This window comes from Aphis gossypii, chromosome 3, assembly GCF_020184175.1.
Source record: "Aphis gossypii isolate Hap1 chromosome 3, ASM2018417v2, whole genome shotgun sequence".
NCBI classification, from domain to species: domain Eukaryota; kingdom Metazoa; phylum Arthropoda; class Insecta; order Hemiptera; family Aphididae; genus Aphis; species Aphis gossypii.
The window spans coordinates 12,586,801-12,692,957 of record NC_065532.1 but is presented as its reverse complement, the minus strand read 5'-3'; the positions used below and the strand labels follow the sequence as shown (position 1 = coordinate 12,692,957).

The 106,157-nt window shown below is 28.1% G+C and overlaps 4 protein-coding genes across 14 annotated transcripts; 2 read left to right on the top strand and 2 right to left on the bottom strand.

Moving 5' to 3' along the window:
* Nucleotides 1-414: 414 nt before the first annotated feature.
* LOC114123189 (transcriptional activator protein Pur-beta-B) lies at nucleotides 415-12,192 on the bottom strand. 6 transcript variants are annotated; one of them, XM_050203335.1, is made up of 9 exons: nucleotides 11,873-12,192; nucleotides 11,288-11,347; nucleotides 10,933-10,968; nucleotides 4,289-4,407; nucleotides 4,002-4,104; nucleotides 2,812-2,930; nucleotides 2,498-2,737; nucleotides 2,255-2,418; nucleotides 415-1,105 (listed from the first exon to the last, which is right to left on the bottom strand). In XM_050203335.1, exons 1-8 carry the CDS (start codon nucleotides 11,913-11,915, stop codon nucleotides 2,263-2,265), a joined length of 876 nt encoding a protein of 291 aa, XP_050059292.1. In that variant the 5' UTR covers nucleotides 11,916-12,192; the 3' UTR covers nucleotides 415-1,105; nucleotides 2,255-2,262. The 6 variants fall into 6 exon arrangements, with proteins under 6 accessions (XP_050059292.1, XP_050059291.1, XP_050059293.1 ...); XM_050203334.1 differs by having other exon boundaries at nucleotides 415-2,418; nucleotides 11,873-12,188; XM_050203336.1 differs by having other exon boundaries at nucleotides 415-2,418; nucleotides 2,510-2,737; nucleotides 11,873-12,188.
* Nucleotides 12,193-14,410: 2,218 nt separating this feature from the next.
* LOC114123374 (protein Skeletor, isoforms B/C) lies at nucleotides 14,411-18,023 on the top strand. Its single transcript, XM_027986314.2, has 13 exons — nucleotides 14,411-14,793; nucleotides 14,864-15,080; nucleotides 15,234-15,342; nucleotides 15,425-15,590; nucleotides 15,665-15,737; nucleotides 15,803-15,977; nucleotides 16,045-16,287; nucleotides 16,355-16,490; nucleotides 16,816-17,008; nucleotides 17,072-17,172; nucleotides 17,263-17,517; nucleotides 17,578-17,685; nucleotides 17,758-18,023. The coding sequence occupies exons 1-13, from the start codon at nucleotides 14,739-14,741 to the stop codon at nucleotides 17,952-17,954; spliced, it is 2,028 nt and encodes a 675-aa protein (XP_027842115.2). The 5' UTR covers nucleotides 14,411-14,738; the 3' UTR covers nucleotides 17,955-18,023.
* A 526-nt stretch (nucleotides 18,024-18,549) lies between these two features.
* LOC114123142 (repetitive organellar protein-like) lies at nucleotides 18,550-23,915 on the top strand. 3 transcript variants are annotated; one of them, XM_050203328.1, is made up of 9 exons: nucleotides 18,550-18,877; nucleotides 18,945-19,101; nucleotides 19,188-19,400; nucleotides 19,946-20,332; nucleotides 21,427-21,610; nucleotides 22,138-22,313; nucleotides 23,164-23,299; nucleotides 23,382-23,527; nucleotides 23,640-23,915. In XM_050203328.1, exons 1-9 carry the CDS (start codon nucleotides 18,646-18,648, stop codon nucleotides 23,857-23,859), a joined length of 1,851 nt encoding a protein of 616 aa, XP_050059285.1. In that variant the 5' UTR covers nucleotides 18,550-18,645; the 3' UTR covers nucleotides 23,860-23,915. The 3 variants fall into 3 exon arrangements, with proteins under 3 accessions (XP_050059285.1, XP_050059284.1, XP_050059286.1); XM_050203327.1 differs by having other exon boundaries at nucleotides 18,942-19,101; XM_050203329.1 differs by lacking the exon at nucleotides 19,946-20,332 and having other exon boundaries at nucleotides 18,942-19,101.
* Nucleotides 23,916-26,721: 2,806 nt separating this feature from the next.
* Nucleotides 26,722-94,647, bottom strand: LOC114123378 (rap guanine nucleotide exchange factor 2). Of its 4 annotated transcripts, XM_027986337.2 has the most exons (19): nucleotides 94,340-94,647; nucleotides 80,132-80,261; nucleotides 76,566-76,693; nucleotides 74,029-74,112; nucleotides 43,627-43,702; nucleotides 32,402-32,503; nucleotides 31,570-32,298; nucleotides 31,023-31,448; nucleotides 30,799-30,958; nucleotides 30,112-30,736; nucleotides 29,796-30,030; nucleotides 29,627-29,726; nucleotides 29,325-29,536; nucleotides 28,940-29,257; nucleotides 28,644-28,866; nucleotides 28,283-28,570; nucleotides 28,084-28,215; nucleotides 27,800-28,009; nucleotides 26,722-27,728 (listed from the first exon to the last, which is right to left on the bottom strand). In XM_027986337.2, exons 2-19 carry the CDS (start codon nucleotides 80,192-80,194, stop codon nucleotides 27,697-27,699), a joined length of 4,143 nt encoding a protein of 1,380 aa, XP_027842138.2. In that variant the 5' UTR covers nucleotides 80,195-80,261; nucleotides 94,340-94,647; the 3' UTR covers nucleotides 26,722-27,696. The 4 variants fall into 4 exon arrangements, 3 of the variants coding, with proteins under 3 accessions (XP_027842138.2, XP_050059283.1, XP_027842128.2); XR_003592347.2 differs by lacking the exons at nucleotides 74,029-74,112; nucleotides 76,566-76,693; nucleotides 80,132-80,261; nucleotides 94,340-94,647 and adding an exon at nucleotides 50,090-51,429 and having other exon boundaries at nucleotides 28,084-28,225; XM_050203326.1 differs by lacking the exons at nucleotides 74,029-74,112; nucleotides 76,566-76,693; nucleotides 80,132-80,261; nucleotides 94,340-94,647 and adding an exon at nucleotides 62,559-63,396.
* Between the last annotated feature and the right edge of the window lie 11,510 nt (nucleotides 94,648-106,157).

Below are 106,157 nucleotides of genomic sequence, written 5' to 3'. Positions count from 1 at the left end.
TTATTGTAATATTAATTCACCCAAATTAAAATAAGTTTACTTAGAGGTTGGGTTAGAAAATATTTTGTTTAAAATTCTTAATGTGTATATTAAGTTCCTGAAATAAGGTCATTATTACTATTATTAATAAAAAAAATTAAAATTACTATTGTGTGCTGATGAACTTCCCTGTGACTAGTTTTTAGCATCTGTAAATTGCTCTTGATTCTTATCAATTATCAATATTTATTTGAAAATTGTAGACCTTGACAAAATATAATTCAAGTTTGATTTGCTTAAATCTTGCATAAAACTTTTACAGAATAAATATAAACAGATGTCCATATGATATTAAATTAATAATTACTAAAAAATATTCATAATTATATATATAATACATATGTATTCAAAGGATTGAGGTTAAAAACATTTAAATAATAAATAAATACATTGGATATTTATTTTGTGGTTAAATTTTCCAAAAACTCAAACATAATTTCACAGAATAAAATTTAGTTTATAATAGCTTATATTAAAAAAAAAAAATAAATAAATAATTACTCTGTAAATAAATATTAGGACAAAATTGATATTCAAGAAAACTCGTTATTTTTTTTATGATAAAGGAAATAATTGGTACAATGAAAAGTTCAAGTCCAAATATCTTTTCACGTTACAATTACTTTATTTGCTCCAGACACAGATAATGTGACTTGTTTTATACAAAATCATAATAATCTGGTAACAAATTTTGTACAAAACAAGTACAAACGGAAAAATAAATATTTATAAAGTAAAAAAAAAAAATCTAAAACAATTAACAAGGAATATAATATATAATATAATGAAGGTACTATTGCATGTGAGTTAAAATACAATTAATCTTCAAGTGGGAAAAGTAATTTTTAATTTGTTATCTAATAAATACTTTTAATTTACAAATATTTTAAATTATTTAACATAGTATAAATTTAAAATTTGCTAGATTTTTCCACGATTATGCAATATAATATGAAATGTTAACAAAGTAATAACTAAAAAGAAATTTTTTAATTTGGGAAAATTTAGAATGGCAGTGTGTTTGCATCCTTTAACTTAAACATTCCCATAAATCTTTTCTAATTGACTGAAAAAAAAAATAGATAATCGCTTTGAGCATATCATTTTTTTTTATATGTGTAACGCGTGCCCAACATGATAAAGAACCAAACATAACAGAGAAAAATATATATAATTTCCAATTGTTCTAACTTTCAAAATCACAGACCACTCAGGACAATGTCCTCTCCTCACTATCAATACCCAACAAACTTTAACAATTCATTAGAAATTTTTTTCCAAAATAAAATTTTAAGTACGTGAAAAAATCTTAATTAGTAACATTAAATTATATTTTTTTTTGATAGAATAAATATTTAATATTTTAATAGACTAGAAAAAAGATCTGTAAATAAAATAGGTACACATAAAGCTGACATACATACAATTGTTTTTTTTCTTTAAACCTAATAAACACATAATATTTTCTTTGAATGTCTAACACAAAATAAAACATTTATATTATATACATATAATATTGGTTATATAATTGTATATATTTAAATTGTTTTTAACTTTTGAAATTTTCTTACGTAATGGCAAATTTGTCTAATTTTTGTACTCTCGAGATACTAAACAATTTTAAGCACTACATGAAAAGGCAAAAAAATAAAAAAAATAAAAAAATAAATTATTTACTGTTAACTCGAAAGTATTAATAATGAAATCATTGTTATAAAATTTCAAATAATAAATTATACAAATAAGTATATAACTGAATAAATTTTGGAATGATTAATAAGCTAAAACAAAAAATATTTAACAAAATAAATGTCAACTTTTGGGATAAAATTTAAACAACATTTTTCATAATAAAATATAAAACAAAAACATCAATCTGGTATAGTTACTAGAATTTAAATAAATGTTCAACAAGTATTGCACTAATGGAGAAATAATGAGATGGAACAACACTTAAACAACAAGCTAGAAAAGACTTTAACATTGTACAATCAGTTGGTAAACTCATGTGCAATTAGAACATAAATCAGATGCCTTAGTAAATTCACATTCCTATAGGACGAATTGAATATCATCCCCACCACCTTGTCATATTATACTATTCGTTAGACCTGCTAAATTAATTTAAAATATTTTTTAAATTTCATTTGTTTGTATGAGTGTGTGTGAAAAAAAATTTAATTATATATTTTTTTTTTTATATAACTTTTTATACATGGAGGTTTATTGTAGACTGGCGCTTTCAGCTGGCACTGAAGTAGCTGTAGTACTTTTTTCGTTGCACTCAGCCATCTTTTCACAATAGTCCCTGAAATAATCGCGGAAGCGGGACCATGACTTTTCTGGTACAGTAATTGCCGTTCTAAAGTTTCCTTTAACCTAATATTTAAGTTGGAAATTAGTTTACAATTGAATTGAATCATATTAGATAGTTTAATGAAGAATAATTTAGACTTGCCGTAGTTGTTACCTCCGATATGCGCATGTAAATGCCACGGTTATTTTGACCAACGTCAAAATAAAAATTTTTGTTATCAACCCTCATGTGACGACCATCCGGCAAGTCACCTTTGAAACCACCATCATCTGTACCAAATTCATCTAGAAGATCTGTCAAATTATCACGGAACTCGATCATTCCTTGTGCTGGGATAGCAACTTGAGAACGCGGACCACCACGAGTTATGGTCTGGGAGACCTGTAAAAATAACATAATACATACATTCTTGATTTGGTAAATTTGTTTTGGAAAAATAAAAAATATTCACTTACACGAAGAAATCTACCACGTGCATTTTCCTTTAAGTCTAAGTAATAACGACGGTTGTCCTTAATCATCATTTCGGACTTCAATTTTCCATCTTCAGGAATGGTATCTGAATTTGGCGGTCCTGTACAAATATGTTTATTTATAATTAATAGGGTGTGGGATTTCTTGTATTTGCATTTTTTTTTTTTTAATGTTTATAGGCTGTTCTAGGTGAGATAGAAATTAATGTTAATACAAAATTTTATTTTGTATATTTTGTAATTTTTTTAAAATAAAATTGTTTGAACATATTATCCTAGGGTACATTTTTTAACTTCATATAATTATCATTTTGTTGGCTAATATTGTGCTAGGATAATATTCAGAATTTTTTTTAAATATCTTGATGTAAAATTTTATGATTGGCTTTATCTACCAGTAATTTCAGGTGTTGTTATCGACATATGACTATTGTTATTTATTTTATTGAACAAAATTATAATTAGAAACTTAATAGAATAAGTGTGTACAATATCGTTATTGTTTCTGATATTACTATTTATTGACCTATATAATTCAGTGTAATTCAAAAAATACAAATAATTAGTTTGATGCTAGTTAAAAAAAAAAATACCCAAAAATCAAATAATAGTAGCATTTGTCAATACATAATTGAGATTTGAAAATAATATATTTTCTCTAAACGTTTTTAATACTAAATAATTTATTTGTTTTAACTACTTTTTAAAAATTTTAAAAATGTTTGCATTATATTTCTAAGAAAAAATATTTGGTGTGTATATTGAGCATAATTAAGATATTATTAAGATTGTTCTTACTAAATATTTTGATCATTTTTTGTGCAAACAAAATAACACAATCAAGTTAAACACAATAACATAATTTATAATTTATATAGTAAAGTAACTAAACTATTTTCCTTTGTGCAAAAGTCTAACTAAAACCTGTAGATAATAAGTATAAAGAATTTTAGTTTTAGAGCAAAATTAATTGTAAATTCGTGATTTCTATTTTTTAATTTTGGGTTTAAATAAAGATTAACTATTATGTATATAAAATAAATGTTTAATGGTAACACAGTTTTAAGGTTTAGGCAGTATATTATGTCACTTAATTGTAAATTGTTATTTACTTGAGTTCATTTAATTCATTATTTCATTAATTATATAATTTAAATATTAGTAATATTTACCTAATTGTGAATAAAACTCGCTGAAAGTACCAAGATGATCTCTAAAATCAGCAGCAGTGGACAAAGCTAAAAAAATTTGACTTCTTCTACCATCAGCTCCAATCTATAAAATCAGTTAACAATATTTAAATGGACATACATTTTATGAGACCACCCCATTTTTTGAGGTTCCTTCAACTATATTTTTTTTTTCAATTCAAGAATTGCTTAAAAATTTATATGTTAAATACTATTGTGTTTATGATATTTAACACGATTGATAAATATTATATTATATCTATACTTACTTCAGCGACTTTTATAAACTTTCCTCTTCTATTTTGTTTAACATCTAAGTAAAAACGTTTTGATTGTATTTGAAGCATTTTGGTAGCCAGTTCTTGCTCATTACTTTGCTGTTGTTGACCTATATTATAAAAAAAAGTAGACGTAAATAAACAAATGTACATTAAATCAAGCAAATATTACTATACAGTAAATATTATCTTAACACATACAAAAAATAAAAAAATAAACTAAAAAAAAAATTCACAAAAGAAAGGTATATTGTACCGAATATAATTTTCCTATCGATATCTGACATAATGAAGTCGTTATCGCGGTCAGGCATATTAATTTAATATCAGCTTAAATCAAACGATTTGCTAACGTACATAGTTCTTTGTTAACATTAAAACAAAAATTGAAAACATTTGAGGTCATATTTTGCTAATAAAAGATTAAACACCGAAGCAACACGACTAAAGGGGTACAACACTCGGGGATGGCAACAACAGTACAACACTACTGGTAGGGATTAGGTCAGGGCGCTCAATAAGTGGGTCACGTCAGCTGATTCGCCACATAAAGGGCTGTAGATAGTATCATCACGAGAAATAATTTATATATTTTTAAATTACTTTTAATCAAGGGTGTAAGCCACGCGTCTGAAAACAGCGCAAAATGTTTAAAAATCAAACAAATGTACTAAAACGAGATTATTCCAAATTTAATATTTAAGTAGGTAACAAATATAAATTAAACTAAACATATAACCAAGTACCTAGATATTACGAATTATGAATTATATTTTAATAAGTTTGTTGTATACGTGATTAAAAGAATTGAATAATATATAATAACAATAATCCATGTCATTAGATAAATTAATGTATATTAAGACTAAAGTTAATATTTTGTATTTAATAAAATGTAATTGAAAAGCGTGAATAATATTTATTTCAAGATTAAGTACACTACGAAATGTTATTAACGATTAAAAAAAAAAAATACTATAACTTCACCTATTCGGACTTGTTAGAAAATGTGTACCTATACTTGTCTCGTATTTATGCATAATAGTTAATAGTAAAATACGAAAAAAAATAGGTACAACAACAAATTAATAATTTAAATGAGATCGTAAAACAATTTTTAACGAACTGTCGAGGTTTTTTTTACATAGGGATTAATACTAAGAATTTTTGGTCGAATTCAATATTGATTGTTTTATACTTGAGTAGCTCATGACTATAATCAGCGGTAGAAAACGCCGTGATAACTATAGCCATAAACTGATAAAACTTAAATTTTTATTTTATTAGGTTTAACTTACATATATTTATTAATGTGGTCCAGGATACCTCAATATATATAAAAAATAAAATAAAAAAAAACAAACAAAATAATTAAATGTTTTTTTTATAAATTATACATTTTTCACAAAATGTATAATATTAAAATTTGAAATTATATGATTGAGGGTCAAAATTTTATATTTTAATTGAATTAGCTATTATACAAAAACATAATAACATAGATATATTATATTGTATACATTTTATCTAGGTGCTATTATAAGTATGGACAGTATGGGTGGTAAATCAAAACTAGTAGGTATAGAAGATTTAAGATATCGATAATTTAAGAATAGATTTTCTAAAATAATTTCGTAATTCAATTTTGCCAAATGACAAAAGAAAATAGAAATTGGCACTATGATCAGATAAGAGGATCATAAACGATCAAACAATAAATAGGTACTTCAAATTATAACAATAACATAAATAATTATGCATGGAATACCGGTAGCTGTCATCACGTCTCAAAGTAGTACGGACTACCAATATAATACATTTCTAATACATTTATGTACCTATAGTTTTTTTCGATACTTTCTGTAATTAGTTAATTCGAAATGAAAGGTTGATAATCAGTAATATCAATACTCATTAGTTTAATTTCAATAGCTATTAATTATAATATAGTAATTAAGTGTTAAGTTATTAGTTTATTACATTCATGTAATTGGTAAAACCCTGGGAAAACCACTTTCATTTTAAATGGTGATTGATATTTTAAGGAAAAACAGAACTCAAAATTATTACTTTAATGTTTTATTATAATTTGTGATCATTATTCATAATAGTCAAACATAATTAAATATATACCTATATTAAATAATAAGTTCAAGTACCAATATACTTATAAGAGAAATAAAACATACCCATCGAATTAATTAAATTGTTTGAAATGTTTAAATATAATAGTATAAATATGTATACATATCAATATTCAATAGTATCATGATTCATGAGTCATGACTTATTCTTTGATGAAAGAAAATACAAAATTGTATTTCATTTTACTCATCCTAGATACACGAAGTATTATTAAAAGTCGACTTTCCCTGACAAGTAAATTACGTTACTAATATAATTTTATATCAAAATATATGATTGTACAATTGTACATGTGTGGACAAAGATTTATCTTCTATCCATTATAAATAATTAAACAAGTGTTCTTGCTTAAACATAGTTCTGTTGCTATATTACATTACTCATAAGTTATTATTGTAATACCTATACTTTTTCGTTCTATATTGTTAAACAATAATTCATATTATTTTCATTATTAATTCGACCACCAATGTTACGACTTCATTAGTTATTATATAGTTATTACTTATAAGAAAAATTTACAATCAATAAATGAATATAAATAATAATTTAAAAGATTATAAATTTTAAAGTACCTATATACAGATTATATTATAATAATAATAGATAGTATAGAACAGTAGTTTTCAATCTTTTACGAATCGTAACCCTTTATGTTTTGTTTTGTAAGTTGCCTTTTCAAAAAGTTAAAATAGCACATGAATACATTTTTTAATTTTTAACGTTAAATCTCTAATCTAACTAATGATATTAAATTATTTATTCGTATAATCAATTCTATTAATTAAGTAACAGTATATATTATTTTATACTCTCACTACTTACAAAAACCTATCCGACTTGGTCGACAACTTACATTAAACATTTATAACAAAAGCAATGCTATTAGGTCATGTTAGCCAGTAAACCATAAATAGCAAATACTCATTACCCATTATCATTGTTAAGTGTATTTTGTAGACAAATTCTTCATTTTAGAATTTAAATAATGTATTCAATGATAAACAATATAGGTACATATTTATCGAATAATCAAAAATATATATTAACGAAATTATTCAGACAGAAACTTTGTAATTATTTTAAAAAAGCAAATAAATTACCAAGAAATGACTGCCAATATGATATTTTTCCATAATTCCAATTGGCATTATCTTCTGAAGTACGTACAGCGCTAACGCCACTCGCACCATTTGATGAAATATCCATTCATAAATTATTTACAATAGCTACCAGTTTTATAAATCGACACCTAGTTAGTTCGACAATTACACCAAAACATTAGTCGTCGACCGATCACAAAACATAACTGGTGTCTAGTTCCGTGTTATGCCCATTCCCATACACAACCATATCCATGTGCTTGAAATAATTACAAATCTTTTGACCGCGGTGACGCGTCTCCTGAGGAAGACCGAATGACTCAGACGTCAACCATCCCCACCCCCTTTTAAACACAGAACGATAAACGCAAATCATAAATAAATACACATACACAAATTGCATAAATAAATCGTATGGGGTTACCCTAATGTCTTAACATTAATATGTTGAAACGGTGCGTCAATCTAATTAAACACGAAAAAAATATCTTGTTATTTAGTTGTTTGATTAAAAAAAATTATACGATTGTTTAATTTAATCTTATGATAAAATTTCGTTTTGTGAAAACCACAATCACCAAGTAACAATATTCAGAAATCATAAATAGATAAATGATAAATAAAAAGAATGTACATTGTAACCTAACCTAACAGGTGTGAAACAATAATTATCTTTCCACCTTTTCTTTCCTTTTTTTTTAAAATACCAGGTGTAACTAAAAAGTGAGAAATGTTTTACAAATTAATACATTACTAAAATTATATAGTTTTTTTTTTTGAAAAAAAAAATAAATTAGTTTAGATAAGGTGTTAAACAAAAAATGATATAATTTGACATGGATATGTAATGATTTAGAATTATTGTTTTTTCAAAAACATTAAAAACTAAATTATGACTCATTATAGATATTTACAGTATCATTATTTTTTTTTTTTTAATATAGACTAGAGTATAGCAATTTATTTAATTTTTTAATTCTTAAGACTTGAAACGATAATAAATAATATTTTATGAATTATGTAACAAAAATAATTCCAACACATTCTTTTTATTTAGAAAAATATTTCAACAAAATTATATAATGCGTTACCTTTGTTATGTCACTACCTCCAATACTGTTATCTAGGTATATATAAATAATATTAATTTAGGTTTTAATTGTAATAATATTAAAAAGTTTAAATTTATGTTAAAATATTTATTAATAACAATAGCAAAAACTGATTGGGACATTAGATTATTCAATGTTCTTAAATACAATGTCCAACTTATATATTTTTCAAATTATGATTTAGTTTATAATATTAGCATTAATTCAGAACACTTTAAAATTTTTATAATATTTACCATATAAAAAAAGGTAAATAATGATAATTATTTACCAAAATTTATTTACTTATAGTTATTTGGCTGAGCCAATGTATCACTATTTTATAACCAAGTTCTGATATAAAAAAAATAAATTCTATTTAGGCACCTCATATGGTTGCTATTAATAAAGGGAAAGTAAGTACATAAATATTAATGAAGTTGAAGAACTATAATAACCTAAATTATTGAACAAACATTTAATTATGTTGGGATATCTGTTAACCATAATTTGTAGAATCATCAGTCTTCCACTGCTTTCAGTTGATAAATTTTTATTTACACAAAATTAACAATGTCAGTACTTTAATTCAGAAGTGGCAAAATTAACTACATTGGGCCTTAAAAAAATATATTCTTAGTGGTTTAAGAATTAAAAAATACATTCCTTAAAAGTAAAATTATTGTGATATTAGGTAGAGTGTAACACAATATTCTTCTTTTTTTTTTTTAACTTCATAATGACTTGAATAATATAGAATACTTTAGTCGGACAGGTATTAAATTATGACTGACTTTAGTTAGCAACTCTCATTCTAACCAACATATAGGGCCAGATCAAGGTATTTTATCGCCCTTGGTTATTAAATTTTTAGCGCCCCCCATTTTAATGTTTTACCGTTAAAAATGAAAATTTTGTTTGTTTCTACAATTATTTTTAGGAAAGTTCAAGAAACCACTCGTATGCAATGACTAAAATGTCACATTTAAATTTTGACATAGTAAAAGTTAATCGCTATGGTCAAGTACCTTATTTAATACTAAAGGTCGGCACTGCTCATATCTACAATAAATTATAATATAATAGATAACAACATACTTATTGACCACATATATAAGACCTCTAATGTTTATTTTATTGAAATATTTAAATAAAAAATAATACTTTCTTATCAATCAAAATGTAATAATTAATTACTTTATTAAGGATTTTTCTAAAAAAAAAAGAAAAGTATAAATTCAAATTTCTTTTATATGATCTTAACAAGATATCTTGATATTAATTAAATACATCTTTTAGATTTATTGTAATATCTATAAATTATTGTAATGACATCCAATGTAATTCTTTATTGAAACTATAAACTTTAGGAAATATATGTAGAAACTAGATACTAATTGACACTTTACAGTAAAGCAAACAAGACTGTTCACTTAAAAGGCAAATTACTTGGAAATATTCAGATTCATAAGTATGTTTATGTGTACACATTATACTACACAGTGCGTAGACATTTAAAAAAAAAATTATAATTTAAACGCTAAATTTCAGTATAAAAATGATATATCTAATTATGGTCATTAAACATAATTGAAAATGAAAATTTTAAAACATAATGATAATATTAAAATAATTTAATGATAAGTATTGGAATACATTATACCTAATTATAAATAATAAGTAGGTTAGGTACCTATTATACAATAGATTAAACTATTAAACGATAAATTATATTTCAAATCTAGATAGTTAATATAGTCAATATAGGTAATATATATATAATAAACATTTATTCTAAGCTGAAAGACTTCTACACACAACAAGATCTGGTCAGGTCGACAGACGGCCTAACTAAACCAGGTGTTGTATACAGACAGCAGGATCTTTGCATTGTCAGTTGAATTTTATTTTCAATAGTGTTCATATGATTGTAGGCAGTCAGATGGCACGGCCACCTGACAAGATGTTTGTTAGATGGCACCTCCAAACACGACCTGACTAAATTATCCTGTCAGCCCAATCAGATCATACGGTGTGTAGCATCTTTAACAAATGTTGCAGTTTGAAAATGGGAAATTTCGAAATCACGAATCGGGCCAAATATACAAATAAAAATGATATCCTTAATATTAAAAAAAAAGTAATTATAATATAATAAAATGTCAGAACTCTTTAAAATAGTTTATAATATTAAAGAAAACTCAATCGACCCATTCAGTACTAAAGTAGTAAAACTTACGGTTGTTAATTAATCAAAAATTATGTAGGTAACTGTAAAATATTATATTATTCTTACCAGAATCAGAACCTGTAGCTCCATTTGAAGCTTGTCCTGGAAATCAAAATAAAAAAAAACGAACATATTAGTCGTTTATCATGATAGTAAATTATTATTTCTACATCAACATAGTCCGATTAACAGTGGCGTCATGTGAATCATGCAAGGTATGCTACATTCGAGGAGTGTTTGAAATCCAATATTGTTAATTAAATCGTCGGCCTGAAAAAGTGATCGTGGCCTGCATAAAAATATGCGTATTAATATCAATGACGCCACCGCTCGTAAGGGGTAAGCGTAGCAGTGACCGACGACCGTCTTGGTAACATAGTCAAATGCCGGGACGGTCATTCGACACGATAAAATCAAGTACCTCGTCTGCGACTCAGTCTCGCGTCTCCGGAGGACATGTTATTCCGACGACCGGCAATACCTACAAGACAAAGGGCGCGTTAGTGCGTTAGTACCTACTGTGAGGAGACGGGGAATCGACGGACTCGACTACGGCCCCCAGAGTATCGGGGGGGTGGTGGTGGCTTTTTGGTCAGTAGTCAGTAGTTGTTGTTATTTCAACCTTTTCGCGATGGATAAAAAAAAAAAAATATACAAAACAAAAACAAAAGGAACGAGTTATAAACGCAGCACGGACATATGTTAAGGGGGGTGACGAGTGTGTGTGCATTCGCAAGACGCGGGAACAGGGGTAACCGCAACCCGACACGGACGGACTCCGACGACCGAGATAATCGGGTATCGGTATCGACGGTCCGGTAAACCAAAACCGGTGAGCAATGGAACAAGTGTATAGCGGGTATCACCGATGCGGCGGCTCAGGGTCAGCCATCTTGGATTCGCGGATCCGTTATCTCCCGGGAAACGGCCGCGGCGCCGCCGATTTTTCGCGCGCTACGTCCCCGGTGCTTACACGCGATGCATTTAACAAACAACACAAACTCACTTTGGCTCTGGGGCTGATCATCGCCGCTCTCTCGGTCCGACATCGTCCCGACAACGCACAGACACACAAACCGCCGCCCCGCTCTACCTGGCGCGCACACACACAGTTCACACACTCGTCGCCCGTCTGAGCGCGATTCCTCCGGTCGGTCGCTCGTTCGCACGCTCAAGCGCCACCGCGGCGCACACACACACACACGCGCACACACCGACGCGCGGGACAGAGTACAACGCGCACACACACGAGCGCACACCGACACGCGACGACGACGCCGCCGACGCACAGCCGGTCGAACGATTTTTTGTCGTTTCCCCGCCACCCGCCGCCGACCCCACGCCAGTCAGCAGTCGGCGGGCTCGAACTGTACCGCGCGCGCTCTCTCTGGCGAGGGCACTCGAGGACGCGCGCGCGCTCACCGCTCGTTCACTTTCCTTCCCCCTCCACCCCACGACCGCTTGTCATTGAACGAGCGCGCGCGCCAGCGCCGTTTCGCTCGACGTTCTTTGACCGTCAATTTTTTTTTTTTGTTTTTCCACTCGCCGGAAAGTTCCTTGTACGGACCGATCAGCTGCTGATCCGTGGCGTTGCGGAACCGTCGTCGGAGTGCGCGCGCACGCCGGCGATCGCGCCGCGCCATCTGCATGACTGTTGGAGCGTAGATCGATTGGATCGACCGTTTTCGCGCACCCGCCGGCCGCGGCGGTCTGAAATTCGTGCGCGGCGCACTTGCCGCCGTCTGACCACAATTTTATTGTTTAACAGCTGCTGCTGCTGCTTTCTGCGTATCATTTCATTATACATATATTGTACAAAATGTAATACTATATTATGTAACGACGACGTCGGCGCCGTCTTGCGGGTGGTCACGGTGGGTATAATCATCACCCTACCCCCCCACGACATAACGTGATCGGGCACCCAATCCGACCATTCGATCATTTCGATCAGTAAATTCGTAGCCTTCGACCATCATTCGTATTAATAAGTGGCCCTCTTGCAAAAGACGATTTTGGTTGTATTTTGTAATAATCGGCATTCCGCATTCACAGAATGCGATTGAACTAATAATTATTAAATTGGTTCCCAGTTATTTGTACCAATGACTATAAGGAATAAATGTATTCTTCTATAAGTCGATAAATTTTTCCCCTTTAGGCCAAAAGAATAGTAACAGATTTAAGAGTTGATTGGTTATTGGTATTAACATTTATAAGCGATTATTAGCGATTATAAGAACTATTATAGTATTAGGTTTGTTCTTTGGTATTAGTGTATACAAGGCCGTACCTTGGGGGGTTGGGGATTCAACCCCCCCTCGAAATTTTGAAATTAATTTTTTACTATATTAAATTACCTATAAAATATTATAATAAAATTAGAACACAATTTTTTTAGCTTTCCCCCCCCCCCCCCCCCCGAAATTAATTTTTCCAGTTACGGCCTTGAGTGTATATATTGTATAGTATAGGTACTTACTTTATCTGTTTTTGTCAAATCAATAATTTTTAATACCTATATTTGATATTACATTTAATCAATAGTAGAATACATTATTGACCTTCATTTCAGGTTATTGTTTAAAATTAATCTAAGACCAAATACTAAAGCAGCACGTCTGTAGTCAGTACGACAGTACCTTTATACTAGCTATATAGTCTATATTCTATTATAGGTACCTATTAGGTAGGTACTAGGTACATTGTACATATTCAATGTCAATTTTTAATTAAAAGCATTTATGATTTTTTTAAATAACACATACAGTGTATGAATACCATTATTGGCATTATTATATAATATATCTTAGATATATCATATATATGTAGTAGTGTAGTACATAGATTATCTATAGCATAACTTGTAGTATTTATGTACACTATAATCGTAGAATAGATATAATATCGGATAAATTAAAATTAAAACACCTTTATTATCTACAGACTACATTTACTTCGATATAGGTTGCTATATTTTAAACACAAAATAATACATATAGATATATTTTGAATTTTTTTTTAAATTGTTACAGTAAAAAGATACATACCTCATCAAGCCCAATATTATATATATTTATAATAGGTGCTATCTATTAAATTTTCATTTATAATTTATATTAATTTTACAGAATTTTAGATTCATACAAGATATGCATTTATCTATAAATTAGAATAATTAGATCATCATTGAATATGATACATTTATTATTAAAGTTTTAAGAATAAGGAATCTATAGTAATATTGGTTAATGATTGTATATTATATGTTATGGTAGGTTGATCGTAATTAAATATAGTCATCGAAAACTAGTGTTCTATGATGTAGTACTAACTGTAATCGGTATAGTCTATAGAGTAAATGAACAGATTATAGTTGGGAAAATAGGCTGTTTTTCATTGGTGGGGAGCGTTTAATAAAAATAATACAATTTTATTGTGCTAAAAGTATAGTCGGGAGATAGTTGAATAATTGGCCACGTTGAATGTTGCACTACATTTTTATTTAAAAATAATGGACAGGTATTACATGCACTATACTGGAACAATATTCACTGTCACTTTCTAATTCTATCAAGATCTCTCTCTTTTTATTATGACTCACTCTGACTCTATAGTAGTATAGTCTACTGACTCTGCTGGGCACTATAGCAGGTACAACAGGTAGTTGCCACTGCCATCGCGCATGACATTCTTGTGAATCTCGGTGATATAATGTAATTTTTACGAAAGACAAATAATTAGGTTAATACGTAATTAAATCATGAACAAAATGTGAAGTCTTTACCACCTTCATGTTCGAATTCTAACTAAAAATAGTTTATGCATTTTAAATATTGTTATTGTGTTATAGTTCATAAGTGAACAAAATAATGTGTTCAGTGTTAATGACCCGTTTGTTACTATGTTCATTTTTTTTACTTGAAAGTAATTGTGGAAACTTAAACGCCTTCTAGAATATAAATAATATTTATTGATATTTTTTTATATTCCACAGGGAACTATGTTATAAGTACCGAGTATAGAGGTAAATCACTAGGAACTCTGAACTCATATCATCATCAAGTAGGTGGTGAAGTGTTTGCTGTTAATGAATATACACTGTTGATATCAGATTTTACTTTTGATGGAAGTGCGACTGACGCATTTTTCTGGGCAGGAGCTTCTAGTAGACCTGGGCCCCAAGGTTTTATTTTAGCTAACGAATATGGACGGTAAGAAAGATAATTTCTTAAATTATCTACCTATATTTATTTATATTATCTGTATAAATCAAATTAACTACTGATGATGTTTACTAAATCATTATTGAAAATGTATTAAAATAAATTATTATGTAGGTAATTTTATTTTTAATATTATTATAGGACTGATGTGCTTAAACGATATTTAGGAAAAGAATTGAAATTAACACTTCCTGATAATAAAAAATTGACTGATATTAATTGGTTTGCTATTTATGATCTTTCAAAAAATGTAAGAATTTCATGTCTCATTTTGACTTGAATAATTATTTTATCAATATTTTTAATTTACAATATTCATATACCTAATTTAGATTGCATTTGGTGATGTTTATGTTCCGGAAGATTTTGAACCACCAGTTAAACAAATAATTGGCGATTTTACTACTAAATCACATGGAGTTTCATCAGGACCAATTGAAATACTAGATTCTAAAACTATCAAGATTCCTATGTTTTCTTATAATGGTGCTGGAAAAGGTAAATATATATAATATATTAAATATTATTTCTTAAAATTAAATTAATTTGAACAATTTTTAAATTATTTATAGATACTTACTTTGTTGTTGGAAATGGACCTCAACCATCAGCTAAAGGACGAAAAATTCCAGATGAATCGGGATAGTGAGTAGATATTTTATGAAATTATTTTATTTTAGATTTATTTTACTGATTTTATTTTATTATAGCTTAGACAATTTAAGAACTTATTTAAATGAGACTATTATACTAGAACTGGTTGGAGATACTACAGTTTTTGACATCGATTGGTTGAGTGTGTATGATATACAATCTAAAGAAAACTTTGGATGGGTTTTAATACCAGATGAACCGAATGTACCACCATCTTTACAAAAAGTTGCTGTAAGTATTATTATAATAAAGTAAGAATTTTCAACAAAATATATTGTTTATATTTCTCCAATTTTAGGATAAAATAGAAAATATTATGCATTGTGTTCAATTACATAAAAAGCTTCAACTAAGTTGGCAAGTATTTGGCCCTCAAATTACAATAAGATTAGCAGGACAAATAGATGAAGATAATTATATGGCATTTGGATTCAGTGGATCTGAAGAAGCACCTCAAATGCTAGGAGCCGATATTGCTATAACATACATTGATGGTTTTAGAGGTCAAGCAATGGATTATAATATAACGGAAAAATCTCCAGTTTGTAGAACTAATTTTTATTTAAATTTATAAAATAATATTTTAATAGCACTGATTTTTAATATAGTGTGTAAAAGTATTGGGACAGTATAAGGGAGTATGCAGAGATACTCTAGTTGGTGGATTAGATGACAATCAAGTACATACTGCAACTAGAGAAAACGGAATCAATGTCATAACATATAGAAGAAACTTGCAATCATGTAAGTCTATTTAATCAATGAATAAACAATAAATATAAAATAATATGTAATAGAAGTTGTGCTAGGGATCAATTTTTTTTATTAATTTGTTTTTGTTTAGCATGTTCGGTTCAACATTTTTTTGTTTAATTTTTGAAATTTTGAATATCCATTATAAACTTTCATCTCTTTTCATTACAGAAACAATTATCATTGACTAGTGGCCCTAGAGGGTATACTATACTTAATGTACATTAATAATATTTTTTTGGTTTGAATTACTAGACTAAAAATTGAAGTTTGTACCTATAGTATTATTAATAAACACTAACGTTTATAATTTTAGATGATGTTGGAGATAAAGAGTTTAAAACTAATACTTTAAATTCAATGATTTGGGCAATTGGTCGTATGAATCATCAAAAAGAACCTAGTGTTCATGATTATTTTCCAAGAAGTGTATTAAAACTTGACCTAGATCCTAAGCCTCCAATTGATACTTGTTACCCATTTACTGTGAATACCGAACCTTTAAAAAAGTACATTTTAATTCATTTAATAAATATTTATTTTTATATTTTTTTAAAATAACTTAATTTTAGAGATGTATGGGATCAATCAAAAATTATTGATTCGAGTTTACGTATGATGACTGCTACTCTAGGTCCATCAGGTGGTAAAAAAGGATTTCAAGGTCTAACCGGTAAGTAATTTAAATTTGATATAATATTTAAACTTGTTGTAAAAAGTTGAATAATTATTGAATAAAATAGTTTTTTTTTTAAATTTATAGGGCTACCTTCACCTGGACTTGCATGGTTTATAAATGGATATTTAATACCTGAAATATGGTTAAAACGTGGTATTACATATGTAATTCATATTTATGGAGGCAATAATCCTCATAGCTCACAGTATTATCATCCATTTATAATAACTGATGAACCAAATGGTGGTTATGATGGTATGACAGAAGTCGCGCAGAAACATACTAGAATATTAGCTGGTGTTCAATATACTTTAAGGAGACAAGCCCGACCTACTTCTGGTATATAGCTGTTAAATAATTTTAATTTTAAATAAATAATAAATATTTTAATATATTTAGCGGGCCCATTATGTTTACGTGAACGAAAGGGATTTGACCGGCGTTTAGATGATAATTTTCTTACATTTAAAGAATTCAATAAATCATTGGATATGAGATGTGAACCAGGTAAGTTTAAATAAATATTTAAGTTTTTTTTTAGGTATTTTCAATAAAAGTAAAAATTATGTTTTGTTTTAGGAGATCCAGCTATATTGGAGTTTAAACCAAATTCTTCCTGGCCAGATATAGTATATTACCATAGTTTTGTTCAAAGTAATATGGGCTGGAAGTTACATATTGTTGACAAATTTAGTACCGGTAGAAATTCAGCTGCTCAAGTACAATTTAATTGGTTCTTAGGAATACTTTTCTACTTAATTTTTACTCGAATGTGATATTTTAGATTTAGATATATTTGTACAGATTACAATAATAAAAAATATAATAATTTATACATAAAAAAAGTTGTTGATACTTATAAAAGTAATATCTATATCTGAAATATTTATTTATCATTACATCAATGAAGTTATTATGCCTTTAAGACTAAAAGAATAGTATAACAAAGTGGCATAATGATTTTAACCTAATAATTATAAACTAAAAGCAGACACGTACACAAAAAAATCTGGGGGAGGTTGACCCCCCCCTCCTCCCCTTGTATACGCGCCCGACTAAAAGTAAAGAAGTACATCGTTAACATGCACTGTAATGAAATAATTATAAAAGAATAATATTTAAATATTAAAACATGAGAAAGTAATACCAGTTAGTATAAAGTAATTATTGTACATATTTGTATACACAAATTACAAATATTCAATATCACTAATACTTGATGGTATTACACAATTGATAAAAAACAATTATTAGTCTATATATAAATTAATAACATACTAAATCTGTATTTCCTCTGTCAAAATTAAAAATTATAATGTTGGTGATTGGTTGCTCATAACAACAATAATTTAATTAAAACAATAAAAATAATATTCGGTTTGTTAATCTATTTATTATAAATACAATAACTTAATTATTAATTATAATTTTTTTCTTAATGTTAATATTGTATATAATATATTTGTAATGACTGCAAATGAGGTTTTTACTGGAAATGAATTGGTACAAAGTATAGAACTAAAAGTAAAGTCTTTAAAGATACTAATATCTGAAATCAGACAGTCTTGTCACAATGATGAATTTGATCCATCAATATGTAATGATATTAATGAGTACTTACAAATTGTACAAACAGATTGTCAGACAATAATGAATGATAATAATAAATTACTATATAATACAACTCAAAATATTTATGGTAATAGATTTTAAGTAACTATAAAAATAATTATAGATAAACATTTTTTTTTTTTAAAACAAAGAAGATAAAAAAATACTTCAGCCAATTCAAATGATTAATAATGAAGATTATTACAAACAAAAAATGCAGAAATTTGAGGTTGAAATCAATTATAAAGTTGATGATGTAATAAAATCAATCGAGTCAACAACAGATACTTTGAATGCATATCATAAAGAAAAGTAAGTTTTTAGGAAAAGTAATTGATATAAATTACTAAAAATCATAGGATGTTACACTTGAACAGAATGTACAAATAATTTATTAGCTTATTACTTGATGAACAAACTAATGACATTTATCAAAAATTAAATTTACAAAAGAATATATTAAATCAAGAAATTGATAAGTTCAATAACACAGATTTTACAGTAAAAAATGCCTTTTGTAAATGGAAAGAAAGTATTATAAAAACAAATGATGAAAATGTCTTGTTGGTTAATGAAGCCCGTAAATTGATATCTAAATATCAACAAAGCATGTACGTGTAACATTTATAATTTATTATGTAATGAAAGTATTTGATAAAGTTTTAAAAATTCATATTTATAGGTTTTAGGTGTCTAGGTGTTAGGTTATAGTATCTATTGTTAATTAGGTATAATATTATATAATAATAATAATAATAAGATAAATTAAATTAGCAGGAGCCAGAGTTACTATTTCTGAACTAATTACTAAAAGTCTTGTGCTACTGTTTATTATTTATTTATTTTTATCATGGTGTATTAATGATTTTTATAATCATTATTTATTACTTATTAGTTATCAGAATACATGTGTATTGTAGACTGTAGTTATTGTTATTATTTATTAAATTTAGGTTTATTGTCTATATTTTATTCAAATTTAACATGTTTTTATAATAATTAATTGGTATACCAAACAACAATACATTATACTTTATAATCATTTTACCAATTAATAACAAATGAGCAATGAAAATTTTAAAAATTATTTCATAAAACTAAATTCCTAGTTATAAATTATTATTCATTATTTGAATTATTTTTTGATAAAATATAGGTTAATGGTAAAGAATAACATTATGAATATAGTTGAGTCAGTGTCAAAAAGTTTATCACTGAGGGCCAAATGTCTGAAATTAGAAATTTATTTAATTTGGGAGGGAAAAACAATTTTAAAAATGTATAAAAGTATTCATAAACTTATTGATGTAAACAAAGAAAAATTTGATTGTTATAATGATCTTCAATTTCAAATGGGAAACATTAATACAGAATTAAATAAAGATTTGGATGATATTAAATGTAAAAGTTCCAAGATTATTAGTGGTATATTTAATCAGATTCAAAAATATAACAGCGTTAAAATAATAGCTGAAGAAAAATGTAGATACTTAAATGAGTTACATAATAAGATTCCTGTTACTGAAGAACTTTTATTAAACAAGTTAAGTTTTTTAAGAGTGACATATTATTATTTTTAATTATTTTATATTATGTATAGGTAATATTGTCGTATAAGTATATAACCTACATACCTATACTATATTATTTATTATAATATTATTTCTTATTTATGCGCTCAAAATTAAATACAAATATCAACTTAGAAATAGGTTATTTTCTTTAACACAGCCAGATTAAAATTAGCACCTTCCTCGTATATTTGATGGCTTTGTGACCAGTCAGAAACATAAATTATTGGCCATTTGTATTGTTATACATAGATAACTACTTAAATATTTATATGTTAAATTATAAGAATTATATATGTACTCGTATATTGTATATCTTAAGGAGATAGCAAGCAAACATTAGTTTGTAACAAGAATTATCCATGAACCATGATTAAATTTATAAAACTATGACATTTCTGAAATTCAACAAGCGATCTACTATAGTATAAATAGGTACCTATCACTTTTTAAATTTCAAATAAATTAAATAAAGTGATAAATTTATCAAATGATAATAATATGGTATAATGGACAAAACGTATCTACATAGGCACAATTTGGGTAGGGGGGCTTGGTGTGCTTGGTACCGCCAAATTGTTTTATGTTAATTTATATTTTAATAGTAACGACAACAAGGATTCATAACTATAAGATTATCATCATGAAAAAAATAAAGGGGCTTCAGCGCTCCCAGTTTTTTCATTGAAATTTCGCCCCTGCGTACCTTACACAGAAATACATAGTATGGTACTTTTAACTAGAAAAAAAACATTATTTTTGCACGATAATAATACTGCTCGCAGACGTATAATCAAATATTTCATTCATAATTTACTAAATTTTACAAATATATTATGCGTTTATAGCAAAATACAAAATTACAAGGTTTGACGCATTTAGTTTTTAGTCTTATATTGAATGCCTTAAAGACTGATTGTTTGCAATTAGAGTCATACTCGAGATTTTACTTAAGAATGAAAAGGGGCGGGTACAATATTTTTCCTAGGCCAAATTTAGCAATTTAATTTAGATGTATTTAGATTAAGATTTTATTTTTATTAATTAAAGTTTATTTTAAAAATAGTTTAGGATATTTAATGAATATTGAAAATCAAATAAAAGAAAACCAGAAAGAAATTTTTATAAAACGTCAAAAAGTTGACGAAGAAAATACTGATATAAAAAAATTAGAAAATCTTTGCGCTGATAAAAATAAAGCTATAATGGATGCTCAAATTGAAATTGAAAAAAAACAATCACAGTTAGAGGTGAGCATATTTTATAAGCTTAACTGTATACAATATATGTATTAAAAATTTAACAATTTAACTCATTTACAATATTAAATACTTCGATTTAAGATGTAAATATGTAATAATTGTTTTTTATATTGTACTATTAAATTATGAAGGATTTAATAATGATCGATTTAAAGGACAGATAACTGTCACAATGGTATAACTATGAATAATATACCTAATATAATATATAAATATAAAATATAATGCACAATTGATTATATTTGTATGCACATAATATATAAACACAGTATAATATCTATAACAGTTTTATCCATGTTTGAAACGTCGAATATTCCATTGCCGAATACTACCTACATTTTGTAATATTTCAAAAGATAGTCCTGGAAATGTGGTTTAGAAAATAGATTTTTATTACTTTATACCTACACTATAAAGTTATAACTTTATTCTTATAAGTTATAAATTATTATACATTAATTATACATATTTAAGTTGTATTTAAACATTAAGTTCTACTTTTAAATTGTTCTTAGAATATTGAATTAAAATACAAAAAAGAATCAAAAGAATTAGAAATTATAAGATTAGAGCAGCAAAAAAAAAAAAACAACTTAAAAATAATGAATTCCATTATGAAGTATCATGATAAAGAAACTAAAGAAAAAATACAATTTTACAATGATAATATCATCCGACCTCTTGAACTTAAGTAATTATTATTTTTAAATTAATGTTAACTGTAGAAGTTCACCTCCAATATTCTTAAAATCTTATCCAGTACTCCAGTTGGTATAAAAACAGAACCTTATTTCGACTTATAAAGACTATATATGTTAATATTATAATATATTAATATATGGTTATGAATCATGACTTCTTATGACTTACAAAGATGTATGAATAGTATTTATTTATGAGTCCTAGACTAATTTAATATTACACTTGGACTTGGATCCAATATAACTTTATTTGGTAGGTTATCATACAACTTATGTATTATAGATTAGTATATTAGGATAGGTATTAGTATTACTATTAGTGTATTACCTACAACCTACTTGGGAATAATTACTACCTATATAACCAATATTTACAAATGCTGATCATATATTATTTTATAGTTAACATGATTTCAATAAAGTATAATATAAGTAGCTCCGAATACATAATATTTCGTCTCGTATTATTTTTACTTATAAGTTATAATATATGATCGATTACCGAATTTAAATAGTCAGATACCTAATAGGAAACATATAATACTGCAGTATTTAAATTATGTATAAAATATAAAAAATTGAAAATAATTCGTAGATCGATACTTCGATTAACTTTTATTTAATAATTGATCAAGATATACATAAAAATATTAAATTATGAATCAAAAAACAGTATTACTAGTATTAGACTATTTAAAAAAGAAACTGGATAATTTATTTGTTTTGAAAATTTAATTTTTTGTTTCTGTGCTTGAAAATGCGAAATTCGCAAATTCTTAGTTTTCTCAAAATTTTCTAATAAGTAAAATAAAATTTACTATTATACATTTTATTATACAGATTAGAAAAATGTATTTCACTCGTCGATCAAGAAAAAAATAAAAATAACAATATAAACATTACTAGTATAATGGAATTGGTCCCGGAGTTTAAGGAAAATATTAAGAATACTAAATCACAAATTGAAAAACTAGATGTAAGTTATCAACGAATTAAACACATTGTAGTACTAAGTTCTAATCAAAATTGTAAATCTAAAATTGTTTAATTCCATTAAGAAAACTTTAAGCGCACAATATGGAACAATGACAAAACTAGAAGAAGATTATAAAGATATTCAATTGAATATTTTACGCCAAACAGAAATATCTTCAATAAAAACAGAAAAGTTCATTGATATTTTTGATGCTATTTTGAACTATAGGTTGGTAATTAGTGTACATTTTTGTTCCTACATAATATGATATAACTTATCGATGTATATAACCATTAAATGTTAAAATAATACTAAATTAATAATTACTATACAAATTTAGGATGAAAATGTTGAATGTTGTTGAAATGAGAGAAAAAAATATAATTTTAGATAGTAAGGTATTTCAAAAACGGTACGAGATTAAGAAAAAAAGAGAAGAATGTTCAAGAAGAGAAAACGGTTTGATGTCACAGTTAGATAAATTAAAACAATTGGTCCGTCAACAAGCGAAATATAATAAACAGTTGTCTCAGCAGTATATTCAGCTGACGAACAAATAAAGTTGTACTTAAATATTTTTATTTATTAAAAAGAAAAAATCAATTTATGTAACAAATAGCAGTGAGCAAATATGTTGTTAAATAAATACAAGACATGGTGGGAGAATTCAGTTAGAGTAACTACTTTAAAGTTCAGACATAACTTAGGCTATGATTTTAATTTTTTTTTTATGTAATTACATAGAGAGGAGATTAAGTGTCTATTTTTTTTTTTATACAACGAGGAGGATTGTTTTGTAGGTAATATATTAGAGGTATGATAGAAAATAATAGGGATTGCGACGATTGAGTGATAATTATAACAATTTAAAATTTTTTTTCTTACCTTCAAATTTGCAAAATGTCAGTTATTTTTTCAATATCATTATCAGTTACCAGTAGGCTACCAATGATGATCTCATGTTATAAAATCAAAATATTGGACCGCACGGTCTAAGACTTTATACCTTATACCACGAACCAGTGCTTACAATTCTTGCATGATTAGCTAAAAATGACGTATCACCTCTAGAGCGAGATATATTATAATTTATAATAATAGGTATTAACTACTAATGTACCTAATATAATGTCTTATAGTGCCTATGCCATATTTTTTTTAAATAACATTTTTCGTATTTCATTCCAGTCTCAGCTTGCTGGAGGGCCCCCTTGGTATAAGAGAGCCTGTGGCACTTGCCCATACCTCGATCATCAGGTTTTTACGGCACTAATATCAACTTGCACTTACCTAAATGTCTAATATAATATATTACAATGTGAATAAAAAATAAAATTAATAAACACACGGACATGGGTCACTATACACAATTTTATAGTTACAGAACTTTTAAATAGAAAAAAATATCAAATGCTTATATTTACGTGTCGATTTTAATTGTGAATGTGAATTTTGATAATTATGTTTTTTTTACAAATTTGGAAATCATTATTATTGCATGCAAATATATAACAGTAGTAAGGCCAACATTGTTTGTTATTACTTACCAAGTATATTATATCGTATTTTCATATTGTATTTTAAAGTTAATCATTGTTATTTTTTATGTTATTTTGCTTTCTGCTTAATAAACAATATCGTTTATTGCAGATTTCATAACAATTGGAGAATAATATTATTCATTAAAATAAATTATAATTTATACATAATTTTAGGACGGTAAAACATCTGCACTGACGCCATAGTTAGAATTCAGAGTGCATGTTATTATACATATTTTGTCTTGTCGTTTCATAATGAATGATCAAATATTTTTTTTGTTAGCGTATCTAACATTTTATTTTAATGATATTTTTAATTTTTAGTTTAATTAGGTATATTTCAAATTGTTTGTATCAAGCTTTAATAATATTTAAAATTTCAATTTCAGGTTACTATAAAAATAAGTTTAAAATACTTTATATTTATACCTGCTGTATTCGTTTGTTCATTAGTTACTTGTACATCGTTACGGTTGCTTGTAAATAAATACATACTAGCCAATATAATAAAAAAAAAATTAAAATATGAGTATTTAATAAATAAAAATTTTATAAAATAGGTGCCAAAATATAAAGGTTACCAAATTCTTTAAAAATTGTAAATGAAATTATCTATAGACTATAGTTTATTTTGTAGTATTAAAATACGAATAAAAGGTCGAAATATAACACGCTCGCAGTGTGTTTTTTCAAAGCAGTAAATTATAATTATAACATTTTTAAGATCTAAGAACACTACAGTTGTTCAACATTTTTTGAGTTTACGAGAATGTGTACATAATAATAGGTATGTACGAATCATGCTAGCGCTCTTATACTTTGTTGGGCGGCGTGACGTATATGCAATGTAGGTGCATTACTGTAAACATAAATGAACAATGTTTAGTTTAGTTTTTGTTTGAAAAATCGTATATTATATCGACATATTAATCATGATATTATAATAAATTAACTTTTTACGACCTTGAGGTTTATACACACATATGAGGTCTTAGACGAACATTTAATTAACTTATATTTACCTTGATTATCCCGAAATCTATGAATATATTTATTTATAACAGTGGTTTTTGTAGGTAAATAATAGTGAATGAGTATTAGTTTTTTCATCTCAAAATAGCAGTGTTGGAGTGGAGGGAATTAACATCATGATCCATTTTCTCCATGTCAATCATCTCATGGTAAATGTTTTTGTTTAAAACATATTTTGTGTGAAGCTTTTTAAGTAATTATTTATTGAACTCTTTTCATATTTCTGTTAATAATATTTTGACTAATGATAAAGATTTAATAGTTGAATGTTCTATCTTTACAGATTGTAAATCATGCACAGATTAAAATTCTAACAAGAATTCTTCAAAAGTAGTACATAACAACTTACATCTGCCATTCTTATTTGATTTGACATTTAAAAAATGAATCACTTTATAATACTTCTCCATATTAAATATGCAACTATGTATTTTTTATAATGCTTAGCAGTGGTATAGTCAGGATTTTTCTTCGGGGAAGGCTATCAATTTTTTCACAGCAGTGATTTACCTAGGTTCTTCCATGAATGTAACATGCAGATGCCAAAGTATTATTATTTATTAATATATAACAAATAAAAAAAGCTATGACAATTTAAAATCAGTAAAATACAATTTAAGATTTTTGTAGCATTTTCATAGACCATTAAAATAATTTTTCAATTTTCTTAAAATATCGGGGAGGGCTGCAGCCTTCTCAGCCCCTCTCCTGATACTTAGTAAATAAACTTTATTGTACCAGATAATTTGAATCTTAAATTGATATTTATGATCATTTACTTAAAAAAAAAAATTTTTTACCAGTAATAAAATAAAATATTTGGGAAATTTAAAATAAATTCTGTAAAAATTCCTTAGTTTTAATGGTTTTTTTTTATTGCCTTGCAGAGTATGACTACTAGATCAAGTTGATGTATTAAATGTGTACAGGATTTAGATGTAGAAACCAGTGATTGTAGTAATAATTATGATTTGGCATAGTTTTGTTTATGTTTCAACATATACATATAGCTTAATGTCATGGTAAAAAGTAAATAAAAATATAATTTAAAAAAACACGATAATCTTTACGAATAATATACACATACTCAGTCAGTAGCAACAATACATAAATTAAAATTCAAAGTTAGATATACAATATAAAATTTAGGAATAAAATTTAAAAACAAATGAAAAAAAATAATGTATAAATCATAACACAAAATCAATAATCTAATAAATGAAGATTACATAATGTGATTGGCTTAGATGAATTGATTAAACCAGTTAACTTATAATTGCATAAAAAATAATAATACTTTTTTGACCAAAATAATCGACTCCTTAGTTATTATATTATTATGTAAATAATAGGTATCTCTTAAATTAAATGTACTCTATTCTTACATCAAAAGATAAGTTTACACTATATAGATATTCTATAATAATGATTGAAATTTGTATTTTGGTCGGTAAAATTAAATAACAAAATAAAAAACACGTTATAGTAATTACATATATAGTGATACATATTATATATATATATATACATAAAAAAATAAAATAAAATGATAACTAGATCAGTAATTATTTTGTTATTCTGTGGAATTAAAATTGAAAAATTGGTAGAAAAAGATAAAAAGAAAATTAGGTACTAAGTGTTTTGGAAGAACCTTAAAAATTTTTTTAACATTATACTGTTACATTGGATGCACCTTAATATATAAAATACATTCAAATTTTTGTACTTATAAATTAATGGAAATAATTGTTTTAAATTTTTACAAGCTTTTGTTTTGATATGTTCATGGCCATTTTTTTTTTTACATCATAGGCGGTTGACTAGTCATACAGCAGACACCTGTGCATCTTCATCATCTAAACAATTATTCAACAAAAACTAATAAAAAAAAAAATCAACAAAAGGAAATAAATTTATTCATATTTACCATCATCATCATCACCATCATCTCGTAGATAGTATGTTGATGTGACACCTTCATGTGAATGTGCTCTACCTAAACGGTGCATCCTTGCTGCCATTTGGGCAACACTCGTGTTATAAGCTGGTGGTGGTCTTGTCCGCACACAGTTGGTCGATGATCCCATCATCTGCATGTTTGACGAATAAATAGGACGGTTTCCAATCTGATAGCTCGCTAATAATTATAAAAATAATTTTCTTAAGTAAAATAGTTAAAACGAAATAAATTAACATGTTAAAAATTAGTACCTGGAGGTTGTAGTACTGAATGTCTCCTCAAGTGGAGAGGTGGTGGAGGTGATGCTCCCGGAGGCATGCAAACATCTGTTGATCCGCTCGTTTGTGTCGAGTGTCCTGAATCGCTGGATGTCACTGAACCCGCTAGGACAAACTTTAAATGAGTATACACTTGTGTACTAATTTTAATAGGTTATATAAATTAACTTACTAGATGTCACAGTTTTTCTTAATGACAGGTTTGATAAACTAGTAACACTACTGCTTTCAGCATTTAAATCAACAGATGATAAGAGTAAAGGTGGTGGTGGGTTTAAAGGGGTAGTATCTGAATGGGAACGTTCATGAGACGTTGCTGGAACACTAGGTGGTTGGTGGACGTTGCGGCGAGTTGGTGGACCAGGAGAAGGTGCCATATGATACCTGGGTTGATGTAGTCTAGTTTTGCTTGGCTCACTCAAAGACAATAACTTTTTTACAGCTTGTGGTGAAGCAGAACCTAATAATAATATTCGGATACAAAAATATAAATAAACAAGAGTATAATCAAAAATAATAATTATAATAATTACCAAATTTAGGACCAGTATTTTTCAGTCCTTCACTAGCACTACTAGCACTACTAGCAGTTGAAAGTGTAGGTGATGGATGTCGTTTTCTTATTGGTCCAGATCCCATTATAGATCCACCAGTACTAGAACCTTCGCAACTCATTGATAGTTCGTGCAATTTTTCTTCATCAGTGAGTACTTTCATTTTTGCCAAATAAGCTTTAACTCTTCTTACCATTTGGGCCTGCAATAATTTTAAAAGAAAAATGTTAAGTTTTGAACAGAAAAAATTTTTTTTATTATATTAATATACATACTTCTTCAAACATCTTTTTGGGGTTTGGGGCAGCAGTTGACTTTTTTCTTCTTTTAAAAGTGGCAGCACCTCCCTGATGAGCACTTCCACTTACACCTGTAGTAAGTTGATTCAAAGCTACCATTGCATTAGATGTAGGTTGTCCACCAAGTTCTAACATTGTAAGTAAGTCATAAGGTGATGAGCACATGTTTGTTAGATTTCTAACTTCTTTGGCAATCATTCTTAACTTTTCAAAATTAATCAAACTTTCTACATGTGTATCATTTCCAAGATGAATAAATGTTAGATCTTTCTTAACTACTGGATAAAACGGAATCTAAACAAATTTAAAAATTAGCACCTTTATAAAAAGTTGTTCATACTTAAAATCAGATAAAACTTACAATTGGAGGTTGAGATTGTTCGTTGCTGACTAGTTGACGATATTTACTCATGTTTCGAGAAGGATCCATTAAATCTTGAAGATCACTAAATAATCTTTGATATTTTGTGGGTAGTTTTTCCCATGATTGGCGTAAACGGCTAACAGCTCCATGACCAAGTCCAGAAATTATGGCAAACATAGAATTAAAATTTTTACATTCCTTACATTGACCTGAATAAATAAAATTGCATATTCAATAAATAAAAATTAAATGAGAAGAAATAATTAAATATTTTATTTAATCTATTTTTTTTAACGTACGTGCAACTTTTATAAATTGTTTGATCATTTTTGACCGTCTAATAAGGTTGTGTTCAGAGCAAATTTCTGTTACAACCCAAAACATTTCTGTATTCACCAACTAAAAAGTTTTAAAATTTAATAAAATATGTTTAAATAAAATTTACATAAAAAAAAAAAACCATCATACTTCAGCAAATTTAGATAGCATTGGTGTTCCATAACGACTGTCTAATTGAAATAAGTCATCAACATATTCAGTCGCTTCAATTTGCCTGAATATAGAAAAGTCTTGTAGTGTTAGTTGTACTGCCACTTCAACAGCATTCAATTGTAAAAAATGTACATGACTTTCCCTTATTAAATCAGCTGCAAGTTCATCTCCAACTAATGTTTCAGTATTACTAACATTTTTTAGGTAATATCTAGAAAAACAAATGAATAACAATTAAAATTAAATTAAAAAAAAAATAATAATAAAATACAAGTTTGGGTTTGTAACTGACCTACTACTAAGCCCAATTCGTTCTGCTAAATTTTGTAGTTGGTCTGGTAGCCTTCTCTGTTTAATTATACCTCCTTCTGACACTGAGACTTCACATAACGAATAAAGTGAACTTGGTTCAGTGCTCCCAAATTCTTGTAATGCAAGCATGACTACTTCATGAGCTGTAGTTTCTTTATGCACCAATAGATATTTGCAAGTCTGATCAGGTTTATAAACTTTTAATACGTGTTCTGGATAATCTGCTGCTACCCTTGTATCGTCCAGATATGATATTGAGGTTAAGTCCGGGTGGCTATGTGACTGTTTAAAATTTGAGCTGGAGTCAGATTTAGCCGACACGGAACTATCATCACACACGTCGCCAATAATATTTTTTGGTAAAATATTCATTTTCATCAGAGCCCGCTGAAGACGTTTCTTAGGGCCGAGAGTCATAAAACCTCCGCCACTTGATGTGTTGGATGCGTTTGTTTTAATGGGTTGCTGGATAGGAGGAGGAAGATGAGCAGTAAGTAACGGCCGTGCTCGCGGATCGTCTTGAAGACGAGCGATTTCTACAGATGGTTTTTGTCGACCTCTTGGTCGGGGTGAGTTTTCGGGAGTTGCAAGCATTTCCTTGAACACTGTTAAATTGTATACAATTATTAAAAAAACAATTTATTATAAAATTAGTTAAAAGATTTACCTAAAAGATTTGACTTGACAGTAATACTCAAATGCGTAGTTCCTCGAAGGATTTCTAAAGCACGCGTATGTTTTACATGTTCAAAGCTTTGTCCGTTAACTTCTAAAATTTGGTCACCTCGTTTTAGACCAACCTCTTCGGCTTTCGATTTTTTATCGACCTATAATTATCAAAATACAAGATTAAATTATGACCGTATAATAAATCTTGAAGAAAATACATACTTTTGAAATAAATATTCCGAATCCTCTTTCATATCCTCCTAAAATGGAAAAATGTAGCACCTGATCCCTGGACGGTCTGGCTAGAGTAACGCATCTAGTTCTCGCCTTTGCAGCACAAGCAATGTTTAACAATCTCAATTGTCCACCCATTTTATTTTCTTCCAGGCACGCTTCAAACTTTTCTACAAAGTCCATCATTACTGGATCCATTTCGAAATCGGTGAAGTGGTTGTTGACCCATAGTAGCACCACTCTGGTAACGCGATCCCTCGCAGATGGTTCATTAAACCAGTTCAGCAATTGGTTGGCAACTTCCATTGAATTTTTAATGAAAGTCCGGTGCGTTAAAAGAAAATCTTCTACATAAGTTGGATCTATAACCGAATTCTCTTCGATCAGTTGAAGCATCAGTCTCTCCGGTGTTCCCTACAATCAGAATGCACATGAGTAAAATAACGATAGTAATGCGATAAACAAAATGATGATGATTGAAAACAATAATAACGTATGTTATCATACATACATGACAATGACGCGTTGAACTTACCCTAATGACTACGTGACCCCGTCGTCCGGCTTCCAGCGTACCCCTTTGTTCGGTGACCATGACCAATTTTCCTCCGTCGTCTTCATGTCTTTTGGTGTTCTCCTCGCCCTGATGGAGTATTCTGTAATAGTCTGTCTGCGTGATGCAAACGAACTGACAATCGTCGCACTTTGTTCTCATCACGCCTCGATGGTACAGCCGTTCCATTGTAGGTACTATGCCGAAGCTGTCACCCATATGTAGCTGATCAGGAACACCATCAGCATGCTCGACCTCGACGTGCCCATTGATCAGCACGCTCCAAGAGTCCAGCTCCTCGCCATCGTTCATTACCACAGTGCCGGCCTTCTCAACGACTGCAAACACCATGACGCTACACAGTGCCCGTCGCACGGCCAACGTCATGTTGGTAAACGCCTTCAAGTGCTGGGTGAACTCGAGCAGCACCTCGACGTCGTCCTCGGCCCGCTCCGAGGGGTCCTTCTCCAGGCATTCCCGGACAGTGTCCCGGACGGTCAGACTCTCACTGCTATCGCCTAGGTCGTCTTCATCCGAGTCGACGATAGACTCGACAAGCCCGGACAAGTCAACCTCGTCCGCCTCCACGGAAACGCTCCCCGAATGCACGCTGGTCATGGTGTCGCTGCCCGAATACGCCGAACTGGTATCCGAGCTATGCGAGCTCCGATTGCTTTTTTGGTACAGTTCAGGCCGGATCGCAGCAATGTACTATATTACCATATGACACAAAATACGACCACCATTTAATAACAAGATGTTTTTCCATTTTGTTTTTAGTAATATATCTAATAATAATATTTTTGACACTTACGCTGTCGTCGAATACGAGGTTGATCGCCCCACCACGTTCCATGCCGGTGTGCCGGGGAATATTCAACGAGCGCAGACCGCTTTGAGAGTCCGCATAATCCATCTGAAATCATTAATATGTATACGTTATATTATTTCGGCATGGAAGTATGGAACATACTAAAAAATTGAAATATAAATTTACAGTGTTGGATACAATAAGAACTATCAGATTACAATATATAAGTATGATAAATTAAATAGCGTCCTGCGAGAAAATAGTAAAAGATGAATATAACATAAAATATGATTTAAAATTTAATATATAGATTATTAATATCAAATAATAGCTCGGGCACTTGGTAATAATAAATTTTTTTTAATTTGATTAAACGATCGATTTTGTAACTTCGTTTTACAAAAAAAAAAAAATATATTATTCTTAAAGAGTGTTTATAGTTATAAACAAAATCTATACGTAGGTTTGATTTTTTTTCTTAAAAAAAAATCCAATAACATTATCAGACAATAGACTGTAATAAATATTCATGTCTGATTTAAAAAAGGTTTTGAAGTTCCCATAAAAATATTTAAATTTATGTCAACGTCGATGAATAGTTTAAAAATATATTTCGTGGAATTAATATAATTAAATGTGAATTAATTATTACTGATTGAAATATAAAATTCTTAAAATAGAATAACATTGAGATTTCAATGTAATGTAATGATATAGTATTATAGTCTATAGGAACACTTGTAAATAATAATCTTCTTAAAAAGTAATATTTTATAAATAATGTTTTTTTTTTATATATTTCCAGGCGTGAGTTATAGTACATTATAATATGTTTGTTCTGTTTTAGTAGGTAACGAAAAAACTTTTAAGCATATTATTGTTTTCGTCGCATTAACATTATAACATGTAGTTGAATAATATGAAAAATTTCGAAATATAAAATAAAATAAAATAAAATGAGGCACAACCGGTTCAACAAGGACAAAGATATTCTAGCGTATAATTCGTATAAATACGGCCACCCATATCCGTTGTTTGCATGAATCTACTTTAACGCCCAGTATTTTATAAATGTGTAGATTTTTCAATTAGCCAGTTAGTTGTAGTATGCAATTACACAACATTTTACTTCCAAATACATTTACCCTTTACAGAGGTATTGGAAGCTATAAATATAATATTATAAACTATTAATAGTGAATATTTTATTTTAAATTAACCAAAACAAGATATTTTATTAAAACCACGTTTGTACAACACCGTTTATTTAATTAACTTTACGACCCTTAAATTTCTGGACGAAAAAAGAAAGAAATTATGGACACAGTGTAAAAATTTAGACCGTCTAATAATTGTCTGTTCAGAGTTCTTTAAAAAAAATATGTAAAATTGAGTATTGACACGCAACTTTAAACAACAATTAAATAGATAATCTCAAAAACACCCAGATGCATAGCATAGTTACGAGTCTATTATATGTATTATAATTTACATTATTTTAATATAGTTTTAAGTTATAAAGAATCTTTATGATAAAGTACAATGCTTATATTTTTTCAAGTAAAAATATGCTGTTACATACACTTCAAAAAGGTAAGGAAAAATAAGGAAGTATAATAATCATAAAAAAATAATACGAAACAAGTAAATATAATTTTCTATTAACCTTCAATCGTAAATGAATATCTATTTATTAACTCGACCCCATTTGACCCGAATTCTATGCCATAATATTTTTCCGGTACATAAAAACCAATGAGATAAAACAGGATTACTACTCCAGTGTGAAAATAAAAAAATAAATGGAAATCTTTGCAACGAAATGAATTTAAAATGTATAACAATAGCAGTTTACGAATGTTTATATTATAATATAATGAGTAATGGTTAATATTTAATAAGATACAATACATCGATAGTTAAAATGTTGAATAAATTTATTTCTACATATTGTAAATAGATACTGTACAAGAGAGTTTTAATTTTTTGAATTACGTAGTTAAGTACACATGTATAGTAAGACTGATGCATAGTTCAATAGTTGAATATGGTTTTATATATATTTAAAAACGTCACTTAAGCTGCAGTGTAAAATTTAATTATTCTAATAAGAGTATAATAATTAAAGAGGAATATAATACTATAATAGTATAATATATATTAGTCAGTTCCGCCCTACACAATATTATACACTATATACATATTGCTCACGTAGGTGTAAATGCTAAGGGATAATTATTTACGCTCCTTGTGTTCCAGCCCGCGCACGACTTTGCTAACTACCTACGTGGTAGTACTGAAATACTGCATTTCGTTTTAAAATAAATAATTTAACATTTTATTTTTTAAAACAATAGTTTAAATGAATAATAATTATTAAAAAAAAAAAAAAAGAAGAATAATTGTTTAGTTTCTTTATACCAAAAAGAAAAAATCGAATATATATTATGTAGGTATATAATAAGTAAAAGAAAAAAATCGTTACAATTCTTAACAGTCTGTAATAAATTAAAAAATCAATGTTAATAGAAAATAAAACAACTGGAGGAAAACCGTTAGAAAATAATTAGCTAACTTAAAAAAAAATGTTTTTACATAACATACAACAGTACACCAATTGTAATATATTTTGAATTTCTTAATAAAACTGAGCATTCAGATATTATTTTTATTGTTTTATCAACCTTGTAATACCTATTTAGATAATAAAAGTTATTTTAGATAGTATTCATTTATTCAATTAAAGTAGTAACAAGAGTAGGAAATATCTATCTATATTCTCAGTTTAAAATAATTAGACGATCATTATGTTCATTACCAATGTTTTATAAATATGATTCATTTATTATAATATGTTAGTCGTTTGGTGTTAAGAGTCGTGACTCGTGTTGACGAATTATGATGGAAACTATTACTATTATAAATACACATTATACCGTATAAAGTTATAAGTTATAACCAACATCATGAATCAGAAAAAAATCATATATATATGTCGTATATTATGTGGAATGTATATACATTGTACACCGCGGTGATTCATAAATTATGTGCTTCCAAATTTTTTTTCTTTAAAATTCATCAAATTCTGATTTTTTGAATTCTTGAAATTTTTTGTAAGTACACTAAGAGTATAAGTGATGATATAAACTTTTTTTCGAACATTTTGATGTATACCTATACCAAATACAAAATTCAAACAAGTAGTTTCTCATTACCTAATTAAAATGTTTATGCTAAGTAGTAAGTAATAGGTAGTTCTTAAAAATTGTTTACAAATATTAAAATGCAAATGCTCGTAGATATAAATATTATTTTCTATGAATTTTAATTCATCATAACCTCTATCTCTTTTTTGTATAGTTCTTTCGTTCACAAAATTAAATAATTAAAAAAATACTTGTTCAAATTTGTTTTAATTTAGATAAACACGTCAATATTTTTATTCAAATTATCTACTAAATAATTTACAATTAAAAATAATGGGGAAAAGATTTGTATTTCCACATACAAATCTTAAGTAACAAAAAATCTTAAAAATCTGAAATTATGGTCTGTATAGTATATATTATGTGTATTTGAAAACATCAGACGAATAAAGGATTTACAAAAAAAAATTGTGGTTATCATGATCGGTGAATCACCCTGTATATACAATATTTTGTTTGTATTATTGATCTAGTGTGTTATCTATAATGAAATTATACTTGAATAGTTAGATTTTCGTTTTATGATGCTAAAATGGTAAAATTAGTTGTTTCAATTTGAGCAATTAGAAAATATACGAGTATTAAAATTTATTAACGATGATTGATGATGTTTATAGCGCTAGTAGCACTAAGACATATATGAACAATAATAATTATAATAATACACAAACATAGATATATATGAAAATTGATATTAGTTTCTTCCTTTCAATCTTTAAAATCAACTCAAGTTATTCGGAATTAAAAGAAAACATTTTCATCGTTTATAATAAATAAAACGTTTTGATTAGTAAAGTTGACATTTATATCTAGTAACGTCTAATAAAAGCTGAAGTAAATTCGCTTTAATACTGATTTGCATTGTTCATGGGATTAATAAAATGGAATTTTTATTTTATTTATTTCAAAAATACTTGATTAAGACAAATCGTTTTTTTTTTTTTTTTTAGACAAGTAATAAAACCATAAATGTAATATTATTTTATTAAATTAACTACACAAGTTACAGGAATGTGGAAATGGATACTATACTTAAGTTTAATACTTAATCAAATTAAATAACTGAATTTTTATAAATAAGTCTAAATAACCAAAATGTTTTATAATAATATATATAAAATAACATAAATTTAATACTAATTATTATATGATAACATTATATAATTATCACAACCAGACTTGAAATGTATAAATTTAAAACAATTAAGAAAATATCAAATTTTAAGTTAAGATAATTAGACATAATAACAAAAAATAGTAAGTTTATACAAAATTTAAGTGTTTGTAAAAATTGTCATTGCTATTTTCCTGCGAAAATTTTAATTATGTAATGACACGATTTGAAAATTATAATAATATGGTACTATTTTGTAAACGTTGGTATATATCTGGATGATAAAAATGGTTAATTCAAAATAAATTGACAAATAAGTCTTTACCAAACTTAACATTTGTTGTAAAATTCTAAAAAAGGTCCAAATCAATAAATTATAATATTACTTATTTTTAATTTTGTGAAATATTATAGTATATAACATATTACATTGTTAATTATATAATATACGCATATAATATTGTATAAATTATGTTCTTAGTGAAATAAATTGTATTATTATTATATATTAATTATTTATTTTAACGTGTACATTTTTAATCAAAAAAGTATTACTATATTATGTGCTAGGAAAATTTCTACAACGACGTGCTATAAAACGTATATAATACTATGTTACATACTCGGAATTTATTAATACCTACTCTTAAATTTCGTATTCTAATGGCGGAGGAAAATGCATAGTATTGCACATAAAAACGATGTTTAATTCATAAACGATATCGAACGACCTATATATTATTCTCTGAACATGGAACGACAATACGCGTTTGTATAGGTACATCATGTATATACGTTCAAGAGTCATTGAAGGAAAAAGAATCCCTCACACAGTTGTATTTAGTTGAATATATTTTCCACGGCGGTGACGGCTGTCTTATAATAATACACAGGCATTTTCGACGATTAACGATTACGAACGAGTACTCTCAACACAATATGATGACGTGATGTGCATTATATACATATACTTCGTAAGTTGTAAAATATATATTTTTAATAATAATTGTAAAAGGTCGCCCAGTAAAATTACCTGGAGGATTGGAAATGACAATTACTATAGGACTCCCAACATACAAAATATATTATTATATAATATGTATTATTGTATAAATAACAATGTATAGTAAGTATGTAATATACTGCTAAAAAAAATGTGTGGGCATCAACTAGGCCTTTTTCATGTATTGATATAGGTAATAACCCTAATATTAAAAAATTTCTTGTCCTACTTGTAATATTTGAGATCATGGATTTTCAATATTAGCTTGATTATTAGTTCAAACAAGATAAACATATAATTTTTTATTTGGTAAGGTTCCTGATACTTGAAACTATCGCACGATTAGTCCTAAATTATGAGTCTTGTATAAACTTAAATATATCATTGGGCATTTAACTAACTAAAATGTATGAAAATTAAATAAAATGTCTGAAATTTATATAATAGATACTAATTAATAATTAATAGTAGTAGGTATGTAAAATGTGTATATAATAATATATTAATAAATGTTAAAACTTATCACTTATAGGTACTAAATATATATTTTTTTCATCTGAAAAAATGTATATTCATTTGATATTATAAAACATGTAAGCATTCTATTAATAAATTGCTGTCAAATTTTATTTACAAGGATAAGCGTAAAAAACTAAAAAAAAAACTTAAATGAGAACCTCTTCATTAAGCACCACTAAATGTCCCAAGTCATCGCTGTGGTGTTAGCTGCATTACTGTGACATAATAGTAATAAATTATAGTAATATATTATGCGGTATTATTCTATATTATATAATAATATTAAACTATAAATATCGTATTCTGCAGGCGTGTGACACACTCTGGACAGATAAAAAGAAAATAAGAAAATCGCATTGAAAAGAGAAATACAAAAAATAAAGATAAAATATAATATATATATATATTATAAGCAACACCGCATATATAATAATATAAACGAAAATATATAATATACGAAAACTAATAAAAGAATGGAATGAAAACGTAGTCTCTCGTTGTTATAATAATATTTATATTTTTTCCATAATATAAACCCGGAAAACCAACGCGCTATGTGCTAGGGTATATATATATACATTACACTTACACATAATACAATATTATATATGACGTGGTTCAGCCCTGTTGCGCGCCCGCCACTGTTACACATACATACGTCGATAATAATAATAATAATAATAATAATAATGTACAAGGGGGGGAGAAAAACAGGCACACATACTCGGCATCACATATAGCATAAAAGGAGTCAATCATATGCCCCCGTACACACGAGAGGTTTGGAGGGGCCGAAAAACGACGGAGGTGTACCACCGCCTCAATCGCCAAAGAAGCTAGGACGGTGGCAGTGTAGTAAGTATACAAGTGGCGGTGGCAAGTACACGGGTCGACGGGGAAGTATGACGCGGGGTGGAAAGGCGGTGGCGGGTACGATGCGTGGGTGTCCGTCGCTACCGCCGACTGCCGGCGGCGGTGCTTTCGGATCAATATTGCGCTTAACCTTCTCGTTTTTTTCGGTGTTTTCTTTCTCTCATTATTTTTATTTTTTTAAATTTTATGTATTTTGAAGTGGTGAGGTAGGGTGAGGGTTGCAGATACTTTTTGCTTCGACATGACGTTTTAATCTCTTAAAAATTTCTCCTGTCGATGACGACGATATAATTATACAAGTCTCTCAACAGCAGGCTTTTCTCTCTTATTCTGTCACTGTCTCAACTTATAAACTACTTAGGTATACAACACGTTATAACTCTTTATATTTGTGCCGTCCTAAATGACATCAGTTCAATAAACAACGGAGGAAGTAACCGGTTGACTGTCATGAGGTACATCCTCGACAGAAACTTCCCTGTTGCAGGTATAATAGAAAATTATCGTTCCGATAGAGTATACAATATATATTATAATATTACGTAACCCTGAATTATTTTCGTGATTTAATGCGATCAATTTATTTCCTACAGTGTTACACAGTACACACACACACGCACACAATTTATATATTTTACGATTGTCAGGGGCCAGATAGTACTGTTACCGACATAAATATATGTGTATATAATACATATTACACATGTCTTAACTTATTTACATTAAGGTACTCTGGTTAAGTATATCTAATAGTTGTAAACTAAAAAAATATAGTATAAATATAAAAATATATCGGAAAAGCATAGGCACCACTGGAACAAAATTATTATATATTTATTTTATTTTTTTTAGTGGGTAAGTAGATGATGGGGAGAGAAATAGTAGCCCTCGCGTTTTTTCTTCATTAAAAGTATGGGAATTTTCCTTATAGGCTTCACCCCTATAATACTGAGTTAATAAATAGTATAAGTGGCTTATAAGTTTTAATAAAATAACAAATATAAATGTAATATATACCTACATATATATGTATATTAATCAATACATTTAAATTAATTTTACTAATTTTAGTCAAATATTCAATATTCTTAAGTTTTAAACTATATTTCCAATACATAGTCATTGTTTGGTAAATTAACAACATCTTATTCAATATAGAAAAATAGTCTTGCAGTATACTCATTTTGGCAAATATTTTGCTTCATTGAAGAATACATTTTTCGTGATTTATTATCCAATATATCTAATGTAAATATATTAAGGGGGAGGGGGCTAAGCTTACGTGGAAACTATGCGTGGATGTCATATATATATTATTATAATTTAATTTGAGTCAGTGTCTTTTGGTGGGTGGTTGGGTCACCATGTCTTTCTATATATAGTATGTAGCGCTTTGTCGAGAGTAGCTTGCGTTCTTCGGAGAAGTTCGCGTGTTATTATAGCCTTTTTTGTAGAATTTTTTACTTGCACACGTCGTAATATGATATACACACGTTTCAATACAATACACGGAATTATATTACACGTAGGTGGTACATAATATCATAATATAATATGAGGTCGGTGCGCGATAACACTTTATCAAGAATAATGTAATATAGTTAAAGTAATATAGAGAAAGTATAATAATATACGAAAAAAGACGCTTCGTAAGTTACATTATGTTATTATTATTTATTACCACGTAGTGAAGTTTAAGTTTGAGATATTATAACGTTGTAATCATAAAGTACTACACTGAGTATAGTGAGTATCTATTGACCATTGGCAAATATTAGAGTGAAATGTTGACGCATTATACGACGTCATCGACGTATGAGAGGGAAACGTGAACAATTTTTTATTGTCTTTTTATACTAATATAAATTTAACGAGAAATCTAAACAGCTGTGATGCATACAAACGACTGATGTGAAGAATGTGTACTACACGTCTACACTGTTGCTTGATGTCAGTAATAACTAATAACTAATAAGTAATAACATCTACTAATAACAAATATGGCTTCATTGCGTACAATATAAGTACCCGCATGTACGCACGTAAAACTGTACTAATAATAATCACGGAAAGTGGTAAATGGTAATTGATTGAATTTTTAATTAAAATACATAAACTAAATTAAATTCGAAGGAGAAAAGGCCAAGGAATCGGTCATATAGAAACAACATAATATAGCATCGTGTTTTAATAAAATAAAAAAATAAAATGGTGGATGGATTGTTATTTGGATTGAAACGGTATGTTTACACTTTTATTATTTTACATTAAATTGGATACATACATGCGATTTCAATTATTTCATAGGTAGAATTTTTATGAAAATCCATGTATTTTTAAATCATCGATGTGAATATGGAAATTTAATGACAAAGTAAGTTATTTTTCGAGTTCACTTTAAAGTGTATAATATAATATACACACTCATACAATATTCTTGTTTAAAAATACCTAGAGTAAAATTCATTAGAATCTTAAGCCTAATGCAATTATAAGAGTAAAATTAAAATTATGTTTTATGAATTATTTCAATATTGAATACTAAATATTATGACTTGGACTTTCATTTGAACATTTATAAATTTGTAATGGTAGTCAAATTACAATTCACAGTGATCCTGAGTTCAAAATGTGACTTTGGAAATTATTTCTTAGAACAGTAAAACCAAAACAATTAGGTATGTAAAGTGACAATTTTCGAATAAACGAACAAACTAATTTAATTAATAACATATATAAGTATAAATTGAAACAAAATACCCGGTTAAATAATATAAAAATGTTTCAAGTATTGCGTGAATAGGTTCAGCTGAATCACTAGCGAAACAAATAAAATAAAATAAAACAAACTATACCAACCTACTTGAAAAAAAAATACCATGAGTACCTATTGAGGTAAGTTTTTAATTATAAGTATTTAATTAAATTCAGAAATAATTTAATATTTAAACATAGAGATAAACATCATAATTTTAATTTCTATAATAATATTATGTAAGGTGAAATGAATTATTTGAAGAAATTAAAAATACAATATATATATATATATATGATTGTCTTAAAAAGAATACTTAAATATTAATAAAGTCAAAGTTTTTAAGTGTACCTACTGTGTAAATATTGATAAATTTCCACAAACAAAATTTAAATTTCAAAAACCATTACTTTATCCAAAATTGTGATTAAACTTTTAAACTTAAGTTAGAGGAAAGTTCTTATCTTAAAAACTTATAAATTATTTCCGTGATAGTAATTAGTATAGACAAGAATAAATTTTAATTTTTTAAACACGACAAAGTTTGATATTAAATTTAGATAAATTAATAATCCGTTAACTTTAAGTATATGTTTGTATTATAATATATTCAAATATTCTTATATACGCTATACTGTTTTAATACTGTTTAAAAAAGGCAAAATAAAAATTATTCTAGGATACAGGAATGCCATGTACCTATGTTTTTATGAAATAAAATATAGTATAATACCAATACCTACTACGAATTTATATTTTTTATTTATATGAATTTGAGTCTTTATTACAAAATGTATACTTCCCACAAAGTCGTAAAAATTCTACGATTCGATTGTTATTTATATTATATTTTAATATATATCTAATAGAATTAATAATTAGTCCAAGAATAAAAAATGTATATATTATATAACATTCAATATTGTATATGTAAATAGTACATAAAATGTAATAAAATAAAATAATTATTTTTAAGTTATAAGACTCCTAACTGAGTATTAAGATAACTAATAATTTTTAAATCATACATAAAAAAGGAGAAGTAGGTAACCACTCTGAAATACAATAGTGTTAAATGTATATTGAATCCATCGATAACTCATTTTATACGTAAAATGATTCTGAGTGAAAACAGTCTGTCAGCCTATACTACAAAGTATAATTTATGATATATATTTATATTGCTATCATAGCAATTATGTAGTAATTTATGTTTTACTATTAGTTCTACGGTATAATTACTAAACAGGCTAAAAATTAATTTAAATATTTTTAATTTTCATTATGTATAATAAAATACTACAGATACTATAGAATAATATTTTTGAATAACAAAATTACTTAAATCATTATTCATTGTTTAAATATTTATTTTTGTCTACATTTTAATTTTTAACATAGATACTTACTGTACGCAGATATATGTGCAAAATAACTAAAAAAAAAAAAAAAAATACAGACAAACGTGAGCGTTTGTATGTTTTGATATAGATGAGTATACGCGTTTATAAATCATTATTCGATAAAAATACCATTTTTGTTTAATCACACTGATTAAAGCTAATGGTTTGGCTTGCGGTGTAATATATTTTTATACACTTAACTCTGTACGCAATTAGAACGAAATGAGTATATCTACTAACCACCAACGCCATTAATAATAATATGATATAGGTTATTTCGGCAATCATAAAAAATGGATAAAAAACATAGAGGTCGATGATGACTAATAATAATGAAAAAAACATTACTTACCACCAGCATCTCTGATGGTTCCAACACGAAACATTCGTTGGGACGTCTAGCGTTGCTTCCGGTTCGTTTTCCAAAACTGTAACATAAAATATCACAATATTAAAAAAATGAGTTTACAAAATTTGATATACTTAAAAAGGACACAACATATGATGAGGACACAACATAATAACGAATGCATATTAATAATTGTTCCTTGATTAAAGCATATATTGTAGTATAATATTATTAAATTTTACGCGAGCAATATACGTACATTATATAATAAATAATAGCAATATATATATTATAAGGTGAATTAAAAATGATGTATTTAGAATTTTGACAAAACAGCCTCCTCACATATGCTATTATATACTCGTTAGAAACCGAGTCATATAATATACGCACATTATATATGTGCATATACGATAAACCTAAAATTCAAAAGCGTAAAAGAATGGGACAGAGCTAAATCGCACATGTCGTAGGTTACGAGCACCCAATTCGACGGGGATTTCAACTCAATTATGTATATATATATATACACACACACGTACGTCGGCACCGGTGGTGAGAGAGATTGAACGAGTGTGGTGGTCTTGTGTGTGTTAGGGATTGAAATGCAACACGGTCATGCTGCTAACTTTTCGGGTCACGGGTAAAAGGATCGACCCTCTCTACACCCCAAAGATAGTCAGCCTCTCTCTCAATAGGTATACAAAATGTAACAAAACTAATAGACCAAAAAAAAAAATATATGTAATTTACTATGTTATAACTTTTGTTCCTTATACAATATATAAATGTATAAAATTAAAAGTAATCATAATTACACATTTTTTTTAAACTGATTAGAATAAAAATTTATACATAATAGTTGGTTAATAACATCTGTCATGTTTTATCTGTTATGCGTGTTGTATATACATAATATATAAAATTATAAAATAATTTGTAAGATATTTTAAATTATAAATAAAAAATATATAAATTGTAAGTGTGTAACATAGCAAAAATCAAGTAGAATCGACTATACACTGAATAATTATGGTTTTAAAAATTAACAATAGAAAAATTCAAACATGGCTAATATGTTTTATTTAATTATAAACAATCAATGTTAACTATATTGACTTACAAGTATAAGTGATATAACTGAATTTCGTAGTATAAATTATCAGAAAATAAATAAATATTAAAATTCAAAATAAGTCAGTTTAATCAATACATTTAAACAATTGCCTTATAATTTAGAAAATAATTTAATATGCGCTTAAACAAATTAAAAAAAAATATTATATATAACTACTAATAAAGTTTATTATAATATAATAGTATATTAGTATAATACTTCAATTCTCTGTATTATTAGTTATTACTTATTACTTATTAGTGTTATTAACACTTAAAACAATGAATTTTAACTGTTGTAAAATATTTTAAATGTTAAAGTTAAACATACATTATACCAGGTGATTCATCAAGAATTATTGTCCTCCCTTTTATCATTTGATAATGTAAAATGTTTTTATTGTTTTTATTCATATTCTGATTTCTGAGATTTATATATAAAAGACAAATAGAATATATTTTTAAATACTTTTATTGAGTTTTATTACTTAATTTTTTTACCGTTTAAGAATTATCCTGTTGCAAAACAAAGATCATTTTTTTAATTGTGAACAGTTTTTTTACAATGAAAATTGCTAAGCAAAATATGTATTATGAGCTCTGATTCATCTAAATCAAATAATAATAATAATAATAAAAATTAATATCAATATTTCTATCATTTTTCAATTATCATAGCACCCACATCTTCTAAGAAATGGAATTTATATTATTATAGGCTATTATTCTAAGATAATATGTTTAATAACTCGCTGAAATATCGAGTAAGAAAACAAAAAATTGTTTAATAAAATTATTAACTTAATAATTCACACTAAGAAGGGGGTTCTCATATTTTAAAGAAAAAAGTTACCTACCATGCTCTTAAAAATAATGTATTTGAAAATAAGAATTCGAATGAATGCATATAATTAAGGGAAAACTGGGCATTAGCGGCGAGCTTGCAAGTGAATCACCATGTCTATTTCACACAAACGGATAATCTTTTTTCTTCTGCGTATATTCCGCGGTACATGCAGAGAATAGATCGAAATTAGTAGTATCCTGAAATACATTTATTATGTAAATAGCGGCCTATTTATTATTTTGTTTTATATTTTTTTTCTCACGTTTACTTAACACCGACACAATATGTGTCTTCGGCATAGTTAATGCATACATGTCTTATTACTTATTATCCGATGCGGTTTTTTTAAGTAATAAGAAACGAGATATTTTTCGATTTGTGCGAAACGTCACATCATGAAAATGCCAATCATGTAAATAATAGGCTAGTTTTAAATTGACGACAATTAAACATACGAGAGTGGTTTCCGAGCCGCGAAACTCATACATTCAACTATAATAACAATTGGGATGAAACTTGCAGTTCTTGAATACACATATAATATAAATGCGTATGTGTGTAGTATAAATGTGCTATGGGGTGTTGTTTGGTCGATATTGAAGGCAACGATTTTATTTCACGCATGTGACACGATTCATTAATCAACAGTCATTTGTATAAATGATTATATATATATATATTATATAAGCGCCCTTATACAAAATTGTATATATAGATATAAGCAATATAGAAAAAAAAGAAAAAAACGTATAACTACGTGACACGTGTTGAAAAACGCACACGAATAAAAATGAAAAACAAACTGCGATGTATAGACTTAATGAAATAATCTATACATTTATAAATTATAAATGCGTGAGTAACAATCGTGCAACAATAGCTATCGATTATACGATATGCATGCAGTATACGACCGACATTTATAATTATTTTACGTAGTATATTATATACTTATATTATTAAAATATATCATGCAGTCCGGCAAAACAGATATTTTCAAAAAAAATATTAGAAAATAGACAAAGGGATTTTTTATATAATCGTGTGAGATTCCTTGCCAGTTTAAACGGTTTATCATTTATTTGATCAAAACTATTTTGTTCAGATAATATATTAAAATGTTAAATTGTAATTTAACTTTGATGTTCAAATAGTTAAAAAAGTGTAACACTTTTTATCTGAAAAGGAATATTGCAATAATCTTAATTAGTGATCCAGAATATTTCCTAATGTATATTACTTATTATAGTATTTATTTATTTTTTAAAATTTACTATTTAGTAACACTAAATTAATATTATTATCTCATAATTTTAACAAATATTATCATAACTAATGTCTAATTACTATGGATAATAAATTATATATACGTCCAATAAAAAGTTAAGTAAATATATAGGTGTTAACAAACATGATTGATATTGTTGATATTTGACAATAACAACAGGTCTTTAATATTCAATAACAATAAAGGGGTGTTCAAAACTCATTGTATTGAGAGTATTGAGAGTAGTTCGTGTTTTTCAAAAATTAAATATGTTTAGCCTAGGTATATCGTTATGGTAATGTGATGGTGTGACATATTGGCATGGTATATTAAATGTACGGCGAGTTATAAAACTGAGCCTCGATTTAGCAAGCCCCAGGCGACACCGATTGTCAAGACAATTATTAAGAATAATAATTTGAAGCTCGTCGTCATCGTTTTTATATACAATAAATAAACTATTTTATTTGTTTAACTGTATTTATAAATACATTACTTACAAGATATGAGTAAACTAACCCATAAGTAAGAAAATATTTCAAATTATAAAAAATATGAATAATACATATTTACCACATACTTATATTACTTATAATATGGAAATTGTATAGTGTAAATGACATATGTCTGTTACTCATAAACATTTTTAGAAATAGATCACTCGTCACAAGAAGTAATGAAAATTTGATAGTTACATTTTACACAAGATTATGCTAAACTGCTATATAGTATGGTGGTAAAATGTATTTTAAAGTATTTTAAGTACCTAGATATCTTAAGCTAATACAAGTATAGGGTTCATGGGAGGGAAGACACAAATAAATGCGTGAATGTTTATTTGACATGAATTGTAAGTTTTATATAAACTCAACTTCATCAATGCAAGAGAGTGTCGGCATAATCATAACATCTAATATTTAATTTTAGATTGTTACTTTCATTATATGATGATAAGATGCACTTAATAATTTTACTTTAAGTAATAATATTTACGCTTTCGATGTACTAAACACCTTTGACTTAGGTGCACGAAAACATTAGTATAGTTCCTTTCCTTTTAGTGTTTCATAATCATTAATCTTGTAAACTAAAGGTTACTTCTCTGAAGTATACATTAACTTTTAATCACAGATATTACGAGTTATATTGCAGTTACAGCTAACACGCAATAGACAGTACTATACTACAACTATACTATTATAATTTATATTACAAGTTGATAAATGATATAATAAGTATGGTTTAAATCTCAGAAATCTTCTTAATGATTAAATCGTTGATATAAGATCTAAAAAGTTTTATTTTCATACGGAAATACTTAAAAATATTTAGTTGTATTATTTACATTCGTATTTCATAACAAATAATATAGTTTGACAGATGAATTATTTTATAGTTGTAGGCAATAATAATACATAACAACAAATTGACACTATAAAAAATAGGTTCAGAAAAAATTACTAAATAATAAATGAAAATAATGGAATATGTATAAACCAAGAGATTGCAAAATAATTGATAACAATGTTTCCGTTTATAGATATCGAGTTTATTATAATTTGTAACTCATTGCTTTAATAAAGTGTGTCAATCAAATAAAAATATTGATATGCTTTTGTTTTTGTAAAAGTAAAACGATTCAAATCATCAATATTGAATAATATTATTGTTTTGTTTTGAAAAATCATTATATATTTTATGCACACAATTGAATTGAATTAAAAAAATCAAATCTACGGTACAGGTAACTCATCGGCGTTCTATATTTTTCACCCAAAACGAGAAATAAAAGGTACTAATATTGTTTTGTGTACTTAAACAAACAAACACCGTGAAAACACTTAACGAGTGACAATGTAAAATTAATAACTGTCATACAAATACTACCGACGTTTCCCATAACCGAATAACTATAAGGAACGATTGTGCATGTATTGAGGTCGGACCTATACATTTTTTCCATTTATACTGTCAAAATATTTTCCTAATACCGTCATTATAATATTATGTACCTAAGCGGTTATTATACTTTATTCACGTTAAATTGGAACTGAAACTTACACGATACAACCCAATATACGTGGACACGTAGTTTATATTTTATTAAAATCCTATTAACATTTATAGTGTAATATTCGCTCAATATATCCAAATGGGGTGGATAGAAGGCGAGCTCCGAATAACGAAACACTTGTGAAATTTTTAAGGACGCCATTATTTTATTATTCGAAATACGGTGGACATTTTTTAAACAGGTCAGCCAAACAAAAATATTATAAAATCTAGATCAAAATAATATATATAAAGCAAATAATATTGTTTGCTGTCATGTGTGTTATTATATTTTAGATAAAAAAAGAAACCACGCACTTCGCTAGCGAAATAATATATAATATAATTTATATTTAAATTATACTTTAAAAAATGTATTATAGTAATAACTAATTAAAATCATAAAAAATATAAAGATTATATTTATTTATTGGTATTTATTAAACACAAGTGGATGATTGATGTTAATCGATAGCACAAACATATCAATAACCAGATCAGAGTTAAACACAACATTTCAGGTTTTTAGTTTTATTTAAATCAAACTTCTAGTGCGAAAATAATAGGTAAATTATGCAATATTTGATGAGTATTATATGTGATGTGAAATGTTAGCGAGTAAACATTCGATATGAAAAAACCGCAAGTTATCATCAGTGGCGGCATTAGCATTATTTATCCGCTTCAATACACACATATAAACACATATACCTACAGTAAGACCTTTACTATTAGTTATTTTATTACTCGTCTCTTGCCCGCAATAACAGTATTTTTTAAAAAAATGTTAAAACTTATACGCATATAATATTCTTTTATTAATTTGACGGTTTATAGAGGAGGAAACACAGAATATAATATAGACACTATTATGTATGACAAAGCCGATATATCTATGTGTATTACTATAATATGATATAAATTATATCTTTCGATGATCGAAAATTAAATTATCTCTAATCCGTTATTCACGGTTTAGCATAGAAACACCTGTACGGTTAAAAGTGCACGAGATGCGCCCTATATATTATCTATGTGACTATGTATTATTATATTTTGGTCAATGGTCACACGTGGTCACTCGTTGACTCCAAAATAAATATAAATAAATAATATCTCTCGAGTTGTGTGTCAACGAGCTGACTGCTCAGCCACAAGAGGTTTTACGCGAGTTATTTACTGACCAAAACGAGTATCGACGATGCGGAGATAAATCGACAGCCAGATACGACGATTTCTCCGTCACCGAATCGGCGCGGATCGCCTTGATTCTGGGCACGGTATCTTGGCACACTATCGGCGTGTCGCCCACCATTATGGCGAACGGAATTTTCGAAGAACCAGTGGAATCTGACCCCACGCCGCCACCACTATTAGCTGCCGCCGTTAACTGTTGTTGGTTGTGATGGGGATGAGGTGGAGGTGTTTTCGGCCTTCTGGCCGACCGACGAGGCGAGTTCGTCAGGCTGTTTCCACCACCGATTCCTCCTACTGCGGCACCCTGTTGCCGGCGGTCGTACACCAACAACAGGTTCGGGCTCGAGTTTTGTTTTTTCGCGGGACATCCGGGGCCGGTCTGCTGAGGCGATTTTGGCGTAGAGCCGTCGTCGTCGGTAGCGGCGGTAGAAGAGGACGCTGAGACGCAAGTAGAAAACGCGCCGCCGAGGACTGGCGAGCTCTCGGCACCTCGCGGCGTTTTGGGTAACACGGATTGCGCGAATCGGGCACAAGCGCTCTTAGACTCCCGCTGCAGATTGACCAAGGTCTGCAGATACGGCAGGTTGTTAGTGGACGACGACGACGACGATGCCGGAGAGGTCGTGCCCGCGGACCCGGCAGCGTTGGACTTGCGTTCGCGGCTGTTGTGAAACGAATTCCACCGGCGGATGGGTTCCAGAAAGTACTGTCGGGACTTGCGGGATGCGGGCCGCGACAGTTCGGGACTGGATTCGTTTTTCAATATGCCGTTTTTGCATTTCGACGACGACGACGACGACGATGACGGTCTTCGCTTGTCGGCGGCTGTCCCCGGCAATCGCTGTTGCAGCAGCAGCAATTGTCGTTGGTCGTCGATACGCTTCTCAAGCTGCTTGGAATGTTTTTTCATCGTCGTCGTCGTCGTCGGCACCGGCGTCCAGCAGCAGCATGTGAGGTGCGAGTTCGCAGACGACGATCGCGGAGCGCGAATGACCCAAACCCGGACGCGGACCGATGCGGACGCCACGCACGATTCACCACTGTCGGTACGACGGTGGCACTGCGCGCACCGGCCGCCGAATATCATCCCTGGCGACGCGGTGCGCGAGTGGTGGTGGCGGTGGTATATGCGGCGGGCATGCTCACGCCAGATGGCACGTAGTGCGTCGGTGCCGGTGCGGGCAGGGTCGTACCCGCCGCTGCGTCGTCCACCCACGCCAACGCCACAAAAGTTAGGTATTCGCCGTTTCCCGTTTCTCTCGCTCGCTCTCTCGGAGAATTTCGGCGTGCGCCTACCCCCGCCGTGCCTCATGACCTACCGCCGAATACATATTATCATCGCATATGATTATATATATGTATAGAAAAACATTAGCGCTCGGCGAAAGCACATAATATTAATATATTATTATTATTCAATTTATCTATTTATTTTATTGTTCGTTCCCCATTTTTTCCTTTAATGAAGAATTTATTCAAATTTCTTACAATTTTTGGAATTTGTTAGTATAGATAGGTATACACTTGAGGCGAAAATGTTTATGCACTTTAAGAAGTGCCCTAAGGCAATTCAAAATTCGTTGTTTTTTCAAATGAGGATACAATATAATAATTTTTAGTAACAATTGTTAATCAGGCTAATTTTTTAAGCATTTTGATGTATCTAAATCAAAATTCAGACAAGTATTTTTTTTTTTTTATTGAATTTTGTATATGAATTTGAATACATTTATATTGTGAGATTGAGCGTGTTCGATGAAGATTCAGTATGATGTAGAATCGGCAAGCGTATAGAAATGTGTACACAGATGAACATTCCATCGAAGAAACGGGGCAGGTAAACAGAGAGCTTAATAATAAGAATATATGAACATCGAAAATAAAGTGACTGAGTGAATTCGTTTAAAAAATTCGGACGAGATGCTCGTATTATAAGTCGGGCGACGTACGAGAACTGTGTTGCAGCGATACGAATCGATTACAGCACATCATATCGTCGTGCCGCACGATGTGAGCCGTGACGAGGAATTCGCGAGAAACACCGCGACACTGAGTTTAACGCGCGCGCGACAATTTCACCGGCAACACATCGCATCGTAACGGCTAACAATAACAATATTATAAAACTATAAAAATACAATATTATTATAACGGAATTACAATAATACAATACGAACTGAGAGCAAAAATCGTACGTGATCTAGTAGGGATTTAGGGTTTTTAAATATTACAGCGCGCGTCTGATTTATGAAGGGAGTATGACCCCTTCCCCCCGGTCGAAAAATTTTCGGGGCAATTTTATTGTGTTTGCATCTGCCAACCGGTACATATACACAATACATTTATATACATAGATATATATGTAATATATGGAACAGACCATCATCCCAGTCAACCCATTGAAACCGATAGGGATTTTACGATTATATGCCGCCATGTAAACGAGATATTTCAGATCGTTGTTATCGCCTGGAATCCAGATCGTAAACGCAAAATACTGAAACACTCTTTACACTATATAGTAATATTATACAGGGCGATACACCAAGCGCACGTTCGCCCCATTTTTTCCTTTTATGATGGTAAATTTATTGAAGTTCTAATTTTATAGTATACTTTAGTATCGGATTTTCAAAAATACTTGAATTTGTTAATACATTTTAAAGAGTGTCTAATGCAAAAAATAACTAATAAAAAACAATATTCTCCCAAACAAGAACGACCTTTTTTTCGGTGAATTATGCAGATATTTTTTAAAAAAAAATGTATTTAAATCAAATTTTAAACGAATAGTTATAAACAAGTATTTAACTTTGAGAATTATAGGGGTAATTGGTAATCATTATTTAACTTTGGAAGATTTGGAAGCAATAATGATGCTTTGAACATAATAACACCCTATACTATTTACTTGATCAATATTAATCTACCGACGTTTTACAATTTGTGTAAATTATCTAGGTATAAAAATAATTTAAATGTGATAGGTAGCACGCTTGTCGAATCATCCTGTATAACTGAACGAATATTTAGCATTTCGATTTTCCTATCGTCGCCTATATATAAATTACCGTTACCGAGTAATATTTTCGTATAATAATAAAATAATATTTATTATATTCCGTATTGTAGTGAAAGCCGCGATGGCAGTGACCAGTGCCCACAAAACTATATGTATAATAAGTACGTGTACAAAACAATGGAGTTCGCGCCATCGTGTACGGTCCAATTTTGGTGGATATACATTTTACTATTTTTTTTTAAGGCGAAACCGTCAAGGGAATGGTCGTGTTGGCCGTTATTTTTCATTTTTATAATATAATATTATTATCGTATGGTAGCGACGGTAGTATTATCGTTCGATGGCAGGCCCCGGATGTCGGTGACATTGCATGTTTTTTTTTTTTTTAGATATACAATAAACTAATACATAAACGTATAATATTATTACACAATATATTATTATAACGCGCAGTGCACGGTCTTTGCAGGACGCTGCGTGTATGTGAATAATTTTTATTCGCTACAAATTATAATCAAATGATTATTGCTCGCATTTAGAATTTAAAACAAACCTCGGGAATAGGATTCAATTTACCATTTATCGTGTTCATAAATAACATTGCTTAGAATAATAATTATTATCATCAACTGTCAAAGGCTCAAATTCAATTAAATACAAATTAAAGTATACTCGAAATAAAAATTATGTTACAAGGTCTGCGACATCAATCAATTTATCGGAATTTAAAAATAATAATAATTTTATAGTGTGTGATGTGCGCGTAACAATAGCTATTATTCGATGTAATAAAAGTGGTGACATACAATATTATACTACCTACTAGGAAAAAACGATAAAACCTTATATGTGTGAAACATGAAACATAATATACAACAAACATTACAGATTTGATGTTAGTTATAAAATGAATAACTCAACGACAATTGCAATAATTAAAGAAGTTCAAATGATACATTAATGGTCTGAAATAGATACCATTCAGTAAAAGTGACATTTTTTGGATAAATTCTCAGTTTTATTTTTCAGTCAAAATGTATTCATTCTCAATTATGAGAGTAAGATGATATGTAGTTGCATTACAGAAATATTATCAAAATGGAAAAATAGCATTGAAATATAATACAAAACGTATAGTACCTAAATATAAATTTGATTTAATAGTTGTTAATGAAGAAACAATAAAACATTGTATTCTTTTTGTTTATATAATTATATGTAGAGAGTAATAAAAAAACAAAATGACAAAATAATCAATTTTATTTTGAAAATTAATTCTATAAAAAAGCAGTTTTAATAGAAATGATTCAGTTTGTAATTAATTTGGGTTCAGTATCAGTATACAAAACAAACCCAACATCAATATTAAAATAAAGGAAAAAAATTCATAAAATAACAGGCAGAATAATTCAATGAAATTTAATTCAATTTGTTGTCTCATGAATAGGATTGTTTGAGAGAATTGACCCAAAATGTAGTCCGTTTAGGTGAGTGTTTATTCCACAAAAAAATACGGTTTGGATGAACGAGTATGAATAATACGAAGAATAATATGAACTTCTAGGTAAATTATTAATATATACCTATACTGCATAGTACTTGTAAACGTACATGACTTAATGTAAATTTACAATTAAAAAAATTAAATCATATAATATATTATACATAATAATTAATTAATAACAAGTTTTAAAAAGACATTGATATGGTCAAAAATTAATAAAATAAAACCATATGTGCATAATCAAAGTACACATCACTCATGCTAGTAAAAATAATTTCACTCGCCCAAACAGTATAAATGGTAGTCGCTCAACGACCACCGCCCAATAATTTCACATGAGTATTTTGATTACATAATTTGTATTTAAATCAATAGGTGCACACACCGCATATACCTATATAACGAAATAAGTATAGAAAACAGAGTATAAAATCTGAACAACATAATATATAATAATATTAAAATGTTCAACACATCGAAAAAAAATGTAAGAATTGTATATTTACATGGTTGTATTTTATTTTATATTGTTTTATTTACCTACTTGTGTAATATTATACGACGAAGAGAAAATAAGTTTCACGTTATAAATTATTTATTTTAGTTATAAGTACTTGGTTAATATGATATGTATACGTATACCTAGTTCATATATAACATTTATGCAAAATAATCATTTTTCCAAAGACCGAAAAGATATAATTTGTTAAAAAGCATTACGTAAGTAATTATAAGCATAATATTATATTATATTTTACATTTTTTTTTATCGCGTCGCATACGTTCTTCATGCGTATCGTTGTATTAACTACGTTACAGTACACATAGTACCCATCACGCAAATATATTATACATGTCTCAAAGGATTTTGTGTAAATATATGTATAATATGTATGTACATATACATATACAGATAATAATAATAGTATGATGTACATTATGGCGAAAATTCGACGGCAGAATATGCTTGAGAGCATATATCCCACTTGCGTTCAGTTTGAATTTTAAAATTTTTTAAAAATTTTTATTTTTGGTCAACAAATTGTCCTACACAACAGTCAACAACAACGGGTAGTAGGTATACGAAGTATATTATAAAAACAAAGAATGCGCCGAACGACCCGTGACGCCTCGCCCAGTAGAGCGCCGCCGTCATTACAATCACACATCTACATAATATTATTGTACTATTAAAATATGTAAGTATATGCATGAAGTCACGAAGATATAATAATAATGTTGTGTTTAGCCGTTAGACGTTTTTGTTGCGTAAAATATTGATAAATTGCGTAGGTTTATAATTTCAGCGTGTTTTAAATGCAGGTAAAAAGAGTTGTTGTTCATTTGGCAGATATGGACATTTTTACTCCAACATAGGTAATTTTTTACTCGCTTATGCAAATACGATTAATTATGGAAAGTACAAAGTCGCAACTAACTATTGACTATCTTATATAAATCATTGATGACCACCGATAATTACGAACGGAGTCTACTAATAATATACAAAGTATAATATAATATTTTATGTTGAGAACTAACAGTTATTGTGTACCTACCTAATATATGAATACTATAAAAATAAAAATATCATTTTTTTAGTGGAACTTTCAGTTGGAATTATCTAAATAACCAATTATATACACACTTTTTCATTAAAATATATATTATATTATGAAGATTTTAAAATTTCGGGGAGGAAATATTCTTAATTTAGGTAGAAAATTTCCTACATTCCTTTCATTCCAATACACCATGAATAATTTTATTTCAATTATGTACTAGTATTGTGGGGCTCGGTACAAAATTCGATGAATTTAAGACACTGCGGGCGGTTTCGAGTACTACTCTTCAACGAGAGTAGTTGCATGTATACATAATATATTAACGTTGAAGAGAAGAGAACGTCTGTATACTCAACAGTTAATATATATAATGTGCTACAGTAGGGTAGGAAATTTCCGGTCTGTCGATAGCCGTCGTCGACCGGAAAACGGAGCGACGTGTATATGTATAATATATCCGTATAAGGTATCTATACACATACATATACGCGTGCGACAAGAGAAGATCCGTTACAAATTTACAATGCTGTCGCAATTTATGATTCATACTCTATATATCGATATTATTACACACGAGACGAAACATCATTATCGACAACAACAAAAATACATTGCACACGTCGCTTTACGATTATTGCGGCATCATGGGCTGGATAGAAATTCCACTATTATTATTATTATTTTTTTTTTTTATGTTTCTTACGCGATCCACCTCGTGTATGAAAATTAAAAAATAGACAATTCTTTTCTCAAACTCGGTGTGAGTAACCTACGTATAATTACGTATAGGTATATAGTTATACGGTTTTCGTGGCCACGGTGGCGGAGACGGTGGTGGCTTATACTGAGTGGCGAACTGGCGAACACACACGACGCGAGAAAATTAAAAAATACGATTCGATATAAGTAATATAATATTATATTATAATATAAAAATATAATCGTAATATTGAGAAGTGAAAATAATTACGGAATTATACTTGGTAAATATTGAATTTGATGCTTTCGGCGCTAAGGTATAAATATATATATTATAATATGTGTACGCCATATGTACACGGGTACCGGTTATCCGAACCGGCGCAGAGCAAGGCAGTGATGAGTTACGTAAAACAGCGAGCAGAACTTTCGGCGCGCACGAACGCACGATACCGAAGTTTGAGAACGTAGTAATGGACACGACCGTCGAATGCAATTATTATTATTATTTAAAATTAATTGTAGGTATGAATCGATAGCCACCGCTTTCGAATGTTGTAGCGACATAACGTTTACACATATATACAGAAAAGATTTCTTTGTTTTAATGGTTTATTTTCAGAAATTGCACACATGTATGCACACCACATGTAATTATACTTACAAACACCACTTTAATAGGAGTGGGGATAATCAGAGGTAACTCCCAAAACCAGAAAAGGTGGCTCATTATAGAGTGCACTATAAAAATAATAATTTAAATAATATTATCCTTTCAAACATTTTTTCTAAACCCAACAAAAATCTTCCTAATCACATTTCATAAATAGGTAGATTAAAATATTTTATTAGGTAGGTAGGTATCATACTTCATAAATTCGATTTTTATCAATAAATTTGATAAGTGGCGATTAAGTAATAACCGAGGTTAGAATTTAAAATAGTGTATAACTATTTGTAGCACACTTGCACATTACGACGTTTATTTTATAAAGACAACGTCAAATTGTCAACTTATTTGTTTTTATTAATTTCTTGTAATAATAATTTACTATTTTTTTTATAAAAATAGGTAGATGCCCTATAACTCTACTAAGCTGGGTAAAAATTCACCACCCCCCCCCCTTTAACACAGCCCAGCACACACCGTTGAAACTGGCGCAAGAACAATATTATAATACCCTCGAGGCATCCACTATAATATATAATATTAAGTACGCGCATCGAAAACAATGAGCGGTGATTCACTTCCTACGAACTAACTACACGAGATTATTATATCACGTTCGCAATTTCGCGAGAAATAACATAAAGACCATTAGAAACAATGACCACCGCACATACAGTAACTCTTTTGTATAAAAGTATACGCCATCACAAAAGTATTTTCATTTATATAAAAAAATTCTTTTTAATGTTTGTTGTTGTTGTTTTTTTTAATTCCAATTTCCATAACCAGGCATACGTATACAGTATTATATTATATTTTTCTTTTGTTTCTATTTTATTAAAATATTCTTTAATAAAATTAATAACATATATTTGGTTTTTATTGTTTTTATACAAATTAAACTAAATAAACAAAATATTATAAATTATGTTTATCGAATATGAGTTTATTTAATAAAAAGTTATAATAAAACTGTAACACACTCATTATAGTGTAATACGTAACTATATCAAATTATAAACACTAATTGTAGGCATATAAAATGCCTTTTTTAAGGACAAATATAAAACACGAATATAATGGTGGTATCAATAGGTCCCACACCGAATATTTTAGGGAACATTCATACCACGTAAAACTTGCGGTGTAAGAAACCGCAAAAGGCAATTTCGAGAAATCATGCAATGCGTCTACCGACAAAACGTTTTCAAATTTCTTTTGAGACCAAGATGTAGAAAATTCACGGCTGATAGCGCGAGTGTAGGTACCTACTATAATATATTATAGAAACCATTAGAAAGTACTAACTACGGTCTACGACGATAGGAATATTGGTGCGATTTTGCCTCGGCGACAATCCGCTTTCCCCGGGCCACCGTCGTTTTATTACATTGCTCCGATACGAAATCATATTTAATTCGAATTCGTTACGCGTCCGCAAAACAAGTTATGTTCACTTCCGTACTTTAACGCGATCGCAGCAAAAAAATTCAAGTTAAAATTGTTGTCGACCGCGTACAAAATGTTATGGCAGCGACAATATACGTTCGCGATCGTGTAAAAATCATTCACCTCGTAGTATACAACCTTAAATTGACAATGGGAAAAGAGAGAAAGCACACTAATCGCGACAAATACTAGGTACAGGTTGACATATAATGTTATGATATTGATTTCTCCGTTCGACGGCTATCTTCCTCGATCCGTCCAACCACTGGACACTGTATTATTGACTGTATCGCACTGGTTCATATATACTTTATGTATAAATATAACATTTAATTGCAGCTGTACCGTGATGAATGATAAAGTCTGATATAAGTATAACAATATTATCGAAATTCAACACTAACCGGACGAAAAAAATAATGTATAATAAACTAAAAATTAGGTACTGTCTGTCGATAAAAATGATATACCATCCGAATGCTGAATGTATGACGCATTAGTTTTGGCAATAATTTCTCAACAATCAGTCCACGTTAAATTATCATTATTGTAGTATTCGAAAAAATCTTTTTTTGCAGATCGATCGATTAGTGATTATTAATTTCTTAACAATTCACTGTTATCGGATATGCCTATTACCTATTAGTTAATAAGGAACCTATATTACTTAAACGCGTAATATTATGAGAATATATTTGCAGACAGGCCTAAGAAAACATAATATAGTATCACGCATGGATGTATGGTTACATAGTTACAAGATGGTTACATAAGTCAGGTGTATGATCGTAAATCGTGATCAATTCGTATTTCAAATTTCTAACTGGCGATCAATTCGTATACATACGGTTACAAACTATGTAAGGAAAGTTACATTAACGTCGAACTCCACAAAGCACCAATTATTAACGTGTCGAGACAAAAATAATATGTGCGAGAGACTAATTAAGTGTAATTTAACATATTATAATGCCAAGAATCTCGAATGATTGGTTCCCAAAATGTATAGACACGATTTGTAGCCAGTATATTAATACTTTGATCGATACATTTTCAAAAATAACCACGTTTTTGGGAACAATTGTCCAAGTTTAGTATTTTAGAGTAATAATATTGTAAAACGGGTGAATCGTCAAATACATTAACCAAGATATTAACTAAATATAAGTAACGATAATCACTTATCGTCAAATTTATATTGAAGGAACTTGCTAATACGTAAAACAAGACACAAATTCAATAAATACAATAGTATAAATGTATACACATGAGCGTGAATATATGCATGTAATTTAATTTAATACCTACTCAACATGTACAGTAATATTTTATTAATATATTCACTACTTTACAACCAGTTCAACAAGTTTCCACATATTTATGGTCATCGAACACCAAAAATGTATTGATACGGTACAGTGTTCCAAATTATATAAATATATGATAAAATCGATTGAAAATATAGTTAAATTATTACTTATAATTCATCACTACATTAATTTACTAATATCTCCTATTCAGCAATTGATAAATATTTAAATAATGGTGTGTTTAATGAACAATTAAGTACTTAGTAGTAAGTTGATAATTTATTTATTGATTGATATTTGGAGTGATATCCATTGATTAACTCAAAAATGTTATAAATTATAAAACGAGTTAATGGTTATTGTAAAAATGTTGGTTTCAAAAAATCACACGATTCGTATAATGAAACAAATTGTTCAACGATAGGTAATGATTTAAGCGATTAGTAGCAGTTAATCCACAATAAAATACCATGGTAGTCTATACATTTCTTGTTAAACTATTGATTTTTTTTTATTGTATAGTTCTGTCTTTTATGAGTTATATACATTTAAAAATTTAAAACTTATAAAACAATATATCTATTATCTAGTATATGATAATGAAGAAGACATAATATTACTACCATCGAGGCCAACGTAGACAATGATGAACAACACGCCATAGGTAGGAATGGATTGAACTTTGCCCATCATATCACAATGAATACCAATGATGTAACATTGAAACTGTTCAAATTGAATTCCACAGTCGAGCAAACTGAATGAAGATTTCTATGATACTATTTTTCTGTGCACGCTTTAATAGTTAATAGTTTAATACACAATACACAATTGGGTGTGTACGGGTTAATCTACGCCTAACAACATATACGTACGAAAACCCTGTAAATACTATCAGCTCTATCGAGTGAAAAACCGCACGTCGCTTAATATTAATTTAACTAAGGATAGGATTTTGTTGCAAATAAATTTTTGGTGGCGAATGTGATACAAAGATAATTATCATTGTGTATATAATGTATAGTACCCCTGATTACAATTAAATAAACTTTTTTGCATTTTGCTAATTTTTACAAAATCTTCACGAAAATATCACATATTTTTACAATATTTTATTATATATGTCTACTTTATTATTACTGCCAGAAATAAATAAATAATGAAAGCTTATTGATAAAACAATTATGAGAATACTAGAATTGAAGTTTTATCGAAGAGAATTAGGTACCTATAATTATACAAAACATCAATGTATTTATGTATTCAACAACAATACTCCATCAAACATAATGTTAAGGTAAAACAAAATAGTTAAAATTATTCAGTTTATATGAAATATGGTCCATAATATCAATCGACGAAGAAAAATCATTTAGTAAGTACTTTGGGTACCCATAAGCAGAGTCTTAACGAAAACAATTTATATGGTACTTATCAAATAAATTAGTTTTTTAATCTCAATATATGATTGTATTTATTTTATTGGCTGAATTTAAGTAGATACTTTTTTTTCTTGGCAATTACAAAACATTATTAACGATTTATTTCGCTATAATACAACGCTAGCCCTATTTATAACGGTGGTTATCACGTTAATGGTATCACGTAGTTTTGCCAACCATCTACGCCATAATTAGTGACATAGTAATGCTATCGTTTTGTTCGGCGGTCTATTATTAACAAGCGACTTGTTCACCGCTCAACCGTCTGTCGCCTGCTCGCACACTGATGAGGACGTGTCGCCACTAAAGATGTTACGGGAATTGAATAGCATTAACACCATAGTGGACGGCAATCTAGCAATATTGTTCGTCAGTCCAATGCGTCGTATCACTGACGCGTACCTAACGTCGTCACTGGTCGTTTGTCTCGGGTGAACCGTATATAATAATATTGTGTACGACGACGATTTGGTGGTATGTGAATAATAATAATAATGATGATGATGATGGTGATAATAACAAAATAATAATGATATTCGAAACTGTTGTTTCTATCGACGATTGTACACAAATACATAATATTACATACAGACACAGACACAGACACACACACACAAACACGACACACATGTTCAAGGAAGCGCGTGCGCGAGCACACGACAAATCTTATCCTATTTATCCTTAATGTATAAAAATTTAAAATTGTGTAATACGATTCGAAGCAAAATTCAGCGGTAGTACTAATATTGGCTATTACAGCCCGTATTACAAGTGGGTACAGTGCAAACGGTTTACCTTTCATTTTCCGAAGGCGATCGGCGTTTGTCCAGAATACCGGATCGTGAGTTTGAAAAAAATCAAATAGCTAAATAGGTAGGTGTAGGTATATAATACGTCTCGGCAATATCGAGATATGCACACGCACGGACGTCAAGTCCTTTCACCGTTTTGTTATCGCCGTCGTAGTGGCTGTTGTTGTGCCGAGGCGGCCAACATCATTGTTTTCGCGTGTTGATCACCACACGCGGCGCCACACATAATAATAATAACACAACATAGAATAAACGCGCGCGCGCACTGCCGAAGCCGAGTTTTTGTTAGGTTATAAATACGCGACGAACACAAACCGACACGACCGGGACGGAAATCGCGAATTTTACGGACGACAGAGAAAAACGCGAAATGACAAAACGAAACGACGCGTACCGCACACGACGGATGTGTAATGTGCACTAATGTTCGAGCGGCGGACACGACGAACGCCCGACCGCGATGATAACGATAACGAAAACTATTATTATTATTATTTTTTTTTTTACCACTTGATAATACGCGTGCACGCACGCACACTCACGCGCATACCGTCGGAACGAGTCCAAAGACGGACACCGAAACAATCATAATATTATTATCGTCGTACTCGTTTTATTACGAATTTCGGATTTTTATCAAACTCGACAATTTATCACGGACGTCTTCGTCGTGAATATTATCGTTTCGTTCACTACAATAATGATAATAACAATAAGAGACCGTCGAGAGAATTATTTAGTATAAAACGACGGCGTAACGTAATAGTAGTAGTAGTAGTATACGCGATCGTAGTCGTCGGTTCTGTGCGTGTGTGTGCGAGCGGTGTGTGACAACACGCCGCGCGCCGTCGGACTCTCGGTGTTGCATTTCTCGGTGGTGCGCGTGCGCAGTAATCCGTCGCGTTTCGTTACGTGCATGCGTGCGTGCGTGCAACGGGCATCGATGGGCGCGACGGACCGGCGGTGGGGATCCGGCGGTCGGCGGGAGCGGCGTCGAGGGAGCTGATGCGCGATCCGTGAAACCGTACCGTCACCGCCGCCGACCGTTCCTACCACGAGTCCCCCACCCCGATACGCCAACCACACCGTCCCACTCCACCACCGCACCACCTGGACGAGGCACGCCGCCGCCGACGTCGTCAACGTGCCCCATTCATTTGCCAAAGGGCCCCTTCTCGTGGTGTCCGCGCGTCCGCGTGCGTGCGTGCGCGCGTATGCACGTTGCACACGCCGCAGCACCGTGACGGGGATGACGCGCCTACTACTACTACTACTACTACTACAACAGCTACTATATATATATAATATTATTTTTATTGTACGTTATACAGTACGATGACGATGCCGGAGTGCATACACCGCGTTCGCCGCGTTATCATCTCGAGACTACGGTGAATTTTAGTGAATTTGAGATTTGAGTCCGGTATCGGTAGTTCACTACCGTGCACTATATATACCATACTGTGTACCGCTGTGTACACGTCATACTTCGTAGTAGAATATTGAAAATTGTGTTCTAATAAACGATTTGACACCAAACACTTTGAACGACGAAATCAATTAATGTATCTACTGTATGGTGAAAATATTTTATTCTTCACGTTTTTTGTACATTGTCAAAAATAATTTCACTTTTAAAATCAAAAATGGATATAATAATAGAAAATTATCTTACATCAATGTACCCACCATGCATAGAAAACATGCAGCAATGCAGCATAGAAACCATAACAAAATCTATACTTATATACATAACTAGTGTTGGTCCAAATATCTATACATTTTAATATCATATTATCATTGGCCATTACTCATGGTAAACTTATAGACATGGTAAATAGCAACTCTTTCAGGATTTTTAAAAACACAATTGTTACTTGCGGTTACTACTTCATAAACAAAATACAAAAATGTATCAAACGATAGATATAGTCTTATAGTCATCCTCAAGTTACTACCTAAATGCCAATTGTCTAATGGTGCTAATTGAAAGTTTTAATAATTTTAGTTTTTTTAGCTTAATATTGTATTTATTAACCAATGTCATAAATGTATAAAATATTATATTTTTAGGTTTGATAATTACCTAAATAACTAAAAAATTTAAATGTTTTTGATAAAACTTCAAATAATTATTTATACCTAATTAAATATAACGTAGTAAAAGTATTTAATTTTTACGGTATATGTATGACTCAAATAAAACTATTTTAAATACTTAATAATTCATATAAACATATAATACCATTGATTATAAATACTAATGAATTAAAAATCAGCCAAAAAATCTTTTAAGCGTAACAAACAGTATTCAATAAGATTTTTTTTTTTAAAACATTGGTCACTGCAAAAAACGAATAATAACTAAAATGGGTAGTATGTTCTATAAGGTTGAAGACCATTACTTTTAATGATAAAATAGGATCTATGTCCTATAGAAGGACATCCTGAGTGTGCTTGTGTTATGCGAAGATCGAGGTCGAACGACAGTCTTTTTTTGTTTTCTCGAAAACTTTGCGGGCGTTTGTCGCATATACGTCAGTTTGCATCATATACACCATGGTCGCGACAACGCAATTTCGTATACAACGAGACGAGTAACAAGTTATCAAATCAATCGTACACACAATATTATGTATTTAATTATCAGGTCTGATACTCTTATTATCGTAAAGGATAGGTAAGTAGGTACCTAGTAATATTATATTATTGTACTTGATCGCCGATACAGCAGGAGCCTTCAGACGACGGAACGCGCGTATTTTGAGGGTCAAGTGGTTATAATAATATTATAATCGTGTAGTGTATTTTCGATTTTTTGAAACATTGAATTATTGTATCCGGTAATAAATGTCGCAGACTCAATCAACAATCCTTACAACTGTGATTGAGAAGATTTCTTTGTAATGCCCATCGTTCAGTTTATGTTCACCTGGAGCAATAACATCCACGTGCGTTGACAAACAAATATTCGTGATGATGTATTATATTTACAATAGTTTATTATGACTACTATATTACATGTTATAAATTATTATTTATACGCTATGAATACTTGTATTTATATATCTATAGGATTTAGTCTCAAGGATTTTTGAGTAAGCGATTGCGATGCATAACATACATTTCGATAACCTACCCAATTTGTTTATTGTTCATAATAGTCTTTAAATTACACCAAAATAAGTTTTAGCAGCGGATATTCTAAGAAAAAAATTATGGCTACAATAATGAGTAACTAGTGCATATTAAAAATAAACCCTAGGGATTTTTAAAAATATAACTCATTGTGATAATACTCATAACTCTATTATACAAAGTTTTGTACCATTATATATATTTGCTTACTTATCATCGTATAACATGGCAATGGTAGTTATTTAAGTAGTTATTTAGTTTTATAAAATTTTAAATTTTTATGATACAATTTTTGAAACTATTTTCCCCCTTTTTTGTTTTTCAAATGCATAGCTCCAAATCTAATTAAAAAGCTTGTTGCTTGAGACCCAGGTTCTAGGACAACTCATACACAACCACCTTAGGACAGCCTCCATAAATTACATAGATTACAGAACATATATATATTAGTTCTATTGTATGCCTGCAGTACCCTCCCCTCACGTATACTTGAGTATATTATATTATTGCGGGTTGCTGTCGTAAATAATACGAGATTTACTGATGGTTTAATGGATATTGCATATTTAATAAGGGCGTTTACCCTGCGCCATCGTTTGACGTATTTTGAATTTATTTCCTATAGGATATTATAATGTCATCCTACATGACCCGCAGGATCTACTGCATACATAATATAGGTAGTTATAATACAATGAATACTGTGCAAATGTATATAGTATAATAATATATATAAATAGGTATTTTATAAATAATATAATATTATAAAATTAAATCTTAACATATGAATTGCCAAAAGGATATTATTATAAAATACTGTGTACATAACAATAACGTCCGAATTATTTTAGCCTGCACATTTACCTATATTTTTTTTCATTCCACAGTTGATTTTCTTTTCATTCATAGAATCAGCAACTTAGACACATCACCTTTGTATATATAATATAATAATTATGATTTTAAACGTACACTTAATAACCACACAAAATAAAATTTCCACTTTATACACTATATCTTCCAAAATCTAAATTAAGTATTTTTTCTTTTATATCATCTTTTGAAAAAATAAATTCTAATATATTTGTACGATAAGTGAAATGTCAATGCTCTAGTAATCTAGTGTATGCCGAATGACGATAAAAATATTATTATTAATATTCTGTGGATGCATAATTTTCAATTTTTGTTTAAATTAGATTTACTTGAAATAATAATTTTACACGTTCCTACCTATATTGTGTATTATCTTTATGAAAGTTGATTTATTATAAATTGTTCACTTAATGTGAGTAGGTAATTAATAATTAATAATATTATACATTAGAAAATATATCAACGATACAATAACTAAAAACGCTAAATATTTTAAATCATTCAATGGAAATAGGAGATTTTATCAACAATAAGCAATGAGCATAAATGAGAAGGTATAGGAGATTGAAACGTGACAAAAATTATAATTGATATTATATTATTTCAAATTGACGCCTCAAAAACAATTGTAAACACACCAAGCACACTGAAAAGAAGATTAAATTATAATTAGAGTAAAATAACTCACAGCATATTTTAATAAAGAGGGAAATATTTGAAATTTTCACTACTAACTTTATACCCTGATCATTGGTTTTGTTGTAAAGATCTATAATGTCTAGCAAATAATTTTATTTAGTTTTACTTAATTTACAAACCATTATAAGAAAAATTAAACTACTTAGTATAATTATGTTTTGTAGTTTGTACCGTAAAATTCCAATTCAACGATTTCCTTTTATTATAGTTAGAAAATCATTCATTCCAAAAATATACATAATATTATATTCATATATCAATTATAACGTTTTAGCAAAAGTAAAAATTAATTTAAGTAGGACAAACAAAATCCGCGATAATGAAGTATTACCTAAATGTGAAGTTGTCAAATCTATGATATAGTAATACTATATTAAACGCTGTAGACTGAACATTGAACAATGTTTAAATTTAATTTCTTTTCTTGTATACTATATTTATAACTATAACAATAACAATAATATTAAATAAAAACCATTTAATAATTATTACTGTTTATATTTTTCGAAATATGGATTAAAGTAGTTATAAAGTATTAATGTATTATAAATTATAATACATTATGTACCTATCTGTATCTAAAAAAATTATAAACTTAAAGAATGCCTGTAGCGGTTGTAGCGCAATAATATATAAAAATTGTATTTTTATATACGGATGCCATATTTGAGTTAACATGGTACGTATATACGCATTATTATTTATATACATCATATTTGTCTATTTGTCAGTAATATTTCCGTGTGTCCGTGAATGTACTTTTTTGTTTTTATAACTCCCTTTAAAATAACACGTGTAATAATAAGTTCCATATTACTTCCCACATGTTGTTTCAACGTAGTAGAAAAAAAATAAGGAGACAAGTAATCGCTGTTCTATATACACGGCGTAGGACGAAGATAAAACATTTATTAACGTTCTGGTTTATCAGAGGCGTTTTTTTTGGCCTGAACCACAGACCTCTTTTGCACTCTTTAAAATCATTCATAATCCGAACCCGCATCGGGTCTTGATCCCAAAAGTGGGCGAGAATTAAGTCCAATTCAAGTCTCTATTGTAAGCGTATCACGTCACGTTAAGGGGATGCTTGGTCAGAATCGTTAAGTGTTTAACAACTTGTGCCGCATTATAATAAGTACAAACCGATTGGTATTAATCGTTTAATGAATCAAACGATTTTTGAGACAATCAGACCAAACGACGGAGTAAAAATTATATTGAGCATTGTTAAAAATGTAGAAAATAAGTATTTTATATTCATACAAATATTAAAATACATTTTTAATTAACTAATATTTTTTTTTTGTTTACAACTGCGTGGCAGTTTTATACATAATTTTATTATTGGTTTATAATCGATTTTTATTATTTGCATTTTAAATAATAAACAGAATGCAAAACATCGAAACGCATAATTGTACTTATCAGTTATATTATGTACATAATAAAAAAAGAATATATCGGTGACAGTGTGTGCTAGGGCGTTTTTTGTTTTACGTATTTATCGAGGGAGTTACAGGACGTAATATGACCGGATAAGAAAATCATTTTATAAAATTCTAAAAATATAGTTTATAATATATCTATTACTTGAATTACGTTGAATAAAATATTCTGATTTATTTCCATATTTTATAATGTTAGGTTCTTTGTATTAAAATTAAATTATAATACTATAACTATTACATAAAGTAAATACTAATTCAATAGAAATAAAAATTAAAAAATAAATAATAATTAATTATAATAATAAACTGTATTTCTTATTGCATGTACATAGACATGACTTATTGCTTATTAGTTATGATTAAAATAAGTTCTTTTCATTATAAAAAAGAACTTTGATAATGTTAACTACCGAGTACTTAATAATACATTTATTTGATAATTTATGAAAAAAACAGCGATAAATACTACTATTCAAATTCAAAATAGTATACAAAATTAACCCTATTAGATTGTCTAAATAATATTGTTTAGTGCACTTTAATTACTAATTTTGCTACAATAAATGTTTAAAAAAAAAAAAAAACTTTAGCAAGTTGAAAATATTACGCAAATTAAATTAAATAATAATAAAACATTACATTTAAGGATGATCCGGTGATATTCAATAAATATTTTCACAAAGTAAATATTTAATGAAAAATAAATGTTCTTTATAATTAACGCCTTAAAAACTATGTAATACATTTTAAAATACATCATCAATTTATTTTGCAGCATGAACGCTAAATAAATGATGAACAGATTCGTCGAAAAATTAAATGTCTATTTTATATTAAATGCACGAAATAGATAAAAATATAGAAACATATAACATAATATATGATTGTTAAGTATAATAATTTTTAAAACATTTATTCATCGATTATAATTTGTATTCAAGTCTAACAGTCGTTCAATAAAATTACTACCTACTTATTACATTTGCTTTGATACAAAAAAAAGTGTTAAAATTATTATAATTGTTTACAGTTATGTTATCTTAGTTTTAGAAAGGGGGAGGTAAACATTTTACTAGTCCATTTAACTGATGAAAAAAAATCCATTTGTTTTGTACGTTTTCAATATCAGATATGCTGTATAATAAATAATAATAATTAATCATTAAATGTATTAATTAATTATTAAATATTTTTTTAATATTAACTGTTTATATAAACCAGGACTTATTGACTTATTAAAGTTAATATTTAATTCACGTATAATATTTGTTCATAATTTAAAAAAAAGATATTTTAGTTAATTTTATTTAATATAAATAATATACCTAACTTTGGGATGTATATCAAAATGTTAACATCGTATATAATTTTATTCATATATAAAGCTTATAAAAAATAACTTCTGTGTCTTAGAATGCCTCTATAAAAGAATAAGAATAACAACTGGTTGGCATTTTCCAGTGCTGAGACAAAATCTATAAGCATATAGTAATTTATTATTGTTATGATATATATTATATATTAGTAGTGTCCAATTCGTGGTTTTCATCAGATGTGGATCGAATCTTATTTATAAAACCAAAATTTACTTACTTTTGTTATGAATTTTAATTTTTTTTGGTAAGCATTTGTGCAATATGTTGATAAAATGGGGTGTGAAAATATTTTAATTAAAAATATATGTATATTATAAGTGACTAGGTAAGGTTAATAGCGGTGTGAGAGACTAAAATTTCTCCTTCGGTCTGTTTAGCATAACATTATACAGTCTTTCCAGCGGCCACATGTAAAGAATTTAAAATTGAAATTAAACCTATATGCCTATAATGTAGACAAAATGTTGGCTTCAAGCCAGTGCCATGTTAAAGAAATGCCACCTGGAGGCAAATCATATATATTACATAGAATTTTGTATTTTACCAACCTTCATACATCACGAAAAATAATTTGTTTTCTTTGAAATGGTAACATTTAGTTTTATTTGTTTGTTACTCGAAAAAAAAATAAAAATAACCAATAAAATATAAAAAAAAATCTTTGGTGTTGAATTATTAATTGTTTTTCAGTCAATGAGGCTCGAATACTTTTAGATTGTCTCGGCAGTAATCATTATTCCACGAACGAAAAAGTATTTAAAAGTTACTGAGTCGGTTAAGTACAAGTAATATATTTTAACCTATAAATAATAAAAATTAAATCTATAGACTGTAAGCAAGAGTATAAGGTTTTTATATATAGAAACAAGTTTTGTGTTTCAAAAATTAAAATATTCATATTTTGCAGTATATCTGTTTACAAATTATACTCGAAAGTAATATATATGAAAATATAAAAGCATTAATTTGAGTGCTAATTAATAATAAGTCTTCTTATAAATTATTTAAAAATAAAAAAAAACTACAACATTTTTGTTTTATTTCGATTCAGAGGTCTACCTATCAATTTCGCTAATAAGCATCAATTCTGCCAGTATCGACTCGACCAATACACTAAATAAACATGAAACTAAATAAAACTTACACGTCTATGAAACAAGTGATATACATATATTAACAATATATCTAAAATTTAATACGTTAACCATAATTTAAATATTAAAATAAAAATGGTATAATAGATATTATTCCTATATAATTCTAGTGTATTTTAGTATTTATAAAAATTAATTTTATGTATACATTATACATATTATACTAAATTTTAACTTTTATAAGTAAAATCAAAATATAATTTTTGTTCGGAAAGTTTAATTTTTGTCTGTTCAGATAACGTAGTGGATCGATAAGTTGTTTTTAGATGACCTATACTGGCTGAATCGATGTACCTATACTCTAAGTACGTAATAGGAGGTCTGGCGTGTGAAGTTAATGAAACCACTATAAACCGTCGTACAGCTATGTTTTATCAAGGTCCAGGGATACATATATTGAAATTTACTTAACCAAACAAATTATATGCAAATACTATAAGTTCTAAGTAATGATTGTAAAAGTAATTATATAAAACCGTTTATTCCAATAATGAAACTGTGAATAATATAGGACGTGCTTCTTATTATGGACTCTATGTGGGTAGGTAATCTCTAGAAAACGGGTGTCGCGTTTTGTGGGATTGTAGTATGCTCATTGTAGAATGAGCTTTGAAAATATACATCGGTATAAATAGTATAATAAAATCGTTTTCTGTAGATATGGTCAGTATAGATGTAACACATTTTTAGAAAACGGTGACTGAAAATCAGTTTGATAAAATCAGAAAAGTAAAGGACACTGCGAAGAAAATGTTTGGCACGTAAGTTTTTCACCTAAAAAACACTTCAGGAACTTGATCTGTTATATTTAGTAGGTTTAAAGCATACCTCGTCATTGAGTAGAGGTCACTGTAAACGGTAATGGATGTATTAAATTTGAATTTGATGATAAATCATTGCATATGAAAAACGATTAAGAGCGGAATATGCCGCGTCAGTCTTTATTATTTATTATTAATGAATAATGATATTTTATAATTTATTCATATTATCATTAGTAATTTTTCCATTATTAGTATTGTTTGTTGAATTAGTTTTCGTCAAAAATATATCCTTTACTATATTATTAGTTATTAATTATTATAGTATATCAAGTATATTGAAATTAATTATTAAATTAAAAATCAAAACGCGTACCATAAAATGGATGGAATAGATTCATGGCTTAAATAACTTGCAATTATTATAATAATGTCTATAATAATGTGACGGAATCTATTCGATATTTAAATTAAAATATAATAAAATATTGAATCCTGTTTATGAAAAATGTATTAGAAACCTTGTATTACATTTCAAAAACATATACCTATCATCTATAGAAAATGCTAATATTTTGTAAAAGTTTCAAATCAGATATTCATAAAACAATTTCAAAAATTTGATTTTATCATAGTTTTTAAAAAAAAATTTCTGATTATTTTGAAAAGTACTCACTGGACAATTAATTAATATTTATTTATTCATTTTTATTTTTGACCCTCCTGAATTCCTAATGAACCTATGCACAACACTCAAAAACGAATAATTTAATTGTTCCGCTTAGCATCTAAATTGATATTATGACCCTCTGAGATTACAAAACATAAATTAATGTTAGAATATCATACAGAGGCGTATTGTGGAGGGGGTTGACTAGCCAACTATTTGTAAAAAGTAATTGTATTAAAAGTTTTTGTTTAATGATTTGTCATTAACTTTTTTTGTTGAAAAACTGGGTTACATACTTATATAGTACATAATAAGCTCTTTTATCTTATTACCGTGTATTTAAAAAGGTTAATCGTTTGCAGTCTTTCATGCACAAATAAGCAATTGAGACCAACATTTGGGTAATCTCTTTTTAAAGGCTAAGGTGCAAGTAGAATGTAGATACAAGATACTTAAAAAAGAATTTCTATACAGTAATAAAATGTATTTTGTGTGTTATATAATATCTATAGTCTTGTAACTTTACATAAAATCATATCCTAGAAAGAAAATCCTCATTTCAGGTATGTCACTTTCAGATAAAAGTTTAGTAAAACCCCCTAAGATTTTGGCTTTATACTTTATAGTTGTTCCATTGCGTAACATGCTGACCAAAAATATTTTACAACACCACGGGGTTCATTACTGACACAGCAATACAGCATTTAAATGAAATTATCTTTATTAATCTCATATTCTTGTATATTAAAAGTTATAAACAGCAGTGTCGGACTTAATTAAACCTATATTTTCATTATTGTTTATTAACGACACATTTACAACCATTTTATGAGTGTATTATGATGTGTCTAAATAGATTTATATTGATAGTTATTTTTATAATATATTTTGATTTAAGTTAATAAATTTACATGGTTCAGCTTTAGCTCGATGGCCTTAAGAAGATTGCGTACCAGTAGAACTATACTACTATCCTATATGGCTAGTCCACCTTTGATAATGATTATAATTTTATGGTACCTGCGCAGGTTAGATCGTTTGAACAGAGCTTCACTTTTAATGGGATTTTTTCAATAGGTTGGTAAATACTAAATACAATCGAAGTTATACCTTTATGTAATATTATAATGTATAAATTGTACCTTATACCAATGTCGTGCGGCGAATATCGAAATGTAATTTTACACCAAATTATAAAAGGTAATGAAATTGAGCAATGAAATTTGGTTGAGTTTAGATTTTATTGATTTGATTTTAGTGAAAATATGGGACTACGCAAAAAACGTACTACTAATGTGCTTTATTTGAGTAAGGTATTTAATTGATCTTACCTGGACGTGGGCAGGAACAGTTTTCCGTCAATGAATACGGAACCTGACAGCAACACAAACCAACACATAGCCAACTCTCCAGTACTGAAAAATGTTACAATCAAATTCAACTTTATACATTAATTATTTAATAGCGGTATTAATTATAATATATTTTATTAAATATTTATTTATAAATTAAAATAAATTTACGAATTAAATGGTATATTGTGTAGTGTTGATCAATATTTAAGTTCTATAATATAAGTCTATAAGAGGTACAAGAGTGCTGGATTATTTCTAAAATTATGGAAATAACAATTAACAATTCTAATGCCTTAATGCATTCGTATTGATAAATATTTTAAAAACGTATTTTGAAGACAGATCGCTATCTATACGCAAATATTTGAACTAAAATGTGAAATTATAGTTGTTTAAAAACGCATAGATGGCAGCACTTAATCCGGTTTTTTATAAATACCAATTTTTATTTTAAAATATTATACTAAAATATACATATCATACTTTTTAAAAATTATTCAGTTTTCACTGTTCAATTGTATCTCAACATTTAAATATTATTTCAAGCATAATTACAATATTATTAAACAATAACATCAACAAAATAATATTATAATTTATAAGGGCATAAGGTATAATAACGAAAAATAATAAGTTCAGAAATACAAATTACCGAGTCTGTAAGTATATTATGAAGTTATAATTCGGTAATTTTGACTATTTTACAAGTGCCTACTCAACAGTAATAATGTTGTTAATAATAACATAAAAGCATGTTATGAAATACTTTCATACTGTAATTAAGTACTAAATTATGTATATTTTATGAAAGTTTCAATTTCAAATTAAGGTATCGAATTTATGTACAGGTAATTATAAAATAATTGAAGCACTCATATTGTCTATGTAGAGTCCGTGCTTCGTAGGTAAAGTATGTGGTTGTAGTATCATACGAGTACATATAATGTTTTGGATTGTTCTAAAAGTTTTCTGTAAACATTGTAATTTTGTACCTTGACGCAAGCATTAGTTTTGGGTAATGTTTGTGGGAATAATTTAATTATATTATGTACAATTTACATTGTACTTAGGCCTGATACATTTTTATTGTATACAAAATTTTAGAGGGCATAAAAACTTAAAAATAAATTGCTAAATGGACATTTTTAACGTCCCTAGAAATAAATAGATATCTTCAATAATTGCACAAATATATTGGCATCGAAACCAAAAAACTGTATGATGACTGTGGGTAATGGTACATGTTTGGCATATGTCTGGTATACTAACGAACCTTTTTTTTACAAGTATAGGTGGATACTTAGGTATAGTAGATTCACAAATTATTGGCATAGATCTAGTACAATAAAAGAATAAAATCGAAAATAAGGCCAAATGTAAACTCCTACACGAAAACCTTATTACCTCCAAATAAAAGATATTGTAATCTTCTACACTTCAAAATTTTTACACGTGTAAACGATTTTGAAATTGAAAAGCTCAAAAAACTAAGAATGATAATAACTAGAAAATGATAAATATAAAAAAATATTTTATAAACATAATTTAATGGAGCTTGTTTATGCGCTGTGTATTATAATGATTTTCGAAATAGATGAAATTTTTACAATCTCTTCTTTTTTGCTAAAAGGTAGAATGCTTATCACGTCTATATATAGTACAAACCGATACATAACAGTACAAAATATTTTAATTTTTTTTCAACGATACTATGATATTGAATATTGTCAAATATTAATAAAAGAATAATTTTATTCGTATCGGCAATTTCCGAACGAATTAGCATTTATTTCCGATAACATAGTTCATTTGTAACTGATTCATCGTTAAGTATATTGTTTAGACAAATATTGCTTGAGTTTAGTAAATGTTTAGAATTTATTTATTTTCTGTAAAAATTATTTTTTTATTATTAAATTATTATTTTCTAAGAGCTAACAATATGTCTATAAGTATATAGGAGATAACTTAAATTTGTAGGAGTCTACCATTTAACGAAAATATGGTTGCTGGGGATATGGTCTCGAGTGAAATGTTGGATATTTAATGATCAAAAGGGTTCTAATAATTTACTAATGTAATGTTTAACTATATACAAGTTCCAATAATCAGTTCAAAGTTTGAAATGAGTGCAGTACTTATGTTATGTATTCAATAGCCATAGTCATTTATCTATGTAGCTATTTGGTTGATAATACGGAGACATAAAGTGGAACAAGCTAGGTGAATCACAGAATACTAACTTTTTAACGAGTTAGTATGGGTAGTTAGGTGAATACTAGGTAGAGCTATGTAATTTTGGTTCAAAAACAAATTATATTTTGAAAAAATTAAAATGTATTGTTTTTTTGATTTTAATCAATCATTAATGTAATCATAGTTAAGAAGAATTTACGAGAAATATAAGATACGTATGTTTTTATTATAAAATTTAATTTAAATTATTTATAGTAATTTAGTGTATTAGTGTATACAATTATAAAAAAGTAAAATTTTTTCAATTCTATACTTACAAGTATAATACATCGTTGGCTTCGTGGTATTCGTATCTGACAGTTTTGCATAGAGTGCGCAATGCGGAATCTCTATAGGTATACAAAGCTTCCAAACTTTGAAGTCCATAGTAAATTATTTGAAGATCCTAAAAAGATAACAGTTAATGTTAAAATATAATGATGAGTTATTACGATTAATTATTAAATAGCTATTACTGCTATTATAGTGACTTTTGACCGTTATTGATAGTGGTTTTAACATAGCGTATATCGACTGATGCCCAAAGAAATGTTTTCGAGATGCCTATGACCCAGTTTCAGCAAAAATTAAAATTTTAAAATTTTTCTTATTTTCTTATTTAAGTATAATTTAAAATTTATTTTAAAATATGTTTATTTTTAGTATAGTATAGTATATAATCATTAATAATATTTTAAATCTAATTTAATCTACTAATTTCGGTGCTTCTGGATTTGCTTGGTTAAGTTATGGCAACCAAGGTTAATCGAACCCGCAGTTATCCGTGGTTTAATTTGTTTGTGGTCACGAATCATTCAATCATGATAGGTTTTTATATTTATATTTTAAAATAAAACTTATCTATAGTAAAAAAAAAACACTTTAGTGACAAATTTTATTGTTATAAAAATAAAATAAATTAATTAAATATCTTAGATGTAAAGTTGTTGCTTACATTATATTGTAAAAAAAAAAAAATAATAAAGTAAACTGTAAAAAAACGTATACTTATTAGTAAACTTTATTAAGTACTTATAGTACTTAATTAGTATTTAGTAAGTAATAATTGTTGTAATTACCAAATAATGTTCTTGAGTATAAATATATATGTAATAATATTATGGTATAGTATTATCAGTAGTTTATTATACAGTATAGACTATAGGCAATTAATTGCTAAACATAAAGAAACTATATCTTTTTCTCTTTACAATATTTAAAGGCAAGTCGTAGAATTATGTAGACCAGATACGATAAGAAGAATATAAAATATATACCTTTTATAGTTTTATGCTCACTGTATACATTGAATATTTTGGATTAATGATAATGTATAGATTTTACAATTATGAGTGTGTTGTCGTGTGCGTCTGTTATTATATCGCCTTTTAAAGAAGTTAAACATTTAATTGTATAGATTTTCAACTTTAAATATATTTTCTGTTATCGAATTCAGTTGGTACTCTAAAAGGTCTGAACTCAAAAATGTTCAGCGGGATCTTTATTAAGAAGTGGAAAAACAAAAAACAAATTAAGAAAAACAGGAATTTTATTTTATTGTTATACTTAATTTAAAAAGGAATAACCATTGAAGATTGAAATTTTCACAAAATATAATAACAAATATTTAAAATCATTTTAGGATTTATCGTTATCATTACGCGACTCCGTAAAAATGTAAAATTTAGATGTTTATTACAGTTTTCCTATAATGACGCTCAAGTTTTTTCTATAGTTATTTTAAGGACAATGTATGGACAATTTTGGGTTAATATTTTGACCTTAGATATAAATACTTAAAGTGTGTATAAATTTTTAACTACAAGATAACTTTCGTAAACATTTGAATTTTAAAGTTTAAATGCTTATAAAAAAAAATTGTGACTAACGATATTTTTTTTAACTACAATAAGAACAACTAAAAGCTTATATTAAATTTTCAAGTTTTTCGTAAATTTTGTTCCGTCATACAAAAAAAAAAGACTTAGAAAAAATGAAAAATTTAGTTGTGTATAAACAGTTCAACAAATCCATAATATTTTGAAAATGTAACACCGTGTATAGATAACACTCATATAAACATTTGGTGAAAATTTCAAGTATTTAATGATTCGTTTTTGAGTTACAACAAAACAAAAAAGTTGATTTTGTTAAAATCTGGGTTTGTGTAAAAAAATCCCGTTTTCTATTATTTTTTCGTGGTTTTTCTCGATTTTTTAGCTAACTACTGGAAACTTTTTACTTTTGACCTCTATTATAACTATGGATATTCAATTTGTCACCGGAAACCATCTCTAAAGTTTTAAATTTGAAGAATTATTTCAATATGTTATGGTGTACACAGACACAAAAAAACACACACATTGTTGTAGGATCAATGCATTCATCACTTTTTTCAGAATCTAAAAGTTGTTCAACAAAAAAATTATTACTATATTAATTTACAAAAGGTTGCTTTCATATCTTTTAAAAACTCATCAAATATTAAATTCTTTGAAGATGTATACATTTCAACCATTCATCTTGCAACTTCAATTCAAGTAACGGGGAAGCACTATTGAATCGAATTGAACCGTTTGTTGTTTTTAATAAATGAGTACCTATAGGTACTCTGTGTCTCTGTATTCTGCTTATGCACCAATAGTCAACGTAAAAATTGAGAATATAATTTTAAAGCATATTTGATAAATTTTATTTCATGTTTCATATTTAATATCTAATTATATTTATTGACTTGTGAGTTTAGGTAGATCACAAAAACTATGACAAATTTTTAGGACATGAGTAGCATGTGTTCTCCTGTATTCATACAAATGATGAATGATAGGTAGGTACTGTTACTCATTTTTGAATTACAACAATAAAAGAAAAACAATTTTTTATCTATATCGAAAACTGATTTTAAGTAAAAATTCTCTTTTCCCTAATTTTGTTTTTGTATTAATACTACTTATTAAGAAACTAATTTGGAATTTTTACTTTTGACATCCTTGCAAATTACCGACCAGATTAATTGAAATTAAAAAAGCTAAGCATTTTTACTGCTCCAAAAGATAATAAAAATAAAATGTATAAAAACATTTTAAATTATTTTAATTGCATATAAAGTTTCATTAAATTGATTAAGTTGTGCTGTAAAAATCACGTTCACACGATTATATTATACGTATATTATTATACCATACAGATACTGAAGATGACGATATAACGCAGTTCGTTAAAATAAATATAATACGCGTTTATACTGTTTAGTATCGTACGGAAACAATCAAAAACGATGTTGTGAAAAATTGAACATTTTAGTTCACATCGTATTAATAACGGTAATGTATTAGTATATTAGTATACAAAAATAAATATTAAATTTTGTTTAAAACATTTTTGATGTATAGTTTAAATTACTTAAAATTTGTTAATCGTTAATTTAATAGGTAGTCAATATATTATGTATTAATATTTGATAATCTATAATAATTATATATATATATGATTAAATAGGTATTATACTTTATAATTATTATATAGTATAATACCTATTTAATCACTACATTTATAAGTGAAATTGTCAAAAGGTTAAGTATTGTGATATTAATAATTGTGCAGGTATTATAAAATATAACTATATAAGATGAAATATGAAAAACTTACCAACTTATATGTTATAATATTATTGATGCATTTATTTTACTATATACTATACTATACTTTATTTTAATCAGAAATTAATAATTTGAAATTTGAATTATTATTTTTATTTATCAAAAATTAAAAAGAATATTAGTAAATAAATAGCACACATATTATAATAGTATGATACAATTCAATAGGTTTGTTAGATACATACTTGCAAAGTTCTCCTGTCCGGATGTCTCTTAAGGGCCTTTAGGAAGTGAGGATCACTGGTCATATTTCTGTTGGTATATCATTGCTGCTACGATGTTTTTTTGTTATCCATTTATGATTTTCAACAAAATCTGAAAATATACACGATTCGTCAGTATAATGTTGAGTAACTGGAAATTGTCCAAGTAAAAATAACGTAGAAAAAAGAGTTATGCACATAATAATATATCAAATTCAAAAATGTGTGGGAACATTCCCATATGCATATAGGTATATATTGCATTAGTGTAAATGTATTTACAGTTGCAATAACTAGACGTTGTTTAGTTAGGTATCTACTCATTAAAAACGTAACCCTATAAAAAAATTAATGTGAGACATCTTCAAGGCTCAAGTTATGTAATTTTAATTTAAAAAATAGCTTAGACGTATGCGATTGTTTTAACAATATATTATATATTTGTATTATTAAAATAAATAATATATTATATTATACTCTATAGTCTATCATATTATATTTATATCAACTAGGTGCACATTTTTTCAAAAAAAGTTTTTTCAAATATTTTAAATACATTAAATCCTATTTACCTAACAGTTAATTATTAAATACTTATTATTATTATCATATCATAATATTAATTTATATATTATTATTTTTATAAATTATGTAATTATTTTGTATGCATTTTTAGTCTAGAACTGTAAATTATAAATTAAATTGAGAATATTAAATGTTTTTTTTTTAGTGAAGAATACAATATATTATATAGGTATACAATGTACGCGTGTATTGCGTAAATTAGTTAACTAACTGTATGAGTTATACCAACTATTACAATGTCGGTGTATAAAAAAAAACCTAAATACTGAATACCTAATGCTGCAATTTATACAACTCTTTGACAGGAAATTAAGGTTAAAATTAGCATCATTGTTGATTTGAATCTTTTAATAAACTTGTTTAAAAAAGTTAAGGTATTTTGTCTATTGTTTATATTTTTCTTATTCTAAGAGTTGTATACTTTTATAAATTATATATCTGTAGACTTAATATATGTATAGAATGTTGTTGGTAATTAGCATGAAACCTTGACATTCGAGTAACTGATTTAAGGCACTCACTTTCGAATAGAGCCCTAACTAAAGTAAAATATTTAGTATAAGATAACACTAGTCGAATAGAAGGCATATAATTATTTATACTAATGGATTTTTTTCAAAAACATTTTTTTACCACTAAAATAAAATTATAGATGCCTATAATTAATATTTTTAATGAAGAAATATTATTTTTTTTTTTTTTTACTAAAACTGTTAATTGCATTATTGAATAACTCTTGGGTAAGTGCTAAAGTGCCTATAATTATATCAAATTAATTCCAACATTAATTATTTACTAAAATTATTATTATAGGAAGGTATAAAAATCGTTTTCTTCAAACTTATATCAGTAATAAGTGCATAATATGAAAATTATAAAATATATTTCTTTAAATTAATTTATCCATCTCTTTAATAGTTTATTGCATTGTTACTATTGGAGATATACTGTAGAGTTGTATTAAATATTTTTAAAATGAGTTGTTAAGAAAATACAATTGAGAGAACAATAATATGTAATATTATATGTAGGTAATACAGTAGGTAATATATTATACAATATTTCATATTAAAATTATTAAAAGTAATTTCAACTTTTTTCCCTCTTCGATAATTATATTGATAATATATAAGCAATTAACAGTCTTTTTTAGTATTTTGAATATGAAAATTATAGGTATTATTATTATATTGAAATAAGTATGTATAATAGATTATACCATGGTAAACGGGTTAGACATATATAGGATATTGTATCTAAATGTATTACATTTATTGCATAAATTTGATTTCAAATCAATTTCCAGAATGGATTTGATTATACTGGATATTCCCGATTTTAATCATCATTTTGAATTAACTTTCGGAAAGATGTGGGTTGGAGGGTAGAAGAATTATGCTTAAGTTCCCTTAGGGAACTCGTGGCATATGACTATGAAGATTACAAGCATATATAGCTTATTTTAGTACTATTTAAAGATAAAATATGCCTGTAAATTGTATTTACTATAAAAAAAATATATAATAAGTTATTAAGTTAATAACACGGCTGTTATTATAATAATATAATATTACGTCGTATGTGTACGCAATATTATACAGTAGTAATTTGTATTAGGGATACGGTACTGTCGTTTGTTATTTTTATTATCCACGTGTGAAAGTAGTATACAATAAAATCAATGATATTTTGTCAAAAAAATACTTTCGGATTAAATTTAAGACTATCATAAAATTATAGTAAGTACTAATAAACTTAAAATAGAAAAACGATCCACCGGAATGTCGTTTTATTATTTTCAATATTAAATATTAATTTTAAAAAGGAAATATCGAAATAAAACTATTAACCTAGTGTACAAAACTATTTCTATTATAACAATTTTATACAAACATTATTATTGCACAGTGCACACGATACTGATTATTTTTATTATTTTTTTAATTACTACGTTTCCCATTTTATTACAAGGACAAGACCTTTTATTGCGAATTATAGGTTAAACACTTAAACAATAGTAATATCTATTATATTGTAATATATACACATTACACATGATATGTTTAAATTATTGTTCATTTTTTCTATTTTATACTGCACTATCTATAGTTGTTTCAGAAATCGCATAATGATAATATCATAATAATATAATACACGAACAGTCAACAGGAGATAAATGGAAAACTAAATCAGTTTTTAAAATATTTTTTCTAATAACGCAACACATTTGAAAGGTTTTCTATTTTTTCTTTTATTACTGAGTTGCTTTGTAATTTGTATGATTTGTATTTTAAATAAAAATTTATGATCGAGTACTGATAATAGGTATGTATATAGTTTGGGTTATTGTATGTACATAACTCAACCGTGCTCGGACGGTATATACAAACAAAACACATGTAAGTGTACGATGATATTTTAGTGTTAAGACTGTTAAGAGTACCAATATAATATTACGAACCTAGAGTTTAGAGAACTCGACACCGTTGAGTTGAATCCGTTCGAGATATTTGTTAAATTGATGCTGATAAAGCGTATTTGGTTCTCATTCCACATGGTGGGGTGCTATCACGCGTATATTTTTTATTTTATGAATTGTCGTTTATTGTATTTATGTATATTGTATTGGGTAGGTACGTGCTTTTTTCAATATAAGTTTGTTCATTTTTTATTTAAATGACATCGGCAGAAAATATAATTCTATATATATATATTATATATAATAATTATTAAGATAATTATGCGTTTGTTTGACTAGATGACAAACTAAAATATAGTTTTCAACTGATATAAGAAAGAGCAGTTACATTAGAAAAAAATAATATTGCAAAGTCACAGGATTCTCCTTAAATAGGATAAATATCAAAGCTAAGTATTTGGAAGTATAATCCTTAAGTATTACTAAAATTTAAAATTTAAATAAATTAATTACTAAAGAAAAAGTGGGGCGAGCATGCTTCATGATTGGTGAACATATATTTAATGTACATTTGTATCTCTTCTAAGTAAACTTCTAAAAATCTACAAAAAATAAATAGTTACTTACACACATTGCTGTTAATTTTTCATTGTATAAAAGTGAAATTCCGAATAGCAGTGAGTCGGAAACACTCTTTGTTTTTACGGTAATTACACGGTCTCAAAACATTGGTCGACCGTTATTAAAACGTTTCCCGTCGTGTGCAATCGTGTGTTTGTGTACTATAACTGCTGCAACATTCACCGTCTCAGTTCGCCACACACTGGGAATATTTTCTTTATGAGTTCTCAAGCATTTATGTGTGTACTTTATACCCACTCACATACATTACACACACACCTTTACACAAAATTCCATCCCTACCCGGCCACCTGCACCCTTTGAAATGATGACTTTCAGAGAGCTGCCACTCGCAAGACTGTATAATATTATCTATATTCTGTTCCTACCTATCTACCTATACGAGAACGTTTACCAACCAGATGAAGATACAGCACGGGTCGTCACAATTATAAAAAGGCTATTTAAGTACATACTCTTATCTTTTTAATACGTTTCATACGCAACGGTCCTTGCTATTTTCATAAAGAATTTTTTTTTACCATCATCATAAAGAAAACCGCAATATCTTAAACTTTTTAAGCGTTGGCGGTTTATCGTGTTTATATGAGCATTGACGGTTTTTTTCCATCCGATACAATTTCACATACACAAAATACGCGATTAAATTGTAATATAAATAAGATTTTAGAGTAGACATTTCTACTGTAATTATACATGAATCTGTTTAAAAAGTAAAAAATATTAATTTGTGTTACAATACACTACTTAAATCTACGTAAAGTCGTTTTGTTTAATTTTTTTCTACACGACAATAATGTCTTATCCCTACCATTAAACATATAAATAAATCATTTTAGTTTGATATCGATAATTTACTATACTGCTATTTATAAAAAATGTACAGCCAAATTTATTAATTACATTTTATGGTTTTATAGGGTATATTGTCATCTACATATTCAGCATGTCAGCATAAATAGCATAATACAATATATTGTCTATAACCTAAGTACATAATATAATATTTATATACGAATAAATAAAAGTTTTAAATCTAATCATTTACCAATCTTTTTCTATTAAATATTATAATACTCAGACCTCATTAATATGACAACAGTCAACATTTTACAATGATATTATGATACTATGACAGTATTACACTTAATTGTCATTATATTATATGAAACAATAAACGCAACATTTCTCTCAATATGCATATAATATCTATATAAGTAACTAAACATTAATTTTTTTTATTAATATCTCATGTAATACTTATGTATATTGACTTAAACTTTAGTTACACGAGAAGACATGAATACACGATTATGTACTGTTATTTTTAGCGAGTGCGGAATAATTATTGTGAGAGCCAATTATACCAATATGTATATATTTTTCCATGTGGCGTGTTTTACAAAATATAAACGGGATTTATTCCATCCACCGTTCATGACAATAATAACAGTAGAACTTTGGCGTTCAATTACCAACATTTTATTTTATTATTTATTTCATTATTTTTATCCAGCTATATACAAGCCAAATATCTGAGCAATTATTTTTCGTATTCCGGGTACATAATATAATGTTATTTAAGTTAACGATAGTTGGATTGTTACCCATCGTTAAAGTTTAAAATTGGAACAGCAACATGCCTTTTTCATGCCATATAATAAATTAGGTATCTATATGAACTATATGCATGTAACTATTAATTTACAAAATGTATAAATTAATAATTATGAGTTAATGATTATATTTAAAATGTATTTTTGTAAATAGGTTTAAAAAAAATATAATTATGTAAAATATTTACAAATCTAAGAAAATAAAAAAATATAAACAGTGCAAATATTAAAATTATCTGAATATAAATACCTAAATATTATATTAATATAGGTACTATAGGTAGAATTGTAAATAGTTTGTGAGAGAATAGGAAATATATTATTATATTAATATTATTTACTTAATTAGATAAATAGGCACTTGGAGACTGAGGTATTATGTTATTATATGTATTATAATTTAAAATTAGCCTCATCAGTGATCATTATTATTATACATATGATATCTGAAATAAATTATTTATTCTTCATTGGGACCTTTTGTAATTTTTACCCCAAACCTTTTTTACAGTCCCCAAATGTAAAATTACATATATTTAAAGGGTAGTACTATTAATTTTTATAGCTGCAGCATCAACACAGTGAACACATATTTGATATATTTTATAAATGTTAAAAAAGATGAATTACATTTTTGTTTAGTAATCATTTATAATTGTTATAGTTTCAGCCTTGGTCCTATCGTAAGTATAACGTTTAAGTACAACACCACTGGTCCGGGTTCCCTCAGTATTTAACAATTAATAATCAATATTGTATTAGAAAAAAATAAACTAAAAACTAAAACTATGAATATTACTAAATTATAAATTATATTTTACGCAATAATATAGTTTATAATGTTTATATTGTTTATACCTAATGTATACTTTAATATTCGTGAGTAACGTATATTATATTGGTTTTGGGCTTCAGCATATTGTGACGTCTACACAAGATTAGAAGCCATTTCATGATTGGTAACACACCCTATTTACTTTATAGCGTGATTCAGTATTATAAAAGATTACTGAGTATAACATCTATAGAGGAACCCTTATATATGTATTTTTTTTCATACGTCGAAAGAAAAGAAATATTGATATACATATACGATTTTACCTTTATCGTGAAAATAAGTCAATAAAATATTTAAATAAGAACCATTTGGGTATGAAAAATAATTTAGGAAGTGTGTATATTCTCAGTACTCTAAAAATATCACAATAATATAGTTTAAAGATAATATTATTATAGAAAAAAAAAACAGTTATAAAATTGTGCTAGTATTATTATGTATTTGACATGACGTAGTATGTGTTCAGAAATAATTATTGCAGCTCTTTACGGCACTACGCAATTTTCCTGTTAACTCAGTTTTTTCTACAAGTCGAAACAGTTTTATGTTCACGTGCGTTCATTTATATTTTACAATATTGAATAATATATTTTGATATTATCTCGTTATTTGGTACTTGTAAATACCTTATACCTATAGGCTATAATCATAGACCTAATACTAGGTCTATGCCTATAATCTGTATATTATAATATATACATTCTATGTATATACATAAATACATAATATTGTTTATTCAATTTATTTTATTAAAACTTATTATTTTTTTGAAATTATTGTATAGGTTATTTCACAAACTATATTATATATTATGTATTTATGTAATTTACTTAAATGTTCCTAACTACATAACTATGTCATAATTTACATTATATATGTATAAACTATAAAATGATATAAATATATAATAGTTTAATACGTTTAATTACCTTCTTTACTCGTAGATGTTCACAACATTAGTCAAAATGATAAAAATACCGAAATTTCAATAATTGAATGAAAAATAGTAAATTGATTTATTTTAACTTAAAGTAAGTATTTGTCATTTCATAAAATAATTAAAAAAAAAAAATAAAAATAATTTGAATTTTAAATTAAATTACATTAATCAATAATACAGTTGAATCTTATAGAAAAATATCATATTTCAAATGCGTAGACATGTTGAACATTATTATTAGAAGTCAAAAATAATTTAACTGTAAACAATTATTATATTAGCACGTTAAATACATTTAAGGCGGGTAACACCTTCGCGTGTACGCGAATAAAAATCTCTTGCTGCAATTGGTTATGGTATCTTTGGTGAGCTTTTGGTATCCAGAGAGGTTATACAATTTTACATACAATATTAACCACATATACCATGTTATTGAATTTATCTTATCATTTGTTATGTACATGGAGTAAATAATATAACCATCCTTATCCAAATTTAACCATAGTGAAACGTTCCAGATAGAACCAGTGATTTATCGAGTTTGTAACTCAGACACCAAAACTTAATTGTGGACCAAACTTAATTTTGGTGGAATGAGTACCTATCACATTTAATTTTTCTAATTATTTTTAACGATTGTTTGGTAATAGTTCGAAAATTTGGTGGCTTGTAATATTGTAGTTGTGTCCATTGAAGTAGCGTCACTTACTTCATTATACTATTGACATTAAACACACATATTTAACGATGTGAGATTATTTTTGAAATATTATTCACAATAAAATATTATTTAACTTTATTTTAAAACTTAAAATTTTAAGATTCTAAAAGTATAAAAGTAAGTACCTACCAACAACTATATACTATAAATATTATTATATAGTAGTACTTAACTATTATAACTAAGCCACTTTATAGGTTACTAGTCATATTCCCATTCCTACACCAATAATATAATATAATTTATAACTGTAACATTTTTTTCTAAATTAAATATGTTTTGCAAACACGGAACACTATTATGTCACGTATCAATACTAAATATTTATTAGTTTTTTACCTATAAAATTGTGTGATATCTAAAAAAAAAATGCCATCCGATAAGTCAATAGACCAGTCGCCTACTCTATAAACAGTACACACACTTACACATTCATGTACCATGTACCTATACATATTTTCCATAGGTAGGTATGTTTTTGTTGTAGCAAACTAAACTATGTTTTAAGCATAAAATTGAACGTATGGCTTTTAACATTATATTTTGTTGCATGACCATTTTGTATGAAAGACTAACCAGTAAACCGTAAAGTGAATAAAAAAACATAATTTTTTTCTTACTACCTGCATTATCAGTTTAGTTCCATACAACGCTTAGATCGAATAAAACATAATATCTACTGCCTATTGTTAATGATAATTTTTGAAGCATTACAAATAAGCTATAAATTATTATCATATTTCTTATAAAATATTTCATTGTATCCGGGTATACCTACTTATTCTAATACATTTTTTGCATGTAGTTATCCATTTAATCGAGTTTTTCATCTAATTAAATATCATAATTTATTATTACGATACTATTCGTTGTACCATAACGAACTATAAAAATATGAATTATGATTTTATTTCAAATTGTCAACTGTTTGAATGGTTGTATTGTCAGGAATAACGATACTAATATAAACAAAAGACGAGAGAAAATAACTATTTTAAGAATGACATAGGTGTTTCACTGTGTTTGTTATTTTGATTATTTGATTATACATAATTATCATAGCTATACCTACTACACAATACTAGTCACTATACTACATTACTTATAATACATTTATGTAGTATAAGCACATAATATAGTCGCATCGTATTTACTGTGCAGCGTATTTAGTTTTGAGATGTAGAAATATTAAACTATTAAGATGTTTAAATAGATAAAAAAATAAAGGTTTCTAAATTAAAGTATTGTTTGATGACTAATTAATAAAGGTCAGCAGACAATAAATTATAAGAAAAAAAAATATTAATTAAGCTAATGATATATCAAGTACGATTTATTTTTATCACCACAGTAATAAAAATAGTTTAAATATATGTCGTTAGCATTTTGCAAAAAGTAAAAATTATGTTTGTGGTTTTATGATACTCGTACCGTACTTGACCGTATAACATTAATTTTACGCGCATTCTGTAGTATATATAAAATCTACTATATAGATGTAACACATGGTAATTATAGGTGCACAGTACACCTAATAGGTATAGTAAGTATTCTAGTTATTTTTTAAATTAGAAGCAAGTACAAGTATATAAAGGTAATATTAATAAAGCTTGCCATTTATACAGTTGAATATAAGTAGAGGTCAATATAATAGTAACTTGGTATTTCATAAAATGCTTTGAAAACATATCGAAAAAGATAATTGAATTGATTATAGCTGTAAATATGTAGGTTACGATCAAAACAAAAATAAAAAGAGTCATAGTAATAGTGTTCCGTGAACCGATGACATTTTTATGTGCGTATAGTCTGTAAGGGAAATCGTTTTCATTATAATAAAATTCACATTTTCTTATAGGACGGCTACTATTCAGATATATACCTATCTATATACAAAAACCAGTTTCCAAAACGATGTTAATAAAAAAAGCCACTCGATTGAGACGTTCGAGGAGAAAAAAATACACCGTGTACACAACAACCTACATATAATCGTCTCGAACCTTCTCATATACGTATAAGACCATCGCCCTTGGAACCGATTTTCCTCGTTGGTATTGTAAATACGCATACTTATAATACATACTATAATATTCTATTATATACTCGCCGTGCATTATACCTATCCTATTTCTATATATTATTATTTATTATTATTATAATATTATAGATGTCGAAAAACACGCTCTGTATTCACTGCTGTACGACAAACGGTTTTCAGCGCACACTCCTCGTACCTGTATAGGTGTACTAACCTACCTAGTACCTGCCTAACAACCATTTACCAGGTATTGATCAAACTTTATTTAATAATATGTTATACACATAAAATAAATGAACAACTGAACCGTGTAGTTCTTGTGAAGCTCTACATATTATACGATAGCCCTGCAGTCAGCCGGTCATCGCTTGTACACCTAGGCTGGAGCGTATTCCGCCATCGACAATAGATCCTGCAGTGACGCCAATATACGGCTTCCGGTAACGGACAATAATTGCTTTCGGAACAAAACGGAATAATATATTATAATACGATTTTTTATATAGTATACTATAAATATACACCTGTGTAATTGGGTTCAGCTGCCTATCGTGTTGGTAGACTATGCATACTACGCATGATGTACCTGCCTACCTCCTCCAACCTATAAAATACCTATCCAGACACGCGATCGAAGTGGAAAATACGTTAAATATAATATTATCGGTAATAACGGCGAAAAAATAGAAAGTCTACGGGCGAAGTGGTGGGTGGAATGGGGGGTATTTTTAGAAGACTACTATTATTATATTATTATTAATTATTGTATATGTGTTATTATATTATGTATTTATAGGAACGATAATCGCATATATAGCCAGTAATACGCGCGTGTTGTATAGATCCGGAAGGAGGAATGCTGTATCTCCGGCGGATTTAGCGTGTAAGTAGGTTGACCGGCCGGCCGTCGAGTCGCCTCCGGGCAGCTATGCATACAAGACACGTGAACTTTCCCATGCTCACCGAACTGGCCGCTGTGGCGGCGGCGCCGACTTCATTCATTTTTCGACTTGCCATTTTTCAAGGCCAATTCTATTTGCCGAAATTTATAATTATACTATATCGCACGCATAGTGTCTGTATGCGCAAGCACCGACAAACGGGTCCACGTGATGTTTACGCGAATTTATTATTATTTATAGATTCACGTGTTCCAGACGAAAATCATTTACCGCCGCGGAGCGACCGTCGAGTTGCACAATTTATCGTTGTTATTATCATCGTCGACCCACCTCAGTTGTGTATAGTTATAAAAATCTACGCCACTCGAATCCGTTTGGTAAACAGCAAATGTCGGATAAATGCACACGCGCCCGTGTTGGTGTGTGTGTTGGAGTGTACCTACATATTTATAGCGTCGTTCACTACGAGACGTTAACACATAGGTAGGTACTCAGTCTCGGTCGAATGGAATTTACATTATAATAAATCCAGGTTTGTTCGTTTGAAAAAACCTACATAATATTTTGGATCGACAGTCATAATGAAGTAATAAAAATCAAAAAAATAAAAATACAACTGGAGTCCCTATATCATTACAGTTCGAAGGTCCGATGAGTGGAAAATGTGCTCGATCAATATGATGACAAATCAAAAACCAAGTTAAAAAAACAACTACGAAATTAATTAGTCATTATTTGAAATATTGGTTTAATGATTTGTACTATTATAATTTTTACTATTATTTGTTATACATGCTTTGTCCGAACCTCAAACTGAATGCATAATATTTACCATTTCATATTATTACCTATTATCAGTATATGGATATATCACCATTAGGGCATTAGCAATCGCCATACTATTACGATTTATGACAAAATAATGACGTTTAATATTATAACGGTTACTGTGTGCTTGTAAATACTATTTTACACATCGACTATAACAATATGGCAATGGATTGAATTGTTGCTAAAACGCATCATTGAGTGTATTTTTGTGAGTGATGCCAGAATATAATATACCTATATTATACATCTATACGTATCTATTATGTAAATACGAATTTGTTTAATATTTTGATTTTAAATAATAACAGTGATATAATATATTTACATCATTCAATCATTGATATTTTAAATAGATTTGAATTTGTAATATTTTTGTTACAGTGTTACATTATTATCTATTTCGTATATACCTAATTTGAAAAATATCTAGCTTTTGTATATATTTTATTGTTAAACGAAATACCTATAAGTACACCTTGAATTATAATAAACTTCTGTGTCACCTAAACAAGAGATTTTATCTCAACTAGATGGGATAAGAAAATACGTCAATATAATTACTATTTAAGTCACTTAAATTAAGTGTACAAGTAGTCAATATCAACACACAGTAAGCAGATGTACCTATTATCTAGGTACTTATAAGGGAAATGCATAATCATTACCTTTATACTCGCATTAAACAGTATTACCTATAATAATAATAATAAACAATAATAGGCAACAAAAACACTTTTTGAGGGTCGTGAAACGAATAGAAAACAATATAGTAGGTAGGTAATGATAGCCCCAACAAAATATTTATTCAAATTGTACTCTTTCATTAATCTCCCCTTCACCTTGGTTATACTCGTAACTCGTAAGTTAACAAAGTGATAAATAACTCGTATAGTGTATAATGTATACCGATTGGATAGCATATCTGGAGTAACACGAACAATGGAATATACAAAAACCGAGTCGTGTAATAATTCTCTACCGTCACGGAAATATATAATTATATTTACCTACCGATTTACATAGAGCCATGAGATTGTTAGATACACAGCTTTTTCCGCAAGAGGAAAATCGAATAAAATCAACAATTACCTACACTATATGATTTGTTATTGTACGTCATTGTATTGTGATTTGTATTGACGATATCTAGTTTTAGTATGCTTTGACTTTTGACGTTGTTCATTATTAAATTATATAAGAAGCACGTTATGGTATACGTATACAAATCGATCATACAATACATATTATTACGCAAAATACACACATTCTAAGTGATAATTTATGGTATGAATTATCATTCTTAGTCTATTCTTATTACTGATTAATCTTTAGTATATTTCTTATTAAAACTTTTTTTTTTTTATCAAATGTCAACTGTATTGAACTCATTGGCATAATCTTGTTTATTTTAGTCGTCCGAGTGGTTAACAACAAACTTATAAAATTATTGTGCGTTTAGGTTTTTCTGCTCTACATAACTACAAATGGCAAAAGAGAAGTAGGTTGAAATTTAATTCACGTATGCGTTTTAATTTTGATAACTACCTATACCTACCTGGCTACACATTTGATACGCCCACGCATGGTAAATAGTCCATAATATTATATTAATATAGAACACAGAAATATATAAAAAGAAAATAATTTTTGTTTTTCATCGAAACTATAAAAATGTAAGTTAATATTAGATAGTAAATTTATTTATTTTTAACTTATATATTGTTGTATTTACTTAAAACTAATTTCGATTATAAAGTATAAATGTATTAGGTATTCATTTAAAATAAATATTGTAAGAATACTTGTATATAATAATTAATAATAATACATTCATTCATTTATTCATTCATTGTATTTTATACAAATTTCGTAATCTGTAGTATACAGGTAATGCAATAGACGAATACGACTAAGTGAATTCTTATGTTTACCAATTTATATCTGACAAGTGACAAACTGACAACTACTAAAACAATTTGGGTTTTTATCACAGCGGAACTTTTTATGAAAAAACATTAATTGTTGTCACAATTTTAATATATGTACTATCGAATAAAAAGTTATTAAAGACCGTATAAATATGAATGATTTTCAATTTTTAAAGGTTACCTTAACACAACCAAATAAATTTTTATGATGATGATGGAGTTACAAATCTTTTATTATTTTTTATATGTATTATAGTTATGTTTCGGTTTGTCGATTTGCTAAATAAATATATTATATTATTATTATATACCTAGGTATTAAAGATTTATAAAAATAAAAGTTGATAATTTTATTTCTTTTACCTAATTGAAATTTAAAACGTTTACAATAAAAAACACGCTAGAAAAAGAATGACAAATTAAGACTATTAATGTTAGACTATTCAAATCATGGTCTTAACTGACTAAAACTCTACAATTTATGTAATAAAATATATTATAGTACCCACATAACCAGTTTAAACTGCTATATTTTCGTAAGGAAATCGTACATAACACCAGTTTTAATACCTATGTTAGCACCGAAGCAGGTGCCTTTACACAATACCCTATCTTATAATATAGTCATATAGGTATTAGGTATTACAGTGTTGATTCTATAGATATAGGTACTACAATTTAAGCATTGAGAAGATATGAATTACATTATACATCAACGAAAACTTACTTTTTTATATCCAAGAGAATGTATCCAACGTTTTGTCTAAATCCAAAAGCAGACCAATCGAAAAACAAAAATTTAAAAAAAAAAACACCTCGCGGCGGCGTGATCGGGACACTGAACACTTGATTAAAAGTTCAATGCGGATTATATTTTTCAAATAAAAAAAAAAAAAACCTCAAAAAATCTAGTTACACATTCACATATTATCCGAAACGTTGGAGTAAACCGAACACCACGACGGTGTATCACACGACGACAACAACAACGGAGAGCATAAACGCACCAAACCACACACGCGCGCGCACTGCCGCTGTAGCTGCGTTATTAACGGTCGCCGGCCGTCGAGTGTAAAAAAATTACACGCAGGACTACTATACGGGAGTGTGGTGGTCGCCGCCGCCGTAACCGTCTTCTTTCGCGCGCACGGCAGGTAGGTTTTCGAAAAATTAATAAGAGATAATGCGGTGGTTGCGGCGTTGTGCGCGCGCGCGTGCACGTTCCTGCGAGCGTATAGTGTGTGCACTGCACACAGCAGGTAGTAGGTATTCACCCAACACCTCTACCTTTATTATCCTATACCTGTATAAGCAGCTATCATACTACATAGCATCGCACCTCGCACCTAAGGGCTGCATTCGAATTGGTTTTGCAGCACGCATCCGAATAATATTATTGTTTTGCGTATAGATTATTTAAGCAAATAAAAAATTTCAAACGGTTGTAAATTTGATTTTTGTAAAATAAAAACGTAAATACATCATATGATTCGATTATGATTTAAGTTACAATATTTACATAATTTAAAACATAGGTACATATATTATATAAAATATAAAACAAATTACAGCAAAAATCAGAATAAAAATGTATGAACGGTCTAAATCATACTTACTAAATCTAAACAATTTAGAGTCTTCATTATTTAGAATAATTTCTTTTAAAATTTAGAAATTAATAATATTCGTTTTAAACATTTTTTATACCATTTATATTATAACAATCCGAAAACTATTTCTGACGTTTTAGTACTCTTTATATGCAAACATGAACTTACAAGAAGCATTGTCTGTAGCTAAATGTATTATTATGTATATTTTGATCTTCAAATCTATTTATTATTATTATATAATATGCACCATTGAATCTAATGCTTATAATCTACAGTAATTGAAATCCTAGTCTCGCAGTGGATTTATCGGTTGATTTTAATAGTCATTGCACGGACGTCCAGTGAACCGTATTGAAATGTGCAAATCGGAAAGGAATTACGAAGAAGGATACAGTAGTTGGTTTTGCTAAATGGCAAAAAGCTGCGTAGCATACTAGCATTCATATCGGTCAATTTAACTTGCTTGTGCTCTAGGTCTGTGTTGTCTAATAAAAAAATTGTGTATTTTTTTTTTGTTTTATTCTTAATATATGACGAGACTAGAGTGATTTAATGAAACGGGTAGATAGGTATATAGAAAATTCGTGTAAAATAGCTGATGATATTCTCGTATGTACAGTGCCCGCAGTGTTTTGTGTCGCTATATCATACATAATATAAAGTATAAACACAAAATAAAACTAACGACAACATATTAAATTGGTTTAATTTTTTATTTTTAGTGGTTGAAAAATGTAACTCGGAGAAACCAGGATACCCCCTTCTCTAAATTAATTTATTTAATGCTATAAACTTTATACTATAAAGTATAATTTTGACTATAATTTATATCAGTTTTCAGAAAAATAAAACCTTATTTGACCAATTACAAAATAATAATTATTTATAAACTACAATAATTAAAAAAATAAAATAAAGTGTTCATTATACAAAATAACATATATACTATCAATTGAATAGTTCCTCACGTAAGGGCCAATATTATGAATAGAAATGAAAAAAGGAGAATAATGTTAAGTGAAACGAAAAGTTATTTAAAGTTTTAGGTATTAGGGAAATAAGAAAAAGTTCATAGATAGTCGCGATATTCCTTCATAATGCCAAAGTTGATTTTTACTCTTCCTTTTGGCTTTTGATAAGTATTTAAGCCCTATAATTATTTAATGGTAATCACGCTAAACGTGAATACATTTTAAAGCATACATTACAGAAGATAAACAATGTATTTGAACTCTCTGTAATTGCATAGAGTGAGCTACTGTAAAAGTATCTCTGAAGACTGGTGCATACTTTAGCCATGATCAAACAGGAGACCATATTACAAAGTTTTGAGTATGATTGATAGATTGAATTTTTTTGAGGTGCATACAATACATGATATAAAACCTTATGTTGTAACTTGTAAACACCTTACAGAATATTAATTCGTTATTTGAAATATAAAAATAAAAGTTCAGCTAAAGATTAAAAAGAACACCTAGGTCATTCTAAAAAATTACTAGTATTCACTTCATTGCAGGATCTATTATTATAATTAAGAACTTAAGTATATAATATAGGAAATCGGCTTCTAGTAAAATATACATGGATTTATATTTGTTCATATTATTCAAGTATAGATATTACAAAATTAAATAACAGGATTAGGCGATTAGTTCCTTCTTACTCTTAGATGTACAAATTAAATTTGGTGAAAAAATTTAAGCAAAGGTGGGCAAGTTAATGAAAATAATTAACTGTAGCCAGTTGAGATAGTTCAATTAAATTGCTAAATTGCATTCAGTTACAGTTGTAAAGTTAACAAAAAAAATTAACTAGATAATTTAAAAGTTAAGATAGAAAATAAAATAAACTTAACTCAGTTAAAAAAGTTACCTAATTTTTTTTCAAATCATAATATTGATTATAATACTGAAAGTTATAAATTTCACTATTATTTTGATTTATACTAACATTTATCAAAACGCTTAACACTGTGTAAACATAAAATTTTAAATTATTATTATAGTATATACTACATTCAACATTGTTACTAGAAAGTAGAAACTTATAGGCTACATAACCTACATCTATACATAAAAAAATTTAAATTTACTTAACTATACAATAATGATAATTAAAAATAAAAGCTAAGTTAGAACAATATACAATTTAACTGAATATGTTAATAAGTTTGAAACAAAAATAACTAACTAGTTAAGTTAAAAAGTTGAGAAAAATTAACTTTTTAACAAGTTAATGCCCATCATTGAGTTTATGTCATCTGCCAACATGGAATCTGCATTTTAAGGTCATAGACTTTAATCCGTGATAATGGATAACTAACTATGAAAAGATTAAAGGTAATAACTAATATGTGTTCTCTTTGAGGGGAATTTAATAAAAAGTTATACTATTGTTGACAACAGTAGGCAAAAACTTACAGAATACATCAATACGAATATCAATTAGAGCAGCATTATTTCTATTACAAGTACCTACGGATAAGACAATTCTATTACACCTAAAACCCATATAATAGGATAAATATAATTAATTTTCATGGAAGCTGTAGAGCAGAGCCGGTATAAGCTATTTTGCTGCCCTGAGCGAAAGCCCATGCCGCCCCTGCCTTCCAACGCCCTGCTGTAAAGCATAATAATGTTTATGGATAAAGACCGCCATTAAAATTATAATATAATAATAACCACCTAATACACAATATTATAATATTATATATTTTAACGTGTAAGTCACTATTTTAATAACATAAGTAGGATCCGAAAAGCAAAATATACCGAAGTGACGTAATAATATTTTGTTATTTTACGCTTTCGCCAGTATGTGTGCGAAGAGTCTCGCAGCTGTCATAGAGTTTGACAGGTGTGTGTGTGTGTAGGTTTTGTGAAAAGGCGAATGGCTATCATATTATGGACTTCATGGCTTATAGTGAGAATTAAATTTGTTTGAATGAAATAAACTAATAATCATAGGTGAATAATTGGTCACATCTGTGGGGGGAGGCTTAATATTTTTGTTTTATCTATATTAGCGTAAACACCCATTTTTAGACGCCTAACGTTTTGTTCGGCTTGATCATGTTCTAGAGGGGTTTAATCCCCCCCAAATCACCCAACAATATCTGCCTATGTTAATAACTACAATAAGTGTTTCCGATTCTGTGTTAAATTTTCTTGTAATCTTTTGACTCTACCTCTAGGCTCCAAGACTGAACAGCACCAGGGCAGGTCTGATGGCCTAGACAAGATCTAAAAAGAACGAATGTAAAAGAAAAAACGTACCTTTAATATTTCTCCTCTTAAAGTAACAGTGTTGGTAAAATTGAATTAGGTAGTCGTTAGTTTAGAGTGTGAAAGGGTACTTTATAGATTTTAGCGTGGGTCACTTAATACCTACGAGTGATACAACAAGAACGAAGCTACATTAAATTTAAAATATAATAGTATAATAATAACATAATTTAAGTCTGAGACCGATAGAGTTTGATAATGAGTACCAACCTAAATATTTTCACGACTTTTTGGGTAGTTCTTGAGAGCTCGGCGCTTGGCTAGTGGCACCAACAATGATAATAAATAATAATAAATTAATTTAAGTATGTAAGTACCTACAGGCTACAATACATAGTACATCATCAAATACGATGTATTTAGTATTATATATGTTTATTATTGAATAATTCTAGTTATGTAGCCATAAAAAATCAAATAAGTATTTAACGGAAGTGTGGAACAAAACGACGAATATAAGTAGATCTTGACTTAATAAATGATTGTAGTCCGACTAGTCCGTAGGTGAAATATATTACATTATGACGTTATAGCGCCATTAGTTTTTCTATATTTGTAAATAATAACGGGTTTTACATTAACTATTCTAATTTAGTAACTATAATTATTTACCTAGATACTCTGAAATATTGAAAATCATAATAAACTATAGTTCAGGGGTGACCATACTTTTTTTGGTCACGATCTACTAAAAATATTAAAAATATACTTAACCTTTGAGGATCGACTTCCATGGAAATTTTTTTTTTATCATTGAAAAACTATAATATTATTAAGAAACATACTTGCATAAAGTGTACATAAACATATAACGAATATTATAAATTTATTAGTAATTACTAATTACTGAAAATAATATAATAATAAATAATATTACCTAACCTAACCTAACATGGTCCTAAAAATAAATTCTAACACCATCGACTTTGAAATTGTCTGCGATCGACCGTTTGGCCGCCTCTGCTACAGTTATACCATAGAACAATACAAAGTATACATTACAAAGTGAACTGTATTTAGTTATGTAATTCACTCACGAAAAGAGACGACGTTTCGCAGTATTATTACTTTAAATGTTAGAATTTTACTAGTTTTTTATTATGACTGCAGTTGCCGCAATAGAATTTTACGGGCTTATGGCATATTAATTATTCTGAAGGGAGGGATAATAATGACCGTGCTATCTACCGTAATCAATTTAAACTTTAAGCGATCCCGAAGAACCGAACTCGATGGTCGTTAACTTTCGCCACTAGATGCCGCTACCAATTTAATTTTAATTTAAATTCTGAACCTATCGTTAGATTGATAGCGTACAATGCACATTCAAGTGATCGCATATGTCTTATAGTATTGTGTACAACGTTTGTGTAATCGTAATTAATAACAAATAGGTATATTTATAGGTAGGTACTATTGAAATGTTTTGAGAAAAAGCTGCTGTTTTGATCAGACATTGAAATCGTTTTTATTATGATTATTATTATCTTTCCTTTTAGTGAATAAAAAAAAACTTCACAGTCCATTAGTTACATTTTAACAGTTTGTGTACCTTTGCAATTAGATTAAAAAACATTTTTTTTTTTTAGTTTTAATAAGGTTATATATATATAAATATCTAAGTTTGTTTGAGAAAATTGACCAGATCTAGATACCTAGTATTTGTTATAAGGTTCAAGTACTCCAAGTACCTATAGTATAGGTCAGTGATAATTTTATTATTAATAATTAACCTAATATAGGTACCTATTGAAACTGAAATTCATTTATTTATCAACTAACTTTGGTTTTAATGATATTTTATGTCGTGATATTTATCGTAAAGTTTTTCTTTATTAGGTTTAGACGGACTAGTATTGTTTCCTTCTTTAATATATGGATGTATTATACATTTATACTATTATACTGTGCAATCTGTGCTTCACAAGATAATGAACCTTCAACATATGACACGTATACATTTACATTAAAAAATAAGGTAGGTAACTTTAAAAAATATAATATTAAAAAAATGATGGCTGAACTAGAAATTATACTAAGTTTTTGCAATTATTATAAAAATTACCCCACTAATTTATTTACAACTGCAATTTTATACATAGACAAATATCTCTAACTATTACTGAGTATAACTTATAACTGTAGTTTGTTATTGAGTCATTTGCTACTGCCTACTAGGTATTGCTATACTTAGTCTAAAACCATCTGTACATCTTGCCATTTCACAAATTTATCTTTAATGTATTTTATAATATAGGTACATTTATAACTTTATTGTTTTCATAGATTTCTGATGGTGTTTTTAACAATATTCCTAATCTAAAATTAATATTAATATAAAAATACCTACTATATAAGTTCATAATCCTAAAATTACATTGTTTGTAACTTCAGCTACTTATGGGTTATTTTCATATGATTCTGTATTTGAATCAATTGCATTAACAAAAAAAGTTTTCAGCATTTAATTTTTCTTTTACACTCATATCATAAGTAAGTAGTACTTACTATCTTATTAATTTTCTTATTCACCAGTGACTTTATATTGTACTTAAACAGAATTTAACTAATTTTATTGAATATTTAAATCAAACAATAAATATTGTAGGTAATTATTTATTTTCTTGTGACAACATACATCAATGTAAAGTGAATACATTCATCCCTCCTTTCAGAAATTATAAGTCAATACATATAAGTAAATTAAAAAAAATAAAACCATTTAAAACCAAATAACTATAACAATTGCTTGAAAAATTATTTATACTACTGAAAAACTAAAAATGCTATTCAATATAGGTATTACAGGTATACATGAGATTTTTTTGTATCTTATCTAGTTGTATCAATACATTTGCTTTTCATAAAGTAAACAATTTTTACAATAAAAATAAAAATTTAAAATTGATATCAACTATTTATCAACTAAATTTAATTAACAATTTACGGATGAAAATATTATGTAGAACACAAAAATAAAAATGAAATATCAACAAATTATAAATTTCTGATAAAGGAGTGTAATGTGGTATTTTTCTATTTACCACAATTTATTGTTACTAATAAATTAAAATATAATGATTACTATTTTAGAATACAGAATAATAAAATAAGATAAGAAACTTTATTCCATTATTCTATTAATGATGATATGTGTACATAATAATTATAACTATTATTTAATTATGATATCTCGAATTATATAATCTAAACTGTGAACAGTACAATAGGAATCATCACAACAAAAATCAATACTATCCCCGTAGATTTTATAGAACATTTTTTTGAAATAGATTTTTTAAACATGTTAAAAACACTTTGATCAACATTGCTAATTTCAGCTAGATCACACAAAAACGTAGGAATGTGTTTATTTAATTCTTTTAAAAATGATGCAAGCGTATTACCAATGTTTATTTCATATAGATCAGGAACTGTTCGTGTCTTATTAATGTCACGGAGTGCATTATCATAAGTCATTTTATATTCAAATTCGGTGTCAAATAGGTTTTTCCAACTTTCATATAGTGGCATTAGTTTATCATTGTTCATTATAAATTTCTCTATGATGTTTCCAACCTTGATTTTAATACTATTACAATGTCCAAGAATACGTGCCAATAGAAGTTCGTCGCTGAATACCTCAATATTAAGTGATCTCCAATAATCATAACAAATAAGTTTTGTGCCATCTATTTCAATGATTGTTTTCGAAAGGGACTAAGTACCCTGTAAATATTATTAAAATACGATTCAGAGTAATTTAATGCCCAATCTTCATTTGAAATACTATTTACGTCATCCATTTTTTTGTCGTCATCTGTTCAAGTGAAGCGCAGACACTTCGAACTTTGTAAAAGTTATTCTTCCAAATTCGGTTCAAAACGTTCATATCCTGTATAGGGTAAATTATAATTCTGACTATTTTTAAATAAGAGTTTGTTGAACATGGTAACAGATTTGAAGTAGTCATCGCTCAGAATTGATATGTATGCGTCATTCGATGGACTTTTAATGGGTTTTGTAATTTCATCAGGATATATAGTTGTATCAGTGTCACCATCGAAATTCCATATTTAAATTTTATTGAAAACTTTCATTTCTGTGTACTGTGTACAATGGCTGGATTATTTGCAAAAAATTGTTGATAATTCGTTGTACTATAACATCCTCTTCGGTCGTTTTATTCATTCCAGGATATGTCTTCGATAATACTTCATTTGCTGTGTTGGAGAATATTAATACTTTCCATAATACATAAGAAGGACTTATGTTAAAAAATTTTAAGGTTCTCATTGCTTTTTGTCACAAAGTATTGCCTTTTTCTAAAATATTAATTAGAGTTTTAAGGTATTTTAGTTTATCATTCTCCGCTTGTCAGGGGCGGACGCAGGAAAAAAATTTGAAGGGTTTCGAACAAATTAGAATTTTTTGAAGGTTCATAAGTGAGAATAACTATGTTTGAAATTAATCATCCATTCATTTCTGAGAGGGTTTGACCCCCCCCACCTGCGTCCGCCATAGCCGCTTGTATCTTATGGCTTATTTAAAACGCCATCGAAATGTGAAAGTACTTTGTAAGCACCAATAATATAAGTGCATTCTATATGTGAAAATATCATGTTCCTTAATATTTGTAAGTCACGTTAGCATTCGAATTTTGATACTTGCGACAACATTTCAGCATAATAATTGTAGTTAGCGATTTTTGGAAATCTCGGCGTTTGTGTAAGTTTTCATTGCCTTTTTAATTGATTGGTACGTTTCCACATTTATATGTGTTATAATATTATTTATAATTTTTTTTTCTTAAATCAATTATCCTACTCCTTATTACTGTCATATAGACATATTAAAATATTCACTGCGAAGTTATATGAAAACTTATTAATTTTTAACACAAATAAAATTAGTTACCAAGACCTACTAGTTACTACACTAAATTTAAATAATGGATCAAATAACTTTATATGCTCTGAAATTTCCGTGAATCAATTATATATATATGTATATAATATAATATACATAAACTATACAAAAAATAATGTTTACAATAATACATAAAGCTATATAATAAACAATATGAATGTTTAAAACCATTTTATACAAATATTTGATTTGTTTGGTATTATATGAATATTCTTTATTTAACTGGTTTTGATTGTTTACAACTGAAGGTTTAATATGATTTTTACTTACATGTATTACGGTTAAACAAATTATTATGAAATTATTTTTTGTTCATTTTATAATTAACTTATTTTATTAAGTTTTTATTTAACTATAGTCGTAAACTGTGCGGGACAAGAAGGGGACAAACACCCTTGCTCTTAATATTAAACAGGATATGCCCTCTTTAGTATTTTGTAATTGTTCGTAAAATATTATTGAGTTAAGTATAATATTTTAAATGATGAAGTATAGAAAAATGTTACAGTTTATATTAATTATCAACAATTAATTTTTTTGAATCAGATTAGGTACTTTTTTTCTTGTAAACTGTTAAGTAGATGACTTTTTTGAAAATGTTTATAAATCTAAATCAAAATTTTAACTAGTAGTTTTTGTAGTTACTTAACTTTGTGTATTACAGACAATTTTTTTTTAAAGATATATATATAGAGTCTATACGATCCTTTGAAGATTATAATAATTAATGTAACAATATTAATCTTATAACATTTTATAATTTGTGAAAACAGTTTTATTTGAATAACAACTAGATTAAATATAACATATATTTACATATATCTTATATTTTTACTACATAACAACATTTAAGGACTTAAGTATTAAAATATTATCCTTATTATACATTATATTTTAATAACTTTCAAATTACTTGCTGAAAAATTAATTTAGATTTTATATCATCATTTTCAAAAAATTGTTTACTTCATAATTTATAATCGTAAAATATGTTAATTTTCATTTAAAAAAACATCGACGTTTGCATTATCACAAATCACTCCTTACATAGTTAAATTTCACAAAAAAGTAACAAAGTAATCGCAATTGTGAAGTCAAAATTTGAAAATTATTTTATAAAAAAAAAAATTCATGCGTGTAACAAGTACGTGGGGATGAAGTGAAACTTCTTTCAGTCATATAATACTGATATTATAGGCGTGTATTTAAATACCGGTTATTATTTTATTTTCGGTAACTATGGTTACAATATTGATAAATATTTTCTATTTTCATGTTATTTATCTCGTATTTTATTATGCATGGCAATATATTATGTTTATTATGTCTACTGATATAGATTGTATATGTAGTATCAAAATAAATAAATAAAAAAAAATTGACAAAATTAGGTATTCATGCCTAAAATAACGATTTTCTTATTTTGTTGTTTTGAAATGTTCACCAAATGTTTATATGATCAATTATTATATATGATAGAATTATCAAAATATTTTGACTCTTGAGGTAGGTATTTATACATAATATTTTTAATTAAACCTTTTTTAATAACTTAAAAAAATTATTCGCTGTATCAAAATTCAAAAGTCTTGAACATTTTGTATAGGATTTCACATAAGTTGTTTTTGAATCTGTGTTTATAAAATATTAAAAGTTTATAGGCACAATATTGGATTCAGAGTGATAAATGTATTGATTTTGCAATATATATGTTTTTTTGTAAGTGTATATTGTAAGTAGTCAAAACAATCTTCGATTTTCAACGGTTTTGAATAGCAAACTGGATCTAGTTTGTACTTTATAGAGAGGTCAAAATTAAATATTATCAGTACTTTTTTTATAATCGGAAAAAACAAAGCCAAAGCCTGACGTATATAATATAGGTATCTCGGCTTTCAATGCCCAAACCGTCAAACAAGTAAATATCTATACCTGCAGTAAGAGTTTGCGCAACCAATTTTTGGTGACCACGATAACCGCGAGTACTGCACAAAGACAAGATTTATAAGATTCCACAAGGGTTTATCCTACATAGCTTTAAGGTTGCTTACTCTCAATAAACTGACCACGATAAAGAGTACTGGCAGAAAAATAGTATTATAGTGTCTTACTATTTTTATAAGTGTTTTTCTCGTTAAAAACGCTTTAGAAAATATTTAAAGAATTAATCATTCTCTAGAAGTATAAGCTCTTTTACAAAAATGAACAAATTATTTATTAACTCAAAACAAAAATATAAAATAAAAACAAGAAAAGAATATTAAAATCGATTGGTATTGAGTCGTAACACACCACGACTGTCAGCTTGCTTCGCTTTCCTCGTTGCCGTTGCCTCATTAATATTATATTTTGTTGACTCGGCATTTCTCGGCCCCCGCTCCACATGGGATATTTCGTGATCATATTGTACTATAATACGATTATATATACGTATATTAGTATTACATGCCATCATACTATTATTTCATTACACCAAAGTAAAAAAAAAGGTCGCTGCAGATCTATTTATTGCCAAATAGGTACTTAAGCCTACCCTCCCAAATATTTTACAAAATCTCCAACTACGTGTATTGATAAAGAACAAGTAAAAAACAATTGACCTACAACATTGAATGCATATAGGTACATTTTTTTTTTGTAAATTTATTACAATAGATCAATAAATACTTATTTATTTGTAATATAATATATCTAAATTATTATGTTGTACGTG

Coding starts and splice junctions, on each gene's coding strand:
- LOC114123378 (XM_027986327.2), bottom strand. CDS start 51,414: ATGAGGCACGGCGGGGGTAGGCGCACGCCGAAATTCTCCGAGAGAGCG. Junction 31,449..31,569: donor GGGGTCACGTAGTCATTAGG/GTAAGTTCAACG, acceptor TTCTGATTGTAG/GGAACACCGGAGAGACTGAT. Junction 30,031..30,111: donor CGAATTGGGCTTAGTAGTAG/GTCAGTTACAAA, acceptor TTGTTTTTCTAG/ATATTACCTAAAAAATGTTA.
- LOC114123374 (XM_027986314.2), top strand. CDS start 14,739: ATGTGTTCAGTGTTAATGACCCGTTTGTTACTATGTTCATTTTTTTTA. Junction 16,491..16,815: donor TAGAAGAAACTTGCAATCAT/GTAAGTCTATTT, acceptor TTATAATTTTAG/ATGATGTTGGAGATAAAGAG. Junction 17,009..17,071: donor AATACCGAACCTTTAAAAAA/GTACATTTTAAT, acceptor ACTTAATTTTAG/AGATGTATGGGATCAATCAA.
- LOC114123189 (XM_050203335.1), bottom strand. CDS start 11,915: ATGTCGGACCGAGAGAGCGGCGATGATCAGCCCCAGAGCCAAA. Junction 10,969..11,287: donor GAGACTGAGTCGCAGACGAG/GTACTTGATTTT, acceptor TTTGATTTCCAG/GACAAGCTTCAAATGGAGCT. Junction 4,105..4,288: donor AGTTTATAAAAGTCGCTGAA/GTAAGTATAGAT, acceptor CTGATTTTATAG/ATTGGAGCTGATGGTAGAAG.
- LOC114123142 (XM_050203327.1), top strand. CDS start 18,646: ATGACTGCAAATGAGGTTTTTACTGGAAATGAATTGGTACAAAGTATA. Junction 22,314..23,163: donor ATCCGACCTCTTGAACTTAA/GTAATTATTATT, acceptor TTTATTATACAG/ATTAGAAAAATGTATTTCAC. Junction 23,300..23,381: donor CACAAATTGAAAAACTAGAT/GTAAGTTATCAA, acceptor AATTCCATTAAG/AAAACTTTAAGCGCACAATA.